General features: G+C 43.2%; 1 protein-coding gene, 1 long non-coding RNA gene and 1 other non-coding gene across 8 annotated transcripts; 2 read left to right on the plus strand and 1 right to left on the minus strand.

The window, feature by feature from the left end:
• The first annotated feature begins 45,069 nt into the window (after window positions 1-45,069).
• Window positions 45,070-45,177, plus strand: LOC111769664 (U6 spliceosomal RNA). The gene has a single exon (XR_002802436.1). It is a non-coding gene; the product is annotated as a U6 spliceosomal RNA (small nuclear RNA).
• An 18,934-nt stretch (window positions 45,178-64,111) lies between these two features.
• Window positions 64,112-70,876, minus strand: LOC111776019 (uncharacterized). The gene is made up of 3 exons (XR_002812063.2): window positions 70,738-70,876; window positions 67,803-68,278; window positions 64,112-64,852 (listed from the first exon to the last, which is right to left on the minus strand). It is a non-coding gene; the product is annotated as an uncharacterized lncRNA (long non-coding RNA).
• Window positions 67,087-105,644, plus strand: ANP32A (acidic nuclear phosphoprotein 32 family member A). 6 transcript variants are annotated; one of them, XM_005602970.4, is made up of 9 exons: window positions 83,798-85,862; window positions 94,237-94,316; window positions 97,622-97,714; window positions 98,462-98,611; window positions 98,823-98,945; window positions 101,428-101,626; window positions 102,941-103,038; window positions 105,055-105,118; window positions 105,386-105,644. In XM_005602970.4, the coding sequence occupies exons 3-9, from the start codon at window positions 97,712-97,714 to the stop codon at window positions 105,445-105,447; spliced, it is 699 nt and encodes a 232-aa protein (XP_005603027.1). In that variant the 5' UTR covers window positions 83,798-85,862; window positions 94,237-94,316; window positions 97,622-97,711; the 3' UTR covers window positions 105,448-105,644. The 6 variants fall into 6 exon arrangements, with proteins under 6 accessions (XP_023510607.1, XP_001495860.2, XP_023510577.1 ...); XM_023654839.2 differs by lacking the exons at window positions 83,798-85,862; window positions 94,237-94,316; window positions 97,622-97,714 and adding an exon at window positions 67,087-67,403; XM_001495810.7 differs by lacking the exons at window positions 83,798-85,862; window positions 94,237-94,316; window positions 97,622-97,714 and adding an exon at window positions 68,130-68,354.
• The last annotated feature ends 16,252 nt before the right edge of the window (window positions 105,645-121,896 follow it).

The raw sequence follows: 121,896 nt of genomic DNA on the forward strand, positions 1-121,896 counted from the left end.
CAAGACAGGGCTCCATTTACTAAACCCAGACAGGGTCGTACTATTCTTGTTGTTGTACAAATCAAGGAGAACCTTAATAGGTTTCCCATTTTATGGTTGACCACATGGAAATAGTTAAGTAAATAAGATGCACCATACCATGGAATACTAGTTAAAAATAGCGAGGTTTATTTAAATGGACTGACTTGTAAAGTTCCCTAAATATATTGATGTGAAAAAAAAAAGTTGAAAATGCTTAGAATGTTCCATTTACATAAAATACACAGAGACCAAAAAACCATATATTTGTGTACATATTTGTATGTAAATGCATAGATAAAATTCTGAGAGGATCCACACCAAGCTGGCAGTAGTAATTATATCTGAGGAGAGATGTGGGATTGGAGGGGAGTTGAGAGTGGGAAGGGGAAGCTTTGATTTTTTTTTTTTTTTTTTTACCCTTTATGCTTGAATTTTTTGCCAGTGTTTCAGGTATGGTTCATATAACTTTAAGAAATAATAATACTTTTTAATCCAGAAGCCTGAGGAAAAGCAATGGTAAGAATGTACCTCTCATTTCTCCCTTTGCCCTCAGCAGGCTTCTTTCCACTAAGCTTCAGATATTTTGGGCAATGCCTCTGCTCCATCTCTTGATCCTGCTGACAATATTAACACCTAATACACAGTGTAATTTAACATCTTACCTTTCTCTTGTGTGTTTTGTCTCCTTTTCATGGTGGAAAGTTCTCACACTTCTGTATTCCGCACAGCATCTAGTAACATACTCAGTATGTGCTCAGTAAAGAGTTATCAAAAAAATAAAACCTCATGCAGTTCTTTCCTTAAAGCAGGAGGGTCTTCCCCTACCACTGCCCCTGTGACAAATCTATTAAAATCCAATTAATTCTTCAAAACTGGTTCAAATGTCACATCTTCTGGGAATCTTCCTCACCCACATTTCAATTAGAATTTATTGTGCTTTTCCTTTCTCCTTGTAATGCATTTAAACACACATTCTTATACCTCTAATATTTATTTCCTTATAATTACTGTATTTGAATTTGTCTTGTGTCAACTTCCCCTGCCAGACTACATTCCTGGAGGACAGGGAGCCAGACATTACCCATTCTCATTATAATGCAGTTCTTCATCCCTCCAAAGCTCTGTATCAGCAGGTACTCAATAAGTGTGTTGAATTCAACTGAATCTAAAAGGATGAGAGAGATTGTTATATAGAAATTTTTCTACACATGAATCTGCTTTTCATAATCCTACAAGGAGCGATCACTGGTAATTCAGCCACTGAATTACTCACACAATACTTACTCTTTCTCTCTCACAGGGAAACCTCTCCTCCAGAAGGGGTCCTGTAATTTAATGATCCCCATTATTTAAGCTCAGCCATACTTCCTTTCTCTGCTAGACTCTCCACATATCTATACCCGTAATTCTCTAGGGTGACTTCCTAACTGTGAATTTGCTGAGTCAGAGAGATAAGAATTTCCATTCTCACCAGCACTGTGTATTATCCACCTTTGCCAACTGGTTTGATAAAATATGGCATCTTTTTATTTTAAGTTGCATTTCTTTGATTTTCAATGTTCCATCTTGTCTCCTTCCCCTGTCTTCCTCACCCACACACCTTTGTTCCTAGAATCAACACTTTCCTACTTTTAATGTTTTCTCATATTAATCCAATGAAATGAATAGGTAATTGTCTGTGGTCATCCAGGGATAAGCTTGTCCATGTAGGGAGGAGACCAGAGTGACATCAAGGAAGACCTGCCTCCAACTCCATGGGCCATTTGCCCAACAAGGACAGGGATACCTGGGGCAGTTAGTTGGGCAATTCAGTACATCATGACCTAGTTAACTCCAACTCACTCCTCAGATCTCACTCCAAGGTCAGTTCTTGAACAAAAAATCCTAAAATTTTTCTGGAACCACAAAAGACCCCAAATAGCCAAAGCAATCTTGAGAAAGAACAAAGCTGGAGGCATCATGTTCCCTGATTTCAAACTATCTTACAAAGCTATAGTCATCAAAGCAGTATGGTACTGGCAGAAAACCAGGCACAGATCAATGAAACTAAATAGAAAGCCCAGAAATATACCCAGACATATATGGTCAATTAATTTACAACAAAGCAGCTGAGAATATACAATGGGGAAAAAACAGTTTCTTCAACAAATGATGTTGGGAAAACTGGACAGCCACATGCAAAAGAATGAAACTGGACCACTGTCTTACACTGTACACAAAAATTAACTCAAAATGGATTAAAGACTTGGATGTAAGACCTGAAATCATAAAACTCCTAGAAGAAAACATAGGCAGTAAGCTCCCTGACATCAGTCTTGGCGATGAGTTTTTGGCTCTGACTCCAAAAGTAAAGGCAACAAAAGCAAAAATAAAGAAGTGGGATTACATCAAACTAAAAAGCTTCTGTGCAGCAAGGAAACCATCAACAAAATGAAACGGCAACCTACAGAATGGGAGAAAATATTTGCAAATCATATATCTGATAAGGGGTTAATATCCAAGATATATAAAGAATTCATATAACTCAGCAAAAAACAAATGATCCGATTTAAAAATGGGCAGAAGGTCTGAACAGACGTTTTCCCAAAGAAGACGTACAGCTGGCCAATAAGTACGTGAAAATATGCTCAACATCACTAATCATCAGGGAAATGCAAATAAAAACCACAATGAGATATCACCTCACACCTGTTAGAATGGCTACTATCAAAAAGACAACAAGTGCTGGTGAGGATGTGGAGGAAAGGGAACCCTTGTGCACTGTTTATGGGAGTGTAAGTTGGTGCAGACACTTTGGAAAACAGTATGGAGTTTCCTCAAAAACTTAAAAATAGAAGGACCGTGTGATCCAGCAATTCCGCTTCTGTGTATTTATCCAAAGAAAATGAAAATACTAAACTTGAAAACATATATGCACCCCCATGTTCACTGCAGCATTTTATTTACAATAGCCAAGATATTGGAAGTGTCCATTGATGGATGAATGGATAAAGAAAATGTGGTATATATACACAATGGAATATTATTCAGCCATAAAAAAGAATGAAATCTTGCCATTTGCAACAATATGGATAAAACTTAAGGGCATTATGCTAAATGAAATAAGTCAGACAGAGAAAGACAAACATTGTGTGATCTCACTTATATGTGGAATCTTAAAAAAGCTCATGGATACAGAGAACAGATTGGTGGGTGCCAGAGGTGGGGGGTAGGAGGGACAAGCAGGTGAAAAAATCAGATTCTAGCTTCTTACTGGGAAAGGAAAGCGTTTGACCATATGACAACATAAGCAAAACACAAGTGGAATTATATCAAAATGAAATGATTCTACATGCAAAGGTGAGAATTACAGAGAGAAAAAGGCAACCTACAGAATGGGAGAAAATATTTGAAAATCATATGTCTGTCAAGGGGTTAATATCCAAAATATATAAGGAATTCCTACAACTCAATAGCAAAAAAAGCATGTCTCAACTTAAAAATGGGCAAAGGACTCAAATAGACATTTCTCCAAAAAAAGACATACATATGGCAGTCAGGTATATGCAAAGGTGCTCAACACCACTAATTATCAGGGAAATGCAAATCAAAACCACACTGAGCTATCACCTCAACTGTCAAGATGGCTATTTTCAAAACAGCAACAACAAATGTTGGCAAGGATGTGAAGAAACTGGAAACTAGCACGTGGTAGGCAGGAAGGCAAAATGGTGCAGCTCTTGCAGAAAACAGTATGGAGCTTCCTCAAAAAATTAAAAATTGATCTGTCATGATCCAGTAATCCCACTTCTAGGTTTTTATCTTAAAAGAATTGAAATTAGTACAATGAAGAGATATCTGCACTCCCATATTCGCTGTGGCATTATTCACAATAGCCAAGACATTTCCGGAAGCAATCTAAATGTCTGTCCATCAGCAGATGACTGGATAAAGAAAATGTGGTATATACAGACAATGGGATATTATTCAGCCTTTAAAGAGAAGGAAATCCTTCCATATGTGACAACGTGAATGAATCTGGAGGACGTTATGCTAATTTGTCAGTCACAGAAGGACAAATGCATGATTCCACTTACGTGAGATATCTAAAATCATCAAACTCATTGAAGCAAATAATAGAATGGTGATTCCATGGATTGAGGGGAGGAGGAAATGAGGAGTTACTATTCAAGGGATATAAAGCTTCAGTTACACATAATAAGTTTTAGAGTTCTGCTGTACAGAGTTGTGCCTATAGATAACAGTGCTGTGTTGTACATTTATAATTTGTTAAAGTGGTAGATCTCATGTTACATATTCTTACTACAATAAAAAAAGTAATCATTGGGGCCGGCCCCGTGGCTGAGTGGTTAAGTTTATGCCCTCCGCTTCAGCGGCCCAGGGTTTTGGCGGTTCGGATCCTGGGCATGGACATGGCACCGCTCATCAGGCCACGCTGAGGCAGGGTCCCACATGACACAACTAGAAGGACCCACAACTAAAAATACACAACTATGTACCGGGGGGGCTTTGGGGAGAAAAAGGAAAAATTTTTTAAAAATCTTTTAAAAAAAAAAGGTAATCATTTGGGGCCAGCCCTGTGGCCAAGTGGTTAAGTTCACGCACTCCGATTTGGTGGCCCAGGGTTTCACTGATTCAGATCCTGGGCACAGACCTAGAACCACTCATCAAGCCATGCTGAGGCAGCATCCCACATGCCACAACTAGAAGGGCCCACAACTGAAAATACACAACTATGTACCAGGGGGCTTTGGGGAGAAAAAGGAAACATTTTTAAAAAATAAAATCTTAAAAAAAAAATAATCATTAAAAATGTAATTGTCAAAAATAAAAATAAGTCTGTGGTTGAAATAAATAATGAGTAATCACAACTGAAGATGTAATTAGTGATAAACTCTCAAGTTTAATATCACTTCTAAACCCAGTGCGAAAGACTGAACCCGGTGCAAAAGTGAGGAAAAACATGGGAGAATCATTAAGGGACACAGAAGACAGATGCAGAAGTTCTAAGATACTTGAAAGAAAAATACTCAAAATTGTCATAATATATTTCTATGCAGCTGGAAGGATAAATATCAACATGTTAACGATGGTCACCTCTGAACAGTAAAAATAAAAGTAATTTTTTCCCTTTTTATAAAAAAAAAGAAAAATACTCAAAATAGAGAACTGAGATTATGGAAGGGAGGAAATGATGAAAAATAATAAAAAATAAATGGATTGAAAAGACTATCTGGGGCTAAGTGTCTTAAAATTCACAATGAAAAAGCATTTGAAAAGAATACCTAGACGTATTTGAGTATAATTTTAGGACCCGAAGATGAAAGTTTGAAGAGACAGAAAATGAGTTAGCTACAAAAGGATTTCTGTCTGTTCCTTCATCATATCAAGCTCTTTCCAGCTCCTCAGAGTTTTTGTGCTCACTGCTTCTTCTGCTTGAATTTATCTTACTTTATCTCCTCACATGACTGCTTCATTCTCATATTTTAGGTTTCAGAATATATTCTTTCTCAGAGTGGCCTTCCTCTCACCCCACTAATTAAATAGGTTGCCTACTATTCTCTGTTATAGGCACCCTATTTATTTCCTTCTAATACTTATGAATGAAAATTGTAATTGTTAAAAAAAAAAAAAACAGAACAAAACCACAAGATCATAGATACAGAGAACAGATTGGCAGTTGCCAGAGGTCGGGGGTTAGGAGGTGGGTGAAATGGGTGAAGGAGATCAAAAGGCACAAACTTCCAGTTACAAGATAAAGAAGTCATGGGAATGTAATGTCAGCATGGTGACTGTGGTTAATGACGCTGTATTGCATATTTGAAAGTTGCTAAGAAAGTAGGTCTTCAAGTTCTCATCACAAGAAAAAAAATTTGTGACTATGTATAGTCACAGATGTTATCTAGATTTATTGTGGTGATTATTTTGCAACATATACAAACATTGAATTGTTGTACACCTAAATGTTGTACACCTAAAAATAATATAATGTTATATGTCAGTTACACCTCAATAAAAAAAGAAGAAGGAAATCTGGAAACAAAACAGGGAGAATGCCATATGATGATGGAGGCAGAGACTGGAGTGATGCAGCTGCAAGCCGAAAAACGCTAATTATCGCCAGCCACCGCTGGAAAGTAGGAGGGAGGAGGCATGGAACAGATTCCCCCTCAGAGCCTCCAAAAGGAACCAGCCTGCCCACACCTTGCTTTTGGACTTCCAGCCTCCAGAACTGTCACAGGATAATTTCAGTTGCGAAAAAAAAGGTCAATTCCTCGGGTAAGCCTTTGCCAACCCCCAGATGAGCTCACGTTGCCCTGTTCTTAGCTCTGATAACTATTAAATAATTGTCTACTTATTTTATTAATATCTGTAATCTGCATGAGGACAGGGGGCTAGTCTTTTTTTGCTCATCATCTCTTAACACAGTGCTGACCACCCAGTAGGAACTCAATAGTATTTTGTGAAATGATTCAAATAAAACCATCAATCACCAATTCTAAATGAAATCCCCCTAGCACAGTACTTCTCAGCCCCAGCTGCACATTCGAATCACCTGTGAAGGTTTTTTTTTTTTTAACAATACCAATGTCCATCTCTACCATAAACCATTTTATTTTTTTAAAAAAGACTAATTTTTTAGAGCAGTTTTAGGTTCACAGCAAAATTAACGGGAAGGTATAGAGATTTCCCATATACTATTTCACTTACATATAAGGCATATGTAAATGTATATATAATATACATAAGCATCGTAATTGAATATACTGTTGCTATTGTTATTTTGAACAAACTATCTGTTAGGTCGATTAAGAATAGGAAAAATCACAGTATTTATTTTACTTTCAGTTAATTCTTCTTTGATGCTGTTCTTTTCTTAATGTAGATCAAAGTTTCTGACCTATATTGTTATCATTCTCATTAAAGAAGTTTTTTTACACATTTCTTGCAAGGCAGGTCTACTGGCAACAAATTCCCTCAGTTTTTGTTTGTCTGATAAAGACTTTATTTCTCCTTCACTTTCAAATTATACTTTTACAGAGTACGGAATTCTAGGTTAGTGGTTTTTCCTCTCAACACTTTATTAAATATTTCACTCCACTCTCTTCTTGCTTGCATGGTTTCTCAAGAGAAGTTGGATGTAATTCTTATCTTTGTTCCTCTATAGGTAAGAGGTTTTTTCCCTCTGCTTCTTTCAGGGTTTTTTCTTTATCTTTGATTTTCTGTAATTTGAAAATGATATGCTTAGGTGTAGTGGGGGTTTTTGTTTTGTTTTGTTTGGGGCATTTATCCTGCTTGGTTAAATCTGAGCTTCCTGGATCTGTGGTTTGGTGTCTGACATTAATTTGGGGAAATTCTCAGCCATTATTCTTTCAGATATTTCTTCTGCCCCTTTCTCTCTTTCTTTTCCTTCTGGTATCCCCATTACGTGTATGTTACACCTTCTGTAGTTGCCCCACAGTCCTTGGATATTCTGTTCTGTTTTTTTCAGTCTTTATTTTGTTTGCTTTTCAGTTTGGAAGGTTTCTATTGAGATATCCTCAAGTTCAAAGATTCTTTCCTCAGCCATGTCCAGTCTATTAGTAAGCCCATCAAAGGCATTCTTCATTTCTATTATAGTAGGTTTTTTTTTTTATCTCTAGCATTCTTTTTAGTTCTTTCTTGGGATTTCCCTCTCTCTGCTTACATTGCCCATCTGTTCTTGCATGCTGTCTACTTTATCCATTAGAGCCCTTAGCATATTAATCATAGTTGTTTTAAATTCCTGGTTTGATAATTCCAACATCCCTGCCATGTCTGGTTCTGATACTTGCTCTCTCTTCAAATTTTGCCTTTTGGTATACCTTGTAATTTTTTTCTTGGTAGCTGGATATGATGTACTGGATAAAAGGAACTGCTACAAATAGGCCTTTAGAAATGTGAACGGTGTGGGGAGAGCGGAAGCATGCTATAGCCCTGTGATTAGGTCTCAGTCTTTTACGGAGCCTATGCCTCTGGACTGTGAACTTAACAAGTATCTTTCATTTTTTTCCTCCCTCTTTACATGAGAGCATAGTTAGAGTGGGCCGGAGCTGGGTATTTCTGTTCTCCTACATGGATGGCTAAAGCTGACTAGAGTTGGATATTTCTCTTCTTCCAGGTCAGTTAGGCTCTGATAAGACGCTGGCACATTAGGCTCTGTTTACCTAGTTTTCCCTGAGGGAGGGTGTTAAGAAGAACACAGCACTCTGGCATATTTCAAATTGTTCCTCTTCCCCTCTCCTTGCAGGAAGCATGAGAGGATTTTTCTCCGATACTTACTGTGGGAATGTGGTAGAGTTCCTGGAGGTAAATCTTATAATATTGTGGAGGCCCCTGTGAGTGGGTCCAGCTGGAGTTTTTAACTCTCAGAGTTGTCCCCACTGAGCCTCCAGCAATTCATCGATTATAATTCAGGGTTCCCCAGCCAGCATGGTTCCCGCAGCAGATTCTGCTCCTGAGTCTCTGCTCCATTAAATTATTATTCTCTGTATTTGTCTGTCAGTCTCTCCAATCTTGGGGGCAGCATTTTATCCTGTGTCCCCACCTCTCTTAGGGATCCTGGAAGAGTTGTTGGTTTTTCAGTCTGTTCAGCTTTTTACTTGTTGTTAGGGCAGAGTGGTGGCTTCCAAGCTCCTTACATGCAGAACTGGAAACCGAAGTCCCAGAGACCTTTTAAATCAGAATCTCAGGGTGATTCTGAACACGTAGCGAGCGTTAAGAAACTGATGGCCAGAGCCAGTAACCTCTCCAACAGGGAAGGTCATTGGCCACCAGGTGGCACCCACACAACACCAATGGCTCCAGGAACACACAGCCGCTGCTGAGGACTCTCCCTGCTTCCTAAGGTCATCCCTTCAGCGGAAAGTTTAGACACCAAAGTCTGGTTTTCATGTTTTGCTCTTGTAGGATACACGCACGCATGCACACACACACACATTAGTGCTTTGAATAGCAAATGCATCAAAGATCATGATGGTTATATGAATAGTGATTCAAGAATAAAAAATAAAGAATAGCTCTCACTCTCCAAATAAGATTTGCCTCATTCCAGGATATCTAAATAGAGCTTCTCTGCTTGCCATTTCTGTTAGAGCTTACCATCTGCAGCTAGGCTGAGGATGGGTCTTGGGCTGAAACTGCTTTGTATTATAAAAAAATCGGAAGTGAACAGTGGAGGCAGGGTGTCCCTTGTGGCTGCCCACCCCGGGTGAGGCAACACTGAGGTTTGAATCCTCTACTGCAGAACGTTGAACGGACTCTGTGGGCTGCACTGTTTCGTTTTAACTTATGGATGGTGGGAAAGTCTTGGTTGGTAGGGGTTGCTACTTGGTTAGTAGTATGGAAAGACATAATGTGCATGTATGGACCTCCAATGACCACCTGCAAAATATACATCCTTCACATCACACACAGAACATTTGCAAAATTTGACCGTACACTAGGCCATAAATCAGATCCCAGCAATTTCAGAGGATCAGCTATAATGCAATTAAGATAGAAATCAATAATAGAAACATAATGGAAAATCCATTCTTCCCAGTGACGTGTTGAGAGACGAAGCATAGCTGGTGACTTCAGAGATGCTAAAGCTGTAACTTCTACTCATTGGATCATATTGAGGTGTCGCTGGGTTTCTGTCTGCTTAGAAAAGTCCCAGAATTCTCAAGTATTCCTTAATCCAAATCAATAAGAAAAGGAAAACCCAGTAGAGAAGTGAGCAAAGTTTTGAGGAAGCGCTTCTCACAAAGAGAGATCCAAAATGTCAATAAGCATATCAAAAGGTGTTCACCATCAGGAAAAGGCAAAGTAAAACCACAGTGAGATACCACAAAACACTGGTCAGGCTAGCAAAAATTTTAATGTCTGTCAATGCCAATTGGAGTAATCTCAGACTCTGCTGGTGGGAAGGAGAACTGGCACGACCACTTCAAAATCCAGCCAGCACTTGGAGTAAATTTGAAGACACCCCTAAGCAACGACTCAGCTGTTCCACTCCTAGAGCAACTCATGCCCTTGTGCCCAGAGACACGTACAAGGATGTTCTCAGCAGCATTGTTCACAAGCGCCCTGTACTGGAAACAGCCCAAATGTCCATAACTAGTAGAATGGCTAACAAATTGTAGTGCGACACATGACAAATGCTATGCTGCCTTCAAATCTGTGACTGCATCTCACAAACTCAAAATGAGTTCAATTTACTTTTCTCTAACTCTGTCTTGAACCCAATGTGCACACAGAAAAGTACACAAATTATTGTACAGCTCACTGGATTTTCAAAAAGGGACATACCCACATAACCAGCGTCCACAAATCTATTTTATTTTTGAAAAAGAACTGTATTACTCCACTTGATGATAAATTTCTTTAGGGCAGGGACAACATGTCTTTTATTGTTTGTGTCCTTTTCACAATGTTTTGCCAGAGGGTAAGCTCCATAGAGTTTGTCAAATGACATACAGAGCTCTTTGACTGGTGCCACCAAATCAAAAAGACAACATTGAGCACAGGGGACTTAAGTATGTCTGCATTTCATTTTCCTTATCTGTTTAAGAACAATCCTTAAATTTTCATTATCTTTTGACTTTACTAATACCTTTCACACCCTCTATCTCATTTTACCCTTGTGACAGTCCTGGAGGTAGACCAAGCAGGTATTACTTATCCCTCAGAGTTGTGGAAACAGAGTCTCGAAAAAGCTAAAAGTCTTGGCCAGTCAGCTGGATACTAGATGGGCCAAGATGAAGATGCCCAGGTCTCCTCTGCCTTAATGCAGCATTCTTTCTCCCACAGGACACCAAACAGGTCCAGTGGACTCATCAGCCTCCCACTCATCAGCCTCCCAGGGGCTTCTTCCAGCTCCAATGTCCCATAATGCTTTGGGGTCACAGACTCCAAAAAGGAGTTGAAGATGACCCATTAGGGACTAGAGGGAAGCAAATGCAGCAGGGACTATACCAAACAGTCTTTGATTAAATGTTCACTCGTGGGCTTGGGAAAACTTCCCAGCACCCTCCTTTTTAGTGTCAGCGTGCCGAATTTTTCTGAAGAAAAATTTTTTTCTTTCTGCTTTTTCTCCCCAAATCCCCCCAGTATATAGTTGTATATTTTAGTTGTGGGTCCTTCTAGTTGTAGTACGTGGGACGCCGCCTCATTGTGGCCTTATGAGCAGTGCCATGTCTGCACCCAGGATCCGAATCAGAGAAACGCTGGGCCACCGTAGTGGAGCTCGCGAACTTGAACACTCGGCCACGGGGCCGGCCCCTGAAGAAAATTTTTTGACATTTTAGTTTTTGAGTAAAAATTGATGAATAGGATGTAGTTTGTAGTAAGTAAATTATACCTCAATAAAGTTGATTTTTAAAAAATGACAGAAACCGCTGGTGGTCCCTTGAGTGGTTAACGCAGTCTGGAGCCTTCTCACCGGTTCAGCAGTGGCCACGTGATGGCAAACTTGAACTCCAGGGCAAGATCTGTGTCCCAAGAACTCGATTCCTGTGGGACACAAGGAAATACCTGAACAAACGGAAATTTACCACACGCAGGAGGAGGATCAACCAATATGTCAAAGATGTCAGTTTTCCTTAGGTTAATAGGTGCTTTTTTTTTGTCTGTATATGTGTATCTAGACTGGCTGGTTCTAATTTTTTTAACAGTAAGACAACAAACAAGCAGTAATATTCAGAAGAATTCTGATAAAAATAATGAGGGGCCAACAGCCCTATCAGATATTAAAACATAAAACTATAATAATAAAAATGTGGTACTGAGATCAGTGGAAAATAATAGAAGATTCAGAAGTAGGTCTAAATGCATCCAAAAATGTGGTGACTAAGGTGGTAGTTCTAATCAGTGGGGAAAAGATGGGTTATTTAATAAACGATATTGCAACATCTGGGTAGCCATCTGGGAAAAATAAAGTTAACAGCCATGTCTTACAACTTACATAAGGACAAATGACAAATGGAGCAAAATTTATGTGTAAAAACCGCAAGAAACCACGAAAGTAGTAGAATAAATAAGGGACAAAAAATTTCAGTATAAGAAGTGAGAAATCCCTTTCTATGACAAAAATCCAGAAGCTATGCAAAAAGGGGGGAAAATATGTATACACATACACATACATATATATGATAAATTTGACCACACACACAAAACGCCATGAGAAAAGTCAAAAGACAAATGCCAGAAATACTCATAGTGCATCCAAAAGGGACATACAAATCACTAAGAAGACAAATAACTCAATAGAAAAATGGGTAAAGGATTTGATCAGATGGTTCACAGAAAAGAAATAAAAATACATCTTAGACATATGAAAACATGCTCAACTTCACTCTTATTAAGGAAAAATAAATTAAAACCCCACCAGGATATGATTTTTAACATAGTAGACTGGCAAAAATCAAAGACTGACAACACACTAGGATGGCAAAGATTCGAGAAAACACAATCCTCATAAAACTGAAAATTGGTACAACATTTGTGATGGATAATTTGGCAGTATCCATCAAAACCATGAATATATATACCTTTTAACCTAGGATTTTCCTCTTAGAATTAATCCTACAGATATTCTCACACGTGGAAATTACACTGTACCAGGTTATTCTATGCAACATTGTTTGTAATGTCAAAAGATTGGAAACCATCTAAATATCCATCAATCTGAGACTGATTAAATAAGTTATGCCACATGCATACAGTAGAAAACCATGTGATTGATTAAAGTAACAACAAAGCTCTTAATGTAGTAATGTGAAAACAGTCTCCAAGATAAATTAAGTGAAAAAAGTATAAGACCATGTATATAGTATTCTACCATTGGTGTGCAAAAGATAGAAAAAGGCGTATATGTTTGTTGAGATACACATACACATATGAATATAAAACCTCTGAGATAGTCACAAGGATCTGACAATAACAGTTGCCTCTGGGGAGAAGGACTGAGCGAGGGATGGAAGGGGAGAGTTTTCACTGTATATAACCTTTTATTGCCTTCGAATTCTGGAATATGTCATTGTTTTGCCTATTCATAAACATTTAAATATATAAAAATAAACAGAAATCAAAGAGAACACGGGAGGTCAGTGGACAGAGTTGAATCTAACAAAGGGCCCAACCAGTAGCCCCCACACTGGACAGAGACCACCTTGGGGTGAAGAGATTGAGACTTGGCGACAGATCAGAGACGATACCCTGCCAGGCTCAGGTTGGAGGGGGCTCTCCCAGTGAGTGCTTGAATATTCCTGATCTACCACCAGACCCCGGGTTGGAGAAGCCACCACTTGCTGCCACTGCCACCCACAGAGCAGGAAGCTGTGGGCCTGGTCATCCCTCCACTCCAGCTGCTCTGGGCTTCTTCTGTGTAATAAATGCCTTTGAGGATGGCTCTGCATGGCAGGACTGCCCCATTGGACTGTACTAGCCCCTGTTGTGTCCACTCACTACCTTCTTCTCCACTAAGGCCACCCCATGAGAATGGCCTGCTTCTACTCTCTTAGCCTCCTCCCAGCTGCACCCCTGCAATAGTCTCCAAGGGGCTAACAATTCAGGGGGCTGTGGCCCACCCAATTACAGAGCAGACTCCCAATGACCCAGTCTCAAGGGCTGTCTCATTTAGGACAGATGCAAAACTGCCTCAGTTTACCCTATACAGAAGACATAGCAAAATAGGACCGCCTCCCGGCATAGACCTGGCCTGACTCAACAGTCCAGGGGAGCTGCTGAGGAGCGTGTTCTTCATCACAAACTAAGCAAGACAGTCCTCTGTAGATGCTGCTAACGGATCTCTGTCCTCAAATTTCACCTACTTCACTGCGCTCTAAATTCTCGTGGTTTCTTTTGTCTTTTTCTGTTGAGTTTCAGATACCCAGAATTCAGTTAGTGATAATGCTTAGTTCCTATGACACCTATACCATCAGTCTATTCATGGTCCTCTTTTACTGTATTAACTCATTCCGTCATGTACAGTAGCAGCTGGAACTGCAACAGTAATTCACAGCTGCCTGTGTACTCCTCTCCTAGTCGCCCCTTACCCACCCCCCCAGGTAACCACCATCCTCAACTGTGTGTTTATCATCCCTTTGCCTTTTAATATTCTATCACATAAATATGTATGCGTATACAATACACACTTTTTAGAGAGAAAATTAATTTTTATTTAGTTGTTAACCACAGTGAAATTAAATAGATGGGAATTTATCTGGGGGTATACCTTGAACGCAAAAGAACTAAATTACTATACATTCAAGGTGAACTCTTTTTCTTGTTTCAACACAAAAATAAAATTTGTTACGAGCACTAAATCAAAATTATGAGGGATCTGATCTCTCTTTGCTACCTTGATACACCTCTCTGTGCTTGCTCTTTTCCATACCCTCCATCCCCATACTCTTTCAAGAAATTCAAAATCCTGTTCATTTAGGCTCCCATTAAACACATCCTTAACAAGGAAATCAAGGATATCGATCCTTTTTGTAAATTTAATTTGTGGGCTACCTCTCTCAAGATTATTTGCGTTTAAATATCTCCATCTGAGAAATGAAAGAGATTCGTGTTGTCTTAAAAGAATTTCATTCTGACAAGGAGATAAGGGGAGTATATTAAGAGAATCGAAATTTCCCTTCCGCAGGAATATGACTCATACAAAGCACAACACAGGGAAACTAGTAGAATCTCATCAACTAGGAATTTTGCTTCAAGAGATCTCTTAGGGCTGCTTGGGCCACATTACAACTCTACCTCAAGAAAAAAAAGAACATTTTTTTTTTAAACCTCAACTACACAAAACTGAGGTAACTCCTCTCAATTCATGGCACACTCTTCACATTGTTCCGGCAAAGCCCCTGTTCTGTTTCATTTTTTCCCTTCTTCCTTCAGCTCCTCTTCAGTCCCCTTCCCCCTATACAATCCCTTCTAATAAGTCTTTAAGTTGGCCTATCCCCCCGCCCAGCTTTATTGAGATATAATCGACATACAACATTTGGAAGTTTGAGGTGTTGATTCGATACACTTATAAATTGTGAAATGATTGCCACAGTAGTGTTAGCTAACACCTCCATCGCATCACATAATTACCATTTCTTTTTTTGTGGTGAGAACATTTAAGATCTACTCTCTTAGCAACTTTCAAGTATATAATACAGTATTGTTAACTATCAACATGCTGTACATTAGATCCCCAGAATTTATTCCTCTTATAACTGGAAGTTTGTACCCTTTCACCAACATCTCCCATTTCCCCCAGTCTTTAGCCCCTGGCAACCACCATTCCACTCTGTTACTTTGAGTTCAGCTTTTTTAGATTCCACATATAAGTGATATCATGCAGTATTTGTCTTTCTCTGTCTGACTTATTCCACCCCTGGATCATGGCGTATGATCCTTTTAGTGTGCTGTTCCATTTGGTTTGCTAATATTTTGTTGAGAATTTTTGCATCTATATTCATCAAAGATAGTGACCTATAGTTGTTTTTTCTTGTAGTGTCCTTGTTTGGCTTTGGTATCAGGGTAATGCTGCCTTGATAAAATAAGTTTGGGAGTATTCTCACCTTTTCTGGTTTTGGAAGAGTTTGAGAAGGATTGGTGTAAATTTTTCTTTAAAGTTTTGGTAGAATTCACCAAACCAGGGAAACCATCTGGTCCTGGGCTTTTTTTGCTGGGAAATTTTTAGTTACTGGTTCAATCTCCTAAATTCTTATTGGTCTATTCAGATTTTCTATTTCTTCATGATTTAGTTTTTATAGATTCTATGCTTCCTGGAATTTATCCATTTCTTCCAGGTTTTCCAATCTATTGGTGTATGACTGTTCCTAGTATTCTCTTATAATTCTTTATATTTCTGTAGTATGAGTTGTAATTTCTCCTCTTTCATTTCTGAGTTTATTTATTTGAGTCATCTCTCTTTTTTTATAGTTGGTCTAGCTAAAGTTTTGTCAATTTTCTTTGTTTTCAAGAAACCAACTCTTAGTTTTATTGATCTTTTCCATTGTTTTTCTGGTCTCCATTTCATTCATTTCTGCTCTGATCTTTGTTATTTCCTTCCTTCTGCTATCTTTGGGCTTAGTTTGTTCTTTTCCTAGTTCCTTGAGGTATAAAGTTAAGTTCTTTATTTGAGTTCTTTCTTTTTCCTTGATATAGGCATTTATTGCACTTAACTTCCCTCTTAGAACTGCTTTTACTGCATCTCATAGGTTTGGGCATGTTGCTTCCATTTTTGTTTGTTTCAGGATATTTTTGATTTCCCTTTTGATTTTTTCTTTTATCCATTGGCTTTTCAGGAATGTGTTGCCTAATTTCCACATATTTGTGAATTTTCTTGCTTTCCTCCTCTTACTGACTTCTAGTTTCACAGGATCATGATAAGAAGAGATACTTGGGATGATTTTAACTTCTTAAATTTGCTCAACTTGTTTTGTGACCAACCTTGATCTATCCTGGAGCATGTTCCATGTGTGCTTGAGAATAACGTGTATTCTGCTGCTGTTAAATGGAATGTTCTGGGTATGTCCATTAGGACCCGTCTCTTTATTTTTTCTGAAGCTACTGTAGGTTTTTGTTTGTGGTCACCACGAGCCTTACATAAAACATCTCGTAGATAGAACAGTCTACACTGATAACAGTTTAACATGTATCACATACAAAAGTTCTATCCTTTTACTTCTACTCTTTTTTGTTATTGATGTTACAATTTACCTCTTTTGCACTGTGTATTCATTAGCAAATTATTATGGCTATAATTATTTTAAATACTCTTGTCCATTAACCTTTATACTAGAGTTAGTTAAGTGGTCAACACACCACCATGTTATAGTGTTAGAGTATTCTGAATTTGTCTATATACTCCCCTTTTCCAGTGTTGTATATTTCCCTATGTTTTCATGTTACTAATTAGCATCCTTTTGTTTCAGCTTGAAGAATTCCTTTCAGTGTTTTCTTGTAAGGCAGGTCTAATGGTGATGAGTTCCCTCAGTTTTCGTTTGTTCTGGGAAAGTCGTCATCTTTCTTTCATTTCTGAAGGAGAACTTTGCTGGATAGAGTATTGTTGGTTGTTAGTTTTTTTCTTTCAGCACTTTGAGTATTTTATCTCACTCTCTCCTGGGCGGTAAGGTTTCTGCTGAGAAATCCACACATAGCCTTATGGGGTTTCCCTCGTAGTTTACAAGACTCTTCTCTCTTGCTTCTTTTAAGATTCTCTCTTTGTCTTTGATTTTTAACAGTTTTATTATAATGTGTCATGGAGAGGATCTCTTTAAGTTGAGGTTTTTTGGTGACCCATGAGCCTCATGAACTTGGATATTCAAAGCTATTCCAAGATTTGGGAAGTTCTCAGCCATTATTTCTTTAAATAAGCTTTATTCCCGCCCCTCTTCTGGAACTCCAATAATTGCAAATTATTTCTTTTGATGGGGTCCATAGGTCACGTAGGCTTTCTTCACTTTTTCCTTTTTTCTTCTATGACTGGGTAATCTCCAAGTTCCCATCTTCGAACTCACAGATTCTTTCTTCCAAATAATATGTCCTGCTGTTTATAGTCTCTATCGCATTTTAATTTCACTCATTGTATTCTTCAGCTACATAATTTCTGTTTGGCTCTTTTTATTATTTCTATCTTTTTGTTAAATTTCTCATTTGTCTCGTATATTGTTTTCCTGATTTCATTTACTTGTCTTTCTTTGTTTTCTTGTAACTCATTGTTTCCTTAAAAACAATTATTTTGAATTCTTTATCAGGTAAATCATGGATCTCTATGTCTTTGGGATTGGTTTAGAAGATTATTGTGATCCTTTGGTGGTGTCATGTCTTCCTGATTTTTCATATTCCTTGAGGTTTTGAATTGCTGTCTTCACATTTCCAGTTGCAGTCACCTCCTCCAGTCTTTACTGTGTTTGGGAGATAAATACCTTCCATCAGCCCTGCTAGGGATTCTGAGGCTTTCTCAGAACTTCTATGGATACACCTGTCCCATGCTTCTTGCTCCCTCTAGTGGCAGAATTCTTAAGCTTGTATGCCATATCTCTATCCTGAAATGCACCAGGCTGTGTGTTGACAGCCTCCCTTTTGTTTTCCCAAAGGTGGTGCCAAAGCTCAAGTTTATGCTCTCTTCCTGACCTGTAGATTGGGCCTGGCTTTCTGAGTGCTCACTAGCCGTCTGCCAAAGCTTGCTGTCACCACCACCATCAAGAGCACACAGGGAGCTGGCCATGGGGATATGTGTGTGGGTGAGACAGCCAGAGCTCTGTGGGTGCCCATGGGCCAGTTGAGAGATCTGTGGGCAAGGTGTCCCCAGTGGCTCATGTGAAGGCTTCTCGATGGAGTCCACAATGCAGTTAGTAGGATCCATGTCCCTTTAATGCCTCCAAGAGTCTTATCTGCCATTCTCTCAGCCTCTTCTTGGCCCCAAGTCATGTAACGCAAGATTCAGTACTCTGAATGCAGTGAGAGAGCAATGAGCTTCTTTGGGGGTATCTCACACAGTTGGGGAAGCCAGGTGCTCACTCACATACTCTCACTTTCCCTCATGAGAGAAATTAGGGGCCAAGAAGATCTCTCTTGGCCCTAAGCTTGCCACCTTGGGGCAAGGGTGATGCAGCTAAAGTCAAACTGTTCCTCTTGTCCTCTTCAGTGCATCCACACTCATATTTTTTTGCTCCAACAGTGTGCTGGAACTTCTCCACTAGAAATCTGTACTTCTACAAACGCTTTCTCATCGATGGGTGAGTATCTAAGACTGTTTTCCGAGGGCTCCTAAGCCATGGCTGAGTGGGGCTGAAGCCAGTTTATGACCACTACAGGGCCCACAGGTGGGACTGAGGTCTGAATGCCCACTACCTGATGTGAGGGTGGGCGAGACTCCTCTCAGTTCCCTTGGTGTATACTGCTGGGTCCCACAGCTCCCACAAAGGCACTTTTGTCTGTGGATGGTTGCCAAATTGTTGTTGCTGGGGGAGGGGACACAAACAAGGGACATCTTATTCAGCCATGATGCTGATGTCACTCCTTGAATCTTTTAAACAGACATCATACTAGTGTTGCAAAACTTATTTTCACTCCTTATTATGTTAATAAAATGTATCCATGTTGTTGATGTTACTGTGGTACATTTCATTTTCTCCACTTTTTGGTGTTTTTAAAATTATTGAGGATTCTAAGAGCTTTTGTTTATGAAAGTTATACTATTGATACTTACCATATTAGAAGTTAAATCTGAGAATTTAAAAATATTTATTAATTCACTTTAAAATAACATAACTTTTGCATATTAACATAAACAACATATTTTGTGAAAAATTACCATATTTTCAAAAACCCAAAAAAATTTTAGTGAGAAAACTAAATGATTAATTTTTAATTTTTACAAATCTTCTTAAGGTCTGGCCTAATAAAGACAGCCAGCTTCTGCATTTAATTTGTTGTGATATGGTAGAAGTATATGAAGATAATCTGATTTCATACAGATTTGTAATTGGAAAAGGGAAAAATATTTCAATGGCCTTTTCAGATCATTGTGGTTGGTTTTTTACGTCAGTTGCAATGTAGAATCTGAAATCATATCAATAAAATTTTAGTATGCTGTCACATTAAAATCCATTGGTCTGTCTTGCAGTGTGAGTGGATTTTTACCCATGCCTGATTTTGTAACAGTCATGTGCTGCATAATGACCTGTTGGTCAGTGACGGACCGCATATATGATGGTGATCCCATAAGATTAGTACCATACAGCCTAGGTGTATAGCAGACTATACATCTAAGTCTGTGTAAGTACACTCTGATCTTTGCACAATGATGAAATTGTCTAACAACGCATTTATCAGAATGTATCCCTGTCATTAAGTGACATATGACACTAGTACCCTCACCTCAACATACGACAGCCACATGTTATCTAGGAGAAGCCCAGGAAGCTGAGGGACGAGAGGTGGCTCCACAACCCAGAGCAGCCGACAACGGTGCCCTTGAGAGTTTCCTCTCTTCCAGCTCCCGGCAATGCACTGGAGTTGACGGGCACTAAGTTACACGGATTTAGAGACTACATTGTCTCCTTTTAACTTAAGCAACCTCCCCCCAAAATGTTGTAAAATTAGGCCTTCAAAGGGACCTTGCATAAAAAATAACACTAATAAAGCAAGCACAATTGAACTACAAAAAAAGGGGCAAACCTGAAGTATCTCCTGTCAATTTACAAGGCTAAAAAAAGCAACCATCAAATAATCAGGTCTGACAAGGAGTCAGGCAAAAAGGCTTGAATTTATCAAGAAAACTATTAAAGAAATATTATTTACACACACTATTGTTAACTATCAATGTCACCTCCAGTATATGCTAAGCCTTAAGATATTAGCTATGACAGTAAAAGGCAAGACATCTAAGTAGCTCCTACTTTATTCCCAAGAAGACTTCCTAGTTAAAAAACGCATTATAAATAGTGAGGGAGGATTAATGCTGAGATGTTCTGAGTATCTTGCATCTGATTCATCAATAACATACAAAAGAAAGGCTGTACTCAACTCTCAAAATTTGGTGCCAATATTATATATCCAATAATATACTTAGTGCACCCTTTTAGCACATAATTTATAATTAAGTGTATAGTTCAATGACAGATCATTAGGAGAATGTGACAATGGTGAGGATTATATTCTCATTGTTTCAAAGAGCGATCAGAAATTATCAGAATTATTTTAAATGCTCCTTTTACAAAGGAGAAACAGAAATTCATTCCATCACATTTTTTAGGATCCAAATCCAGGAAACAAATTTATCTGATAGGTAAATGACATACTTAGGAACAGCTTAAACCTCAGAGTCAAAAAATACCTTTTGTATTTGGCCTGAATAAAATACCTTGTTGTTCATTGAGTTGATCAGCTCACAGTTTAATAACTATTGCCCACTCCTTCTTTTCAGCCTGCCAGGGCAGAAACGATTGCTCTCTCCTTGCGTGCTCACAGCACTTCGTACATAAATGTAGCATGGCACTGTCCACAAAGAGCCATAGTCACACTCCTATTACTATGCAACTGACTAGATGGAATTCTTCAAAAGCTGAAACCACTTTTCATTTTTGTCCTGCATCTCCCAGAGTGACTGACATACGGTAGACATCAGTAATTATCTATAAAATTACTGTATTTTACTGAAATATCTGTACTGTTTCTGAACTTCTTTGGATTTTGGATGCTACATATTCCATATTTGAGTGGAGGTGTTCCAACCCGTCTACACAGTAACCTGTAAGACTGAGTTTTAAGTGGGGCCCAGAGCAAGAGCAGGTTCTATAGCGGGTCCAGGCCTGTGACCCAACAGCTCCAATGGTTCTCGAAGTTTTGTGGTAAATAAGAAGGGTGTATGGAACAGGAAAATCCCAGTAAGAGAATCAGAGCATAGTGCCGCAGGGTTGATAGGGTTCTGAAGCAAACTTGTGCCTTCCTAAGCTGATAACTATTCCTTTGAGAAGAAGACCTGGCATGCCTCAAGGACTTCATAGCTTCTGACCACTTGACTGTGTGTTTGGTCTCCCAGGAAGCCAACTCTGAGGTGGAGATTGGTGCACAGGAGGCATGTTGGGGACTGCACGTGGGAGCAACAACTGTAAAAGAGAGAGAGAGACAGGACTGGGCAGAGGGAGAAGCTGAACTGTGATGCTGTTGCAACAGACGCCTCAGCTGATCACACAGGGAGCTCTGGAGTTGGGCTGTCCCTATAGAATTGTCCTGTTGAAGAGGAAAGGCTGCCAGGTCTTGCCACATCAGCTGGGTATTGGATGTGGGCTTCCCCCAGAGAGAGGGCCTTGAGCAAAGCTGCTCCTATGGGCTTTGGGAAATTTCCAGAGAGGGCTCAACTGTGATTGTGTTCCTGGCTGCTAGGGTAATGAGTGGCTCAGACTTGGATCGGGGGATATGGGTAGGGTGCCACAGTATCCACTATATCACAGACTCTGAGTGACTATGTGGCTTGAGCTTCTCATCGTGAGTTGAGTGCTCTCTGATCCACTAAGCCATAAGGGTTGGTGTATGCAGAAACAATCTCTGATGAAATGGAAGTGGCATGTGTGAGATCAGGTTTAAGTAGATCTGGAAGGCACAAGCAAGTTACATCTACCACCTTCTGCAGCAGTGCTGGTCCTTCCTCAATTCACACCTGTGCCCTTATGAGGACTTCCTGTTGCCCAGTTTATAGAGAAAGAAATAACTTGGGCCTGGTTTATAGATGCTCTACCCAGAAGGGCATGCTGCCATATTACAGCCCTAGTTAGGCATGGCCTTGAAGGACTGTGGTGAAGGGAATTCCAACCAGTAGACAGAACTTGGAGCAATTTGTCTGGTTGTCCACTATACATGGAAGGAGAATGACCTGAGAAATGGATCTACGCTGAGTTTTTGGCAGTGGCTAACAGTTTAGCCGCTTTGTTCGGGACATGGAAAGAAAATGATTGTCAGATTGGTGACAAGAAAGTCTGGGAAAGGAATGGAATGTGGGGATATTTGTGTCCCTTGTGAACGCTCACTAGAAGGCATCCATTGCAGAAGAGGCTCTTAAAATTAAGGTGGCCACATCAACCAAGTGCAATTATGAATCTACATTGGATCAGCTAACAGCAGAAAGCAAGGCTGAGCACCATTTCCTAGGAGGACCAGTCAACTACCAATTAGCAACTTTGTTACATTGGGCTCACCAATTCGTCCTAAATGGGATAAACACCTATTTTGGTGTATTGGTTTGTCTTCCCTGCCCACCATGCTTTTGCCAGCATGCCGTCTATGGCATTAGAGAAAATTTTATATATCATCATTAAATCCCATACATTTATTTTTTGCCAAAGCACTCACTTCATAGCACTAAAAATGCATCAGTGGGCTCCTGTCTATGAGATTCACTAGTCTTAATTACAAAACCCATCACCCAGAAGCAGGTGCCCTGATAGAACAGAGAATGACCTGCTAAAGACTTTTCATGGTGTCTACTAGGAAACAACACCAGCAAGGATGAAGTGCCACCCTAAAGGGTCTGGAAAAGGGGTGGTGAAAGGAGGAAAGGAAAGGATACAAGGGGCCCTCCTACTTATAATGTCTCCCCAGACACACGCTCTACCAGGAGACCTGGGGCAGGCAAATGTGCACACCACTGTTACAGTGTGAAGCAAGACCACATTTACTGGCAGAAATGAAGTGTATATGGATGGAAATCCGTCTGCACCCAATCTCAAAGCAAATATGCTGAAGAAGGATTTTTTGAATAACTAATAGCTGTGTTGATGGATGATACTGAGCATGACTTTTTTCTATCTCCCTGAACCCTTGTGGTAAGATACGCAAGATTAAAAGCAAGGAAAGATGTCTTTTTCTTGACTTTAAAATGCTCAGGTATATGTTATATATGTTCAACATAGAAAACAAATAATATTAAGAAACAAGTAGTAAACATTACTCATAATCCTGCTACCGAACCTGAAGTGAGTTCGCTCACCCGTTGCACAGCAAGCCAATTTCTGACACCGGGTGTGGTGGAAGAAAGTAGGAATTTTATTTTTGCACAGTGCTGAGCAAGGAGAGAGGGCAGCTAACGCTGAAATCCCAAACTCCCCAAAAAGCTAAAAGGAAGGGTTTTTATTTGGGGCTTTAGGTAGGGGAGGGGGAGCATATGGCCTTGCTGGTCGGAGCTTTCCCACCAGCCTGTCTTTGGCCTTGAGACTACTTGCAGACAGGAGGGAGCTCATGACCTTGCTGGTCAGCAGCTTTCCTACCAGTCTGTATCTCTTTGTGGGGAGGAGATAGTCCAGGTGCTTGTCCTTGACGGTGTTTGTCTCCATGGAGGATAATGGATTCTGGAGCCAGGAAGCCAGAGAGTAAGCAGGGAATGAGTGTTTTGGTTTTAACCCCATATATGCTGGGTTTAATATGGGGAAACTGATATCAGGGTCGATATCAATCCCATTCCATAAAATAATTAACTACAACTAAAAGTTTTATATATGAATACACACACATATATATGCACACACAAGTAGATATCATAATATAATATATTTACACTGTGGAAAAATTAGAAATGATAAATAATTGTATCAAAAAATTAAAGTCACCTCTATAGCCTCGGGGAGATTTTTTTAATACCTACGTTTGCATATCTTATTTTTTTAACCAAAAATAGAATCATGCTGTGTACATTGTTCTAGAACTCTCCTTTAAAAATGTTATCATTAATCATCATTATTACCATCATAAGCATTATTATTTATGAGAACATTTACTTTTAAGGAGGTATCATTATCCCTATTTTACAGATAAAGAAATCAGGGATAACAGATGTTAAGTAAGTTGTGACCTAGAGCAATTTTAACCAAGTCTTAAATAATCCAAACCCATGCACTTAATGTGTATCAATAAATGCTCACTTAGAATATTGGTTTAAAATTAATTGTTACAATTATTAAAATTACAAATACAAAATCCTGGTTCGATTTACAATAGTAATTATTCTGTATTTTCCTTATAAATGTAGAAAGTTTTAATAATGGTTAATAAGAAACTTGTGTTAATTTTGATCCTATTTACAAATTTAATTAAATGCTTTAGTTATTTCAAATTGAATTTTGAAATTTAATATAGTCAATTTCCTTTTTAAGTATTTCAATACCTGATTTACAGAGAGATCTTTCCAAAGCATTTAAGTAATACTTGTAAATTCAGTAAGTTAAATATAAATGTGATGAGTCTCAAATGCCTTTAATTGTTCTCGTACTGTTTATAAAATAAGTAAGATTTAAACATTAAGTCACAAGTTTAAACCAATTATTCAGTTACACATTATAAGTTAGAATTGCAAACCTAGCTGAGTTCTATTAAACATTACAAACACCCAGAGTACCAAACAGAAACAAATTCAGTAGGACTTAATTATTAATACTGCTTGTTTGATTTACTTCTTCATCTTTATAGTTAATTCTAAGTCTCCTTGAATCAAAACATACTTATCCAATTCCAGTTCAGGTAATGGAGGGGCAACCTTTGACAAGAGTTTTTCACATTGAGGTATATGGGGTTGCTATTCTGGTTCAAAACTGCTTTGGCTTGAACTAAAGAAGCCTGACTTATGGCCTATCAAACATGCATTTTACATCTGTTTTAACCATTAAAATAAAGAGGGGCCGGCCCCGTGGCCGAGTGGTTAAGTTCGCACGTTCCACTTCCTCAGCCCAAGGTTCTGCCAGTACGGATCCTGGGCGCAGACACGGCACCGCTCATCAGGCCAAGCTGAGGCAGCGTCCCACATGCCACAACCAGAAGCACCCACAAGTAAAATAAACAAGTATGTACTGGGGGAATTTGGGAAGAAAAGCAGAAAAAAAAAAAGAATGCATTAAATATTATCTCAAAGTAAAAGAATGCACTCTTAAGATAAGAATGCATGCTTTCCCTTCCTACAACGCAAGTAGCAAGCATGGGTAATGCCCTTTTGGCAAAGCCTGTATTTGTACTCCTAAAGCTAAGTTCTCTTTCCTGGACATCAGTGTCATGTTGACCTGCTAATTTGCAACTGAATACCTCTCTGAAGATTTGATGAATACATATCATGGGCATGTTTAATGTATGTTCTTTTTTCTAAAAATGTGTAAGACTGTACTGAAAACCATGCTTCTCCAGAATGCTTTCTTCCTTTGTGGAGACTGCCTTCCTGGGTTATAATCTTCAATTGGGCTCAAGTAAAACTCACCTTATCTCTCTTATCTATAGAATGGTAATTATTTTGCATGGACACCTGTATTAGATTAACTCTCTTGCCAATAACAATTATAAATCAATTTTTCATTCAATCAATCAAACAACAGTTATAAAATATTAAAAAACTGTAAAGACACTAGAGAGCAACCCAAAGTAGGGGGAAATGGGAAAGATATTATCCTTGAAGAAGGGAAGCTCACTGGGTGAGGTCCACATTTAACCAGCTTTTCCCTGAGGGCGCTTCATAGTTCACTGCAGTGCCTGGGGGAATAGAGCTCAAGCAGAGAGTAGCAGTTTTACTAGGCTGGTGAGACAGAATTCAGAGTTTTGGAAATGAATGAAAGGCACTGGAAATCAAGGGAGGGAATCTCAAAAAGGAAAAGGCCATGAAAGAAGGAGTTCCAAAGTTTTCATATAAGTTTCCCTTAAATCCTTGATTGATTTCTAAATTGTGTATGCATGGGACAGAACTCCAAGAAACCCAGCAAAAAGAAGGAAGCAAAGAAACTGAGATGAAAGTTTAGCAGCTGCCTAGTACTACTCAAGAGTTTTTACTTTAAGTTCAACCAAAACAGACTTTTGTAAACAGCTTGGGCTTTCTACCGATATTCCAGAAGGGCCACACCTCAGGGGTAAAGACCACATTTGAGGACCAAGGGCAAAACTGAATAAACCTACCCTAACAAAGGCTAAAACTAAGCCCCCAAGGGTCAAGGTGATCTGCCAGTAATTTAACTGGTGCCATAACAAATGCAATACTCTTTAGAGGACAATAACCTATGGAGTTTCCACAACATATTATTCACAATGACCAATGTACAATTTAAAAATTATTAGACATGCAAAGAAACAAAAAATGTCACCTGTAATTAAGAGATCAGTAGAACCAGATCCAAAAGTGACTCCTATGTTGGAAATAGCTAAAAAGGACTTTAAAACAGGTATAATAAATATGATAGAGAATCCATAGGAAAATATGGACAAAATGGGTGAACAAACAGGGAATCTCAATGGAGAAATGGGAAAATTTCTTAAAGAACTACATAGAACTTCCAGAATTCTAAGAATTCTAGATGTACAACCTAGTTCTCATCATGAGAAATTATCATACAAACAACTTGATTGACATTCTACAAAATACTTGCCCTGTAATCTTTAAAAATGTCAAAGCCATGAAGGTCAAGGAAACATGAAAAACTGTTTTATAACACTCAGCATACAGATCCTGTATATTTTTGTTAGATTAATACTCATCGTAGTTATTCATCATCAAAATGTATATTATACGGCCATAAAAACTATTTTCAAAATATAAATATATAGAAAAGTGTTCATGATATATTAATTTTTTTAAAGTAAGATATAAAACTCGACCATCATGGTGGAGTGAGTTCTCCGGCTGTCTCTCCCCTCTACCATACACTGAAAAAGACATTCACACTCCAACAGAGGATATCCACACAACATAAAAGATGTCTGAGAGACCCATGCAGCCACACGTCAGAGAGTGGAGAGGCTGGAGCCCCACTTGGAGGAGGTAGAACAGGGTAAGAGAAAACTTAGCTCCCTCCCCAAAAAACTGCGATCCGGGACTCTGTAGTGCCTCCAAGAGGGAAGGAAGTGGGGAGGGGACACTCATTTACAGGAACATCAAAGATCCCTGAGGTCCCTGAAGCCTTGGGGAAAGCCCCTACTGAAGTGAAAGCTAATGAGGGGGTTGACCTCATCAAGCCAACACCCCAGGAAAACAGATAGTGAGGGCAGAGTGAGAAAACCCAGAGAGCACGCAGAAGAAAGTGCTCCTCCCCCTGACCCACCCAGCACCAGCTCCAGTGCCTGGGATCGCGGCAGATTGCATAGGGCTCAGAATACACGGCTCTTTATGCTCACTCAGTGGCCAGAGGTGGTAACTGTGACCAAAAAATACTAGGATGCAAAAGGACAAAGCCGTGCCCTCTAGCAGTATAAAAAATTATAATAAATAGGGGCCAGCCGGGTGGCACAGTGGTTAAGTTGCACGTTCCACTTCTCAGTGGCCCGGGGTTCACCAGTTCAGATCCCTGGCACAGACATGGCACCGCCTGGCAAAAGCCATGCTGTGGTAGGCATCCCATGTAAAAATTAGAGGAAGATGGGCATGGATGTTAGCTCAGGGTCAGTCTTCCTCAACAAAGGAGGATTGGCAGTAGTTAGCACAGGGCTAATCTTCCTCAAAAAAAAAAAAAAAAAACCCAAAACAACAACAACAAAAAAAACAAAAAAAAATATATTAAATCTCTAGACCAGACAGAGAATGACAAGTACCCAGAAATCAGTCCTGAAGGCACAGAAATATGTAATCTAAATGACAGGGAATTCAAAATACCTATCATCAAAAAATTCAATGAGTTAAAAGAGAATGTAGAGAAACAATTCAACGAGTTCAGGAGCTACTTCACAAAAGAGATTGAAACTATAAAGAAGAATCAATCAGAAATATTGGAGGTGAAAGACACAATTGATGAGACAAAACAAAATATGGATTCTCTGAACACTCAAGTGGACACCATAAAGGAGAGAATCAGCATAATCGAGGATAGACATATTGAAATGCTCCAGATAGAGGAGGACAGAGAACTAAGACTAAAAAGAAATGAAGAAAGTCTCTGAGAAATATCTGACTCAATTAGGAAATGCAACATAAGAATTATAGGTATTCAAGAGGGAGAAGAGAAGGAGAATGGAGCAGAAAGCTTTTGCAAAGAATTAATAGCAGAGAACTTCCCAAACCTAGGAAAGGAGATGGAAATCCATGTGGAAGAAGCTACTATATCTCCTAAATATGTCAATGTAAAAAGACCTACTGCAAGGCATATAGTAGTTAAACTGGCAAAAGTGAATGATAAAGAAAAAATACTATGGGCAGCAAGGCAGAAGAAAATAAACTACAAAGGAACTCCTATAAAACTTTCAGTGGATTTCTCTGCAGAGACCCTACAGGCTAAGAGGGACTGGAATGACATATTCAAATCTTTGAAGGACAAAACCTTTCAGCCAAGAATGCTCTATCCAGCAAAAATATCCTTCAGATATGATGGAGAAATAAAAACTTTCCCAGATAAACAAAAGCCAAGGGAGTTCATAGCCACAGACACTGCTCCCAAAAGAAATCCTCAAGAAAGCTCTCATACTGGGGGAAAAAAGGGGGTAAACAGGTTAGAAAGCATGGAGTGAGTAAGGAGATAAATATGTAGACAAAATCAGAAAATTGTAGCTATATATCAGAACAGGTTAGCAAATACTCAAGTATAACTTTAAAGATAAAGGAAAGGAAAATAACAAAAAGAAAGATAATCCTGTCATTTTTTTTATTGAGTTCATAATAGTTTACATCAATGTGAGATTTCAGTTGTACATTATTTCTTAACCATCACCACATAAGTGCTCCCCTTCACCCCCCGTGACCCCCTCCTTCCCCTGGTAACCAATGAACTTTTTTCTTTGTCCATGTGATTGTTTATATTCCACATATGAGTGAAATCATATGATGTTTGTCTTTCTCAGTCTGGCTTATTTCACTTAGCATAATATCCCCCAAGTCCATCCATGTTGTTGCAAATGGGATGAATTTGTCTTTTTTTCTGGCTGAGTAGTATTCCACTGTGTGTATATATATATATATATATCACATCTTCTTTATCCAATCATCGGTTTATGGGCACTTGGGTTGCTTCCACGTCTTGGCTATTGTGAATAGTGCTGCAATGAACATAGGGGCACATATGTTACTTTGGATTGTTGATTTCAAATTGTTTGGATAGATACCCCATAGTGGGATAGCTGGGTCATATGGTATAGTTCTATTTTTAGTTTTTTGAGGAAGCGCCACACTATTTTCCATAGTGGTTGCACCAGTTTGCATTCCCACCAGCAGTGTATGAGGGTTCCCTTCTCTCCACACCCTCTCCAACATTTGTTATTTTTAGTCTTAGTGATTATAGCTATTCTAACAGGTGTAAGGTGGTATCTTAGTGTAGTTTTGATTTGCATTTCCCTGATGATTAGTGATGTTGAACATCTTTTCATGTGTTTATTGGTCATCTGCATATCTTTTTTGGAAAAATGTCGGTTGATCTCCTCTGCCCACTTTTTGATCAGGTCGTTTGCTTTTTTATTGTTCATTTGTGTGAGTTCCTTACATATTATGGAGATTAACCCCTTGTCAGATAATCTTGTCATTTTAGCCACAAACTCACAACACAAGATGGAATAAGATGTGAGAAGAACAACTTAGGAGGGGGACAGGAAAGGGACTGAATCAGTTTAGTCTAAGGAAGTAAGAGGTCATCAGAAAAGAGACTATCTTACCCATGAGATTTTGAATACAAACCTCATGGTAACCACTAAACATAAAAAGCAGAACAGAGACACAAACAATAAATAAGGAGAAAAGAAAGAAACATAACATAAAAAACTACATAACTCAATTGGTAGACTGAAACACATGGGACGAGAAACAAAGGAAATGCAGGAGAACCAGAAAACGAGTGATAAAATTGCAGTGTTAAGCCCTCATATATTGATAATCACCTTAAATGTAAATTGAATTCAGATTCAATTCAAGTTGAATTGAATTCTGGCTTGAATTATCCAATAGAAAGACACAGAGTGGCCAGATGGATTCAAGAAGAAGACCCAAGAATATACTGCCTCCAGGAAACACATCTCAGCTCCAACAACAAACGTAGGCTCAGAGTGAAGGGATGGAAGACGATACTCCAAGCTAATGGTAAACAAAAGAAAGCAGGTGTTGTCATACTTATATCAGACAAAGTAGACTTCAAGATAAGACAGGTAAAGAGAGACAAAGAGGGGCAGTATATAATGATTAAAGGGACACTCCACCAAGAAGACATAACACTTATAAATAGCTATGCACCCAACACAGGAGCAACAAAGTACATAAAGTAACTATGAACAAATCTAAAAGGAGATATTAATAACAACACAATAATAGTAGTGGACCTCAATACTCCACTCACATCAATGGATAGATCATCCAGACAGAAAACAAAGAAACAGTGGAATTAAATGAAAAGCTAGACCCATTGGACTTAATAGACATATATAGAACACTCCATCCAAAAACAGCAGAATACACGTTCTTCTCAAGTGTGCATGGAACATTCTCAAGGATAGACCATATGTTGGGAAACAAAGCAAGCCTCAATAAATTTAAGGTTGAAATAGTAACAGGCATCTTTTCTGATCACAATGCTATGAAGCTAGAAATTAATTACAAGATAAAAACTGAGAAAGGGACAAAGATGTGGAGACTAAACAACACGCTATTGAATAACCAATGGATCATTGAAGAAATTAAAGGAGAAATCAAAAAATATCTGGAGACAAGTGAAAATGAAAACATACCATACCAACTCATATGAGATGCAGCAAAAGCTGTATTAAGAGGGAAATTCATCACAATACAGACTCATCTTAACAAACAAGAAAAATCCCAAATAAGCAATCTCATACTACACCTAACTGAATTAGAAAAAGAAGAACAAACAAAGCCAAAAGTCAGCAGAAGGAGAGAAATAATAAAAATCAGAACAGAAATAAATGCAATTGAAACAAAAAAGGCAGTAGAAAGGATCAATGAAACAAAAAGCTGGTTCTTTGAGAAGATAAACAAAATGGACAAACCCCTAGCCAGACCTACAAAGAAAAACAGAGAGAAAGCTCAGATAACTAAAATTAAAAATTAAAGAGGAGAGGAGGCATCACAATCCCTGACTTCAAAACATACTACAAAGCTACAGTAATCAAAACAGCATGGTACTGGTACAAAAACAGGTGCACAGATCAATGGAACAAAATTGAAAGCCCAGAAATAAAACCACACATCTGTGGACAGCTTATCTTTGACAAAGGAGCTGAGAGCATACAATGGAGAAAAGAAAGTCTTTTCAACAAATGGTGCTGGGAAAACTGGAAAGCCACATGTAAAAGAATGAAAATTGACCATTCTTTTTCACCATTCACCAAAATAAACTCAAAATGGATCAAAGACCTAAAGGTGAGACCTGAAACCATAAGGCTTCTGGAAGAAAACGTAGGCAGTACACTCTTTGACATCAGTATTAAAAGGATCTTTTCGGACACCATGCCTTCTCAGAGAAGGGAAACAATAGAAAGAATAAACAAATGGGACTTCATCAGATTAAAGAGCTTCTTCAAGGCAAATGAAAACAGGATTGAAACAAAAAAACAACCCACTAACTGGGAAAAAATATTTGCAAGTCATATATCTGACAAAGGCTTAATATCCTTAATATATAAAGAACACTCGCAACTCAACCACAAAACATCAAACAACCCAATCAAAAAATGGGCTGGAGACATGAACAGACATTTCTCCAAAGAAGATATACGGATGGCCAATAGGCACATGAAAAGATGCTCATCATCGCTGATCATCAGGGAAAGGCAAATCAAAACTACACTAAGATATCACCTTACACCCGTTAGAATGACAAAAATATCTAAAACTAATAGCAACAAATGTTGGAGAGGTTGCGGAGAAAAAGGAACCCTCATACACTGCTGGTGGGAATGCAAACTGGTGCAGCCACTATGGAAAACAGTATGGAGATTCCTCAAAAAACTAAAATTAGAACTACCATATGACCCAGCTATCCCACTACTAGGTATCTACCCAAACAACTTGAACTCAACAATCCAAAGTAACATATGTGCCCCTATGTTCATTGCAGCATTATTCACAATAGCCAAGACATGGAAACTATCCAAGTGCCTATCAACCAATGATTGGATAAAGAAGATGTGGTATATATATACAATGGAATACTGCTCAGCAGAAAAAAAGACAAATTCATCCCATTTGCAACAACATGGATGGACTTGGGGGATATTATGCTAAGCGAAATAAGCCAGACTGAGAAAGAAAAACACCATATGATTTCACTCATATGTGGAATATAAACAATCACGTGGACAAAGAAAACAGTTCAGCGGTTACCAGGGGAAGGAGGGTGAAGGGGGGTGGCCACAGGGGGTGAAGGGGAGCACTTATGTGGTGACAGACAAGAAATAATGTATAAGTGAAATTTCACAATGATGTAAACTATTATGAACTCAATTAAAAGAAGAATATAAAAATATATATAGAAAAATATATATAAGAAAAATATAAGAAAATATATATAAGAAAAAAATATAAGAAAAAATATATATAAGAAAATTCATTAAAAAGGGATTGATTAAATAAATTATGGTCCACATATACCATGAAATTCTATGTGGTCATTAAAAAAATAGGTAGATCTATCTATGCTTATATGAAAGTATTTCAAAAATAAATTTAATAAACAAAGTGAGACCTGTTATGTATACTATATACTACCATTAAAAAAGTGTGTATATATACACACACATACATTTTTTAAAAGTATATACAACTATGAATAGTAGTTATGGTGAGAGTGATGGCATGGGTGGGAAACAGTTTTATCTCACACTTTTGTGTACTCTTTCTTTCTTTCCTTTTTTTTTTTAACATACAAATGCTTCTTTACCAACTCCATTAATTGAGGAACTGTGTTTATCTTGTCCGTCATCATATCATTATACTATAAGAACAATACCTGCTCTTACAAGGCCATTCAATAAATATTTACTTGAAAAAAACCTCAGTGTATAGGCTCCTAAGGGTTTTATTTCTTAATCTAATAGCTAGCTAGCTCATAAATATACGAGATATGATGATGAAGAAAGCCCTTCTTTACATGAGAATGCCAGCTAACAAATGTAAAAATAATGATAAAAGTTATTTTACTACAACTGAAAAAATAATTAATTCAGGCAGGCTCATCCAATGGATGCCAAAGCCTTGGAATGAAAGGTTGGTAGGGAACTGGCTGTTCACATAGTTCATGAGTCTCACACCACAGGTGTAATAATACAAGAGGAAAATATTTACATTGGAGGAATCAGTTTGTCAGCACCTTAACCCAATGATCAATCTTATCATCCTTCACTGTAAGACAAGAAGACATCATATGCTTCCTGGTGTGATGTAATATGAACAACGCTATTACCTATGAATATTCTTGCCAAAAATGTTTAACCTGAGTTTAACTGATTATTTAGATCTAATTTTCATTTTATGAGAAATCTGTGGAAGGGAGGAACAAGTTAAATTGATACCATGAGGAATCAACCAAACGAATTCAGCAGGTAGAATATACTGGAGGACAACTGCCTTTGTCTCTTGAAAAAACATGTCATGATGAAAAGATGGATGCTCCTGACTGTCCTAGAGCTTAGAACACTTTAAGAAATGTAACCTCGTTACATTGGTCCTTGATTGGATTCAGGTTTGACTAAATTAAATTTTAAATATAGCTTTGGGATAATTGGAAAATTTTAAATAAAGACTGGGTATTAGATGATATTAAGGAATTATTGTTAATTTTATTAGAGGTGACAATGGGTTGTGATTAAGTAGGAAAATGTCCTTACTGTTTGGAAATGCTCTAGTAATGTATTATTGTTCTCAATTGTTTGATCCCTCTTTCTTGGATAAGAATTATATATCTGCATCTCCCCTCATCTCTTGCCCTATGATTTGCAGGCCTTCCTCTACAAAGAGTATATTTTTCCACTGTACTGACATCATGCTGGTTTGTGATCAGTGAAATACAAGCAGAAGTGACACTTTGCCAGTCTGGCAGAAGCTTGAAGTGGCACTACAAATTTTTGTCTGCTCTCTTATTCTTTTCCTTCTTCCATGAGAATGGTGTGACCCAAATAGGGGCTGCTTCTTCAGTCTGGGTCCCAGGATGAAGAGAGAAGTGAAACAGACTCACAGCCTATCCATAGGTTGGAGATGGCCAATGCTGATTAGCAGCCCACATGTAATGTGAAGGAGAATAAACCATTGTTGTTGTAAGCTGCCGGGGTTTAGGGGCTGCCTTTTATAGCCGGATTACTTAGTGGAAGCTGAGCTTCCACCATGATACAGAGGGATATTAGAGTATTAAGGGATGAAATATTTAAAATTGGTTAGCAAAAATTCAAAGAAATATGAAATACAAAAAGAACCAAATGGAAATTTTAGGATTAAAAAAGCAACAACTGAGATTTTTAAAAATTCCCAGGATGAGCTCAGTAGAAGAACAGAGATGACAGAGGGAAGAATCGATGAATCTAAAGCTAGAAGGGTAGAAACGATCCAACCTGAGCAACAGAGAGGAAATAGATTGGGAAAAAACTGAACAGAAATTCAGAAATTTGTAGGATAAAAACAAAATATTTAATGTTATGTCATTGAAAACCCAAAAAGAGAGCAGGAAGAAGGTGGAGCTGAAAAAAAATTTTTTTTAGATGACTGAAAAATTTCCAAATTTTGCAAAAGATATAAACCTACAGATTCAAGAAGCAGAGTAAAATTCCAAACAGGATAAACCCAAAGAAATCCACACCAAGACATGTCAGAAACTAAATAAAAACTAAAGACAAAGAAAAAAACTCAAAAGCAACTAGAGAGAAAGGATGCATTTATTATAAAGCAACAACAATTTGAATGACAGGGTATTTTTCATCAGAAACCACACAGGCCAGGGGGAAGTGGCACAACATTTTTCAAGTGCTGAAAGATAAGAAGTGCCAGCCTAGAATTCTATATCCAGCAAAAATATCCTTCAGTAGTGAAGGAGAAATCAAGACATTCTCAAATGAAAGAAGACTAACAGAATTTCTTTCCAGAAGATCTACCCTAAGATAATGGCTAACAAAAGTTCTTCAACAGAAAGGAAATGATAAAAGAAGCAAACTTGCAACATGAGGAATGAAGAAAGAATGACAAAAATGTGGGTAAGTGTAATAGACTATCCTTCTTCTCTTGAGTTTTTAAAATGATGGTTGATGGTTGAAGCAAAAATTATAATGCTGTGTGGTGTGGTTCTCAACCCACGTGAGTAAATATTTAAGACAATTATATGGAGGAGGGTAAAGGGACTTAAATGTTTCTACACTTCACTCAAAATGGTAAAATATTGATACCAGTTATCTTAGTCTGTTGGGCTGCCATATGCCGAAATACCCTAGACTATGTGGCTTAAACAACAGAAATTTCTTTTCTCACAGTTCTGGAGGCTGAGAGACCAAAATAAGGGTCCTGCTGATTCAGTTCCAGTGAAAGGTCTCTTCCTGGTTTGCTGATGGGCATCATCTTGCTGTGCCTACGTGACCTCTTCTTGTGCACACGTGGAAAGATAGAGAGATCTTTCTCTCTTCTTCTTCTTATAGGGCCACCAGTCCTATTGGATTAGGGCCCCACCTCTATGACCTCCTTTAACCTTAATTACCTCCTAAAAACCCCACCTCCACATGTGGTAACATTGGGCATTAGGGCTTCACCATATGAGTTTGGGGGGACACAAGTCAGTCCATAGCACAGTGAACTGTGAGAAGTTATGCATGTGTAATATAATACCTAGGGCAACCACTGAAAAACCTATGAAAGGGATACCTTCAAAAACACTATAGATACAAAGAGGACATACGAATGTCCAAAGGTACATGACAAGATGCCCAACGTCACTAATCATCAGAGAAATGAAAATCAAAACCACAATGAGATATCACCTCACACCTGTTAGAATGACTATAATCAACTCTGTCTCTTTTTTTTTTTTAAAGTAAGCTCTCTTTCTTTCTTTCTTTTTTTTTTTTAAAGATTGGCACCTGGGCTAACAACTGTTGCCAATCCTCCTCTTTTTTTTTTTTTTTAAGGATTGGGACCTGGGCTAACAACTGTTGCCAATCTTTTTTTTTTTTCTGCTTTATCTCCCCAACCCCCACCCTGTACAGAGTAGTATATCTTAGTTGCTGGTCCTTCTAGTTGTGGGATGTGGGACGCCGCCTCAAAGTGGCCTGATGTGCGGTGCCATGTCCGCGCCCAGGATCCGAACCTTGGGCCACCGCAGCGGAGCGCGCAAACTTAACCACTCGGCCCCGGAGCCGGCCCCTCTCTCTGTCTCTCTCTGTCTCTCTGTCTCTCTCTGTCTCTCTGTCTCTCTATCTCTCTCTCTCTCACACACACACGCACACACACCCCTCCAAAACAAAAGATATGAAGAATTGCTGAGGATATGGAGAAATTGGAGCCTTTGTATATTGTTGGTGGGAATGTACAATGATGCAGCAACTAAGGAAAACAATATGGAAGTTCCTCAAAAAGTTAAAAATAGAACTACCATATGATCCAGCTATCCTCTTCTGGGTATTTAGCCAAAAGAATTGAAATCAGGATCTTGAAGAGATTTTTGCAGAGATATGATCTCAAAGAGATAATGCTCATTGCAGCATAATTCACAATAGTCAGGATGAGGAAACAGCCTAAATGTCCATCAGTGGACAAATGGATAAAGAAAATGTATATACATACAACGGAATATTATTCAGCTTTAAAAACGAAGGAATTCCTGCCCTATGTGACAACTTGGATGAACCTTGACAGCACTATGCTAAGTGAAATGTCAGTCACAGAAGAACGAATACTGCATGATTCCACTTATATGAGGTATCTAAAGTAGTCAAACTCATAGAAGCAGAAAGCCAAATGGTGGCTGCCAGGAACTGGGAAGACGGGGAGAAGGGGGGGTTGTTATTCCACAGATATAAAGTTTCAGTTATGCGAGATGAGTAAATTCTAGAGATCTGATGTACAATATCATGCCTATAGTTAATGTATTATACACTTAAAAACTTGTTAAGAGGATAGATCTCATGATAAATGTTCTGACAATAAAAACAACAAACAAAACAAAAGATCATTACCATCAACAACAACAAAGCTAAGGTAAGAAGGTTGTACTGAGAAGCAGAGACTATCAAAAATGAATAAATCTAGTACTCTAAAAAGGAACCCACTATAGATAAGTCAGAAGGAATTCTAAAGTATGTTCAAAGAAAAGCCTGAGAGACAACACCTCAGCAATGTTTCAGGATACAAAATCAACACACAAAAACCGATTATATTTCAGTATATCAGCAACAAACATGTGCAAAACAAAATTAAAAACAGAATAGCATTTATAATCACTCAAAAACAAATGAGATACCTAGATATGAATCTCACAAAAGATGTACAAGATCTGTATGCTGAAAACTGTAAGTTTCTCATGTTTCCTTGACTTCCATGGTTTGACGCTTTTAAAGATTACAAGGCAGGTATTTTGTAGAATGTCGGTTCATCTGGGTTTGTCTGATGACTCCTCATGGTTAGATTCAGGTTATGCATATTTGGCAGAAATAACATAAAAGTGATGCTGCCTTCTTCTCATTGCATCCTCTCAGGTATCACGGGGTTTCCATTTGTCCCATTACTGATGACATTCACTTTGATTGTTTGACTAAGGTGTTGTCTCTCAGCCTTTTCCACTGTAAAGTTACTCCTTTAAAAAACTTTTTAAAATTACACACAATAAAATTCACTCTTTTTGGTGTATGGTTCTATGAGTTTTGAAAAATACATAGAATCATGTAACCACCACCGTAGACAAGATACAGAACAGTTCCATCCCTCCAGAAAATACTACTTTATGCTGCTCCTTTTTAGTCAAGCCCTCCCTCCACCCCTAACACCTGGAAACCACTGATCTCTTCTCCATTCCTGTGGTTTTGCCTTTTCCGTAAGTTTTGCCTTTTTCATATAAATGGAATCATACAGTATGTAGCTAAATTTACTCTTTTGTCCTTTGCAGTTAATGAATATTTCTGGAAAAGAAAATTTAAACTATGTAATATCTGCTTCTCAGCAAACTTTCATTTATTTTGCTATTTATATCAGTATGGATTCATGGTTTCCTGATTAATTAAATGGTCATAATCCATTACTATCACTACGTATTTTGATGCTCCAATTGTCCCTGATTTGACTAATGGAAGTCCCTTCAAGTTGGCATCTGCTTCCTTTTGACATATCCCCATCATGTTTTAGTACTTCCTGGCTTTCCAGCACAATAAGATACCCCAGGCTTACCTGTGCTCATTGCTATTGGGATGTTCCCTCACCCAAGCCCTTTCAGTAGACAGAGCAAAGGGAACATGTATGTGTATATGTACCCATATATGTGTATGGTGAACACAAACACATTTCCACCTATATTTATTTCTCTATATACATTGAAAACTATAAGCTCACACCAATACCTTGAATTCCAACCCAAAATCAGAGGCAGGATTCATTCCAGTTTTATCCTTTTCCATGTTTCTAACTCCTTCCTCTGACAGGGAGAAACCTGACTCCAATCATCCTTAATATGTTTAGTTATCTGGTATGTAAACATGTTTGCATAGCTGCCACCAACCCCTCCCTCATGTAAAATTCCCGTTCAGGTCTTGATTTCTCACATTGGACCAGCCCATTTCATGGACACCCTTCTCACCCTGCTGGGGCTCTCACACCTGATGCCTGGCTGGCCATCTACATGGATGCCCTCTTTTCCCCTCTCAAGCCCTGAAACCCGACTCTGGGCCTCCCCAAAGCCCCCAAGTGAATGCCTTCTCCATCCTGCTCAGGCTCTGACACCCCATGACAGCACTTCCCCTCTCTACAGGGACATCCTCCTCCACTTGCTTGGGCTCTGAGTCTCCAGGATGTGCCACCCTCACTTGTGAATGCATTTCTTATGCCAACCTGTCCCTCCCCTGCCTTCGCACCCTGTGCTGGGCAGCTCTCCTATGCAATGCCCTCCTCATGTTGTTCTGGCTCCTACCCTGTGCCCTGGGCCACGCTCTGCATGGATGCCCTCCTCATCCTGGCAGACATGGTGATAAAAGCAGATCACCTTGGTCGAGTTGGAGCTGGTCTATGTCCAGTTTGCGTATACCCCTAGAGCAGAGCCTGTTCATGGGTCTCAATGGAAGGACCTAGGTTTTACTTTGGTGAATTTTAAACTCCTACATCTATCTCCTCATAGATGTGAGACCACCAAAATCTCTGCTTAGCATTTTAGATCCTTAGCAACTTTCTGTTCATTCTCTTGGAATCTCATGTGCTCAACTTAGGGGTCAACAAATGTCGAGAGGGGATTATAAATAGAATTTCAGGCGCACTTCTTTGTATTTCCCTTTTTTCGAGGAACTTGACCTCTCACATCCTGGCTACCTAGGCAGCCCTGAACTCTGATTTTGTCTCCCTAGTTCAGTAAACTTGCTGCAGGTTCCACGCTGCTGCTTTCTCGCCAGTCTCCATGGCCAAGACCATGAATTGGCAACCACCAGAGGGGGAAAAGTTACTGAAAATGTACATCATAATCAGTGCACTTCTCTTTGCTTGAAGATACTGATCCTTCAAGTCCTTGCTGTCTACTCACTCTCCAATGCAGCTTTTTAAAATCTAGTTTTCATACTGGTTCTCAGGAGGAGAATAAATCTGAAACCAACTACTTGGCCATAGCAAGAAGCAGATGTCTACATTTGATTTTTTGTTTTTGTTTCTCATTAAATGTTCCGTTGAGTTGGTAAGTCAATAGGTTCTCTGTGTAATTTAGGGGGAGTGGGTAGGATTGGAGTGTGTGTAGACAACCATCCTTCTAGAGTAATTGTCTATTTAGGTGCTAGAAGAAATTAGGCACATTCTGTTCCTCTCTAGAAAAAGGTAATATGAAACCAGCCCTCCTATCAGATGAGGGTTCCCTGTGCCCTGAAGGACTCAGATGTGAGTGGAAACTGTTTTGTTTAGTAGATAGCCCATTTATTCCTTTCATCAACTCTATAGAATAAAATATAGAAATTTCAAACCAGTGTTACAAAAATTAGAGCGTATTTTAAATGCTTATATGTAACAAATGTGGTCTTTCTAAAAATAAAAAACATACAATTCTTTACATTTTGTTATTTACCAGATACATATACGAATTTTAAGAGAGCCAGCCCTGATGGCCTAGTCGTTAAAGTTTGGCATGCTCCACTCCGGCGGCCTGGGTTCAGTTCCTGGGTGTGGAACCATACCGCTCATCTGTCAGTAGCCATGCTGTAGCAGCGGCTCACATAGAAGAAGTAGAAGGACCTGCAACTATGTACTGGGGCTTTGGGGAGGAAAAAATAAGAGGAAGATTGGCAACAGATGTTAGCTCAGAGCAAATCTTTCCCAGCAAAAAAAAAAAAGAAAAAGAATTATAAGAATATTAATTAACAGTGCACTATCAGCACTGGTGTCCCGTACAGGCCATAAGTTTGAAGTTGTAAGAAAAACTTTTTCCTCCGTTCTTTCAGTGTACCTTATAAATAGAGATATAACCTCATTGTGATATAACATCCACATTCTACATGTGAATGTTATTCTGTGAAATGTGAGTCCCTGGCCATGACAGGTTCCAACTGGGAAAACTATCCCAAAGGAACATAGGTTAAATAGAAGCCTTGATGGTGGACTTGCCCCTAGGCATAAACTCAGAAGGAAGAAGATTAAGGTACAAAAAATTACCAGCTTCAAAAGTGTTTCACTAGGTTGTCTTCACACTGGAACTCATGAAGGTAATTAAATTAGTTTCTGTGTCTCATTACAAGCCATCCCAATTACTGCAGGACAGTGTGGCCTGGGATGGAGGGCATGGACTCCAGGTAGGACCAGGATCTAAACCCCAGCCCCACCCACTGTCCACTAACCGTGTGGCCTTGGGCAGTCGTTTAACCTACGTGGTGCTGTTTCCCCCCAAATAAAGAGAGATTGATGTCCATCATCCAGAGTTGTGAGAATCAAATGAGACAATGGGACATGAAAGCGCCTGGCAAATAGTAGTTGCCTTTTTAGCGACTATTTTCAAAGATGGCTTAAGATTTTGTTAATGATGGCTAAAACTGTGTGAACACTATGTTTGTATTATCCGTTCCATGTATAGAACACTCTCCTTTTCCACAATGGCTGGCAAAAATTTAATTCAGTAATCTAGTTGGGTGAGAATAGTTGTATATAACTTACGTATATTAATAGTTTTCATGAGCATGAAATGATAAAGCACTAGAAGCCTCTTTAGGATGATCCTGGTTGGATCTCCTCATTTCATAGATGAGGAAGCTGAGACCCAGGAGGTGAAGGGCCTTGCCCTAGGTATCTTTGGTTACTGGCAGAGCCAGACTGGCATGTGGGGAACCAGACTCCTGACCTCTCTCCTCCCACTGTGTCCACACTGCTCATGTCTACCTGGAGGCCCAGGATCATCACTGGCACTTGGTCTCTTCTGCCTCATTCTAATGACCACAGCAAGTCACACAGCCAGCCCAGATTCAAGGCTGGGGAAATAGGGTCCACCTCCTGGTAGAAGGAGCTGCAAAGTCACGTTGCAACAGGCATGGATACAGGACAGAGGGAAGAACTAAGGATAATTTTGCAATAATCTACCACAAAATGCAAATGCCTTCCATGGCTCTGATCTTTGCTCTGGAGAAAAGCAGCCAAGGCTGTCACACACTTTTTCTAAGAACAAGCGTTATGCATGTCTTTAGACTTTCTAGACGTCTCTAACTGTGGAGAAGCCATGGGAAAGCAGTTCTGTGAGTGTCTATGAGGGCCTGCTGCGGGCTCAGCCCCATGTGGGGTGCTGAGACAAGTACAGAGAGGCAGCAGCCTGCAGGACTCAGTGACCTGGCCCTGCAGGCTCGCAAGCAAGGTAAGAGACACATGGGGACAATCATGAGACCGTGAACGCTGGTGGACGACCAGGGACTCAACGTGGGCAGAAGGAGGTGAGAGCAGCTTGCCGACAGTCGGGACAGCAAAGCTTCCTTCAAAGAAACGAAATTTACACCAGATAGGGAATGGCAGACAGGACTTAACTAGCCAGACGGAGGGAGAGAATGTCTTAGCTGAGGGAAATGACGTGATAGAAAGCGCAACATCGGGGTGAGCTGGGTTCCTGAGGGGAGGTGGACGGCTTTCAAGGTGGAAAGACAGGATTAGGCCAGATAATAGAAACCTTCCATCAAAGTGGCTGGGACACAACGAGGTGGCAGAGCTGCCCCTACAGAAGGGTCTGTGTGGAAGGGATGCAGGGACATGGAAAAGGAGGACAGATCCAGTTGTGTCTGTGAGGCGGGGCTGAGACAACTTCCACAGCAGAGAAAACAGAGAGAAGCCTTCTCTGCCAACCCAGGTACTCGGGGAAAAGAACTTGGGGTGAGGTCTGGGCAGTGGGAACCTAAAAGGAAAAATGCTAAGGCTGGTTTGAAGGGAGAATCGGCAGGATTGGGAACGTTTGTGTCCCTTGCCTTCAGACTCACGGCAAACTGTGTTACAGGCTAATTCAATGTTTAATGATTTTGAACGCATATGCGTAAAACTGGAGGTTCTTTTTTTCCCCCACTGTTATCTCCACTCTTCTATGCTAAATGAAAAATGTTAGTCATCTGGTATGTAAACAGAATTTTTCAGCTTATTTTCTCATCCCTGAAAAAAATTCTGGTGCAAAAGCAAACCAAAAGTGTGTATAAGGAAAGTTCACTTTTGAAAATTTTATGTTTGATACTGCTCATCTGTAGTACTTAAAACCAATTCTATTTAGACTCAGTATTTCAGTATTTCTATTCTAGACTTGCACTGTCCAACATATGAGGCACTCCTGAGTGTATGGAATGTGGCCAGTCCAAATTGAAATGCGCTGAATGTGTAAATTAGATCCTGGATTTTAAAGACAGTGCAAGAAAAGAATTTAAAATATCTCTTTAATATTTTTATATTGATTCCTTATTGAAATGATAATGTTTTGGATATCTTGGGTTAAATCAAATAGTTTATTAAAATTAGTTTTACCTATTTAATTTTTTAACATGACTATTAGAAAATGTAAAATTATATATAGGCTCACATCTGTGGCTTGCATTATATTTCTATTGGACAGTGCTATTTTAAAAGCCCATTTCATCTAGAAATATTATGTTATGGAGCAGCCCATTCTGCAGTTAATGACACTAACAGGTGGAAGGGTTTTGCATACCCAATGAAATGAAAAACTGTTCCACACATTTCCGTTTTCTTCCAGGCTGAATCTGTGATTTAGCGATAAATCATACAATTATCTTGAAGCACATGCTATATTCCATGCTTTCAAGGACAGCCATTTATGTGATTATGATTTCTTTTCCCATAGGAGAGGGAATATGAAAAAGGTTTGTGATAAAGTTTTCCATTCATTAAAAAATTTTAACAATAAATATTTCAGACGATCACTAAAGCATGATAAATAATGTGCCTGCATCATTTTAGCATCAAGTTACAAAATCTATATGCAGCCAGCAGTAGGCCCTTACTGAACAGGTGTGGTATTTTGTTGTTTAATTAGGTCTCTCAAGTGTCTTTTAATCTATAGCAGTCTCCTTGCTGCTGGGGCTTCTTTTCATTTGTTTCATGGCAATAACTATTTGAAGATTTCAGGTGAATTGCTTTGTAGAATATCCTACATGGTGTGCTTTCACTTGTCCCACTATCCCCTGAATTCCTGGAAAATGGGATCAGGTCTAGAGAGTTTAATCATGTTCAGGGCACACATTTTAGTAAGAATACTTAATAGTTGATGTTGTGTACTTAACAATGCATCAAATTAGGAAGCACATGCATCAAGTTTTTCTATGATTTGTGATGTTGAATTTGATCACTTGTTTAAAGTAGTGATTGCCAGATTTTTCCATTGCAAAGGTACGTTTCCATTTGCAATTAATAAGTAATCTAGGGCATGATACCATGTGAATATTTGGATTCCTAATAATTGTTCACTTAATGGCTGCAGCATCCATTACGAGTCCTTGCTTGGACCAATTATTTCATTAGGAGTTGCCAGATGGTGATTTCTAAATTCAATAATTCCTTTTATATCTATTAGCTAGCACTCTTCTATAAAGAATCACTTTTTTCTCTTTCTCTCCTTTTTATTACCATGAATTCATAGATTGTTATTTATGCAATATATTATAATCAAGTACAGTCATTACTCATTTTGATGCCCAAATTGTCCCAAATTTGGCCAGTGTCCTTTAGAAAAACTCCATCATTTTTCGAGCACTTCCTTGCTCTCCGGCACAATGAAATGTTCCAAACTCACCTTGTACTTTCTCTACCCTAGATTGGGTCTCCTTTAGTGAAGAAAGATATTTAGAAGCCAAGATCTGGACATTTAGATGTGCTCAGTGCTACTAGGGTCTCTCAATGAACAGTTATCTTTAATTGAGATATAATTCATATACTATAAAATTCACCCTTTAAAAGCCAACAATTCAAAATGCAAATCAAAACCACAATGAGTGCTCACTTTGGCAGCACATATGCTAAAACCAGAATGATACACAAGGAGATTAGAATGGCTCCTGTGCAAGGATGGCACATAAATTTGTGGAGTGTAAAAAAAAATCCATAATGAGATACAATTTCACACCTCTTAAGATGGCTATCATAAAAAATTTTTTTTTAAACAGAAAATAACTAAGTGTTGATGAGGATGTGGAGTAACTGGAACTCTTGTGCGTTGCTGGTGGGAATGTAAAATGGCGCAGCCACTATGAAAAACAGTACAGCAGTTCCTCGAAAACTTAAAAATAGAATTTCCATATGACACAGCAATTCCATTCCTAAGTACATACCGAAAAATGTTGAAAACAGGGCCTTGTAAAGATATTTGAACACCTATGTTTATAGCAGCATCATTCACAATACCAAAAGGTGGAAGCTACCTAAGTGTCTATGAACAGATGAATGGATAAACAAAATGTGGTATATACATACAGTGGAATATTATTTTCCCTTAAAAAGGAGGGAAATTCTGACACATGCTCCCGCATGGAAGAACCTTGACATTATGCTCAGTGAAATAAGCCAGTCACAAAGAGAGAGTATGAGTCCACTTACATGAGGTACCTAGAGAAGTCAAATTCATAGAGACACAAAGTAGAGTGGTGGTTGCCAAGGGCTGGGGAGAGGAGGTAATGCGGTATTGCTGTTTAATGGGGTATGGAGTTTCAGTTTTGCAAGATGGAAAGAGTTCTGGAAATGGATGGTGGTAATGATTGCTCAACAATGTAAATGTGCTTAATGCCACTGAACCATACACTTAAAAATTGTTGAAATGACAAATTTTATGTATGTTTACCACAATTTTTAAAAAGTGTACAATTCAATGATTTTTACTGTATTCCCAGAGTTGAACAACCATCACCACTATCTAATTTTAGAACATTTTTATCACCCCGAAAAGAAACTTGGTATTAGCAATTACTCTCCAGTCTCCTTTTCCCTCCACTCCCTAATCTACTTTCTATCTCTATATATTTGCCTATTCTGGACATTTCATATACATAAAATCATAAAGTATGTGGCCTTTGTGAGTTTCATTTAGCATAATATTTTCAAGGTTCATCCATATTGTAATATGTAGCAGTACTTAATTTCTTTGCATGGCCAAATAATATTCCATTGTATGCATATACCATATTTGCTTATTCTCTCATTAGTAGGTTGATATTTGGATTGTTCCCATGTTTCGGCTATTAAGAGTAATGCTGCCCTGAATAATAGTGTCCAAGTTTTTGTGTGAACAAATATTTACATTTTTCTTGAGTATGTCCCTAGGAGTGGAATTGCTGGGCTATACGCTAACTCTGTTTAACTTTTTGAGGCACTGCCAGACTCTTTCCCACTGCGGCTGTACCGTTTTACATTCCTATCAGTGTATGAGGGTTTCAGGTAAACAGTTTTGGAATGTTGTCATTTTCTAAACTTTTTAAAAAGATTGTATAACTTGGTTTAAATCATTTGGCTTTGTGTTTTGTTTTCTTTTGCAAATTTTTAATAAAATAAGCTGAGGATGCCACACGTGAAAAATGAACTATTTTAATAATAAAATGTATAATATAACCTCTGTTGCCTATAATCCAGATTATATTTCTATTCAACCCTAACCTGTGGCTCTTGATTACTTGTCCGACTCTGGCAGGTAAGTATGGGGATGATTCTCAGATAGACCTGGCACGTGGCGCTGGGGACACTTTTTCAGCTCTCAGCATCACTCCTACCCCTCCTGCGCAATGCAGCGCAGCAGGGAACTACATTTCCCAGAATGCCCCACCCCCACCGCAGGTTGGAGTTTGCATGAAAGGAATTTGGGGGAAATTTGGAAGGCAGACGGGAAAAGGAATCTGTTATTCTCCAGAGGTGGTGACAGCCAGATGCTGCACAGATGTGAAAGTAACCGAGGCTTCCCGGCAAGCTCTCAGGAGCCGCTCCCCTCAGGCTGAGACCTTCGGCGCCCGCTTCTACCTTCGCAGCAGCCGCCCTGAGCTCGGTTGGCTCCGCTCTCCCAACAATCGTGTAAGCCCCTAAAGCTTTATTAAATAAATCCCTTATAGCCAGAGGATATAGAGTGGCTTGTGTTTTCCTGAACAAACTCTGAACACTACACATGTATCTGGGGGCAGAGGTACCATTTAACGTTTAATACTTTTAAAATACAATGAAAGGGGAAAATGTGTGTCTAGAGACAGTGTTTTTTCATCAACGAGGAATTTCGGTTTCTGAGCCAAAGCGGAGTCCAACCTTGCTATCCTTAATTTATGATGAGTATTAAAAAAAAGTATAGAAAAAGAAAAACGTGATGTTAAATACTCATTGTAAACAACGTTTAATGGTAGAATAATAATCCATCAAACAGATCTCCCACAATTTAACGAATTAGTCTCATAATGTTGGCATTTAGGTTATTTTTATTATTTTGACTATTATGAATAATCCTGAAAAGAGCGACTTTTTTGATTACTTCCTTTAGACAGTCTCCAAAAAGTAATGCTTCTGGTTCAAATATAAACATATTAAAGATTATTGATATACATTGCTAGATTGCTTTCCAGAAATGTAGCAATTTACACTTGTACACGTAGTGACCGAGAATTCATCTTGCCACTCCATGACTGCCATCAAATACTATAATGTAACCATCATGTTTGCTAATTTGATAGTGAGAATTTCACGTCTGCTTTTGATTCATTTGTTGATTAGCCACTCGTGTTCTCTCCCTCTCTTCCCGTCCTTTGTTCCAAACTTCACGCCCCTCTCCTCCTCTCCTTTCTTCTCCTTCCTTCTCCCTCCCTTTTCCACTCTCCTTTCTCTCTTTCTTTCCTACCTTCTTTGTTTCTCTGTCTCCCTCCCTCCTACCTTCCCTCCATTCTTCCTTCCTTTCTAGAATTCACATACTTTGCCTATGTCAGTCAAATATTATGTTTTTATAAATTACCCCCAACTTCCTGTTGCATTTAATTTTGTTTATGTTTTATGTCTTTATACCTTTATCCAGCAAAAATCCATTCCTTTAGATTCCTAACATTTTTTTAATATTAAAAAGTTTATTTGCCATTAAGAAAGCAGATAAATATTAACTTCTATTTTCTATTATTTATGGCTTGATTTAAAATTATGGCTTGATTTTATACATTTACTCTTTTAACTACCTGAACTTTTTTCTTTTGATACATATTAAAAGGAGATCTAACTTAATTTTCCCCCAAAATAACTAGTTGCTTGAGCACCCTTTGGGCAAATCCTATCTTTATGTAATTATATTTTAGATCCTAATTGTGGCTCTTTTTAATAATTAAGACATGCTTGTTGAAAAAAGTTCCATCACCTTAGAAATACGTAGTGTGGAAAGTGAAAGAATCCACACCCCAGAGAGAACCATAGCTAATGATCTAGTGAATTAAAAAAAAAATTAGCTTTTTAAATTGAGGTATAGTTTACACAAATATTATGCATAAAGTGTACAGTTTGAAGAGTTTTGACAAATACAGTCTTATAACCACCATCCAATCAAGATGTAAAATATTTCTACACCCAGAAAGTTCCCTCTGGCCCTTTTCCAGTCAACCCCATCCCCCCAAGGCAACAGCTCTTCTAATTTCAGTCTCTAGAGTTTAGTTTTAACTGATCTTGAACTTCATATAAATGGAATCATAAGTATAAACTCATCTGTGTCTGGCTTCTTTAACTCAACATAATTCTTCTGAGATTCATCCATGTTGTTCCGTGTATTAGCAGTTTATTCCTGTTTACTGCTGAACAGTATTCCATCGTGTGGATAAACCACAATTTATCCCTTCACTTATTGATGGACACTTGGCTTCTTTCCAGCTTGGGGCTATGTCAAATAAATCTTCTAAGAACATTCTGCCACAAGCTCTTTTGTGGACATTGCTAGGAGTGGAATGACTGGGTCATAGGGTAAGGGGTAACTTTCATTTTATAAGAAACGGACACACAATTTTCCGAAGTGCTGGTACCACTTAAATACCCACCAACAGTGTGGGATAGCTGCTCCACAGCCTCACCAACACTTGGTATTACCTTTTGTGTGTGTGTGTGTGTGTTATTATAATTTTAATAGTTAAAAAAAATTTGGCACAATCACAAAAGTTGCAAGTACGGTACAAAGAACATTTTTTCCTCCACCATTTCAGAGTAAGTGGCCAACTTGATGCCCCATCTCCCCCCTAATTCTTTAGTGTGTATTTCATACAAACAAGGACATTCTCCTACATAAGCATCAAAATTACAAAGTTAATATTGGTGCATTACAACCATCTAATCCTCAGACACTGTTCAGTCTTTAACAATTTTCCCAATAATGTTCTTTCTAGTAAAATGATCTAGTTCAAAAAGTATTTGTTGCATTTAGTTGTCAAATTTCTTTAGTCTCCATCAAACTGGAATTGTTCTCAGGTTTCCTTTTTTAAAGTTTTGAAGTTTCCAAGCCAATTATTTTGTAGAATGGCCCCAAATTTGGGGTTATCTGATGTTCCTTCATAATTACATTCAGGTTATGCATCTTGGGCAAGATTATCATAGAAGACACATGACTTTAATTTGTCCCCTTACTGATGATATTCACTTTGATCATTTGAATAAGGTGGTATCTGCAAGGCTTCTCCACTTTTCCTTTTGTAATAAATACTTCTGTGAGGAGGTACTCTGACATTAGGTAACTATTCCATTGCTTCCCAAACTTTCAGTTTGTTCATTTATCAATTTATATCTGTATGAACCCATGGTTTCCTATGTTCTTCAGTGAGTAATAATCTATTACTATCATTATTTATTTTGATACTTAAATTGTCCCAGATTTGGCACTCCAAGCTGACTTCTGTGTCCTTTTGACATGTCCCTATCATTCTTGGACAATTCTTTGTTTTCTGGCACAAGAACTTCCAGGATAATCTTGAACTTTTCCTGCCCAGTCTTGAAATCAGCCATTTCTCCAAGAAGCCTTAGTTTCTTTTAATGGAGAATGGTATTTAGAAACCAAGATTTAGGCACTTGGTGTTGCTCAACATTATTAGCATATCACTGCTCCCAGTGCCTCTCTCAGGAGAGAACTAGGGAATTTATGGATGGATACACACACACACACACACACACACACACACATTTTACATCTATGCTCATTTTCATACCTGTCTACATGTACTGAAAACCATGAATCTACAGCAATACTTCCAATTCCAATCCAACTAAGGTTCACTTTAGTTTTCCCCCTCTCCATATTTGTAGCCCCTTTCTCTGACATGTGTTATCCTTATTATATTGACTTATCTGATCAATACGCTGAATATTTCCAATCTCCCATGTACACTGCCAACCCCTCTCCCATGTGGTCACCCTCCTTGCTATGCTTACCCTCTGACACTCCATTCCAGATCAGTCCCTACCAGAAGACGCTACTCTCCTTGCTCAGGTTCTGAAATCCTGCTTTGGGCCTCCCATCCATGTGGATGTCCTCCTTAGTCCATCAGGCTCTGTATCTCCACGCTGGGCTATCTCCTATATGGACTCTGCTCTTCCTCTTCAAGCTCAGACGTCACACTGGGCTTCCCTCTGTGTGAGCACCTGTCTCACCGTGCTTATGCTCAAATTTGCCACGTTGGACTGTCCCTGAACTTGTCTGCACAGCCAGAGCTCTGATACACTGTTCTAACCCATAGTGGCTGCTCTCTTCCCAAGTCTCCCTCATGGGCACCTTCCTTGCTCTGCTCCACATAATGGCTTGAGGACTGAATCATTTGGGAAGGGAATGGAAGGGAAGAGGGTAGAGAAAGAGGAAGGGTGTGGAACTATTGTCATTCCTTTAAATTTTAGTTATTCCAAAGGGTGTGACCTAGTGTCTCATTATGTTTTTAATTTGTGTATCTCTGATGACTAATGGTGGATGGCTTCTTTTATGTGTCTACTGGCCATTCCTACATCTTCTTTTGTCAAGTGTCTATTGAGGTTTTTGCCCATTAATAAAGTTGTTTCTCTTTGACTTACTGATTTGAAGGGGTTCTTCATGTATTCTGGATCCAAGCCCTTTTTAAATGTATGTATTGAGAATGTATTCAAGCACTCCGTGGTTTGCTTTTTTATTTTCTTAATGATGTTAATGATCAGAAATTTTTACATTTTATGAAGTTTATTTATGAGTTTTTAATTTTGAGGCTAGTCTTTCTTGTGTTGCATCTGAAATATTTGCCTATCCCAAATTCATGAAGATTTTCTCCTGTGTTTTCTTTTAAAAGCTTTAAATGTTTAGATTTTATGTTTAGGTCTTTGATCCATCCCAAATTAATTTTTGTGTATGCTGTGAGGCAAAGACCAAGGTTATTTTTTCCATACAGATATTTAGTTATGCCAACACTTTTTGTTGAAAAAGATCTTCATTTCCTGATGAATGACCTGGGATCCTTTGTCAGAAAACAATCATCATATATGTGCAGATTTATTTCTGTACTCTCTGTTCTGTTCCATTGATTTGTAGTCTAGCAATACACTCACACCCCTTGCATTGATTACTGCAGCATTAGATTCAGGCGCTGTTAGTCCTCCACTTTTGTCCTTCTTTTTCAAGATTGTTTTTGCTGAGTCGTTTGGGTTTCCATATAAATTTTAGAACTAGCTTATTGATTAGCCACAAAAAAATGACCCTTGGGATTTTGATCAGGATTATGCCAAATCTATAGGTCAAATTGGGGAAAACTGCCACATTAATGATATCAAGTTTTCTATTCCATGAACATTATATATCTTCATTCATTTAGGTCTTTGCTAAGTTTTCTCGCAATGATTTATAGTTTGCAGCATAAATGTCTTGCAGATCTTTTGTCAATTTGATCCCAAATATTTTGTTTTCCTTTTTTTTTTTTTTGCTGGGAAAGATTCGCCCTGAGCTAACATCTATTGCCAATCTTCCTCTCTTTTATTTTCCCTCCCCAAAGCCCCAGTACATACTTGTACATTCTAGATGTAAGTCCTTCTAGTTCTTCTACACGAGCCGCCACCATAGCATGGCTACTGACAGACAAACGGTGTGGTTACACACTCAGGAACTGAACCCGAGTTGCCAAAGCAGAACGCATGGAACTTTAACCACTAGGCCATCAAAGCTGGCTCCCAAATATTTTGCTTTTAAATGCTGAATGGTACTTTTTAAAGTTCATTTAAAGTTCATAAAGTGGTACTTTTTAAAGTTTATTTTTTCAATTGCTTGTTGGTAGCATATACAAATATAGTTGATTTTTGTGTATTTGCCTTGTATCATGCCATGTTCTTAAATTCTCTTTTCAGTTTTAGTATTTTTTTCATAGATTTTAAACAATCTTGTTATCTGTAGTAAAGGCACTTTTGCTTCAACCTTTTTCAATCTGTATACCTCCTTTTTTTTTTTTTTCCTGAGGAAGGTTTGCCCTGAGCTTACATCTGTGCCTATCTTCCTCTGTTTTGTCTGTGGGTCACTGCCACAGCATGGCCAACACCAAGTGGTGTAGATACAGATCTACACCAATGTGCCTGGGAACCAAACCAGGGCCACCAAGGTGGAGTGAGTCCAACTTAACCACCAGACCCACGGGGCCAGCCCCGTATACCTATTTCTTTCTCTAGTCCTATCACATTGGCTAGGACTTCCAATACAAAGTCAAATGGAAGTCGTGATAGAGAAGATCCTTGCATTTTCTTGATTTTAAGGCAACATTTTTCAATATTTCACCATAATCATACAATATTAGCTGTAGGATTTTCTTAGATGCCCTTTAGCAGTTTGAGGAAGTTCCTTGCCATCCCAGTTTGACATGTTTTAATTATGAACTGATGCTCTCTTTTATCAAATGCTTTTTCTGAATCGACTGAGAGGATGATATAGGTTTTCACCTTTACTTCATCATTGTGACAAATTTCATTGATTGATTTTCTAAGGTTAAACTGCCCTTGCTACCCCAGAATAGATCTCATTTGCTAAATTCTGTTTAGGATTATCGTACCTATGTTCATGAAAGATATTGGTCTGTAATTTTCCTTTTTTGTAATATCCTTTGTCAAGTTTTATACCCAGGTTATGCTGACCTTATAAATGCATGAGGAAATAGTCTCTTATCCTGTAATTACTGAAAGAATTTGTATACAATTAGTATCTTTTCTTCATTAAATACGTGACAGAATTCACCACTGAAGCCGTCTGTGCTTGGAGTTTACTTTGTTGAAAGGTTTGTTATTACAGCTTTGGTGTGTTTAATAGATATAGGACTCTTCAGATTTTCTATTTCTTCTTGGCTATATTTTAGTAAATTGTGTTTTTCAAGGAATTTGTCCATTCGTCTAAATATTCACATTTGTTGGCATAAATTTATTCATAATAACATGTCATTCTCGACATTGGTATCTCGTGTTTTCTCTTTTAGTCTTGCTAGGGTTTTTTCAATTTTATTACTTTCAAAAAACAATTTTGGGCTATGTGGATATACTCTGTTATAGGTGTGTATCCTCTTTTATTGATTTTTTGCTCTTATTTTTATTATTCCCTTCCTTCTACTTGCTTTGGCTTTTCTTTGAAGTTCTTGTTCTAACTTCTTGCATTGGCAGCTTAGATCATTGATTTACAACTATCTTCTTTACTAATACATAGATTTAGATCTATAAATTTATTTCTACATATTGCTTTAGCTGCATCTTACAAGTTTTGATAGGTTGCATTTTCATTATAATCAGCTCAGAATATTTTATAATTTCCATTGTAATTGCTGCTTTGACCCATGGATTATTTTTGAACTTTTTTTCCTTAATTTCTAAATACTTTTAGATTTTCAAGTTATATTTCTGTTAGTGAACACTAATTTAATTCTGTAGTGGTCAGAAATAATACACTGTATGTTTTTAAACCTTTGAAATTTGTTGAAACTTGCTTTATGGACTGAAGTATCTTTTATTTGATAAGTGTTACGTGTACACTTGAAAAGAATGTGTATTCTGTACTTTTTTGGGGTGTAGTGGTCTATAAATACTAATTAGGTAAAATTGGCTGACAGTGTTGTTTAGATATTCTATATTTTAATTCTCTGATTGTTCTATAAGTTACTAGGAAAATTGTGTTGAATTCTCTAAATATGATTGTAGATTTGTCTATCCTTTTATTCAGTTCACTGCTGCTTTATGCATTTTAGAGCTATGTTCTCAGGTGCATATAAATTTAGCATTGTTAATGCTTTCTGTTGAATTATCTCTTTTATCAGTATGAATCTCCCTCTTTATTTCAAATAATAGCTTCTTGCCTTAAAGTTTACTTTCTCTGATATTAATATAATCATATTTGCTTTCTTTGGTAAGTTTAACTGACATATTTGAATCATCCTTTCACACTAATTTGTGTGTTCATATTTTGGTGTGTCTTACGTAAGCAGCATGTAATGGGGTCTTTTTAAAAATCTTTTATCAATCTATGTTTTTTAGTCAGGTATTTTGTTCCTTTCCACTTACTCTAATTATGGAATAATTAGGTTGGGGTTAATTCTACTCACTTGATATTTGTTTTCTATTTTTCCCATCTGTTCTTTTCTTTCTCCCTTCATGCCTTTTTTTGCTTTTAAAGATTGGCACCTGAGCTAACATCTGTTGCCAATATTCTTTTTTCTTCCTCTTCTTCTCCCCAAAGCCCCCCCCCCCCCACCACTACATAGCTGTATATTCTAGTTGCGACTGCCTCTAGTTGTGCTGTGTGGGATGCTGCCTCAGCATGGCTTGATGAGCGGTGCCGTGTCTGCGCCCAGGATCCGAACTGGCAAAACCCTGGGCCGCCAAAGTGGAGTGCGCAAACTTAACCACTCAGCCACAGGGCCAGCCCCCATGCCTTCTTTTAATTAATCAAGTATTTTAATATTCCATTTTATCTTGTTTTGTTTTCTTTTACTATCGGTCTTTTACCAGTTAATCCTAGAATTTACAAAATGCATTCTCAACTTATTACAGTGTACCTATCATTGTCACAAATAATGCAAGATCTTAAAACAATTTATCTCCATTACCCACACATACACATTTTTAGTGCTTTTATATATTTTATTCCCTACCAATGTTATAAATCCCACAAATATTTGTTACAATTGTTGTTTTAATAGTCAATAGGTTTTATATTTCTCAGTGTGATGATGCGGGATCATCTCCCTTCAACTTGAATACATTCCTTTAGGATTTATTATCATGTTAGACTACTAGGGATGTCTTAGAACTTTTTTTTACTTTCATATTTGAAGCTTTTTTTTGTTTTGAACACAATCCTAAGTGGCAGGGTTTTTTTTCCTTTCAGCAGTTTAAAGATATTATTCCATTGTCTTCCAGCTTCCATAGATTTATGTTAAGATATCGACTATCAGCTATATTGTTTCCCTAGGAGATACTGTATCTTTTTTCTGGCTACTTTTAAGATTTTCTTTTTATCTTAAGTTTTTAGAATTTTGACTATGGTGTGCTTATGTGTTTTTGTTTTTTGTTTTTAATTATCCTGCTTGGTGTTTGGAAGCTTTTTGAATCTGTGAGCTTTATCATTCATTAAATTAGGACACTTCTCAAATATTGCTTGTGTCCTTTCTCCCTCCTCTCTTTCTGGGACTCTAATTATACGTATGTTAGACCTTTTGTCTGTGCCTCACATCTCTCTCATACCTTGTTCTTTTTCGTTATTTTTCCTTCTGTGTTCAGTTTAAATGCTTTCTGTGACTATCTTTGAGTCTAGTCTAGTGCTGTAACCATTCAAATAGTTCTTAATTTCAGATATTTCAACTTATATTTCTAGAATAACCATTTGATTCCTATTCATAGATTCAAATTCTCTATCAAAGTATTCTATCTTTTCATCGATTTTGTCCTTTTCCTCCAATTTCTTTCTTTTTTTTCCCCCTCCCCAAAGCCCCCCAGTACATGGTTGTATATTCTAGTTGTAGGTCCTTCTGGTTCTGCTATGTGGCATGCTGCCTCAGCATGTTTGATGAGCAGCGCCCAGGATCCAAACCGGCAAAACCCTGGGCTGCCAAAGTGGAGCATGCAAACTTAACCACTCAGCCACAGGGTTGGCCCCTCCAATTTCTTTAACATACAAATTACAGTTATTTTGAAGTTTTTATTGGCTAACTCTAATATCTGAATCATCTCTCGGTCTACTTCTTTTACTCTTTTGTCTCAAGGTGATTTGGTTGTTCTTTTCTTTGCATGTCTAGTGGTTTTTTTGTTTTGTTTTGTCTGCTGGTTAATATAGTGGTTAACATAGTAAAGAGACTCTAGATTATATTGACTTCCTCTGGGTGTTGAATCTTGTTCTGGCAGCAAGTGTCTATTTAAGTTTAGTCCTTACTCCTATTGTGTAACACTGCTAGTTCATGATCCTCAATCCAAGGATGTGGACTTTCTGAGACGTCCATTAATGGCTAAGTATTTATGAAGGTTTATACATTCTACATTAGGCTGGGCCTAACCTCTCATGTCTCTGCCTTATTGTGCAACCTCTGAAATCTCTGTTCAGCTCTCAACCTCCCAAACATTATTCTCTGCAAGGTCTCCTGGAGCCTTGCCCTGCTCATACACATCTTAACAGTGGATCAAGTACCTGGGAGAAATTTTTACGCAATTTTGGAGGGCTCCTTCTTTGCATTCCCTCTTCTAAGGGACCTTGCCCTTCAAACCCAGCTGTGTTAGTAGGCCTGAACTCTGAGTTCTGTTTCCTCTGCCCAGAGACCTTGCTGCCCTCTGCTGGGGCTCTATATCCTTGTGCTGGGATGGATATGAGGCTGACCTCATGTGCTTCCCTTTTCTGAAGGGTAATAATCCTGCCTTGGTTTTGTCCAGTGCCTGCAACTGTTATTTTACACAATTTGTCTAGCTTTTATTGTTGTTTACAGCAGGAAGGTGAGTCCAGTGTCAGGTACTCAATCATAGCTAGAGCTGGAAGTCAAGAGATTCATATTTTAAAAGGGATGAATTTAAGGAACCATTCTGTTTTTCTCATCTCTAGTTGTAGTGCAAGGCTCAACATAAAGAGTCTCTTACCAAATGCTCCTGCTCAAATTCAAATTCCACATTGAAAGTCCTATATCTTTATAGCGTTCTGTCTTTATTTTCAGGCTTTCCATGAAACAGTTAATAGCTTAATAAAATATACTCATCCTAATCTTTGCTAAATTTTCTATTCATATAATTGGAGTAAAATTAAAACCTTTACATATTGATTTTCATATTTATTGATCATTACAGAAAAAAGTTAGATTTCTTAGGTCAAAGATAGAATACGCAAGTACAAGTGCTCAGATTTCTTCAATTGTTAAGAGTGAAAGAGATGAGCTTTGGCATCTTGTTCCTTCTTTTTTTAATTTTTAAAAATTTTTTCCAGTTTTGAGATGTAATTGACATATAACATTCTATTAGTTTTAGGTGTACGTCATGATCATTTGAGATATATATATATATTGTGAAATGATTGCCACACAATGACTTTATTAATATCCATCACCTCACATAGTTACAAGTTTTTTTCCTTATGATAAGAACTTTTAACATCTACTTTCTGGGGCCGGCCAGTGGCCAAGTGGTTAAGTTCATACACTCTGCTTCCGCAGCCCAGGCTTTTGCTGGTTCGGATCCTGGGTGCCATGGACATGGCACCGCTGGTCAGGCCTCGGTGAGGTGGCGTCCCACATAACACAACTAGAAGGACCCACAACTATAATATGCAACTACATACTGGAGGGATTTGGGGAGAAAAAGCAGAAAGAAAAAAAAGAAGATTGGCAAGAGTTGTTAGCTCAGGTGCCAATCTAAAAAAAAAAATCTTAGCAACTTTCAAATACACAATACAGTATTTTAAACTTTAGTCACCATGCTGGACATTAAATCCCCAGAACTTATTTATCTCATAACTGGAATCTGTACCTTTTGACCACCTTCACCCATTTTGCCCTCCCCCTGCCTTTGGCCACCACCAGTCTGTTCTCTGCATCAATGAGTTCATTTTTTCTACATTCCACGTGTAATTGAGATCATACAGCATTTGTCCTTCTCTGTCTGATTTACTGCATTTAGCATAATGCCCCCACGGTCCATCCATGTGTGTGTCAGAAATGGCAGGATTCCCTTCTTTTTTAAGGCTGAGTTCATATATGTATATATATGGAATCACATTTTCTTTATTAATCCATCAATGGACACTTAGGTTATTTCCATCTCTTGGCGGCTGCACTGAACATGGGGGTACAGATATTACTTCAAGATAATGTTTTAATTTTCTTTGGGTAAATACTCAGAAGTGAATTGCCGGATCATATGGTAGTTCTGGTTTTAATTTTTTGAGGAACCTCCGTCGTGTTTTCCATAGTGGCTGCACCAATTTACTTTCCTACCGACAGTGCACAAGTGTTCCCTTTTCTCCACATCCTTACCAGCACTTGTTGTCTTTTTGATAATAGCCATTCTAATAGGTGGAAGGTGATATCTCATTATGGTTTTGATTTGCATTTCCCTGATGACTAGTGACGTTGAGCACTTTTTCACATATCCGTTGGCCATTTGTATATCTTCTTCGGAAAAATGTCTATTGAATTCCTCTGCCCATTTGGTAATTGGATTGTTTGGTTTTTTGCTAGAGTTGTAAGAGTTCTTTATATATTTTGGATATTAACCCCTTATCAGATATACGATTTGCAAATATTTTCTCCCATTCTGTAGGATGCCTTTTCATTTCCTTTGCTTTGCAGAAGCTTTTTTGTCTGATGTAGTCCTTCTTGTTTATTTTTGCTTTTGTTGCCTTTGCTTTTGGTGTCAAATCCAAAAGATCATCGCCAAGCCTGATGTCGAGGAGTTTACCTCCTATGTTTTCTTCTAGGAGTTTTATGATTCCAGGTGTTTGAGCTTTGTCATCTCATTCCTTCTTGCTTTTTGATTAATGCAAAACCCAAAGGAATAAATATTGTGTACCTTCACTAAAACTGGCGTAGACACAAAATTACATTAAAGTTAGGGAGCTCTGTAATTCTCATCTCTTCCACAAATTGCATTTTAGGACAATTCAATCCCTGGGTAGGAGCCTAAAACACAATTTTATAGTAGAAAAGCTTCTGTGTTATGGTCATAGAAACAAGAATTTATTTTTGTTTCCCTCATGTTGGAAAGAATAAAGAAGTTATTTAGCAATCCCTGTTTCTCCAAAACCCTATTGCTATTTACTTGACATTGCAGATTAATGTTATTTAAATGTTTCAAAGGGACTTTTTAAAATAGGGGGCCCACTATGTTCAAAGAATTTATTCAGTCATTAAAAATATAATGAATATTTAATGTTTAAATAATGCAGGGGTAACAAAAATGTGTCAAATATTCTTATCTTCAAGCATTTATTGTGGGAGGGATAGATAAACATAGTATATGGAAGTAAGTGGCCCTTGCAACTGTTTGTAGTGTTATGAAAGTTCCAGGAGAGGAAAGATCTTATTTGTTTGGGTGATCAAAAAAGGTTTCATGAACGCAGTATCATCAAATTTAGTCTTGGGGCCAGCCCCGTGGCCGAGTGGTTAAGTCTGCACGCTCTGCTTTGGCGGCCCAGGGTTTTGCTGCTTCCAGTCCTGGGCGCGGACATGGCATTGCTTGTCAGGCCACATTGAGGCAGTGTCCCACATGCCACAACTAGAAGGACCCACAACTAAAATATACAACTATGTACTGGGAGGATTTGGGGAGAAAAGGCAGGAAAAAAATTTAGTCTTAAAATTTTGGGTAGGATTTTGACTGGTGGTGAAAAAAGGAAAGGGTGTATAAGCTGGGAGAACCGCAGTCAAAGACAGAAAAGAAGGGAATAGCAGAAGGTCTACTTTGTCTGGAAACCAGAAATAACAGTGGGAAAGGGATGTGGGTCTCCTTGATGGGAGTTTCGATACCAGGTTGGGGGATGTAGCCTACGGGGAACCGGAGAATTGACTGATTGGAGGAGCGCGACCTGAGTACAAAATCTTTGACAGTGTTGTGAGTTTGCATAAAATTAAAATGATATAATGTAAAACACTCTCCTATATTCCAAAGTTGAGTCCTCCCTACATTATTATTTTTAAATTAGTCTATAGAAAAATAAATGATAAATGCTCATGTTCACTACAGCATTATTTGCAAAAGCGAAGACATGGAAACATCATAGTGTCCACTGACAGAGGGATGGATAAAGAAAATTAATATATATAATATATATTATATATAATGGAATATTACTCAGCCATAAAAAGTTTTTAAAAGAATGTTTTTATCTGGCAAAACTAAAAGTTGGCAATCCTACGTTGGTCCTTAAAACATTGTTTTTGAAACATTATTGGTGAGAAAACTAGAAGCCTGGGAACAACTGGCACATGCAGTCAATTTAGACAAAAGGGAGATTGGAGTTGGTTCAAGTACTCTTGGATAGAGTGGAGAAAGTGGGCTGAAAGGAGGAAAGATATTTGGGAAATGAAACTTAGAAAATGAGGCATCCGTTTGGCTATGTGAGTCAACAGAGGACAATTCCAAGGGTGCCATTGAGAAAAACAGGAGAGTAAGAAGCACGCTGGCTTTTTGGTAGTGGCAAAGTAGGTAGAGGCTGACAGGGAGGACTATTTTAGTTTTGGGAATGTTCTGTGGATGTTCCTGTAGGACAGCTGTTTGGAAATGTCCCATGGCCAATTGAAATGTCAGTCTCAAGCTCGGGAAGGAGGCTCATTTATTGATGAGACAACAGACATTTATTTTACACCTACTATCAGCCAAGCACTAAATTTAGGGGAAAGAGATATATTTGCATGTCATTTATATAGACTTCCTTAAAATTATCTTCTCCTCATTAAGTACTTGTTACTTAATATAATCCTTTTATCTTTGTTTTATGGTGCTTCTGAGAACCTTTAATTCAAAGATACATTGCAAATACAATAATAAATATTTGAAATTTGCAACTGATCTACAAAATCATAAATGAATAGAAAACTAAGACTGAGAAAAAACTTTTAATGTATTAGTTAGCAGAGGCTGCAGTAACAAAAATCTCAAACATGTAATGGCACAGCGCCATGAAAGTTTCTATCTTGGTCACGGTGAATAGGTGGGTAGAATGGCTCTCCTTAGAGACCCAGGCTGAAGGAGATTCCACCTCATGAACAACACATGGCTTCTAAGCTCACTCTGTCACCTCCGTCTCAGTCAGCATGCATTGGAGAGTTCAGGCCTCAGAGTGGCAAACATCACTTCTACTCACACTCCACTGGCTAAAACTCAGTCACATGGCCCAATCTAACCACAAGGGCAGCTGGGAAGCACAGTCAAGCTTTGTGTGCAGGAAGAAGAGGAAATAAATTTTGTTGAATAATTAGCAGTCTGCCATAATTTGCATTAAATCATCTCGGGAAAAGTTAAACTCTAATAAATAAGACAGTTGGTTATAAAGAGCATTTTGTATATCAATGAACAGAATCTTTAGCACTGCATCTCTGGTGAGAAGTTATTGCCATTTTTTAGGATGTTCTACTCATGTAACAGTTAAACCATGCTTAATAATGGTAAAAATAAAACTAGAAAAGAGTTTAATTCCTATAACATTGTTCAGAGTCCTTGCAAGGGTATCATTTGCTTTTTTTTGCTGAAAAGCAATCTAAGCTAAGCGACCTGAAATGATGGGGGGCAAGAGGAAAGAGGACAATATACCAGGATTAATATATTTTCTGTAAGCAGATCCTTTATGACCTTCCTCTTTATTCCCAGGAATATGGGCCTCTTTGATGTGTTTGTGGTTTTTGCATTTCTTTCACCATCAGCATTTTTTCTTCAAAATTGTCCTTAAAGTGACTACATCCTTTTATGAACCCTCACTTAGCCTGTAACCACTTGCCTACTTCCAATAAATTTTTACAACAAATCTCATACCCTTCAGCTTAGTTCTGCACTTGAGCCCAAACACGTGCTCAGAGTAGCAGACTGAAACCCATCAGCAGCAATATATCATTTCTCAAGATCTTATATCACTTGGTATCTAGAGATCTCTGCATTTATTCATGAAATATAACATGTAGATTATCCCTACTTTCATGTATCCTTTAAGACTTATAAGTTAAAATCAAATATCTCTACTGGGGATCCTTCTTCTGGAAGCTTCTACTTATCAGCTCTGCTTTGCTAAGTATTTCATTGACATCAACAACATATTGTTACTTCTGGCCTAGGATTTGGAAAGGGAAGTATTTGAAAGGTAATTAAGTATTTCAGATATTAGCTCTGTTTTGGGTTGATGGTAAATAGCTGATACAGTCTTGTCTCAGTCCATTTGGGGTGCTATAACAAAATACAAATTGGGTGGTTTATAAATAAAAACACATTTATTTCTCACAACTCTGGAGGCTGGAAGTCTGAGATCAGGTGCCAGCAGGAGGCCATCCTCTGGGTTGCAGACTTCTCACTGCGTCCTCACATTGCAGAAGGCCTAGGGAGCTCTGTGGGGCCTCTTTAATAATGGCACTAATCTCAACCATGAGGGCTCCACCCTCATGACCTAGTCACCTCCTACTAGGAGGAGGCTCTACCTCCTAATATGATCACCCTGGGGATAAGGGTTTCAACATATGAATTTGGTGGGGAGGGGAGACACGGAAATTCAGACCCTAGCTAGTCCCTTCTTGGTAAGTGGTAGGCAGCTGGAGAAGAGCTGAGACAGGGTAATTTGGATCATTAGGAAACCTTCACAGTGTTGTTTAATCAGAACACGTTAGTGGATTTTGCTTCTGGTCACCTAGCATGAGAATACTCTTCGGGCAGGATCCTGAAATTGATGAGCAGCAAGGTCGCATATCCCACTGCAGAAGCTAAAGGAGGCAGATCGTCTGCTCCTCGCTCCCACTCGCTGGGGCATCTGCAAATGTTCCGCTCAAGGGCTTTGAACTGTGAGGGAGGGACACAAAAATGGAGGCTCCCGAGAGATCATCTGCAGCAATGGCGGGGTGCAGAGTCCACAGCTTAGAGATGACTTCCGAGGTATGGGGGTCCTTTGCAGACTATACCTAAACATCTTGGCTACTCCAGGCTGCCCAGCTTCCCATTTCCTGCTCTTTTCCTGGACCTTGTTCTTTGGTTCTGTGATAGCCTTATAAACTTTACATTCAAGTTGTCAGCATTCAGACTTTCCAGAGAAAGTTTAGGGTACAGGTATACTCTCCTGAGGACCTATTATTTCAACTAGAAATGCATTGGAAAATGGCTATTTTCTCAGAATGCATCAAATTGATCTCTAATTCAAGAAGAGTTGTAGAATATATATTTTTTTTTAAAGATTTTTTTATTTTTTCCTTTTTCTCCCCAAAGCCCCCCCCCGGTACATAGTTGTATATTCTTCGTTGTGGGTCCTTCTAGTTGTGGTATGTGGGACGCCGCCTCAGCGTGGTTTGATGAGCAGTGTCATGTCTGCGCCCAGGATTCGAACCAACGAAACACTGGGCCGCCTGCAGCAGAGCGCGCGAACTTAACCACTCGGCCACGGGGCCAGCCCCGTAGAATATACATTTTAAAATAATTACACATAGGTACAAATAACTACCCTTACAAAGTAGCTAATCTGAGAGGGCAATTTTACTATATATGCTTAAAATTATAAATACTATTTGCAAAGAGTAAACGTATTAAAAGTTCTTAGAAAGTCTGTTCTCTACCTCTTATATCTTAATAGACTTTAGTACCCTTCTCTTCATAGAAGTAAACTTCAACCCCAGATGGGTTAAAACAAATTAGTAGATTCTAAATTAATTTCTATTTTTTCAACCTAGATTGTCTTTAGTCACCTTTTTTTTTTTTTTTTTTTTTGAGGAAGATTAGCCCTGAGCTAACATCTGCCGACAATCCTCCTCTTTGAGGAAGACTGGCCCTGAGCTAATGCCTGTGCCCATCTTCCTCTACTTTATATGTGGGACGCCTACCACAGCATGGCTTGCCAAGCGGTGTGTAGGTCCACACTTGGGATCTGAACCGGTGAACCCTGGGGCTGCCGAATTGGAACATGTGAACTTAACTGCTGTGCCAGCGAGCTGGCCCCAGAGTCTTGTTCTATAACTCCTCATTCCATTATTTGTCTTCAAGGCATCTATTTTTTTTTCCTTTATAGCCCTATTTTAACACTAAAAATAAGAGCTCATAGCTCTGGTTTTCTTCCTGGTGAATGGTAAACCAATTTTCCTCTTATTGCTACCCCCAAATTATCTTTAATAAATATATTTAAGAAACTGAGTCACAAAAGTTCTAGTGATTTCCAAACAAGTGTTCAGGTAATAGTTTTTATTTCTCTTTCCTTTTCAAAATAAACCATCTTTAAGCTGTTTTAAGATTTCTTGCTATTAATTTCTAAAATCACATACGACTATTTTCATCTAACAGTGCTTTTTTCCATAACCAACCCATTGATAAAGTATTCAATAATTTAAAAAATAAAACCATCCAATTCTTTATTAAGCAAAAGAATTAAGACTAGCTAACTTTTTAGATCCTGGGCCTCAACATTGCTTTGCTATTCAAATCAAAATGCTGTAGTCTTCACATTTGTTACCATGGATTTCAAAAGAATAATCTACATTTCTAAAAGCTATTTATATAGAAAGACAAAGAACATAATGAAGCTGGAGTTTTTCCATATCATTGTTTTTTGGGGTCCAGGCAGCAGAGCCATGATGTAGGTGAAAAAGTCCTATGGCCAGGTTCCGGTGGATGTGATTCAAGCTGAAGAACAAAAAGTTGGACTGTGAATACATTAGCTCAACTCAAAAGGATGTTAACCAAAGGGTCCCCATCTTTAGAGACCAAACAAGGGCAAATGAGCTAAAATGGCATCATCATCAATGTGGGTTATTTATAAAACAGTACTTTCCAACACATATCAAGAGGCTAGGACAGCCATTGCTCAAACCTCTTAAGAGAGCAAGATAGGCTGCTCATTTGTTTGGAATGGTTCTTGAAGGAAAATACTTTGGAAGACAGGAAGGTATCTTTCCTCACTTGAAGGCCATTTGTCTCCCTAGGGGCTCAAGCCTTTGAATTGCATCTCCTTTATTCTTCTCAGTGCGAATCAAATCCAGTTCTGGAGGTTACATACTTTGCATCTTTCACAACCTCACTCCCATTGTAGAATCACTCAGCAGTTGGGAACTCATCCTGTTCCCACTGCGTCGCAAAATCCAGCCAAGATTCCTTGATATGGGGCTTCTTTTATTAGTCTATCTTCTGATATTTAGAGCTATTCAGAGCATTTATTTACTACTATAATATGCAATAAAATGTAATTTAAGAAACAAATCTTATAAAATAAGGACCACAAGAGCAGGGTTTTTTGTTTTTTAGTTTAGTCAAGTAGCGTGAAGCAAATGGCTCAGCTTTAGCTGAGCTATATTATTATTTCTTTTTGATAAAAAAAATCAAAATCACCGAAATTTTCTTAGAAATAAACTACAAACAATCTATTTGTAAAAGTGACAGGAAATCTCTAAATTCAAAGTATGTTGGAAATATGGGAAGTGTATTCAATTGGTTATATAGTGTTTGGCTATTTCAACTTATGTGATGATTGACATCCAGTGAAGTTTTCTTTCCTTTTTTTTTTTTTTTTTTTTTTTTTGCTTAGGTAGATTTTTTCTAACACCAATACAAAAGCTGTTATCAAAAGGTATAAAGTAAGATGCTTCTAAAAACAACTACTAAATTTAATATTTTGACTTAGTGATCAAGCCATGATTTTTTCAATTCTAATTTAAATTTCTTCCTGTATACTCTCTTTAACCAGAGTTTGGGCTTTCAAGTCATCCTTTTCCATCTTTGTATATTAAAGTGAGCTATTTGCTTCTGTTTAGCAGAGCTGGATGGGAACATCTCTGCATTTGACCTGTTGGCTTTAAGGGCTTACACCTCAGCAAAGGGACTGTTCCATATCACATTGCTAGTGCTGTGGACTTAATTGTGGTTAAAAATTTTAGTGGAAGATGAGCATTTACCATCAAAGAGAACATAAATCTCAGGACACCTATGTTACATAGTTTCTATACATCATATTGACTTGATGTGTTTGTGAGGCAGAGTTCTGGTTTGTAACAACCTTAAATACCATATCCAGAAATAACTGACTCTGGCAAAGAGAGGTAATTTGGGGTCCCTCTATATTTTAGAACAAAGCCAATACAATTTTAAAAAGAATAAATCCCAACTACACAAGTTGACTTCAATAAGATTAACAAAACTGAGAAAGACAAATACGTCAGCTAAGTCAACAAGTCAAATAAACTACTACTCCATACTATTTATACCCAGATGAAATAAAACAATGACTTCCCATTTTTATTTTGCATTTTCCAGCTACTCAGAGTAAACATTATCACTTTCAAATTCCACTTATTATTTTATCTGAAAGAAGAATTTGCTTAGTAAAATGTTTAGCTGCAGGATTTTGTTTGCAATCCGTCAGGTTACAATATCAAAGTTCAGTACTAGTTTCTCCTCCAGTGTAAGCATTCTGTATGTGCGCTTTATTTACATTGCCACTTTTTATTTCCTCCTAAACTTTGTCTCAAGAATGAAATTGTATTGGTGTCATGTAACAATATTTCACATTTGCAACATACATTTGTTTTATCTCTCCCTTGAACCCACGTCCCTGAAAAAAAAAAACCACAATGTATCCAAAAAAGAAAAAACTACCGTAGAGTGTATGGGGAAGCCTGTAGACAGGTAGACCTAAAGGCACTGAAGACAGTTGTGTGCGAAGGGTAAAGATGTATTTGTCCTTGTCGCCAACAATCCCCATGACTTATAAACAGCCACGGGCAGCCAACTTAGTACACAAAGTCCTAGGCCTGGCCATAAGAAGTTGGTAACCAGTGGGAATTAAGGCTTTAAGGTCTCTTACAACTAACGTGATGCAAAAAAACCCAAAGCAAGCAAACCGTAAAACCTGGAGAAAGTGCTCCAAATAGAGCCTCTTTGGCAACCCAGACTGAACCAAATGACTCAGGTGCACGATGAGAGTAAACTGTGCGCCGTTTTCTTTCACTAGGTCTATAAAGCCCATAAATTATGTTTGGACGAGAAAACCAGGAGTTATTAGCACCTTCCTCTTCCGCTATTTAATATTCAATATCTTCGGCAACAATTCTTAACCCACGGTCTTCATTCATTTGTTGACTAAACGAGACCCTGGGTGCCTCTTGGTGATCACTCCTTCCAAGCTGACCTTATATGACAGCAAACTGAAATGCCCCTCCGTGGAGAGGGTCCACCGCGCGAGGTAAGTCATCCAAAGGTGGACGCATCTTGCTTTTATTTACTCATTTATTCGAGGGGCGGGGACGGCTGCGGCTGGCCTAAGACGAGGGCCGGCGAAGGGGCGCGCGGGCAGGGGGCCGCAGCCCGGGGGTGGGAGCCCGCGGAGAGGGGGGGCAGCAGCCGCGCTCCCCCGGCTCGGTCCGCCGGACCCACGAACGACCAGCCCCTCCCCTACGGTACCCTTGACCCCTCCCCCGCTTTCCAGGCCTTTCATCCGCCCGCCCGCCTAGCAGCCCGCGACCCCTAGACCTCACGCCGCCCGCCTCTTTCCGCAGGCCCGGGGCGGCCCGCGATGGCCGGGGCACCGCGAGGACCCCGACCCGACCCCTCCGGCCGCGCCCCTCCCCCTCGTAGAACGCACCTGCGGCCCCGCCCCCGGCCAAACGCTGAGGCGGCGGCGGGCTGGTGAGGCCAGGCGGCTCGGCCCTCGAGGCACAGTCACCTTCCCTTCCCCCGCCATTCCGCCCACCCCCCTCGCTCAGCCAGCGAGCAGCCGCCGCGCTCCTCAGCCGCCCCGAAATCTAAAGGGGTCCGTCTCCGGCACCACAACCAAATGGCTGAGCCTCCCTGGCCGGCTGCGCAGTCCGCCCATTGGTCCCTTCCCCCCCCGCCGCCGCCACCATTGGCTGTTGCCCGGAGACCCTCGGCGGCGATTGGCTCAAGCTGCTGCCGTTCATCCTCGGGCCGCAGATCCCGCCTCCACGGTGATCAGGTTAGTGTGCGCCGCGGGTGCTGGGGGCTCGAGAACCGAGCGGATCTGGTTGAGCCTTCAAAGTCCTAAAACGCGCGGCCGTGGGTTCGGGGTTTATTGATTGAATTCCGCCGGCGCGGGAGCCTCTGCAGAGAGAGAGCGCGAGAGATGGACATGGACAAACGGATTCATTTAGAGCTGCGGAACAGGACGCCCTCTGATGTGAGCATTTGCCAAAAATATCTCTGTCGGTCCATTCTCCTACTTTGTGTGTGTGTGTGCGTTGGGGGGAGGCACTTTTTTTTTGAGGGGGGGCGCCCGGGAGGTGTGGGTTTGGGGGTCGGACTGCAAATGAATTGCAGGGTTGGGGGGTTGCAATGCCATCCGAGCATGTTCCGGCTGCCGCCGCCGCTGCCCTTGGTGTGTGACTACCTGTGCGTGTGCTCCCGCGTGTGCGAGTGTGGGTGCGAGAGTGTGCGTGCGAGTGTGCACCCACCGGGGGCCAGCGGGCGCACGCGTTTGGGTCGGAGAGAATGAGGCAAAATAACCCTCTGAGCTCGCTGCTCCCGTGACTCCGTCTGGGGGAAAGATTAACGAGGGAGGAGGAGGAGAGGGGCTGCCTGCTGGATTTAACAACAAAAAAAAGGGGTTTTATATTTTATAAATGAATCCCCCCTTCCGCCCCCCTCCCGCGCCTTCCCCCTCCCTTTCTCTCTCTCTCTCCGCTCGCGCACACACAATAAGTTTTGGGCTTCGCGAGTCCGGTTTAGTTTCTGATAAATGTGGGCCGAGGCCCCCGGGGAGAGCGCGTGGGGAGGGGGCTGCAGTGGAGTTGGGAATGGCTCGAGTTTAAAGTGCGTCTTCATTTCTTTGCAGTGATGAGGCGAGAGACGGGGGAGCCATATTTGTAACTTTGTAGTGTTCGTGAACGCGCCCTTTCTCTCCCTCCCTCCCTTTCTCTGCCTCCCTTCCTCTCCTCCTCTTTCTCCCTCACTCTTTCCACCCCACCTTCGGGCCAGATGCTGATGTTTCTTCCTTTCCTTCCGAAGGGAGGATAAATTGGAAGAAAGGGGGGAGGGATTTTCGAACGTGCAAAGGCACAGATAATCCCCGCGCCTCCTCACCTCGAGCGATCGCTACTGCAAGTTGCCCAAAGGCTACGTCCCGGTCCCCCCTCGCCCCCGCTCCTTCCGGCCTCCCTAAGATGCCAGCCTTTGAGCCCTGGCGCCCCCCGGCACGACTCCCGTCCCGTCTTTCTCTAGGGTGGGCTCCTCGGCAGCCATTCGGCGCCTGGTTAATAAATGGGCACGAGAAACTTTGTCAGGACGCGAGCTGCCCAGAGCTGGTGCCCGTGGTGGGTATCGGCTGGGTCCGGATTTCTGCGGGCATAGCGAACACGCAGCTCCGGGATGGGAGTTTGCCTTCTCGTCGCCGTTATTGATTGGGCAGCGGCGGGAGTGCGGCCGGAGGAAACTTGCACGGATGGGAACTGGGAGGCTCGGCGAAAGCCCACCCCCCAGGAGGGGGAAGGTGAGGGTGGGTTACGCGAACGCTCCTTTTTTCTGTCTCCCTCTCGCTTTCAAACAGTGTTTTATGTGAGTTGGCGGCTCAGCGGAGGAGACCCCGGATCTGGGGCGGAGACACTGGCCGACTCCCCTCGTGGCCCCTCCGGGGACCAGGCGGGAGGACCCCCCCGCCCTCCGGCCTCGGTGGCCAGGGTTCCACTGAGTTGGGAGTTTGGGTAGCACTGTGCGCTGACCTGTCGCCCCTCCAGCCCGTTAAAACCCTAATCCCTGGCGAAGGCAGGCCTTGCTTCCTCTTTTCTTAGTTCCTCCCCCAAACCTGAGTGAGACTTTTGAAAACAAGATCGTTTTTGTGCCCCCCCCCCATCATAACGCAGCTGTGGACTGTAGACGTGCAGTGCCTTATGGCGCGCAGGGCGGGGAGGGGGTGGCGGAGGGAGGGGAGGGGGTGCCCGCCGCGGAAGGCAGGAGTTTCCGCGAACAATTTCCCGGCGGTTTGCCTTTCTCTGGCCGGTTTCATCCCCGCTCGGACCCGGAGCCGAAGCATTTGGGGGCTGGGTGTGGTGTTGGGGGAGGGGGCCCGAGCCGTGGTCTTCCCGCGTACTTTCCGGAAGCCCCCTGCGCGGAGGGGGCAGGGCGCCAAGTTGGGGGCCAGGGTCGCGGCGGGTGGGTGTGGAGGCGCGGTTCTCCCGGCCAACCCCATCCACACTGCTGGCCAACTGGGAGCGAGATGGAAAGCGGGTCGAACCGGCTCTTTAAACTTCCCCGAGTGTGTGCTGGGGGAGGGGAGCGCGCCGCGCCGAACTGGGAGCGATTTCTCACGCTTCGCCCCCTCGCCTCCCGAGCGTCCCTGCCCACACGCCTGCCCCCGGCCTCGAGGCGGGGTGGGGCGCGGGTGGGGGCAGAGGGGGCACTTTCTGCGCCTTTGGGGCGGGGGGGGGAGAAAGCTGGCTGAGGAGGGACAAAAGGGGTGGGGGAGGAGGAACTGTTTTTTTTAAAACGTTCTGAAGACAAATAGCTCCCGGAGAGCGCCCCTGCGCCCCTCCCCGCCGCGCTCCAGCCCGGGGCCCCCACACACCCACCTTCGGAGCCTCTCCCAACTCTGATCCGGGGGCTGGTGGCCACGCCGCGACGCCGAAATAGGACGAGCAGCCATGTTTCCCGGGTCTCTCGCGGCCCGCCCTGCCCCTCCCCCATGGCGCTGCCGGTGCCGAGCGCGGGGCTCCGAAAGCGGCCGCCGGGCTCCCTGCGGCGCGGGGCGCGGGGCACGGGGCGCGGGCGGGCGCCGGGGTGGCAGGGCCGCGTGCGCGCGGGCCGGGGTGCGGGCGCGCCGGGCTGGCCCCGGGGCCGGCCTTTGGGCCTCCCGAGCTGGCTTGGAGCTCGACGTGTTTTATTTGTTATTATTAATTTCCTAACGGCCGGGCCCGCCCGAGGCCGAGCGCGAAGGGCGCCGAGACGTTAATGGGGGGCGGCGGCGGCCGCCAGGGCCCTGCTCGCCTGTGGCACGACTACCGGGCGCCGGGCTGCCATTTTGTCACCGTGGCTGTTGTCGCTGTTGGGGGGGGGGCAGAGTCTTGCGCCATCGCCCCGACGGCCCCGGACGTAGAGGCGGCAGGGGTGGCCGGCCCTGGGGACTCGCAGTGGCGTTCTGGGCCCCGATGGGGGTTCGCTTCCCGCGCCAACGGCCTGAGGTTTTGCTGGAGCGTCGCGGCGCTGCTGCTCTGGGAGGGCGACGATCCTCCGCGCGCCCCCCCGCCCGCCGCGCTCCCTCTCTCCCCGCTCCTCCTCTCCCTTATTTCGTCCTCCTGCGGGCGCTCCAGACAGAGTTAAATGTGGCCCTAAAGACGAACCGATCGCCCCGGTTTTGCTGTTTCGGCGGAATGATGGGAGGGTGGGGGGAGAGATTAAGCCAGAGGTTTCTTTTCGGGGGGAGGCGCACGCGACTCTAGCGGCCCTGAGTGAAGCCGAGGACGGCTGCCGCTTCCCCCGGAGGGACGAGCTGTCGGTGCGCCGGGGAAACGCCCTCGGGGGCTGGGCTCTCCGGGAAGGTAGGTCGCGCGCGGGGTTTCAGGTGGGGATTGCAGCGCCCTGCAGGCCGCTTGGGACCCCCCTCGCTCTTCCTCTGCCCCTCCCCCTTTTATTTTTGCCTGGGGGAAGGCGGCAGTAGTAATGGTAACCCTAAGTCGAAAAGAGAAGGGCATAAGGTTTGCTTTTGTAAAAAGTAAATGATGTCTTTCTGCCGACTGTCTTTCTCTGTTGACTGCAGAGCCAGGCACGGCGTCGCGTCGCTGGCATCTTTCTGGGACTTTTTAGAAAGCCAATATCGATGCTGGTTAAGCACCTCACTGGTTAAACTCTGGTGACTGCAGACTAGCGATCATGGCAGTGCCTGGCCAAGGCTGCCCAGGAAGTCAGGTTTAACTTTGACCTTTGGAATACATCGCATGATGTTTTCCAGGCTGACTTAGTGCCTAATTGGGTTCAAGTAGCCTGATATTAACTCCAGTTTATACAAGCCGTCCAGGGATCCCTAGGCGGACAACTGAGCGTGAGCTCCTTCTAGTCACGGCCAGTTAGGTTTTGTTACTGGATTGCTGGTGCTGATGGTGGTTTTGAGTCTGGGGGCTCCACAGTGAAGCTGGGTTCTGGAACCCACAGACCTGAGCTTTAATTCCCCCGACACAAAGAGGTAAGATAAGTCAACCTGCCCCTTTGATCTCAGGCAGGTTAACTTAACTTACCTCTTTGAACCTTGGTTTCCTCACCTGTAAAATGGGAACAGTAATCCTATTTAACAAATAAGTGGTGAACTGGCTTGATCTGACCCCCAGGTGCTCAGTGCATGGGTGGTGTTATTCTCAGAGAGGTACTGCCGTGCGATGAGGCCCAACTTTGAGCTTCTCTACGCTTTAGAATAACAGCAATAATAATAATAGCTCATGCTTATTGAGCACCTGTGCTGTGCCTGGCAAAGTTCTGAGTGGATTTTACACATATCAATTAATTTAGTCTCCGCAACAGCACTATGAGGTCTGTACTATCATTATCCTTGTGTTAAATACAAGGAAATTGAGGCGTAGAGAGGTTATCACAGCCAGTCTGCGTGCTCAGTCTGTGTTCTCTACTGCCTCTCCCCTGAAGCACCGTTTTTTGTAAGACCTGGGGAAGAGCTTTTTCTTCTCTGGCTTTGAAATGGTGCCACCTTATGAGAGTGAGTTTCCTGGCATTGGAGGTATTGAAATGAAGCCTGGATAGCCTCCTGGTTGAACATAATTGAGGTGGGTGGTCAGGACCACAGGTCCTGTCTGTCATTTTAAGGGGGAAGCCATACACTTTCTGATGAACCTGGCCTTTTAGGTGTTGGGGGGACACATTTTGGGTGATGAGAAAACAAGCAGGAGCCTCTCTTCAGCAGTGTTTTCTGTGGGATCCTGCGTGTAATGCATTTTCCATTTTTATTAGTCTCCGTCTGATAGCCAAAAAACTGAATGGAATTGGCAAATCCTTGGTATGTAGGATGTACTATACTAGTACCACCTTATGGATCATCTCACTTAATCTTCCCAGCAACTCTTGAAGGATAGGCCAAAGAGCATGACATCCCTCCTGTTGCGAGGGTGAATCATCCAGGTTAGGAGAGAACAACCAGTACTCAGCAGAGTTGAGTTCTCCCCCCGTGAAACCAGAAGCCTGTTGGTTGGACAGTAAGGACTTTGAGAATTCTATAGTCCATTGGGTCACCAGGGTCACCTGGGGAGCATGTAAAACACAGATTCCTGGCTCCCACCCTGGACATTGGTTTAGCACAGGCATCACCAAATTACAGGTGAGCTGCCTGTTTTTGTATCATGAGCTGAGAATAATTTGTACATATAAACATTGCAATCAACTTGATGATGTGAAACACTTAACTCTGAATCCCAATTAAGTGAAACGTATCCCCCTCCCCCAAAGAATTCCACTTGTTTTGTTAGACCCTTGGTGCAAAGAGAGTCGTACTCATTGTATATTTTGCATTTATTGATGAGAAAATGGTGGGAGTTTGTTTTCTCTCATTATAGAAGTGCCTGTGTGGCATTGTCAGTTTTGCTTCTGGGGAAAGTTGGCTACCTAGCCTTTCACAGAAAAAAGTTTCATAATCCCTGGTTTCCTAGATTGGGGGGAGGGATGCTGGGATCTGGGTTTTTAAATTTTAAAAGATTCTTAAATTTCTTATTAAGCATGTGGCAAGCCATTCACTTGAGGGTCTTTCCGCATGCCTCTCTGTGCTTTTGAACTAGTTGTTGCCTAGTGGAAGTCAGCCGGCATCCAAGCACCTCAGTCAGAAGAGAAATCGCCCTTGTTGCTGCTTTAGAATTGAGCACCCCTTCTATCCAGAAGTTCCTCTCTATGACCAACTGAAATTCTTTATCTTGCATACTCAGAATATTTCAAAAGGTGTTTGCATATTTTGTAGTTAAATGGTTACTCTCAAAGTTGAGATGTTTTCTCTGAGCCAGAGGGAAGGAGCTTTGAACTGCAACGGTCGGAGCTTTGAGGCTCGTGGAAGGTGCAGCAGCTGTGTACCAGGCGGCTGACACCAGACCCTCAGAGCACAGATCATTGAAAACCACAGATAATCCCGGGATCTTGAGTCTTGGCCTGCTCTTCTTCCCCGACGCGTGTTTCCTGAGGAAGGAACAGCAGCAAAGTGGCTTTGAGTTTCAGTGCCCTTCTTTCTACCTCCTCATCCTCTTGTGCCTGAGCAAATGAGCAGAAGGAATGGATATAAGGTTGGCCAGGCTGAGAGGAGGAGGAAATAAATCCAAGGGGACGAATCCTGGTCCCCATAATTGCAGCCTGTACTTCAAGGATAGCAAACCACAGGCCCAGTTCCCTCTCTTAGCTACTGCTGCACCACCCTCTCAAGGTGACTCGCTTTAGACTTACACAACCCTTCTGATCTGTAATACAAGCACCTGATTGAGCTTTGGGGGCTGGTCATCCCAGACCTTCAGTCCAAATTAATTATACCACGTTGAAATAAACATCTTGGTGATCCTTTATGGAGATTCTAGGATACTCATCAGATGGCTCATTACCACTGTGCCTGCCCTTCCTACCTTGCTGCAGTTACTGAGCAGAGAGCTTGTTGCTGATGGTGGTGCGCCCTGGTTGCATGACCTTGGCCCAGTTCTTTGGCCTGCATTCTGATTTGGTGAAGAGTAGGCTCATTAGTCTGGTATCCAGAGGGGGCACTCCCTTACAGATGATTGCTGCCTGTGCCCCTCCCCCCATTTTGTCCCGTCCATCCCTTGCTCTAGCTAGTTCCCCAGTCTCCTAGGAAGTACCTTCCACCAGTTGCCCATCACCACTGTCCTCCTCCCACAAACAGGTAGAGAAACATAGGCCTGATTCTGACTATTACATTACATTGAAATATAATTATACGACAAATGATAAATACCCAACAATGATGTTTTCATTAAAGAGATGGAGTCTGGCAGGGATGGAGAATTGTGAAGGCATCTGTTATTCAGAACTTCTCATTTAATAAAATTTGTTGAAACTAGATGAGCAAAGCCCCCATGGCCCTGGGCCACCTGCCCAGACGTGGAAACAGCTTCTCTATAGAACCAGTTGTCCTGATGATATTTGTTAATGCAAAGTCAGTACACAAGATAAAATGTCCTTGTTCTGCCACACCAGGCCCTGTCCTGTGCCTGCTGGGCCACACCCCACAACCCCCATGTTTTCACTCAAATTTATTTTGTTTTGGCTCCACAGCTGCCGCAGTGCTCTCATCTCCTTTACTAGAACTTGCTCCAGGCAGCACATCTAAGAGATCAGCTTACTTACTCCCTACCACTTACTCTAATGTGGATTAAAGTGAGGGCTGTCTTTCCCAGCCGTGTTTGCATTTGGAGATTCCGGTTTGGTGAGGACATCACCAGAGGACTATTAGAGAGCTGGGTGCTGTTCTCAGCTTTGCTATTAACTAACTTGGACACGTTGTTTGGCTTCTTGGGGCCTCTGTATTCTCCAGTCTAAAATCAGAGTGTTGAATTAAACCAGTGGCTTTCAAACTTTTTGATCCTGACGCTAAGATCCTAACACCACTACTCAGTGTGTATATACATATGTATGTTCTACAAAAAGCTGACAACACGCTCCCTTACTTTGTGTAAAACTTCTATTTATTAAAAAAGAAGTATGCTGGTTTTGACTCGTAAATTGATTTCATTACTTGTTAATGTTTGAAGACGTTAAAGGATGACTTTTAAGTTTCCTTCACACTCAAATATTTTGTGGTTTTATTTGGGAGGATGGGGAATGCCGTTTGTAGCTTTGAGAAGTCTCTCCAGCGAGGGTCAACAGTGAGCCGTCCTGCTTTTAAGGCAGCTCATCCCGGGGTGTCGTGTTCCCCAGCTGCTCTCCATCTAGCTGTTTCCCAGTGCAGACCTTCTCATGGCATTAAGGAATCATTATCCTAAATTCCTACCCCGGATGGATGCCTTCCAAGGCTCCTGGTTGTGCCAGTGGCCCTCAGCCAAGCATGTTCCTCCACTCCCTTGTCTCTACCCTCATCACCCACTGCCCTCCATCCTTCACTGTGCCACACACGATGCAGGTTGCCTGGGGCTCCCACATTTTCCAGTGTGGAGGAGAGAAGGACAGAGAGAGAGGAGAGTGCACTTGGCTTCTGCTCCCACCCATACCACCTGGGTGTGCACCCTGTCTTCTCGATTTCCAGCCCTGGCACTGGGGCAAGCCCCTTCTTCTCACAGTGCATTCCCTTTTTGTCTCTGGAAAATGACAATGTAATAGTACCTGCCACACAGTAAGCACTCAATAAATGTTAGATGTTATTGTTAGTATGGTCTATTCCTCTAGAACACCTTAGTTGGCATTCGTTTAAAAAAAAGAAAGCTTCCATTATCAACAGACATAATTGTATAAAAAGTTATATTCGTTTCAGTGGGAAAAGAGGTTCGAAGCTAGAGATTTAAACTCGCCAGAAGTTATTTTTCCCCATAAGCAATTCAACAGTAAATGTGTCGTTTCTAGATGTGAGTATAGCTATAGCATCTAAACATTGTGGAGCAGCCCCAGCATGGAATTCCAAGTAGTTTCTGCTGAGGGTAATGTCACCACTCGCCCTCCTCCTGGGCAACTCCTTTTGTCCCTGCCCTCAGCAGCTGTTTCAGACTCTACTCCTCCAACTGCTCACCGACCCTCCACTCTTTCCCTCCCAGCCGGTGACCTCCCCCCTCACAGAGAAACTTGAAACCTCCTGGGTCCCTGAGAAATTCCTAGACTAAATCCATGCCCAGCTCAGCCATCCTTTGGGTCTCATCCGCTCCTGCCCTCCAGTTCCCTTCTTCCTCCTGGGCACCTAGCCACTCCTCTCGTTTGGATCCTTTTCAAGCTTGGGATGTTTCTCCCATCTTAAAGCAGATAGAAAACCTCCCTTGGTTCTTACATCTCACTATAGCTCCTGTCCGTCTCTCTCTTCCCTTTTACATTCAGCTTCCCGAATTGTCTGTCGCCACCTTCTCCATTCCCTCACTTCTCTCCCACCTCAGCCCTCTTCACTCTGGCGTGCTTCCTAAACAGCTCCAGGAATCCCAGCAGCTTTCACCTTCTCTTCCCTGATTCCTCAGCAGCAGTATTCACACCCTTGACCTGCATCAGATGTGTTCCCCCGCCTCTCCCTTTCTCCAGTATTTCTCCTGCAGGCCTGGCCCCTCTGCTTTGTAGCCATGGGATGCAGGCACGCCTGGCCTCTGGGCCCTCTTAGTCTATATTCCTTCCCCATGAAATCTCGTCCTTCTCACGGACAGCTGCACGTACTGTGTGCTGCCCCGGGGTCTGATGTTACCCCGACCTCTTGGCTAAGCTCAGGACCCACCCAGTGTCTCCGCCTGTGTGTCCCCAAAGTGCCCCACACTCAAAATGTCCAAAGGGAACTCATGACCTCTGTAACCTCCTCCACCCCCCGCCATAGGCGTGGCCTTCTATCCATCGCGAGTCAGACAGTTCAGAATGTTATCCTGTGCTCCTTGCCAGCTGATCTCCCTGCATCACAGCCCCCTTGAGGCCATGCTGCACACTTCAGCCAGCATGATCTTACCAAAACACAGGGGCAATCTTGTCACCCCGTACTTAAAATACACGGTTGTCAGGATAAAGTCCAGCACCCTTAATGAGACCAAGAAGGTCCCCCATGAACTGGCCACTGTTGGCCTCTTCCTCTCATCTTCTCCCTGCGCCCCCTTCCCACTTTGCTGGCCTCGCTCACCGCCTTTTATTCCCTCAAATCTGTTCCACACTGACTGCCACCATCACCTGCTTAGCATCTAATCATCTTTACCGGCTCCTTTACCCTCCACTCCTCAGCTTGGTCTGGTTCTTTTGTTATGAAACTGTCAGAAATTTCCTTCAAAGTGCTTCGGTTTGTAGTTTTACATTCCTGAATGTGAGTGTTGTAATTAGCATCTCTGTCCCCCTGTGTAGCCAGTAGACTATGTGATTTAAGGGACTTTACTCATCACTGTGTCCTCAGAGCTCAGCGCTATACTTGGCACGTGGTGTGCATTCTAGAAGTACTGGTGAGTGAAGGAATCATGGTACTTACGTGTTCTTGTCTTACATGTTATTACCCACTATCTGGTGAGCCAAGCACAAAGCCACCAAAACAAAGCATCGGAAGCGACACCGCGGTTTCCCCTGGCTTGGGGTGAGCCCCTGCCTCTGGCGGCTGAGTCACACTTTCTCAGCCCAGTGGTCTTCAGATTTTTCTGGTTTTTACATCCCATATCAGTAAAAAATTTGAACCTGAGCCTCAGTATGTCTACCCTTACTTATGGTTTATTCACTTACACTACATGTCAACATGTACATTATAAAAAAAAGCACCAAAAAAATTAAAAGTGTAAGTTAAATATTAAGACATAAAAGTTTTCATTTCTTCCTGCTCCCCGGAAGGTTGTCTTGGGCTGTCCACTTAGGAGACCACTGTTCTGGTCAGTTGCTTCCTGAGATCTTCCCAGCTCTCCTATGTGATGGGTCATGGTGGAGAGCATTCGTAACCCCTCTTTGATAAAGGGAAAATCCACTTGTCTCCCTGAGATCCCCAGCAAATCAGATGTCCGTTGCTGTGCGTCAGCTCAGTGCTGCCTGGTTAGGCTGTGTGCACAGACCCACCACAGTCCTGTCACCTCATCCCTTAGGGTCCAACCAAGGCAAACCCCTGGGCGGTTCCTGCACACGTCCTGAGAGGCCCAGTGGTGTCTGAGGTGCAAGGGTTCCATCAGCCCTAGACAGGCTAGTCAGGGTGGGGCGGGGTGGGGCCCGCTTTCTCCTGCTTATCCTCAGGCTGGGAATAAGTAATCCAAGGCAGGATCTGCTGCAGGCTGGAGGAGCAGGAATGGAGGGCCTGGTGAAGCCTGGAGGACAGGCCTGCCAGTGTTTCCATGTGAGGCACTTGAGCAAAGTTGTGCTGGGCCTCTGCAGTCAGGAGTGCCCAGAAGGTCTGGACTGCTGGATTCTGCTGCCTCCCACAGAAGTCATGAGAGTCTGTGTGTGCATGTGCGTGTGTGTGTATGTGTGTGTAGGGGCAGGTAGGGTTGAGGCAAGGTGCTGCAATAGTAAATTTAAAGGGATTACTTTCAGATTTTTCAGGGGCATGCCTCCCGGGGAGGGACTTATCCCGCATTATGTAACCAACTTTCCCCTTAACTCTTGGCCTCACCGGCAGGCCCAAATGGTGTGGCTGTGAATGGGGTGCGGGGGGAGCCCACTTTCACTGACATGCCCTGTGTGCCAGCATCCAGAAGGCTGCAGAGAGTTATATCACTGGTACTTAAGTATCTGTGTAGCAGATTGAATGTATTGAATCTGGTTCTCGTGTCCTGGGCTGATGGGGTGGGGGATTACGGAGTGATGGCCTTGCTGGTTTCTGTGGCGGAGCTGGAGGTAGAACACAGCCCACAGACAGGAGGAAAGAAGGTGTTCAGTTAGTAAGGCAGCTTTCAGCCCCCGCTGGGTATCACAACCACCAGGGGAGCATTTTAAGTAATTCCCAGGCTCTACCCAACTGTGGGATCAGTCTCAGGGTGGTGCCCAGTCTGTGTATTTTTAGAACGCCCTAAAGGGGGCTCTGAAGCACAGTGGGGAGCCGCCACGTTGAGGCAGGGTGCAGAACCTCACCGCAGGTAGGAAGAAGTGAACTAAGTGGGTGTAAAAAGAGAGTAGAAAGCAGGGTGCAGGCCTCACGCCCCCCACGGCCACACGGAAGTCACACACGCCCACATTCCTGCTCTTGCACTTGTCGTTTTTCACTTACCTGTATCATGAGGCTGCTGCCGGAGTGTGGAGAGGGACGTCCTGAGCAAGACTAGGCTAGGCCTGTCCTCGACCTCCATGGGACTGAGAGGCCAGTGGGCCTTTTGTAAGAAGGAGGGGACCCCAGGGCTGAGCACTCAGGTGTAGTGGCCGATGCCCACTGAGCTCCGTTGCTGGCAGGTCATCTTTTGAACCTCAGGTACCTTATCTGTAAAGTGGTGATTAGCAATAATACCTGCTTCCCAGGCGCGGTTGTCAGACTGAGGAAATGAAGTTTGTGCCAGGTGTGTTGTGGACAGCCCCCGAAGGTTAGTAGATTCTCACCAGCCCAGGCTTGAAGGAGCTGTTTGAATAGGGGGAGGGGGCGGCCTGTCTGAAGAAGGCTCTTGCCCGGTGTCTGAGCTTGTGTGTGGTGGGAGCCGTTCTTGGGAGAGCTGTCCTTGCCTGTCCCAGAAGGAGGCCTCACTTGGAGCCACTGAAGCAGGTGGGAGGAGGGGCCCCAGGCAAAAGACAGAGACCCTGGTTTTCGGTTGAGGTGGTGCTGGAGCTGCGTCAGCCTGCTGCAGACATGCCCTACCCCGGGGGCCCCCCTTTCCCCTCGTGGGGGAGCAGCAGGGCTCTGCCTGGCTTGCCTTTTCTGTAGCAATTGCTCTGTGTCAGTAGCCCCTCCTACCTCTCAACTCCCCTCCTTGATGCAGAACTCTGGGTCTGCCCCTCTTAGGCCTTTATCTTTCATTCAAACCTCTCCCGAAGAGGTCTCCTTCTCCAGGAAGTCTTCCTCAACTCAGTGGAAGAAAGGGGGCAAATTGTGTCCTTCCCAGCTCAGGCAGCAGGCTTTCTTCTCAGCTGATTCTGGTAGCACCTCGGTGGGGTGTGCATTGAGCTCTGCTCTCTGTTGGGTCTGGTCAGTGTCTGTTTCCCGTCCTGGGGGGCAGCGTGAAGGGTTTGCAGAGCCCAGCACAGCTCCCCTGCAGCTGGGTGCACCAGGAAGGCTTTGTGATGACGTCATGTGGTCTCCAGCCTCCCGCCTGGCTGACTGTGGGAAGGATCTGTCTGTTCTGGCACAGGGACCTGTTCCATATGGAGGGCCAGGAACTGGCCATCCCAGTCACCCGGGGCCTTCCTTCCACTTCTGCACATCTCCCCTTCCCCATGGAGATTTGGGTGTACCCGGGTGTGGCCTAGGAAGAGTGGGCAGGCGTGTGCTTTAGTAAAGCGCCCAGCTGTCCCTGTTAGGCCTGCAGAAGCCTATCCGCAGAGGCTGGCCTGCCGCCATCCTGAGTGGTTCTGCTCCTGTGAGCCCCCGTCTAGTTTGCGGCTCTGTTGCAGACACGCCTCTGTGTGTCTTGGTTAAGAGAGCTGGTGTGTCTGTGTGTTAGGTGTGGTCCTAGAGGCTTCTCCTGGAGTAGGGCCCTCCAGGGCTGCTGTTTGAGGGTGGAGGTAGAGAAGCAGGCCTAGGAGCAGAAGGGCCTGTGGTCCTCTTTACAGCAAAGGCACCCTTGCTTCAGGGCAGGCAGGGGCCTCTGTGGGCACTGAGGACACTCCCTCCATTCCGGAGGCCAGCGTGGTCATTGTCAGGAGTGGCGCAGGGGATGGTCAGATGTGGCAGCTAAAATGCACCTTCCAGTTTGACCAGTGGCCACAGACTGGATCCTGGTCTGAAAGGTGCTCATTGCCGGAAACCAGCCTTGTATCGAGCGTGTGCCTTGCCAGCCTCAGGAGGCTTGTTATGGCCACAGGTGTCCCTGATGCTGAGCAGCACTTGGCCAGCTAGAGTCTGATGTCAGAGTTATGAGGGTGATTTCTGCAAATTGAAAAGACTCTGGAGGGGTCATTCATTTTCATGTATTGATTGAATGCCCTCTGTGTGCCGAGTTCTGTTCTCGGCATTCTGGGATATAGCAGTGAGCCAGCCAAGCCCATCCTCTGGACTGCCCCCGTGGGGCTTCCATTCCATTGAGGGAGATGGTCACCAAGCCAAGCAAAGGCATGACTGTGGTGTGGTCGGTCCCGTGAAGACAAAGCTGTGTTAAAGGGGAGGGGTGATCCAGAAAGGCCTGTCTGAGGAGGTGGCATTTGAGCAGAGACTCATAACCTGCACTGGACTTCCAGCCCCCATGAGCCAGAACCTTAGAATATGTCATCTGGAAGGACCTACGAATTATCTTGCTAATGAGCAAGCTGAGGCCCAGTGAGGTTAAATGGGAATTCATGAGGTGATTAATAGGAAAGATGAAATGATAACAAAAAGGGGACAAAATATAACTGGCCAGTACTCTCTGCACAGCCTTAGGCATTTCCCCTGGCCGGCTGACCCTCTGCCTTTTCATCCCAGAATGTCTTTTATTATCCTCTCGAGACTCACACTTTGAAAGATTTGTACTTCCAAATTGCATTTATTAACAATAGTAGATTTATTTTCTCATTTATGGAGGGCTGTGGGGGGCAGAAATTATAAACGCATCAGTAACCACCAGTCAGCCCTCCAGGCAAGGACTAACCACCTAGAGTCGGTCTTTTCCTGCCTAAGCAGAGCAGTGGCCCAATTTTGGTAACCACAGGCCCTCGCTGCCTATCACAATGGGATTTGCCTATCACATTGGTCTTTCTGAAATAGCTGTTTCTTGGAGGACCCCCACTGCTACTTTTTGGATTCCAGCTGGACCTTTCAGGTGCTCCTGCCCTGGTTCGGGGGTCGAGGTGCCTTTGGGTGGGCTAGAGAGACCCTACCTAGGGAGACCCTACTGTTGCTCTGACCAAAATGGAGAGACAGGACTCAGAGGGCCCCCAGGGCTTTTTTTAGGACCACACAGTTAAGTCAGGTCACAAATCTAGCCCTGACCCACCTTTTCCAAGGACCAGGTGAGCCTTAACTAACTGGCTGATAGTTTTCATCTATAAGAAGGTGTCCTGCATGAATTTGAATGGAGCTTCTGGTTGAAGTAAGACTTCATTAATTAGCCTGTTAGGAAACCGGCTCCCAGTATTAGGGGGGCTGGATAATTTGATGCCTACTGCTCTGCTTTGAGCTTCTAAAGGGAAGGCACTAGATTTTCATCATTTCACTAAATATGGAGAAAAAGTAGTATCTTTGCTATGTGTTTTGTTTGTTTTTAACTGTTGCGTATCTACGTGCCAGATAGCATATTTGTTCTTATTTAATCTATACAGAAATGCTAGAAGATGAGTGGACTATTCCCACTTTAACAGATAAGGGAACCAAGGCTCAAAAAGCTAGTTAAGTAACTAGCTCATGGTCAGATAGTACCAGGAGCTGTGCTTGGGTGCAAAGCCAGCTTATTGACTTCAGAGCTGTGCACATAGCCTGGAGTGTGACCTTTGCCCTCCTGCCTCCTGGCCACTCTGGGGCTGCTGGTAATGTGGAAATGCTCTAGACTCCTGACTTTCTCTTTCCATTTCTTTCTTTTCTCTGTTGTTTCCCGAGGAAAGTGAAACAGATTATGCCAAATTTTCTGACTTTTAAGAATGTTTTATTGTGACTAGAACACTTGTAAAAGTAAACAAAATAAATGTGAGGCTCAATGGTTTTTCTCCTTTAGATTTTTTTTCCTTTAAATGATTATTTTACGCTGTCAGAGAAATCCCAGTGAAATCAGCTCTCCGCATGCCTGCCCTTACCTTTCTGCCAGGGGCTTGAATGTGTCTGGGTTTCCCCTTTTGGCTCTGACATACTTCAGACACGAGGGCTTGTGCACACAGATGAGAAACATGCCCAGGGTGCCTTGTAGTTACTAAAGAGAGTCTGGAAAGCGGGAGAAGACCCAATTGTTTTCCAATAAAAGTAGACTGAGACATAATTTGGGACGTACGTGCTGCCTCAAACACTAAGTCGCAGTGTGCTCCAGCCTTCTGTAAGAAGAGAGTGGTGGTTATTGTGGAATGAGCAGGGCAGTGCTGTGGGTCCTGCCTGGAACTCCTGGTTCCCTGGGCCATCAGTAAGACCCCTCTGGCTCACCCCTTATTGAGGACCTGCTGTGAGCCTTGCATCATACTAGGTACTTGGCAAGCGTTACTGTCTTTTTCCTTTTCTTCTTTTTGCTGAGGAAGATTCGCTCTCAGCTAATATCTGTGCCAGTCTTCCTCTATTTTGTACGTGGGTCTCCAACACAGCATGGCTGACAAGTGGTGTAGGTCTGCGCCTGGGATCCTAACCTTTGAACCCAGGCTGCGAAAGCAGAGCTTGCAGAACTTTAACCACTAGGCCACGGGGCTGGACCAAGCATTACTTTTTTGATCCTTTAGAACACCTGTAAGGTCTAGATGTGGCCATCTATTTCCAGACAGGGAGATTGGCCCACAGAGGTCAGATGGCCTTCAAGGCGCACTGAACCGCCCCTTATATTATAGCAGTCCCTCCTTCTTGTCCCTTCCAGACTGGACACTCTGGGGGCGGAAGGCCAGAACAACTTTATCATTGGATCCCAGTGCCTGGTGCAGTGCCTGGCATTTGGTAAGTTCTGAGTAGCATTTACTGGATGGATGGAGGTGAAGTAACTTGCCCACACAGGTATAGTGGTGAGCCCACTAGAGGTAGGACTGCAAGGTCAGAAGTGAGGTCTGAGTCCAGCTCTTTGGTTAATAGGCTGTGAGTGCACAATGACTTATGTGCCAGTTTGTCTATGTTGTAAGATTATTATAGCAAAAGATTGGAAGCAACCCAATTACTCATCAATAAGGGACTGGTTAAGAAAAATGATGGCACCTCCACAAAATGGAACACAATGCAAATAAGAAACAAGGATGGTGTTTCTGCACTCTATTACGCAAACTGAAAAAAGGCAAAGCAAAGATTAGTATGTAATATGCTAGTTTTGGGTAAAAGAGAGAAAAGTAAGATTTCGAATTTGCTTTTATATGTGTAAACACACCCTGGAGGGATAGTTAATGAGTGAGATGGTTAACTGGACAGGATAGGAGGGAGAATTAATTGTATATCTTACACTTTTGGGTTTTGAAACCATGAGAACAAATGTGTTACTTTCTTTAAATTTTTTTTAAAAATAACGGAAATGGCTATTGTACTTACCGGGCTTCAGTCTCCCCATCTGCACAGTGAGGCAGTCAGATTAGATCAAGCCTTCTTCATCTGGAGGGAAATGCTTTCTATGTTGTATATATTGTGTATCTCTGGCTTTCGTGGGCTTTTCCAGGAGACCCTGACCCTGTGGCCTAGAGCCAGCCAGGATCTTGTCAGTAGATCTCTCACCCCCGCGGTGGGCTGGACCTGGATCAGCTCAGGCTGATTGAGAAAGGCTGGCGTGGCGCAGAGCAAAGAGCTTTCGGCAGAGGTGTCAGGCCTTGTTCCTGTCCTCGTTCCCCAGAGTCTGTCCTCTGAACACCCTGCCCTGATGTGACTGTTGGTTCTTCCCCCAAAGTGAGGGATTACAGTGAAGAGAGACTATTCTGGAGCATTCTGGCAGAGTGCTGCAGTTTCTTAGGAAGAAAAAATGGCAGAATGTTTTCCCAGGTTATTTTTAATGCTTTTCAGTTCAGCAAACATTTATTGAGAGCTAAGTGCAAGGGTGAGGAATCAGAGCTGCATGTCACCTGGCTCTGCTCTCTGGGTTACAAAGTCTTGGGTAAGAAACTTGCTTGTAAAATTCCTCCCTGTCCCCTCCAGGAGAGCGTATTTTACCTCATCTGGTCCCATGGAGACTGGTGGGATTGGGAGGGGTTCTTCTCCCCATTTTACAGATGCGGAAATTGAGTCTCGGTGAAGGCTTGCGCAAAAGCACGCAGTTCTAAGTGGTAAAGCCTGGAAGCAGACCAGATTTTCTGACTGCTTCTCATAATCAAACATTCTGCCCCTGGATGTTTCCCAGCGGTGAAGCTCAGACCCCTTTCTACCTGGAAACATTGGGTGAGCACACTCCAGAGTAAAGCTCCTTCGCTTGTTTCCTGTACTCTTTTTTTTCCTTTAAGAAGAGGCAAGGGGAATCTCAGGCTTATGCTCGGGTCTTGGGTCTTACCCCCTTTGCTGTGGTCTAACAATTCTGGCTTCTGCTGCCCGTGAAACCCACCACCCCACCACCAGTTATGTGTAGAATGTCCATGTGTGTAAGGGGGCATGTGACAGACAGCAGCTTTCTCCCCATCCCATTCTCATGCCACCACTTCCTCTCCTTCCTTCCGAAAATTCTGTTGCTGCCACCTGTAGTCCTAGCTGTTCCCCAGAACGGCCAAGCACACCCCCTGCTCAAGGTCTTTGCCCTGGCTGTTCCCTCTGCCTGGAAAGCTCTTCCCCCCGTCTTCACTTGGAATCAAGTCCCCACTGACTCACCTTGAATAGGCCTTCCCCGGCCACCCTTTCTAAAGTGGTGTCCTTTGTCACTGTTGCTTTTCTCTCCCTTTTGTTTCTTTGTAGCGTTTATATATATTATATACAGATATATACATTTATTGGTTTATTATCTCACTCCCCTACAGAACGTAAACTTATGAGGCCAGACCCCTAGTTTTGTTTATTGCTATAACTTTAATGCCTAGCAGGGGGGCCCAGCATATTATAGATATTTTGTAATTCTTATTGAATGAGTAAATTGGACCTGTGGCCTAAACAAGTAATGCTTCTGTAAAGAGGAAAGAATCAGATCATAGCATTCTAAGAGGTGAAAAGACCCAAGACTCATTTCTTTGCCAGGCTTCATCATCCAATATTACTAATTCATTTAATAGTCATTCAGCACCGCCTGTGTGTAAAGTTCTTTGCAGGTGGTCGCTCGGTAGCCTCTGATTTGCATCTGTACAGGGTCAGTGCGCTCACAGATTTTTCAGAGCAGCCCCTTCTTTTGTGGGACAGCTGTAAGGATGCAGCTACCCTCTTCCGTTTTACATCGGGCCGCAAACTGCCTCTTTATAAACCCTGCACCCTGATTTTAGTTCTGGAACCGTGAAGAACACAGAATAAATGTACTTCTATTGGCATGTGACTCTCCTTCAAATAGCTGGAGAAAGAGAGCTGTCACGAGTCTCCCCCGCCTCGGGCCTAACATCACTAGTTCCTTCAATTGTTTGTCCAGTGTCGCAGTTTTCGGATGCCTTCCCACCCAGGTTGCCTTCTTAAGTTTGCTCTGCTTCAGGGTTTGGAATTTGAGGTTTGGTCCTGTTGGAGCAGGGTGTTTTGCGACCTTGACGGAGGAACCTTGGTCCATCCCCACTTGTTTGTGTCCACGCTGCCTGGGATGGCCTTGTCTGTGTTGACTACCTTGGCAGGGGCCTCCTTCATGAGCTTCTGATGAAGACTAAACTCATTATGTTCTTTACATTGTCTTTAGCTGTCTAACCCCTCCCTGACTTCCAGAATCATAAAGGTTGTAAGGCTTTTGGTTTTGGTTTTTAGCGCTTTGAAATTAAAGCAGCTGTAGACCTGTGAACAACAATGAACTCACCTTGTACTCTATTATTAAAAACAGTAAATATGGGTAAAGTTCTATCACCAAAATTCAAGTGAAGATGGCAGAACTCTGCAGGTAAAGGAAAACCTACACAGCCTGTAACTTCCTCCTTTCTTCTCCCTTTTTCGCTGCCTGTATCTTTCTCTCAGTGCCTGTCTCTCCCTCTCTTCTCTTTTTGTGTCCCATCCGTCTCCGCCCCTTCCTTCCACCAGCCCCTCGCTTCCCTATTCCTTCCTTGCTCTCTCCCATTCCGTGCTTCCCGTTTTCCCCCTTCCTGTTAGGAGACATCTGGAACTAACATTTACTTCTCAGCATTCCTTGCACTTCCATCACCAGTACTTTTGCATTAAGCATTTAATTTACAGACTAAAGCAAGTTGCACGTGTCACGTTTCTTTAAAGGACAAAGAACTGAGATTAAATTGCTTCTTACATGTGACCCATGGCTGGTTTGTTTTGTGGCCTTGGATAGAAACAACTTTTCCCCAGCTTTAGATTCTTCCGCATGATTGGTTCCCATTTCTTCCCAAATCAGTGGTTTCCAATTGGTGGCTGGACACCAGGGCTTCAGTGCCGCGGTGTTTGCTCTGCTTCTGTCATTGCCAGTGCTGCTTTCATTTGGGGTAGAGGTGGCAGGGAAGGAGGCCAAGGTCGAAGGTTTTGTCTCAGAGGCCGCTTAGCCTTTCCCTGCCTCTTCGGCACTTCCAGCTCTACGCCAGGAGGCTGGGAGGGAGGAGGGGCTGGGCTCAGCTCTGGGGCTCTTTTCCTAACAGTTCTTTTCTTTTTCCTCCTCTTGCTTCAAGGAGAGGCCTGTGAGCCTTTGGGGTGTGGGCCCTAAGTTAGGAGAATTGAGAAGGGCCCAAGGTTTGATTCCACAGTGGGCCGTGACCTTGGGTGAATCACTGGGTTGGGTTTCCACCTAGCTTTGTCACTTGCCCAAGTTGCTGGATTGGATCCGCTGGTTCCCCAGAGGTGGCAATGATGGAGTCCTTTAGTTCTCTGAAGCACTTTTTACAAGTCCACTGGAAATTCAGCAGAGGCCCGTCCGAGGGCTGTGGGAGTGTCCCAGACCTGAGTCTGAATGGTGTGGTGTCTTAGATGGGTTATGTGGCTGGGCTGGGCAGAGGTTTGGAACTGCCAGCTCATGGATCTCTGAGGAGAGAAACTGAGGACATGAATTAACTTTTGTTGTGCAGATCACTCTTCCACTCGGGGGTCCACGGGCAGTGGCAACCGTCAAGGTCAACACAGGACGCATGGCAGAGACCCTGGGCTGTGCTCTCTCTTCAGTTTCTCTTGGCCCCGAGGACTCCCGTAGGATGTCCACAAGTGGTCCCAGCCAGCCCAGCTTAAATCCCCGAATCTGATTTCAGAGGCCCAGGAAGCCTTTTTTTGTGTAAGATTGGCCCCAGCTAACATCTGTGCCAGTCTCAGGAAGCCATTTTTGTTGATTTGCCCAAGAAAGGAGTTAGCGGGTGCTTTGCTTCAGAAAGTGAATAAGGGGTGAGCCTTTTAGAATCTAGATGATTCTCCAGAGCCCTTGGCCACCTTTCCTCTAGCTTGATTGACCGGGTCCAGTTTACCCACTTAGCAAGAATTTACTGAAAGCCAACGCCTCTGGGCAGGGCACCAGGGAGACCCTGAGACCTCAGACCTTAGCAAGGCTGTGTTTGGAGGACAGACAGCAGGAAAAACGATTGCCAGATGTCCTGTGGCCGAGCAGCGGCTCTCAGAGGGCCGGGTGGACAGGACAGTTTCCCTGGGAGGGGTGGGATGGGGAGACTCCCAGCTGTCTGCAGATTCAGTGAGACGAGCCTGAGGGAGTGCTTGGTTAACTGTAACATGTGGGAAAGTGCCAGGTGGTCCCCCCATGTCTGCTGCAGGTCAGGGAGGCTGGCAGAGGGGTGTGGCGGAGATGAACTACCTTGCTAGGAGGCACGGGGGATTGGCCAGGATTTGCCCCTTCTGCTCTCTAGGGCTTCAGTCTCCTCATGGCTTTTCTGTTGCATGGGGCCAGTGCTGTGGCTCTTTAATGAGATCGTCGTGGACAGTGTGGGTTTTTTATGAACCACAGGATTGTTGAGCAGGAAATAGGACTCCATGAGTTGAGGTGCGTGCTCCCTGCCGCTCTGTGAGATGGCAGACATCAGATGGGACGGTGCCAGACTCCCACATTTGGAACCCAATACCCTGGGCCTCTGGGGGCTGTTTTTGTGATCCTGGTGTGTTTTTAAGAGACTAGATGATTGATTTTCGCATTTCAGTAATTATCCGGGATAATTGCCCAGTGCCCCAGATTTCCTTTCTGGCATCCCTCAATGACGAATCCTGTACTCCTTTGGCCCATGACAATCTCCCACCTCCTTTTGGGGAACAGTAACAGAGTTTGGATGTGGGGTGGTACGAAAAGTGTATGGACCCACAGGAATGTGGAACTAGAAGGGATCTCGTCTTTGTGCTCAGGCTCCCTTGTCCAGCGTATGGATTAGGGACTGGCAGAAGCCCGGAGACTAGACATGACTTCCCCCAGGGCACACAGCAAGTTAGTGGCAAGGTGGGCACCAGAGTCCGGGCCGTCAGACTGCCTGACGAGCGTCCTTTGCGCTGCACCTCAGTGTTTCTTGTCCTCCTTTCCTTTTCCTCTGGTCACCATTCAGACACCACCTTTTGGGACCAGTGTCTTCCCTGGACTCTGCTTCCAGCTTCTGCTTCTTTAGGCCTTCTGCACCCACGGAAGGTAAGAAGGGACAGCCGTTTAGAAGCTGTAGTCGGCTAGATGTTCACTTGGTTATGTCATCCACCAGTTCCAAAACGCTCATCTCTCCCTCTCCACTGCACCCCGCCCCCCAGCAAAGTCAGACCCAAGACTACGACTCCCCACTTCCTGCCCCCACACAGCCCTCTGGACCTAGTCCCTGCTGTTCTGGGAACAGTCCTGCACGTACTCTTCAGTCAGGCATGGCTAGGGCAGGGCTGGGCAATCAGGGAAGTCTTCCTGCAGGAAGTGGAACTGGCAAGTCCTTAAAGGGGACTGGCATCTAGAGTGGCTGGAAGGGAGGAATGAGGTTTATGGGGAGAAGAGCAGAGGCGTAACATCAGCCCCAGCTCTGCTAGGGTTTCCCCAGGTAAACAGGCTGGTGACATTCGACAAGCGCAAGGCCCAGGTCCTACACTCAACCCCACTGGTCTTGGAGTTGCTGCCCAGAGTCTGTCCTGGCTGGAACAAGCGTCTGCAGTGGAACCAGCTCCTCTTGTCTTGGTGAGGCAGAAACCAAGTCCTCCCCACACCTGGGGCCGGAGGGGGCTCGGAGGCCGGTTCCGGGGCAGCGCGGAGCCAGTCACGGGACTTATGTTAATACGGGCCCTCCCCGAGCCGTGCTTAGCCTGTGACCCGCCCCACAGCTTCATCTCCGCTGCCGCGCCCCGGACCTGCTTGCCTAAAATAATGGGCATGGCGTCACCGCTTCCCATGGCCATGTGCTCCCACCCGGAGCCTCCAGAGCTCTGTTGTAGGCGACAGACAAATCCAGAGGTTCAGATGCCTTTTTCTTGGAGAGATTTGGTTTTGTTTTGTTTTTAAAGTAATGTGGGCCCCTGCCACTTGGTGAAGCTTTTAAAAGATCTTTGAGAGCGGAGGAGACCTGAGTCTTAGCTGCCACTGGGGCTGCAGCCAGCCTCCTGCGAGCAGAAACCGAAGCTACGTGGATCTTCTGTTCACTCCATGCCCTTCCACCAGGGCCTGTGAATCCTGCTCCAGAGCAGCGGTGTGGTGTGGTGTGGTGTGGTGTGGCGGGAGAATTACCCAGCTCTGGGCTCCAGGCCAACTCTGGACCTTGCTTCTTCTAGAAAAAGAGGGATAACTAGAACAGCATTTTTACAAACTGTGGGTCGTGTTAAAAAATATTTATTTTTTAGTGTAATCGGAAGGCGTAATTGTAAGGGTGAGTTTTGTTTCAGTGTGTGTGCCTGTACACAGACAAAAACATGTGTGCACTGACCCAAGGTGTAAAACGTATTTTTTACTGTGGGTTGTGGTCAGAAAGCCACTGACCTAGATGAACCCGAGGGCCCTTCTAGCTTTCAAAATGTCCGACTTCTCTCCCAGAGCCTTGCTGTTCCCCCCACAGAACCTGACTGATTTTTGCAGGTTTTCTGCACTGACTGTTAAGCAAAACTTATGGTTAAAACGACAAAACCTGAAACACTCTCGTGCTTTTGGAACACTTTTGGGAAGACGCCCCTTCCCTCTGCCTTGGTTTTGGCCTTCTAGCTAGTAATGGGCTCTGCACCAGGGGATGGCCCATTTAAAAGCTGACCTATTTAAAACCCATGCGCACCAAAAACACGGGGTCAGTCTGATTTGTCTCTTCTCTTCTGTGCAAGGCTGGAACCTGAAAACTAAACTGGTCAGGGACTGACAAGATTGAAACCAAAGATACAAATATTTATTGAACTCTTGCTCAGCGAAAGAAAAGAAAATCAGGACTCAAGGTTAGTGGGGGGAAAAAAGAAACAAGGTGTAGATGCAGAATCAAGAGGGCACGCCATCTTAGTTCTGCAGACTGTTAAGAGGCCTGGTGTGTTCCATGAGGAAGCCCTGCAGACGGCTTGGGTCACTCAGTCTCTGGCCTGCTTTGCTCGCACTCTTGTGCCATCACTGTGAACACAGTGATAAAGGTGGCTGTGGATCAAGGAGAAGGAAGGCAAGTGGCTTTTTCCAAGCTGGGGATGCTCTAAGTCCATTGTTTCATTTAATCCAACCCTAGGTATTGTCTTTGGAAACGGAAGCTCCAGAGGGGTGAGATGAGCTCGTCAGTGGAGAATCTGGACTTGAGCCCGGTCTGTGTGACTCGGGAGCCTGCCTTCTGTCCGCCTCTCCACGTCGCCTCAGGAAGTGCTAGAAAAATAAAGAGTGGTTCTCGCTTGAGCTTCCTTCTCTCTGGTTCTGGCCTTCAGAAGGCTCTGTTTTAGGCCCAAGCTGTCCTTTTAAATCAGGGCCAGCTTCACAGGTGTGTGACCTCTGTAGTCACCCAGGGCCCTGCGCTTAAAAGGGCCTTACTCTTCAGTTTAACATGCTGCTGTCACTGTCTTGGAATTCTTAATAATTTTTGAGCAAGGAGTCTCATATTTTCATTTTCACACTGGGACCTGCAAATTATATGACTAGTGCTGACTTTGATATAGTGCGTCCTCTTTCTTAGTCTTTCTGGGTCCCTCTTCTCTGCCGTTAGTGTGTCCATCCTCTCTGGGGTAGAGGCATTTGAAGAATGCACTGTCCCTGCCTCAGGCCCACTACCTGGCACACGGGGCGGAGTTGTTTACCAGCCATCTGTCTGCTCCTAGCCTGTCACTGCACCTCTTGCTGGCAAGGACCCCAACTATGGCTCACTGTCACCTCCGTGTCTTCTCAGCATTTGTCCATGTGAACAGTGTCACAAGAGTGCCCTGTCGGAGAGAGAGGTTTCTTGCAGGGGAGAGACCTGTGGGCTGCGCACTGGGTCAGGTCAGGAGGAGTGTTCACAGTCCATCTGCCTCCCAGGGGCTTATACTTGTCTTGGGGACCCAAGACACACACACACAAAAAGTTGTTGTTCATAAAAGGATAGTGTTCGTTCAGCCTTTGTGGGACCAGTGGCACTGTAAGTTTTTCACGATGATTCGATGCACTCTGTATGCCCAGCACCTCGTGTTGCGCCTGGCGCAATAAACAGGACATTTGTTAAGCATTTTCTCTGGTGTCCGCTCCCTGCTAGGCTGATTACGGGGAAGGACAGTCCCTGACCTCTAGGAGGATCGGATGCTTAATACACGATTAAATGATTCATGTGGCAGCTGCCGCGGTGCCCCGGGATGCTCAGCACTAGATGCCTAGATGCCAGGAAGGTTTTCTGGGGAGGGGGCTTGAACTAGAATTGTAATGCAAAGGTAAGAGGTGGGAGCGATGCAGTTGGAGGAAGTTGGGGGAGATGGAGAATAGAGGGTCTCCTTAGGTCAGTTTAGGAGCTTGAATTTTTTCGCCAGGCAGCAAAAAGCCAGGAAAGTTTTCTAGGCTAGTTCTTGTTAGTGCCATTGAGTCTGACTCTAGTTCTTGTTAGTGCCATTGAGTCGATTCTGACTCCTGGCGACCCTTGTGTATGGTAGAGCGGAACCCTGCCCAGTCTTTTTGTGCCATCCTTTCACCTTCTCGTACTAAATCAGGTGATGCTCAGCTACTATTCTCAGAGTTTTCTTTTCCAATTTTTTCAGAAGCAGGTGGCCAGGTCCTTCTTCCTAGTCTGTCTTAGTCTGGAAGCTCTGCTGAAACCTGCCTACCATGGGTGACCCTGCTGGTGTTTGAAATATCAGTGGCATAGCTCTCAGCATCACAGCAACACGCACCTGCCACAGTGTGACAACCAACAGGCGGGTGGTGTGGGTCCCTGACTGGGAATTGAACCAGGGCTGTAGCGGTGAGATTGCCGAATCTTAACCAGTAGACCACCGGGGCTGGCTTTTCCAGGCTGGAACTTGCAATTTATAGGTTAAACAGACATCGTCATCCCCTTTGTGCACAGGCAGAGCATGAAACCTTGGAAACAGAGGCACGGTCATCCAGCTAACCGAGTCCTTGGCCTCTAAGTCGAGGCCTATTCCCAGGAGTCCAGTGTCCCCACTGTCACAGAGACCCTATTTGGAGGCAGAAGATGGCTTAGGGTGACTTAGATGACCATTACCAGGACTGCAGTGTTGGGAATAGAGAGGAATGGTCAAATTTGAGAGCTCCATAAAGACAAGATTTCACAGTTTTGAAACAAGCAACGGGTTGTTCCTTAGAGTAATAATGTGTTCATGTTTATCACAGACGTTTCAGCTCCCACTGGTGAGAAATGACTGCTGCGTCCTTGCTTTGGGGACAAGTTTTTCAGGAAATGCCAGAGCCAGGTAGTCTGATTTCTTGGGAATCTTCAGTGCCTCCCCAGTGATATCTCTTGGGGGCTGAGTGTGAATCTGCAGGCTCCTCTTGGGCGTTAACACGTGGGGAATGAAGCAGAGGATCCTGTGTAGGTTTGTCATTAGGGTGTTTGAAAAGCTCCTGATAGAAGCAGTCATTCTAGTCATTGGACGGGAGAGAGAGTAACCACAGTTGGATTATTTTTAAACGGCCAGTGGAGCTGGGAGAGAGTCTAAACCCAAAGTACAAATTTTCAGTTTAATTTTAACTTTCCACTTAGCTCACACCCAGGATTTGGCGGGGGAAATGGGCCTTAATTTTTTTTTCTTTTTTAAGCAGAACACACCCTGGATGTAAAAGGCCCGTTCTCTTCCCGTGAAAGGGTTTACAGCGGTGGCCACTGAGTGGAGAGGAGAGACGGGAGGAAGTTGGGGGATTGCCGCCAGGGGCTCAGAGTCCCTTTAAGGGATGCTGGGGTGGGTCGGAGGTTTTGAAACACGTTAGCCCGCCCTGGAGCCCGAAGACAGTGGAGGCCGGAGTGACTTCCACACATCGGCTGCTGGGCTGGCACTTTTGTTTTTTCCTGTTTGATCCGATTCAGACACTTCACAGGCAGCTTACCTGCCATCCCCAATGTGACACATCACCCCACAAAGAAGCAATGGGTTTCCCCAACTCATTTGGGCTTTTTGGTGATGTCAGCAAACTCAGGATCTGAGCCTAGGCCTCTCCCTCTCCTCTTTGATCTTACCCCAAGCAGGGCTGAAACCCCCTCCAGGAAGGAAATGCAGAAACCAGGGGGATCCCAGAGGCCCACACCCCGACCTGTAACAGCCACCTGGCCCTCCAGACCCACAGGCTTTCCTTCCCAAGTGAGTGGAAGCAGCCGCCTGCTCCTTGGGGAGAGCGGGGTCCCAGCCCCCAGCCCTTCTCAGATCCTCACTCCCTGACTACAGTGTCATCTAAGTGAGGTCTGGGTTGGGTTTTGTGCTTTGGTTACTGAGGAAGTGTAACCAGGGTGGGGACTGCTGGGAGTGGCCCCCGCACGGCTGGTGGAACAGTGAGAAGACAGGCCAGGGGGGGCAGGTGCAGTCAGGGGAGCTCGTAGGATTGACTTGGGGAGTCTAGGAGAGCCTCTGCCCCACATCTGGGGACATCAGAGAAGCCATGAGGAGCCCTTTCTCATCTTGCGGCAACACTGACCACCTCGGTCCAGTGGACACCCTCCTGTGACCATTCCTGGGCCTTTAGGATAGGTGGTTCTGATGTGGCAGTAAGACAGGGGAATACCCCATTGGGCGATTGTGAGGATTCAATGAGCCAGTGCGGGTGAAGCACTTAGAGTGCACCTGGTTATTACTAATAAAAACATGATAGTAGTGGCTTGCACATGGTCCCAAGAGGAATGGCCCCAGTTTGGGTGTGGTGCTGGGAGCCAGGCCTGAAACCTCTTATCAGTCTGTCGAATTCCCAGGCGGCATTGTGCCTCTCTGGGAAAGAGGCTGACTTCTGGGAGGAATTCCCTTGACTCTCCAGCACTGCGCACCGCCCCCCGCCCCCCCCCCCCCCAATACTGAGTACTTCTCCTTGGCTACTGACTGTAAGAGGAGAAGCCCTTGACCCGTCTAGAAAAACTGCATGTCTGAAATCTTTGAGGGTGAACTGGAATCCCTTCTCATATTTGTCTTTCCTTGGTGGAGCTTAAAGAATTCCCAGGGCCTTCCAAGGAACCGAGTAACTAAAGAGGACTGTGGGCCTTGTGACCAGTGTTCACTGCAGCTGGGGGAGGGGTTCTCCCCTAAGGCTTGGCTTCCTGACTCTACACTGACTTCCTGCCCTAGGGCAGAAGGCCTCACAGGATTTATTCCCAGGCACTGTTGTCAGTGACCTTGAGAAGGTGGCTTGACCTAGACATCTGGCCTTTCCTGGGAGAGTGGGAAAGGGCTTAACTTCTCTCATCCCAGATCCAAGGGAAAGGTGGGCCTTGGCACCAGTGCCTCGGCCAAGAGCTTGCTAGCTCTGGGAGAGAGCTGTGCACCTGGCTTTGCCCCTCTTGATAAATTCCTGCTGTCCTGGCCTGCGTGGTGTGCCTCTCTCCACCAGAGAAGCAGAAAGCAGGGCAGCTGCAGGCCTCTGCAACCCACATGTGCTCCGAGCTCCCCTAGTCTGCCCACTGGTAAGGGTGGACTGAGGATGGACACGGTTGGCCTGCTGTGGCTTCTCGTCCCCCTAGTTGGCACTTGGCCTAGAGATGCCCAAGAGGGAGGAGCATTTGGAGGACTCTTGCATGCTGGCCATGCTGGGCCCTGCAGGAAGAAGCTCAGCAAATTGCCCTGCTGAGGTGGGAGACGCCCTAGAGGGACTGGTTAGAAGGCCCATCTGCTTATCTAGGAGAAGAAAAGGCTCTGAGGGGCAGGAATGATCCTTCAGACAATGTGGGGCTGCTACTGAGAAGGACAGGCCTGTACCGTGTGACCCATGGGTGAGAAATCAGAACCCATGGGTGGAATCCAGGGAGGCATCCTGTCCAGGTGACATCAGTGTGTGTTTCCTGGAGGCTGCAGGGAGCAGGCAGGTGGGGATGCTGTGTCGAGCACCAAGGGCAGCCAGAAGCAATCACCTTTAAGGTGCCTGTCAGACCTGAAAGGCCAGGGAGCAGCCAGACTGCTCAGGGACAGGAATGGTTTAACTCTGGGCATCAGGCTGGATGGCCAAGCACCCTGGCCTCGCATGCTGACTCCCCTGGGTCATTTCAGGCCAGAGACTTGATTATTCCTCCTCAGTCTGTCTCCCTACCATCAGTACTGGAGCCTGAAATCTCCCCTTCAGCTAAGTCTACCTTTTTTTTGTTTTTTTTTTAAGATTTTATTTTTCCTTTTTCTTCCCAAAGCCCCCCGGTACATAGTTGTATATTTTTAGTTGTGGGTCCTTCTAGTTGTGGCATGTGGGACACCGCCTCAGCGTGGCCTGATGAGTGGTACCATGTCCGCGCCCAGGATCCGAACCTGCGAAACCCTGGGCTGCCAAAGCAGAGTGCATAAACTTAACCACTTGGCCACGGGGCCGGACCCCCAAGTCTGCCTTTTAACGAAGGAAAGAGAGGGTAGCTTTTTACCCTCATTAGAAATAAGGGGTTGAGGGCCCACTTTTTGGGTAGGAAGAGACGAGAGGAGAATCTCAGAACTCTTAACAGGGCAAAGCTGCTTCGGGGACTTGGGCAGGGGACAGACAGCGCCGCCGAGGTGCCTTCAAAGACCAGCTTTTGGACTTTGCCAACCTCAGCATTTCATTGCAGGTCCATCCTGGGTTTGCAGATTTCCCTTCTCTCTTTCCACATCTGCTCTCAGGACCCTGAAGAGCAAAGTCTAGAGCCTTGATATCTGATATGGTAACTTTCATGTGTCTCTTTACACTTATAGTAATTAAAAATAAAATTTAGAACTCAGTTCCTCATTCTCACCAGTCACACTGCAAGTGCTCAGTGCTCAGTGGGCTAGTGGCTCCTCTTGGACAGCCCAGAAGGTTCCCATTGTTGCAGCAAGTCCTATTGGACAGCACTGGTCTAGAGAAGGGAGAGTTGGAGGAATCCCTGGTCTGCTGCCCCTGCTGTGGGGCAGGCTCTGGCTGTGGTGGCAGCAGCAGGTGAGAGCAAGCCTACCGCCGCCTTGGGACCCATCAGCACACAGAGGGAGGCGGGGCTGAGGATGGGAGGCATAAGTAGCTGGCCTCGGGAATGTGGTCAGGCTGGTGCCGCGGGACTGTGGTGCTTTATTTTTTAATGGAGTTTTGGAAGAATATGGCAGTGGGTTGGAAGGAGAACACCAACCTTGCCAGTGGCAGCAGGGCTTATTGAGTTTGTCTTCTCCAGTCCGGCCAAGGCCCCTGTCTTGAGTGGCCCTCTGGTTCTGCAGCTCTGCTCATGCGACCACCGCCCCTCCCCTCAGTATTGCTGAATGCAAAAGGACCAGGGTGGGCATTGTCACTGCGATGCTCCAGAGGAGCTGGAAGAAGTGCTGTTTGTCGTGTATGATAGACTGCTTCTTGGCTGTCTCATTGTCCTCCAAGGAGGCCTGACACCCTTCCCCTGCCCCAGGCTCCGCTCATCGCCTCCATTCACGCCCCCTTCCCTTTTCAGGTGAAAGAGCTCGTCCTGGACAACTGTCGGTCGAATGAAGGCAAAATCGAAGGCCTCACAGATGAATTTGAAGAACTGGAGTTCTTAAGTACAATCAACGTAGGCCTCACCTCAGTCGCAAACTTACCAAAGTTAAACAAACTTAAGAAGGTAAACAGAGTGTAGGAGCGTGTGCACGGGAGGCGGGCCGGGGGGAGCAAGGGGTCATTACTTCGTGTTTAGGGAGCATAATTGAAGGTGAAGCCAGGTGCATGCGCCAACACGCCTGACGATTCTTGAGGCAACTTTCCCCTCCTTGCCTGTCTGCCCGGAGCCTTCATCTTAAGAGCTATTTCTGCTTTTTCTCTCCTGCCTTGTTTAGCTTGAACTAAGCGATAACAGAATCTCAGGGGGCCTGGAAGTATTGGCAGAAAAGTGTCCGAACCTCACGCATCTAAATTTAAGTGGCAACAAAATTAAAGACCTCAGCACAATAGAGCCACTGGTGAGTCATGTGGGTCCCCTCTCCGTGGCGGGGGTGGGCAGGATTGAGATCACGGAATAGTACCTTTGCGTTTGTATAATGTCCTTTTTCTCACTTAGCTTACTGTATTTGACTGTTGTTATGTGCTATGAGATAGACTTGGAGTGGTAATTTCTACTTCATCCAAGAGAAACTGAGACATAGGGAAGTTAAATAGCTTGACAGAAGTCACTGAGCCAGCCTGGGCCTTTGGGCTGGGGTGAGGGCAGACCTTGGCCTCAATTTCTCGTCTAGTGCTTTTCCTCATACAGTTTCTGCTCAGCTTTGGAATCCTGAGCTGTCATTTCTTCTGGCGTACAGCATGGCTCAGTCTCCCTCTTTAGGGAAGGAGGAGCCATCCAAGAATTAAGCTGACCCTGGAGGTGGGCACTTCTTTTTTCCTTAGGTCACTGGCCTGAGGCTAGTGCCTCTGGACGGTGGGAGATGAGTGGGTCCTGAAACAGGCCCCCTGGGATGGCAGAGAGTGTGTGGTTTGGGAGCCTCACACAGAACTTGGTCCACGTGGCATCGGGAAGAATGCCCTGGTCTCCAGTCCTTGGCGTGGTAGTGACCAGGGCCTCAGAGGCCTGGACAGTGTTTCTGGCTCCTCTGCTCATCCTCACAGAGCTGAACATCCCCCAAACTTCACTGATGTACTAGCCAGAAAGAGACAAGTCATGGTGAGAATAACAACTTCTACGTTATCCAGATCTGAATGGCTGTTTTTCCTTGATTTCAAGAAAATCAACTTTGTCAACAAGATGTGTCACTGAGTAAATAATAGCTTTTTTGAAATACAGAAATACTATCATGTTAAATAAACACACTTATTGTAAATGTACACATAAGAATCACTTCATGGACCATGCGTCTCAGATCAGGAAAAGGCCATGTGGATATTTTTGCCAAGTTGCCGCATTTCCCTTTTCTGAGTATGAAAGGTGGTGGTTGGGACATCCCTCAGTTTTAGTTTGTAGGGTTCTTATCCAAAAAGCACTCCTTGCGCTCTGTGGATGCTTGAGGAGGGCTGGTGGACGGGCTAGGGTGACAGAACAGGAAGCTGGCACTACTTTTCCAAGCTCAAACTTTGCCTGCCCATCTGTGGCATGGGGTCGACTGCTAGAATAAGCTTCCCGTAGGACTTCTCTCCCACGCATCTCCTAGGGGAAAGCAAAGCTATTCTGATCTACCTGGAAGTCTTGATTTCATAATTTCATTATAAAAAGAACCTTTGAAGTTCTGTATATGTGTTTGGGGAGGCGCAGGGTATGAGGATCGAGTATACAAAACATTGTGATCAGTCACCGTTAGAGATCCGACATGCACACACACGCACACCCCCTGCTCCCCCACCCATACCACACATGCTTTTGTAGCTCCCCTTCCCTGGTTATCAGTGTGATGCATTACATTCGCCTCCTGAGGGGGCGAAGCTGTCTTTGGTTGGGGGGTCCTCGGCTTGCCCACCCAGAACACAGCACAGACTTCCTTGACCCTCTGCTGAGAATGCCTGGGTCTCAATCGTGAGATCTTGAAAGAGCAGCCTAGTTCCCGACATTGACCCTGAGGGACTTCACTCCCCCGTCAGGCCTGGTCCCGTTGGAATTGGGACTTGGCTGAGGATGGGTGCTCTCAGACCTGTGCCTTGAAGACGTGGGGTGGGAAGTCGAGAGGTTTCTGTTTCTTGCTAGCCGGCTGACCCTCGCACTCCGTGGGCTTTGGTTTCCTCGGCCACCAAACAGGTGTACTATGGGTTAGAACCCATCTGGGAGAAAGCTTTGACAAAGCTAGTCGTGTTAGGTTCCAGCGACAGAATCCGGGTCCTCCATCGTTTTCCCTCTTGTCCCTTTTGACAGGCGGTGTTGCAGTGAGTAAGGGCGCGGGTCTGGAGTTGGGCTGCCTGATCAAATCCCAATTCTCTGCCCTCATTTCCTCATCTATAAAACCGACTAGTGGTTGTTTCTGCCTTCTCGGGGTTGTGAGGATAAACCAAATCAGTACGCGAAGTGCCATGTTAACTGCTGGCATCATTGTCGTTGTTAGTAGACGCAGGAGTTGGTTGTGAGCTCACGTCTCCATTTGAGTTCCCCTCTGGCTCCTCAGTCCGGGGAAGCAGCAGAGCTCCTGGCTCCTGCCCCAGGAGGCCCGGTGAGTCCCAAGCCGGTCATGTTGAGGCGAGAGCTGGGACTGGAGAACAGAGGAGTTAGCGCTGGACGAGGCTTTGAGACCCTCAAGTCCAGCCCCCCATTTCCCAGGGGAAGAAGCTGAGGCCCCCAACAGAGGTGATAAGTCTGGACGTACCTCATGGCCCAGCAGAGCCAGAGCAGACTGCCCTTATGGCCTGTGAGCCTGGAGGTCTCCCGCTGTTGCACAGCACCCCACCTCTTTCCCTGGGGTGTTTGCTCACCGCGCCCCCCCACCTCCCACTTGTTGCTCACTGTTGACTTCATTTTTCTGCTTGCAGAAAAAGTTAGAAAACCTCAAGAGCTTAGACCTTTTCAATTGTGAGGTAACCAACCTGAATGACTACCGAGAAAACGTGTTCAAGCTCCTCCCGCAGCTCACGTACCTCGACGGCTACGACCGGGACGACAAGGAGGCCCCCGACTCGGACGCCGAGGGCTACGTGGAGGGCCTGGACGACGACGAGGAGGATGAAGACGGTGGGTGGTGGAGGGGAAGGTCCAGGGCAGGCCGGGTTCCCCCCTGCTTTACAGAGGGGGGGCTGGCTGACGGAGGCCCCCACCAGCCGCTGAGGGCTAGCTGGCTGTCGACCTCTTTCCAGAAGTAAGGAGGGGCGTTGGGGCTGTCTGCTTTGCTTACCATTGTCCCTAATCTGTCTCATTGTCACCCCTAAAAGAATAGGATGTGAGCCCCAGAGAAAAACATCTTGAGATTCTCCAACTGCATTGTAACTCCTTAAAAACCATCTAGTTGAATCTTCCCTTCAATTGTTTTCTTTTCTAAAGTCCCCTGGGGAATGAGATTCAACAGTGTCTCTCTATGGTGTGACCCTGGACTCAGACACTCTCACAGGGAAGGGGTCAGTGGATAGATGAAGGTAGGGTGTGGCCTGAGGGTTCCCTTTCCCCAACTGGGTGTCCAGTAGTAGACGTAAGGTCATGAGCTGAAGGGGTTGTGGGGCCCCCTGGTGGCTGTAGCCCACAGGACTTGGGGGTGTGGACTCAAGAGCCCCAGGGGTCCGGGAAATGGAGGAGGCAGCAGGCAGCATGTTGGCAGCACATGACAGTCAGGGCCTGCAGGCAGGAGAGAAGGGGAAGAAAGGAGCACCTCCTCCTGTCCCCATCCCACACGCCAGCACAGTGTGACCTCCCTGCAGGTCTTCAGGGCCAGAGTAAGGTTGAGACTGGAGACACTTGCCTGGTTAATTCAGACATGAGAGTTTGTTTCTCCATGTTGGGTGGAAGTATGAGCAAGATATTCAGACCGTGTTTACCTTAGTGTGTTCCATCTTGTGGTGTGACAGAAAAGGCCGAGGGCTGGAGTCCTAAGATCAGGTTTCTAGGCCCAGCTCTGCAACGAACTCCATGTGTGACCTTGAGCAAGTCACTTCTCGCCTCTGGGATTCCAATTTCTCAGCTTTAAAGCGAGGAGTTTCGTCAGATGTTCTTCTAAATGAATTGATTTCTCCGTTTTCCCAGGCCCTGTAATTTGTTCCTCTGATCCGGCAGTTTCCCTGTGGTCTCAGCCTCCACAAGGGATCTTTGTTTTTGTAAAACTTGGGAGGAGGGCTTACCTTTCCAGTCGCTGTAGGATGCTTATCTTTGGGATTGCTTTAGGTTGTGTTCAGTCACGTTAGAGCATCCAGGCTTTGGGCCTGTGCGGGTGTGAGAGGGTCGTGGGCCCACGCTGAAGACCAGACCCCCTGTGCCAGGCCCGTCAGCCTGGGTCCTGTGCTGTGAGGGAGGAGCCAGCTCACCACCACCTCCATTCTTGTCCCCATTTCCACTGCACAGAGGAAGAGTATGATGAAGATGCTCAGGTAGTGGAGGACGAGGAGGACGAGGAGGAGGAGGAGGAAGGTGAAGAGGAGGATGTGAGTGGAGAGGAGGAGGTAAGAGGCTGGGCTGGGTGCGGGTGCCGTCTCCCCAAGTCCCCCTTGCTTGCTGCCTCTGAGTCAGTGTCACTGACTGCCCCAGCGCCCAGCCTTTGGCAGCCCCCAAACCCTGCTTGTGGAAATGAGTCCATTTTAGGGCCTTTTACTGGCCTGGTTTGGGGGAGGCAAGACTTGAAGCTGCCCTGGGAGGGGTAGAGAGGTGATTCTGGAGGCAGGTAAAGAGGGGACTCACCTGCTGGGGTAATGCCTACGCCTTATTTCTACATGAAAATTGGTTCTCTGAGAATCCACAGCCCCACTTTCTGCCTTTTCGCATTCGTATGTTAGTTCAGATATTCACTGAGCGCTTACAGTGTGCTCAGGAAAATCAGAGACTGCCTTGAACTTTTGGGAAGTAGGATAAGCCACTGCTGGATCCCGAATCAGAAAGTGACGAGGGCCCCCTGTACACAGTGGAAATAGTGCCATTGTCCTGACACAATGGCTGGCTCCCAGTTTTTTAACAAAGTCTGTGACATGTCTGTAGGGGGTAATGTATTACAGAGATTCAGGGTACAGTCTGTGAGGGAGTGGATCTCAGCTCTACCACTTGCTGGCTGTGTGTCCCTGGACAAGTTCCTTGACCTTTCTGAGCCCATTTCTTCATCTGTAAAATAGGCATCAATTTACAACTGGGTTGTAAATAGGGATCAGCTCACTGGGTTGTTAAGAGGGTAAAATAATTTGTAAGCAGAATGCTTAAGGACAGTGACCGACAGGGGACGTTTGACCACTTAGTATTTTAGGCTTTCACACCTCCTCAGTCCTGGCTCTGGGTGCTGGGCTTTATGTTTCTCGGTTCTGAGTCTGTATGGCAGAGTCATTTTCCGGGACTTGTTCAGAAGTCTTAAGTCAACTCTTGTTAATTACAAAAGTTAGACCCAGAGAGGATTAAAATGACAACAGCATGGACAAGGTACTTGCCTTCTGCCCCAGTTTCCTGTCTCCTTTGATCAGGGCCCAGACACCTGCCTGCACACAGCGGGCTCAAGCAGGAGCTCCCAGCCTGCCCACACCAGGCATGGGATGGCAGGTCTGGGCGGATGGAGAAGCTGGTGAGATAGGGGGTTCCTGCCTCGTTGAGCTGCTGGGTTTCTCTTCTCCCTACATGTAGGTTGCTAGGCTTACCTCTGAAGAATATTGTGAGTGTTTTGAAAGAAAGACTTAGGAAAACAGGTCCCCCTAGGACAGGGCGGTAAGTCATGTTGGCTAATGGATTTTTCATTTTGCTCTTCCTGTCACTGGAGCGCAGCGTGCAGGTTTTGTTTCTTGTTTTTTTTTCGTAATCTCATTGACCATCTGCAGATTTCCAGCTTCCAGTAAAGGAGAGCTTATACACACACAAAAAAAACAGTCCTAGCGAACAGACTGATTAAGGAGCTATTTGGTGACATTATAAAAGGATGTTTCCCTTGACAAAAAGAAGTCTATCACCAAGTTCTTTTTAAACAATGGGCCGCCTGGTGCTTTAGGAGACACACTCAGCATCCTGCCAGCCCGGCGCTTGCAGGAGCAGCATAAAGAAGGGTCGTGGGTTGAGAGTGAATACATGCTTGCTGAATCTCAAGGAGCTGGGAATGATCTCCTCAGGGGGCCTTGAATTTATCCTCCCCTTCCTTCCCCGCCAAGCGATCCAAGTTGGCGAGATGGTGAAGGGGCTGGGTGGGGGGAGGTTGGACTCGCCCACAGAATCTGGATTTGCTGAAAGTAGGGTCTTCCCTTGAAGCCAAAGCTAGAGTGAGGACAGATGCAAGGACAGCCTGCTTTAGATGACAGAGAGCCGGCTAGGGGACCTTGTTCTCCTAGAGCGTGCAGACTGGAAAGCTGCCTGAGTTACGGGGACTTCAGGTCAGGAAGTCTAAACCACACACATTGTTGGCAAGTGTTGGAGTTCAGTGTCAGGGAAAGTGGCTTCCTCAGCACGTCCCTAGGCCAGGGGCATTCCTAATGTCTGGTGTCCATCTTCTCTCCTAGGAGGATGAAGAAGGTTATAATGACGGGGAAGTAGATGATGAGGAAGATGAAGAAGATCTTGGTGGTATGGCAGCCTTTTTACTCTCAGCGGGTTGCAGCCTGGCCCCTTCATTTGGCAGTAGATTGATGAGGCCCTGAGGACCTGGAAGTGGGCACAGCGAGCCCATCTGAGACCACAGGGGCCTCCCTGGCTTGCAGGAAGAAGCCCTGCCTCAGTTTGCCAGGGTTGGCAAAGCTTCCTAGCTGTGTGGTCCCTTGGTTTCCCAGCGGGTGGGCTGGGTTAGAGGCAGGATCAATGATTAATCTAAATGCCTTTTTCTTACTCTTCCAGAAGAAGAAAGGGGTCAGAAGCGAAAACGAGAACCTGAAGATGAGGGAGAAGATGATGACTAAGTGGAATAACCTATTTTGAAAAATTCCTGTTGTGATTTGACTGTTTTTACCCATACCCCCCTCCCCATCCCGCCCCCCGAAACTTATTTTTTTCTGATTGTAACGTTGCTGTGGGAACGAGAGGGGAAAAGTGTACTGGGGGTTGTGGGGGGAGGGAGGGCGGGAGGGGGTGGAATAAAATACTATTTTTACTGCCACTCTTTATTTTTTTTTCCCCTACTTTTTCTTTGTGTCTGGTTCTGCCCCTGTAAATGCAATAGCTGAGTACACACCAAGTGAGCATTTGCTCCTTACTCTCAGAGAGGACGGTTTGGAGGCCTCTTACGTTTCCTGGTGTTTCCTGAGTCTCTTAGTTGGTTGCAAGGCCATGGCTGGCCACAGTTTGGTTTCTCAGAGCCCAGGAGGGGCTGAGCACCAGCCACATCTTACCTCTTGTTCTGCTTGCCGTGGTTTCTGCATTTCTTGGGCCTGTTCGAGGCACCTGATGCCCCTGGTTTGTAAATAGCAACCTAAAGGCGTGTTTTGGCACTGGATGGGCACAGTCCCCGTCTCCCTTCCCTTTCCCTCTTCACAGCTGGTGGTGGGCTTCACTCTACAAAGAGGACTCTGATGTCACTCTTAAGAGCTGTGAGCCAGAGAGCCGAGAACAGCAGGCTTATGAGTTAGGAGTAAAGTAGATTTGGTAATAATAATTAAAACAAAAGAAGTAAACCCTCAAACTTCAACCTCTTTAAAAGATTCAAAAAAAAAAACTGTCCTGTCTTGTTCTGTAAACTATTAGAACGCTTTGTTTTACAAAATGACGAGAGAAATCTTCCACGTGTGCTTCTGTGCTTAGACCATTTTTACAAGGCTGAGCGCGGGAGACATTGCTGCATGTCTGCTGGGGTTTTTTTCATACAGCGGAGCACGGAAAAACTAACGCAAAATTGTATTTTCTTACCTAGTGGAAATCTGAAGTGACCGCAAATTCCTAGTGAATGCACAGGTGTGCTTTCATGTCCCTCTTCTGGATTGCTTTACAAGTAGCGTGTGTCTCCCTAGCCCGTGTTCCATCTGTACAGAAGAGCATCTGCCCGGATTTTCTCCTCCCCCTCAGAAGAGCCAAACTTTGAGTTTTATGTCTGTTTGTCATTGATAAATTTCAATAAATCTTTTTATACAGTTTTTTGGGGATGGCTTCTTTGAGTCCAGCAGGCCGTTGCTGCTCCTCCGATGCACGCCGGATAACCTACACGCTCATCGGGAGAGCTTCTCTTTGGTCACCTGATAAAATAGCTTTGCTGAGAGGATACGTAACTCGATAGTAAATTTGCATACTTTGGGTCTCACGGCAAGACTTAGTAGTTGGTGTATTATCTTCTTTAAAATCTTCATTTTGAGAAAAAGATATAAAAAGAGTTGTTAAAAAACCAAGCACCAAAGCAATCACCAAAAAGTTGGGCCAGCTTTGGAACCTTATTTGGAATATCTTTCGTCGTTTCGTTGTTCAGACTGTAGAAAGAATATACGCTTGAAAACCTCAGCAATGTATAAAGCAAATTATTTCACAAACCCAGAGGTTTACATGGTGGCTTTTTTGTTCCTTTATTTAATGTTATGATAGTTTCTACCTCTAAAGAGTCTTCAAAAGCTTCTTAAATGGCTATGTAGTAGTTGATTAACTTCTGATTTGCTTAATTTTAACCAAATGGTTAGATGTTTGAGTTATTTCCAACTTACCAATTGTAGTGGACATTCTGGTATACATTTTGGGAATTTCTTGGTATAAATTCTTAGAAGTAGTCATTGGACCAAAAGTTAACATTCATAAGGCTAATATGCAAGGTCCTATTAGGTTTTCCAGAAGGGTTATACCAATGTGCTGGGGTAGTTATGTCTACACGCATATGTGCATGCTCAGCCTGCCGGCCCTGAAGCACACGGGGAGCCCTAGTGTCTGTCTTGGGATCGTTGTGTGATTCCAGCAGAGTGAAGTCTTCCCGGGAGAGGCTGACCCACCCTGCCCTTTGGGCAGTGCCCTGGCCCTGCCGCCGTTTTCTTCACAGCAGGCAGACATCCTCTGGCTCCAGTTGTAGGATGGGGAGGTGGCCTCCCAGAGGCCAGGTGCTGTGCTAAACGCCAGGGCTATAAGGATGAGCTAGGCAGGCGTGCTCTGTGCTTCCCCGAGCTGGTGAAAACATGAAAGATGCACCGGCCTAACCTCAGGGTTCCTGGCCCTGACTCCAGGAGGTTTTTTTTGTTTTTGTTTTTGTTAAGGATTAGCACCTGGGCTAACAACTGTTGCCAATCTTTTTTTTTTTTTCTGCTTTTATCTCCCCCAACCCCCCGTACACAGTTGTATATCTTAGTTGCATGTCCTTCTAGTTGTGGGGTGTTCCAGGAGGCTTTAAGATCAGTTGACTCACATAGATAGGGAAATAAATCCTATAAAATGTAAGGTAAAATGGACGATGATGAATGGGTTAATGTTGATGGGCCTAAGGGAAGAAAACCCGATCTGAGTCAATCATACCAAGCATTCACGTCAACCCTCGAGGAAGGGACATGTGCCCATTTTACAGGATGAGGAAAACGGGTTGAGTGACTTGTGGGTGAGAAGTGGAGCCGGGGAGACCCAGATCTATTGGAGCTATTTCCGTCTCACCGAACTTCGTCATGAAGCAGAGGGAGAGAAAGCTCAACCAGAGGAGAAGCAGTGCGAGCTGACGTTTAGTGAGCTCTTTGTGTGTGCCAGGTACCAGGCTTGATATGCAGCGTCTCATTTGTCTTGAATCCTCACAGTCACCTTAGGTAGGTGCCATTACTGGTGGCCTAGAGAGTAATTTGCCCAAGGTCACGCAGCCACAAAAGAACAGCATCAGGAATATGCCAGGGGTTGTGGTCCCGGAGCCAGCCCTCTTAGCTACTCTAGAGTGCTTCCAGCCCCTGTGTTGAAGCAAGTCCTCGCCCTTGCCCACAGCTCTGGTGAGTGAGGTCTCCCCACTGAGTGCTAGCAAATGCCTCAGGACAGACCCTTGAGAGGAAGGGCTCTTAGAAATCACCCAGGCCAACCCTCTCATTTGACAACAGAGGAAACCAAGACCCAGGGGGGCCAGGTGATAGGCCCAAGGTCACACTGCAAGGCAGTGGCAGAGCCAAGCCTGGAACCCAGGACTCCCTTCCTGGGCTTCTGCAGCCTGTCTTAGGCTGCTGCACCGTGTGGTTGCAAGGAGGCCAACTGTTGTGAGAAGCAGAAGACGCACAGTGCAGTCTTCCGGGAAGAACGCAGCCAGGCCTCGAGAAGGTAGGATGTACGAGCACTGTGACGCATCTGTGTTTCATGTGCTTTGAGTGCGTCCTACGTCTTTAAATATCACAGTGGATTTGGCTTCCCGATGGTGTCTGAGGGTGATTCCCCCCGGAAAGAGTGTGTGTTTCTTGAAGCAGACCAGTGCCTGGAGAGAGTAATAAGGATGATTCCAGACTATGAGCTCCTACTGTGTCATGTGCTTTATATCCATTGCCTCCCTTAATCCTCGCGCAGATTTCATAACGAAGCCGAGGCTCAGAGAGGTGAAACAACCAGCCCAGATAGTAAGTGGCAGTTAAGCCTCTGACCTATGATTCTGGCGCTAAAGACCTCGTTCTTACCCACTGTGTTGAAGAGCCAGGCAGATGAGGGAAGGGGGGATGAGCAATTTGGTTTGTCTCATTTGCTGACTTGCAAAGGCTGTTTTTATCCCGGTTCAGAAACTCATTGCTCATAGTTGGAAGGATTCCCACAGTGGGTCCCTAATAAGCAGCTTTGGACAATGGTGGCCCTGAGTCCCCGGACCAGCCCTTGGACAGGCCCCTGTGGCAGGCTGGGCCCAGGGGTGAGTGGGGCCAAGGAGAGGGCTGGAGACGGTTGGACAGATGAGGGCAGGTCTGAGGCTGAATCAGCCTGACTGAGGCCCTCAAGGCAGGCCACGGATATGCCAGCAGGGAGAGAGGAGGAAGATTCAAACCCGATGGGGCATCAGTAGACTGCTGGCTGTGTGACTTAGGGAGCCGATGCAGGGGACGTCTGTGGAGCTGCCTGCCAAGCATCAGTTCCTCTTGGTCTGGCAACAACACTAGAGGGAACCACTGGAAGGATCACATGGCTATGAACCATGCCTGTTCCTGAAGTTCAGATGGAGCTAAACCCCACCTCTCCAGTTCCTGGGGTGAGCAAGTGACCCAGGACTGGCCGATCAGCGTATTCCAAACTTTGACCATAGTGACTGGGACAAGGAAGGGCCTGGAACCCAAATCGGTTAGATGAGGCTTGGTCTCTAGAATTTGGAAAAGGAGAAACTTCCTGCTGTGGGTACTGGGCATGGACACCTAGAGTTATGGAGGCACATCCCTTGGAGAAAGCCTCTGGATTATTCCATTTCAGCCTGATGGAGTCCTAACTAATCAATGAAGTGAGGACAGTACGTATATTTAGAACTTACTGTTTGCTGGGCATCATACATTATTTTGTTTGCTTCTTGTAATAACCCTATCTGGTAGTCATTATTATCCCCATCTCAAAGATTGAATATATGTAAGCACTTGATAGATATTAGCTGCTTAGTGCCAGACATAGCAATAAATGCTTTATAAAAATCAACCTCGTGTTTCCCAAATTTCGCTGATAATAATCGCTGGGGCTTGTCAGATTGCCTGGCTTCCCCCCTGCGAGTCCCGAGTCAGTAGCTTTGGATCGGAGCCCGGGAATCTGTGTTTTAACAAGTACCCAGAGGATTCTCATCACTGGGGACCTTTGGGAAACGCTGTAGTAGACTCAATCTCCAGCACGTCCTGTGCGGGAGGTATTGTGGGCATGCTCGTTCAAACTGGGGAAAGCGAGGCTCAAGAGAGCGCAGGTAACCTGCCCGAGCTAACACGGGGCTGAACAACAGAGCTGGGACCTGAACCCGGGTCTGCATGACTTTCACACTTCTTGTAGAAGGCGGGTGATGGTAACGACCTGTGTATCTCCCAGGTGGTGAGACAATGCAAAAGATAGGAAAGAACAAACAGCCTAAACACCTAAATTAAAAGGCAGAGGTTGTCAGATTGGATACAAAAGCAAGACTCAATAATACGCTGCCCACAAGAGACCCACTTTAAATACAAAGATGTAGAGGGGTGAAAAGTTAAAGGACAGAAACATGTATACCATGCTAACACTAATCAAAGAAAGCTGGAGTGGCTACCATACCATAAAATACTACTCAGCAGTGAAGAGGAACGAACTGTGGGGATGCATGATGGCATGGGTGAATCTCAAAATAATGATGCTGAGTGAGAGAAGCTGGACCAAAAAGATACTGTAAAATTCCAATTATATAAAACTATAAAATTCAAACTAATATAGCAACAGAAAGAAGATCAGATGGTGCCTGGGGTGGGACACGAAGGAGGAGAGATTAGACAGGGCGTGGTGAAACTTCTGGGGGGGATGGGCAGCTCCACTCGATTGTGGTAATGGTTTCACTGGCGTGCACATGTGTCAAATTGTGCACTTGAAACATGTGCAGTCTATTGTATATCAACTATATCTGAATTGAAAAATGAAAGTCATTTAAAAAAAACATGAGAAAGAACACTGCAAAGTAGAAAGCAAAAACTGCTATTAAAGGAGAGAGATGCTGGTTTTATGAAAAAGAAGCCCAAGCAACCCAAATATTTTCTGTAACAAGGGAAAAGTCCTAAAAGCCACTTGGTAATTAAGATAATCTACATGGAAGGGTTTTTTTTTTCCTCCCTTTTGAAACTTACATACAATAAAATTCACTCTTTGTGTCAACCCCACAGTCATGACACAGGTCCTGGGAGGTCTTAGCTGTAACGAGTAATCGATTTGTGCTCTGGGCATACCCTGAATCTTGCTGATGGCCTTCTGAAGGTGTTACAAGTCTTGGCCAGGGAGTCAAGGGACATGGATTCTCATCCTAGCTCTGAGACTAACTAGCTGGGTGATAGCAGGCAAGTCACTGTCATGTCCTGTGGGAAGAGTGATGCAGACTCAGTGACTCTGAAGGCCTCAGTCCGTAGTTTGTGGTTGTGTTCTTTACCGCGTTGCCTGAGGCCTCTAGCTAGGTCTCTGTTGAACATGAAGGTTATTAAAGGCGTTCCCTGCCAAAACCCGGTGGTGGCAGTAGGAAGGGTCAAGGTGGGAGAAACAGCCTTTCTGCTGAGGCAGGAGCACTCTGATAAGGATGGAGCAAAATGACTTTCTGAAGTGTCAGCGTGTAGACAGATAGCCCGGTCTATACACACCCACAATTGCCTGGGTGATCCAGCTGGGCCAGTAAGAAAACAGAGATAAAACTACAGTTATGCGCCGCATAAAGACGTCTTGGTCAAGGACAGACCGCATACATGACAGTGGTCCTATAAGATTAGTGCCATATAGACTAGGTGTGTAGCAGGGTATACCATCTGGGTTCATGTAAGTGCACTCCATGATGTTCACGCCACAACAAAGTCATCTAAGGACGCATTTCTCAGAACGTATCCCATTGTTAAGCGAGTGGGACTGTGATCTATATTCATTGCTCACTGTGTGCCCAGAGTTTGACACGTGAGATCTCATTTCATTTCACAGCAGAATTCTCTTTGAGGTAGTTATCATTCTCTCCGCTTTCCAGATGAAGAAACTGAGGTTCAGAAACATGTCATTTTCTCCAGATCGCACAGCCGGGAAGGCACGAGCTGCTATTAGAACCCGTAGCTTCCTGGCCTGAAGTACCGAGGTCTTTCCTCAGTTCTCAGGTCCTGTGCAGCCTTCAACCAACTGCAGCAAGATTCCTCTCCTCCGAATCTTGGTTTGACTAATTTCACACCTTTTCTCAAGAATCTAGCTCTCAGGCCCAGCACGGTCCTCCCACTCATCTCTGTAGTTCTCCAGACTTCTAAGTCTGTGACAAAACCAGTCTTTCTGTAGTCCCTGGGAGCAGATGTCTTGAAACAAAAAGGATTTGAACCTCAGGAAAAGGAGCATTGATCTCTCCCTATGGAGAGAGGGACACGAGATGTTTTGAAGGGTCAACAGCAACTTCTTCCAATGCTCAAAAGATAGGAAGAGGCGGCAGAGCGGGTGGCACTGTCCTGGGCCAGAGCCAGGAGCCTGTGTGACCTAGGACAGGCCAGGCCCTGTAGTATCTGCTCCCAGAAGTGTCAGGAGATGTAGGACTTGTGTGCATGTTGATAGGAACGATCAGCAGAGAGGGAGGCATCGATGCTGCAGAAGAGACAGAGGATCTTGGAGAAAATCAGGGGCACGGGATCCTACAACTAAGTAGAAGTTTACCCTTTGCTAGAGGAAAGGACACTTAATGCTTTGTAGCAGGAAAGAAGGGAGAGAAAGGCTATATAGATCCAGGTAGGTGGGTAGACTTGGTGGAGGGAAGATGGCAGAGTGCCTATCTGCTTTTTTTTTTGTTGTTATATATATATATATATATATATATATATATATATATATTTTTTTTTTTTTTTTTTTCTTCTTGTGAGAAAGATTAGCCCGGAGCTAACATCTCCCGCCAATCCTCCTCTTTTTGCTGAGGAAGACTGGCCCTGAGCTAACATCCATGCCCATCTTCCTCTACTTTATATGTGGGATGCCTGCCACAGCATGGCTTGACAAAGTGGTGCCATGTCCGCACCCGGGATCTGAACCGGCGAACCCTAGGCTGCCAAATCGGAACATGCGAACTTAACTGCAGCGCCACTGGGCCGGGCCCTTGTCTGCTTTTGAAGGAAATATGAGGCAAGGTCATCAGTGTATGGGAGCATAGAGGGGCAGAAAGGGAGTAGGGATTTGAGCAGAGACAAGAAGGTGTGAGACAGTTATTCTGGAGGGTGGGAAAACAACCACCCTCAGAAAGACTGGGAGGTGTGAATCCCCATTTACCCGTGACTGGTGACCACAACTTTAAAGGGGGAGCAGTCATCATGGCTCAGCTGCTTGAGCACAGGCATCTAGAAGGCAGGTAATTGAGTTTAACCAGTCAGATGATCATAGTGCGTAAAATGTGGGGCAAGGAATATAGCGTGTTTAGATGATTGTAAAGCTGGATGGTGAATTCTAAGTCAGCTAAGGAGGAAAGTGAGCCATGATTGATGATAAGGAAGTAGGGGGAGGCCAGTAGATTGCAGAACTGCTCGAGTTGAAGGATTGTTGGGACGGGAACACCAAGGTAGGTGAGCTGCAAGGAGAGGAGGCAGCAGTGGGAGGTGGCGATGTTCAAGGTGGTGCAGTTATGGGTGAGAAGGTCAAGGATCTGGCCGTGGAGGTGGGTGTCTGAGATGGGGTGGAGGAGCAGGTCTTCACTGGAGGTGAGGAGTTTGCAGAACTGGGAGGTCAATGTATTGAATGGTTTATCCTTGAGGTCGTTGAAGTTACTAAGAATGATGACAGGAATAATAATAGGAAAAAAGATAATGATCCAGCTACTAGAGTCCTCACTAATGAGGAGACAGATAACAGCAACAAAGACTCTTTAAAGGAGGAGGAAGGAGAAATGGAAGTAGTGATGGGGAACAAGAACAATACGCCCACTTCCTCGAACCCTATCAAGATTCTGCATGTTCTTGCCTGCCTTGATTGGCCTCTGGAAGTCTCTTTGACCTCCATAATTTAGGTTCCTGACACAGTCCTGCTCCTGACCAGCTCCAAGCTGTTGCCGTTTAATTCCTTAGAAGGCAAAGGGGAACAGAAATACGCCACGAGGAGTCTTGAATAGGAGGAGAGATCGATGGTTCTGTTGACACTGTGGAGTCCACTTCTCCCCAACAGATCAGTGTTTAGTGAAGTGGACCACACTACAGAAAATATTAAAGAAGCAGTCGTTGGCCACCATTCCAGTCACAGAAGGAGGTGTTGGGTGGGACCACAGAGTTCAGGGATGCTGATCTTCTACCTTATTTCAAGATGGCAGACTAAAGCACAATTTGGACTCGAGGTGTCCCTTGAAATTTTAAAATAACAAATTAAATTTTGCCAAATTTGATCAGTAGCCATCAGAACTGAAAAATTTTAAAACTGTATCAGAATGGAAAAAGGCTTATGATGCTTTAAAATGCACCAAGTTTCCAGCTATCTAGGAAGAAAAACAGCAGAAATATTATGATGAAATATTTATTGAAAAGAACAGAAAACAAATTAATATGCATACAAATAAGAACAATGTGTAAAGTTTATTGTCATATGAAAAGATTACATGCTCTACAATTTAATAAGAACAAAACCCCCCATGAAAAAATGAACAAAATATTTGAACAGACCACAAAGTGAGACACAAATGGTCGATAAGCATGTGAAAAAGTGCCCAACATCATTAGCCATCAGGGAAATGCGAATCAGACCCACAGTGAGTTATCACTCATCCCCACCAGGATGGCTAAAGTTAAAGAGACTGACAGCACCAAAAGTTGGTGAGGGTGTGGAGCAGCCAGGACTCTCATGTGTATTTGATGGGTGCATAAAATGGTACAAGCTCTTCAGGAAAGGTTCTGGCAGTTTCTTTTAATTTTATAACTGTATACCTACCCTCTGACCCAGCAATTCCGTGCCTGGATATTTGCCTGGGTATTTATCCAACAGAAAGGAAACATACTCACAAAAAGACTTGTACAAGAATGTTTGCAGCATCTTTGTTTGTGATAGCCCCAAACTGGAAACAACTCAAATGTCCAACAACAGGCGAATAAAGAAACAAGTTGTGATACGTCTGTATAATGGAATACTCCCCACCAGGAAAAATAAATGACTTACTGATAAACACAACGACTTGGAAGAATATCAAAACTATTACGCTGAGTAAAACCAAGCCAGACACAACCACAACATACTGTGTGGTCCTACTTACCTAACGTTTAATAGCAAGCAAAACTACTCTATGGTGACAGAAGCCAAACACTGGTTCGCCTCGGGGGCCTGAGGCCGGGGATTGACTGGAAAGAGGCATGAGGCACCTTCTGCAGGGGTGGGGTTATTCTACATCTTGATTAGGTGTGAGTTACACATGGGTAGACATTCATCAAAATTCATCAAACACAAGATTGGTGCATTTCACTGTGTGCAAATTTTAACTAGAAAAATTAAGAACCATAAATAAATATTGAACTTTAGCTAATCATATGCGTGCTGAAGTATTTAGAGGTGAAGGGCACTGATTTCTGGAACTTATTTCTAAATGCATAAAAAAAAAATAACATGGATTGATGGATATGTGATAAAATATAGCAAAATGTTAATTACAGAAGCTGGGTGGTAAATATGAGTGTTTAATACAATTTTTTCAGGTTTTCTGTATGTACGAAAAATTTCAGGATGAAATAATATGAAGACAACATGCAAAACAAAGATACATTATAGAATTAAGATTATGAATGATTTAAAAAGAAATGTGTGTGTGTGTGTGAGGAAGATTTGCCCTGAGCTAACATCTGTTGCCAATCCTCCTCTTTTGTTTGTTTGTTTGAGAAAGATTAGCCCTGAGCTAACATCTGTGCCTGTCTTCCTCTATTTTGTACGTGGGTCACTGCCACAGCAGGGCTGATGATTGGAATAGGTCTGCACAGGGGATCCAAACCCACAAACCCAGGCTGCCAAAGCAGAGTGTGCAGAACTTGAACCACTATGCCACAAGGCGGCCCCATGAATGATTTTTTTAATCACCTAAAACATTAACTTTATATTTTCTCTTTTTTTTAAAGATTGGCCCTGAGCTACCATCTGTTGCCAATCTTCATTTTTTTCTTCTTCTCCCCAAAGCCCCCCAGTACATAGTTGTATGTTCTAGTTGTGAGTGCCTCTGCTTGTGCTGTGTGGGACGCCGCCTCAGCATGGCCTGATGAGCAGGGCTAGGTCACGCCCAGGATCCTAACTGGCGAAACCCTGGGCCACCAAAGCGGAGTGTGCGAACTTAACCACTCAGCCACAGGGCTGGCCACAACTTTATATTTTATATTCAACTAAGATACTTTAACATCTTTCTTGTATTCCCAAAGAAAAAAAAAGCTTATTATAGAAATTTTGGAATATGCAGAGAAGTAGAAACAAAAATTTTTAATCTGTAATCTCACAGAAAATCGCTTAATGACATATTAGTATATTGTTTTACTTAACATATCTTGAACACTCCCCTGTCATTAAATAGTCTTAAAAACATGACTTTTAGCTAGTAGTACATTCCATCACACGTATGTACTATATATAAATTGTTCATCTCTCCCTATTGTTAAATCGTGGCTTGTTTCCAAGTTTTTCTATTGCGAACAAAGCTGGGATGAGCGTTACTCTGCATGCATCTTTGACAATATTTTTATTTTCCTGAGGATGGATTCCTTGAAGTTGGGTTACTAGGTCAAAGTTAGAAGCATTTTGTACATTTAACACTCGCAAACTGCTTTCCAGAAAGGTTCTACAATTTACATACCCCACAAGTAGTGCACAAGAGTGCTTTTTTTCCCTGTTACTTAGTCACCTTTGTATATTTTTTAATTAATTTACTTTTTTGACAATTTCATAGGAAGAAGATTGTGTTTTATTATGGTTTTAATTTGTATTCCTTTGAATACTATTAAAGTTAAACATTTCTTTTTCCAAATTCTTATTAGTAATTTGTATTTCTTCTCTGAATTATCTGTCCATATCCTTTTCCCTACCATTCTGAGGGGATTTTTACTATTTTTATATTGATTTATTAAAGCTTTTTAAAAAATATTGATATTAAAGCTTTTTGTAAAATGAGTTTATGACTCCCACGCTGTATGTGTTTGCTACAGATATTTTCCTCTGTTGATCACTTCTCTTTTTTTTTGTTGTTGAACTTTTTATTTTGAGATAATTGTAGATTCACATGTGGTTATATGAAATAATGCAGAGAAATTACGTACGCCCTTCACCCAGTTTCCCCCAATGGTAAGATATTGCAAAATCATAGTACAATATCATGACCAGGATATTAACATTGATCCAGTCAATATACAGAACATTTCCATTAACACAAAGATCCCTCGTGTTGCCTTTTTTATAGCCACACCTCCTGCCCCCAATCTCTCATTAACCCCTGGTGACCATTATTCTGTTCTCCATTTCTATAATATTGTCATTTGAGAAATATTATATAAATGGAATCATACAGTATGTAACCTTTTGGGATTGTCTGTTTTGACTCAGCGTAATTCTCTGGAGATTCATCCCATTTGTTGCAGGTATCAACAGTTTGCTCCTTTTTATTGCTAAGCAGTATTCCATGATACAGGCGTACTGTAGTTTATCAGTTCCACCCATTCTGGGACAACTGGGTTGTTTCTAGTTTTTGTCTGTTATAACTAAAGCTGTTGTAAGCATCATGTATAGGTTTCTATGTGAACACATCTTACTTTCTCTGAGATACGTGCCCAGGAGTGCGATAACTGGATCGGAGGGTAGTTTTATGTTTAGTTCTCAAAGAAACTGGCCAACTTTTCCAGAGAAGCCATGCCATCTTACATTCTCACCAGGAAGAAATAAATGGTGCGGTTTCTCATCCTTGCCAGCATTTGGCCTTGTCACTATTTTTTACTTTAGAAATTCTGATAGGTGTGTAGTGATATCTTATGGTGGATTTAATTTGCCTTTCCCTAATGAGGAATCATGTTAAACATCTTTTCGTGTGCTTATTTGCCATCGCTACATCCTTCTTTGGTGAAAGGTCTCTTCACATATTTTGTCTATTTTCTGATTGGATTGCTTCTTTCTTTCTTCTACTTTTTTTTTACTGTTGAATTTTGAGAGTCCTTTATGTATACTAGTTTCTAGTCTTCTGTCAAGTATATGGTTTGCAAATATTTTCTCCTAGTTTGTAGCTTACCTTTTCATCCTCTTAACATGGTCTTTTGCGGATCAAATTTTTTACTTTTGATGAAGTTCAATTAATCCCTTTATGGATGACACTTCTGGTGTCAAGACTAAGAACGCTTTGTTTAGCCCTATATCTGGGAGAATTTCTCTTACGTTTTTTTCTAAAAGTTTCATAGTTATCCATTTTTCGTTTAAATCCATGATCCATTTTGAGTTAATTTTTGCATAAAGTGTGAGGCTTAGGCTGAGGTGTTTTGTTTTGTTTTGTTTTTACCTGTGGATGTCCAATTGCTCCAGCACCATATTCTGAATAGGCTTTCTTTCCTCCGTTGAATTGCTTTTGCACTTTTGTCAAATATCAGTTGGGTGTATATGTGGGCATATATGTATGTCTATTTCTGGGTGCTCTAGTCTGTTGACCTATCTGTTAATCCCTCCACCCATAGCATGCAGTCTTGATTACCATGGCTATTTAATAAATCTTGAAATTAGGTAGGCAAATTCCTCCCACTTTATTCTTATTATTCAAAATTGTTTTTGCTATTCAAGTCTCTTTGCCTTTTCATGAAAATTTTAGAAAAACCTTGTCTATTTCTACAAAAAAATACTTTGTGGGATTTTAATAGAAGTTGCGTTAAACTTATATATCAATTTACAGATAAGTGACATCCTTACTAAATTGAGTCTCTCAATCCATTAATGCAATCTGTCTCTCCATCTAGTTAGGTCGTTTTTTATTTCTTTCATTAGTGTTTTGTGGTTTTCAGCACACAAGTCCTGTATATTTTTTGTTAGATTTATACTTATGTCATTTTTTTAGCAATTTTAAATGGTATTTTATTATTAATTTCAGGGTCCACGTGTTCATTACATGAATAGGCCAGTTTTATTTCTTCCTTCCAATGTTTACGCCTTTAATTTCCTTCTCCTGCCTGAATGCTCTCACTAGAACTTCCTGCATTATGTTGAGTGATGAAAGTGAACATTCTTTCCTTGTTCCTGAAATTTGGAAGAAAGCATTCAGTCTTTCTCCAGTAAGTATAATGTTAGCTATACATATTTTTGTATCAAATTGAGGAAGTTCCCCTCTGTTCCTTTTTTTCTGAGTCTTTATTAGGAATGGATCTTGAATTATATCACATGCTTTTCCTGCAGTGATTGATATCCTCACAGAATTTTTCTTCTTTAGACTGTTAATGTGGATTACATTAATAGAGTTTCAAACGTTGAACCAGCCTTGCATTCTAGCAATAAACCTCTCTCTGTCATATTGTAAAATTATTTTTATACAGTGCTGAATTCTCACTGCTAATATTTTGTTAAGGATTTTTGCATCTATGTTTATGATGGATATTGGTTTGTGGTTTTCTTTTTTGTAATACTTTTATTCAGTTTTGGTATCAGGGTGATACTAGCTCCATAAAATGAGTTGGTAAGTATTCTTTTCTATTTTCTGGAAGAGATTGTATAGAGTTGGTGTCAATTCTTTAACTATTTGGTAGAATTTTCCAGTGAAACCACCTGGGCCTGAAGATTACTTTTTTAGAGGCTTTTAAGTTGTGAATTCAACTTCCTTAATGGTTACAGGGCTACTCAAGTTATCTATTTCACATTAAGTGAGTTGTGGCAGTTTGTGTTTTTTGAGGAATTGGTCTTTTTTTATCTAAGTTGCCAAATTTGTATGTTAGAGTTGTTCATACCATCATTACCTTATGGGTTTTTTTTTTCTCTCTTCATGGTTTGTAGTGAGTGCCTCAATTTCATTCCCGATATTGGTAAGTCATGCCTTCTCTCATTTTTTTCCTTGTCTTCCCAGTTTCTTCAATTTCATCAATCTTTCCAAAGAACCAGCTCTTCTTTTCACTGATTTTTCTCTATTGTTTTTCTATTTTCAGTTTCATTAATTTCTCTTCTTGTCTTTATTATTTCCTTCCTTCTTCTTGCTTTGAGTTTATTTTGCTCTTTTTCTAGTTCTTTTTTTTTTTGAGGAAGATTAGCCCTGAGCTAACTACTGCTAATCCTCCTCTTTTTGCTGAGGTAAACTGGCCCTGAGCTAACATCCATGCCCATCTTCCTCTACCTTATACGTAGGACGCCTACCACACCATCGCTTTTGCCAAGTGGTGCCATGTCCGCACCTGGGATCCGAACTGGCGAACCTCGGGCTGCTGAGAAGTGGAATGTGCACAATTAACGGCTGCGCCACTGGGCTGGCCCCACTCTTTTTCTAGTTCTTGAGGTGAGAGTTTAGATTGTTGATTTGGAAGTTTCCTTCTTTTCAAGTGTATGCATTTTGTGCTAAAAATTCCCTCTCAGCACTGCTTTAACTGCATCCACAAATTTCGACGTTTTATTTTCATTTGACTTCAGTTCAATATATTTTTTTATTTCTCTTGCGACATCTTTTTTGACCTATGGATTTTTTAAGCAGTGTTTTGTTTAGTTCCCAATTGTTCGAAAATTTCACTGTTATCTTTTTGTTATTGATATCTAGCTTGATTCCATTATGTTCTAAGAACAAACTCTGTATGATTTTGATTCTTAAATTCATTGAGGCTTGTTTTATGGTCCAGGACATGGTCTATCTTGGCATATGTTCTATGAGTGCTAGAAAGGAGTGAGGATTCTGCTGTTGTTGGGTGGAATGTTCTAAAAATGTCAATGAGGTCTCATTGGTTGTTGTGTTCTTCTCCATCCTTGCTGATTTTCTGTCTAGTTGTACCCATTGTTGAGAAAGTGGTATTGAAGTCTTCAGCTGTAAGTGTGGGTTTGTCTATTTCTCCTTTCAGTTCTATCAGGTTTTGCTTCATATATTTTTCAGCTTTGTTGGTTGTACACACACATTTAGGGTTGCTATGCTTTCTTGGTAGACAGGCCCCATTATCACTGTGTAACGTCCCTGATAAAATTCTGTGCTCTGAAGTCTAATTTATCTGATATTAATACAGCCACTACTGCTTTATCTTGATTGATACTTGCCTGACAGCTATATTTTCTAAAGGGCTTCTTTAATGTGGAAAATGGATGATGAGAATTCTAGTTAATTCTCTTTTTTTAAATGGAGAGAACTCTTAGGTATCCACAATGGAAAGAACCTAACAGTGCAAGGGCTAAGCAGCATGGCTGAATTTACTTCTTTGCTCCCAATGTGCCTTCTCATGGGTGAGCAAACTCATAAAAAATAGAAATGATCACAGGAACTTTGAGATGCCTGACTCAAAGCTGGCTACTACCAATCCTTAGAGAACTTATGCCAAAGAGCAGAACTACAGTCGGAGGTCTTCTCCAAATTTCTATTTTGTGTGACGAATTCTCTCCAGCCTCTAGAATTTTGCTGGATTCCCCCAGGCCTCATGTTCACAGAACATCTTTTTTTTTTTTTCATGCTTTATCTCCCCAAATCCCCCCTGGTACATAGTTGTATATCTTAGTTGTAGGTCCTTCTGGTTGTGGTATGTGGGACACCACCTCAGTGTGGCCTGACGAGCGGTGCCATGTCCATGCCCAGGATCCGAACCAGCGAAACCCTGGGCCGCTGCAGTGGAGTGCGCAAACTTAACCACTCGGCCACGGGGCCGGCCCCAGAACATCTTAAATAT

The sequence above is a fragment of the Equus caballus genome, chromosome 1 (assembly GCF_041296265.1).
Source record: "Equus caballus isolate H_3958 breed thoroughbred chromosome 1, TB-T2T, whole genome shotgun sequence".
Taxonomy (NCBI): Eukaryota; Metazoa; Chordata; class Mammalia; order Perissodactyla; family Equidae; genus Equus; species Equus caballus.

Coding starts and splice junctions, on each gene's coding strand:
- ANP32A (XM_023654809.2), top strand. CDS start 69,337: ATGCCAGCCTTTGAGCCCTGGCGCCCCCCGGCACGACTCCCGTCCCGT. Junction 101,627..102,940: donor CGACGAGGAGGATGAAGACG/GTGGGTGGTGGA, acceptor TCCACTGCACAG/AGGAAGAGTATGATGAAGAT. Junction 103,039..105,054: donor ATGTGAGTGGAGAGGAGGAG/GTAAGAGGCTGG, acceptor CTTCTCTCCTAG/GAGGATGAAGAAGGTTATAA.